We start from the raw sequence: 144,179 nt of genomic DNA on the forward strand, positions 1-144,179 counted from the left end.
TGTTCACATTAGATGCTTAATGGAGATAGTGGCGCTGGGGGACTGCGAAGGGGGAGATCAGTTCTGAGCAAGGAGATGTGGAGATTCCTGGGGACAATGGGACTAAAGCAGGGCCCTGAATGATGGGTAGCGCTCTGGGGGTTGATGATACTGAAGGGAAGAGCGGTATAGCTGCCACTTTTTGTGGGACAGAAGTGTGTGGATCAAGTTGCAGTGACATTTATCTATGAATTGTTTTCGTCCTTTAGAATAATTTCATCTTTAGAAGTTCATTAAATCATTTCCTCTTCAATGATGCCTTGCAAAAGAAAGACGTTTTCTAGCCTCTTAGTCTCTCAGACTTTGTTGGACGGATACTTCCTGTATTATTATGCTGTGTTCTTTGATGAGATGTATTCACATCTTGTGAAAGTGAGGGAGGCAGGTAGTGTAATGAGATGAACAGACCCAGCTCTTACCTAATCAGCTATGTGACCTTGTACCATCTAGTGAGCATCTCTGAGCTTCAGTATTCTCATGTGTGAAAAAGATCCAATACCTTCTTGAAAGGATTATGTCCAATGAAGTAACGTGTAAAAGGCCCAGTACAGTACCTGGTGTATAGTGGATTCAATAAATGATAAATAACCACTCCAATTATGGTCACAATAGAATGTAATATATAAGATATACAGACTCTGTTATTACTACATTGACTATATTCCACATAGGATATAGAATGTGATATAATAAACAGAATGCAATATGATATGATATAAAGTAGACTGTAATAAATAATTGGGTTTTGATGGAAAATTGCTCTTTCTCCCATGTAACCATGACAAATTGTCTACATTTTAAGAATGATACTTGACAAAATGATTAAGAGCACAGGCCCAGCAGTCAAACCACTGTGTGACTTTGAGCTGGTCCCCCAATCTCACTTTGCCTCAGTTGCCTGATCTGTAAAAACAGAGAGAATTACAGAGTCACCCCCAGGTTGCTGTGAGGACTTACACACGTCTAAAGCGCCCTGCATACCACGTGCCTGGTGGGGATGGTTGTGGATGCTATTGTTGTAACACAACAGCACAGCCAGAGAGCCATCTGTCCTGTTGGAGGCAAATCACAGTGTTCCTGTTTCTCTTCCTTCCTTCCTCCTTTAGCCCTAGATCAGGAAACTGGAAAAGAAAATGCTTCTACACAACAAACACAGAGTGTGACCTCACCGATGAGGTTGTGAAAGACGTGAACCAGATATACACGGCGCGGGTCTCTTCCTACCCGGCAAATGCCACCGGTTTTTCTGGGGAGCCTCCATTCACAAACTCCCTGGAGTTCACCCCTTACCTGGAGAGTAAGTAGCTGGGTTTGTAGTAACCTGTCATTCTCGTTGTTGTAGCTTCTGAGTATTCTCGTGGGCTTGTGACCCTTAGGGGCCACTAGATAAAAAGTATTTATCCGTAAACACATTTTCTTTCTCAGAAATGGGTAAGTGCCACAGCCCTCTTCACTCATTCTGGATGTGGTAGGAGGTTCACAGAAGATGAACTTGGGACTTCATAACAGTGTCATCAAGTAACTTTCTCCACCACTCTGTCCCCAGACCCTACCAATAACTGGCTGGATGGGGGAGAGGGGGAGTAGGAAATCCCCCAAGGCTAGGCTTTCGGTGTTTCTCCATATGTATTTAGGAGATTTTATTTATATACATATATACACACACACACACACACACACACACGCACACACACACACACACACGCACACACGCACACCCCTCCTGAATTTTCTGTCCCATCATCAGACCAGAAGTCCCAGTTTAGGGTTTTTCACAAATGGTCACAAATCCACGGAGACAGTTTCCCTCTGAGCCCGTAATCGGGCTTGGTCAGCTTTTGTAATCCCTTGACCATGAGTTGAATCCCATGATGTGCCAGCACTTGCCCAGCTGCTTCCAGCCTGGCGCCTTCCTGCTGGTTTTGAAAATGCAGAATGCTTTCCTTGCCAGCCTTTGCCCAAGTTACGCTGACCTTAGCATATAATAAGGGAATGCAGAGGATTCCTGCCAAGTAGGAGATTTAGATGTTCTTGTCACGACTGTGGTTCTGAACTAGGTGTTTCAAATAAACACATGTAGAACATTAGGAAGAGGGAAGTCAGCTGCTCTTTTGAGAAGACTTCGATTGAAAGGTTAGGATGAAAGTGTGTCATTGGTGCTTTTCCGTTTGTCCCTCTGACGGCCCAGTGAGAGGGAACAGTTTCTCGGGCAGGGATGGTGAGGAGGGGGAGGGACCGTCAACCACCTTGCCCCTCTAGCATGTGCTTTGAGGGGGGAACTACAAGGCAGCCTTACCCCAGGTGAATCAGGCTGCCTTCCTGAGCCCCTGTGTGCCAGGGCCTGTCTTCAAACTCCCCTGGTGCTTTTACCTGTGTGCCTCTCAGGGCTCTCAGCTAGAGTATAGACACCACACCCACGCCACCTCTAGGAACTCGACAGCATCATTGACATTCATGCGCCCTCCATCGATGGCATCCTCATGATTTCCTTTTATAGTTCTTGAGTTTTCTGTAAACCACTTCAAATCCTTTTTTGGTGCAAGGTAGAAAATATTTCATATATTTATTTTGCATGTGCTCACACATATACACACATACTTGCATATAATTCATGTTAAATTATTGGGATTTCTTTTACTGTTGTTTAACCAAAGCACACGAGGTAATTGAGCCATTGCAGAGACCCAGTGGTTAACACTAGTTCCTTGAGGTACCAAAGACATTTCCTGGGCTTTCCCACAGCTCCTAATTTATTGTTTCTAAAATATGGAATCTTAACGCAACTGTATTGTTTAATACAGTAGCCACCAACCACATACGACTAGTGGTATGTATGGGTAATGCTCTAAGTGTAAAATATACACTGGATTTGGAAAAATATCTCCAAAAGTTTTTATATTGATTACATGCAAAAATGAAAATATTTTAGCTATATTGGGTTAAATAAAATATATTACTAAAATTAATTTTTCCTGTTCCTTTTTACATTTTCTAATGCGACTACAAGGATATTTAAAGTTATGTCTGTGGCTGCCATTATATTCCATTGGACAGCACTGCTATAGAATTTGTCGAGTTCAGCTCTGGTGCCACTTAGCTTACTACTGCCAGGGAGTTGAGTCTATGCGGGTGTTTTGTGAGGGATGACTAGGTTTTTATTAACTGTGATAACTAAATGGGATTCTACTCTGTACAGAATTCTTTGGTTCCAACGATGCTCATTTTCTGTGTTTTAGCAAACCTTGGACGGCCAGCAATTCAGAGTTTTGAACAAGTTGGGACAAAACTGAATGTGACCGTACAAGATGCACGTACCTTACTCAGAGTGAACGGCACATACCTGAGCCTCCGGGATGTTTTTGGCAAGAACTTAAGTTATACGCTTTATTATTGGAAAGCTTCAAGTACAGGAAAGGTGAGAATTCTTTTATTTGTTTTTATGACTTGTTTTAAATTGTGGATCCTTGATTTTATAGCCCACCTCTTCCCCAATTCAAACATCAGAACAAGGTGGTTGAGAGGGCGGTGGCGGGGAGGGGAGGGCGCCTACTGTCCTGGTTCCACCTGTGACTTTGAGCTGCCTTGTGACTTGGGGCAGGGCCCCCTCCAATACCCAGGTTCCTTGGCCAGAGGCTGGACCAGACATCTCTAAGCTTCCTGCCAGCTCCCACGTTTCTTCCTCTATTGAGGATTCCAGAGACAGAATTTGTTTTCCCTTTAACAATACTTCATTCCTTTTTCCCTTTACTGCAAATATCTTCTAAAGGGGCTAAATTGGGTTGGATGGACCTAAATTGGATATCTTCAGTCTTGGAAAAAGCATCCTTAGCAGTTATCAGGGGGAACTGATTAGCCAAGTCACTTCTAATCCTTTATATGTCAGATGTCCACGTAGACTTTTATTTCCACAGTGATTTAGTAAAGGGGAAAGAATTCACTCTGAGCCCAGGTAAATTAAGAACTCTTTATCTTTTAACAGAAAACAGCCAAGACAAACACTAATGAGTTTTTGATTGATGTGGATCAAGGAGAAGACTACTGTTTCAATGTTCAAGCAGTGATTCCATCACGAAGAACTAACCAGAAGAGTCTAGAAAGTCCCATTGAGTGCACTAGCCAAGAGAAAGGTGTGTCTGGAGGTGAGTGGCTCTGCCTGTCATTCGTCTGGAAGGCGTGGATGCCTTCCAGAGGACTAGCTCTGCCCTCACAACCAGAATGTACTTTTGTTCAGAGAGAGACTGTCTTGGTTTTTTTGGGTACTCTTACTGTTTTAGGCATTTAGAAATGTTTCCATGTTGTTCTCTTGTAGTAGGAAGTGTTTTCTTGAGCACCTACCATGTGCTAAGCTCTCTGCTGAGTACATAGCACAAGTTTAGGATTTGGCATCAAGTCACAGATTTCTCTGGCCATATTTTCATACTTAAATTCTGACCTTGGGGGCTGGGGGAGAGCTTCTGGACCAGCTGCAGCAGCATCGGATAGACACTGGTTGAGCACCCACCGTGGGCTGTTGCCACAGAGGATATAAAGTCTAACCCATGAAGGGAAGGGATTGAATCTGTCAGATACACTCGTGTGCATGTGTGTGCACATGGCCAACACGTGCATGGGCACACACCGGGGCCCAGACACGGTATGAGGAGTGGTTCCTAACTGGAAGGGCTGCAGGTGTTCCAACACATACACGAGGCTGAAAGCCTGTGCATCTCCCCCCAGCTTTATAGGGAAGGTGCTCTGAGTACTTTCAGGGAACAAAAGAGTCATAGGATGGTAATGATGACCTAGCTCCTTGCTAAGATGAGATTTAAAAATTTAAAAACATTTTTAAATAAATTCTCTCCTGTTTATGGACGCTGACAGAAAGAAGGGGCTCTCCTTCCCTCTGGTCCTGCACCCCTCCGGACCATCGTACCCACAGCCCTCACATCCATCTTCCTAAAGCCAGCTGGAGTCCCGCTGCCTCTCTGTCTTCGTGCATCCCCAGATTGCTGCTTCCCTGCCTCTTCTCTATCTGCTGAAATGGGTCCTTTGAGAACTGTTTCAAATGCCACCTCCACCAGGAAGCCTTCTTTTGCCCCAACCAGCTAGCATCTCTTCTTCACCTGAATCCTGGTAGCGCTCTGGATCTCTCTCTTTGCACTGATAGTTTGTCTTCTACTGTAATCATTGCCACCAAACTCAGCATTATTGTTAGCCATTTGTTTCTAACAGCTGTTCTTGCTTCCATCTACGTGTATCTTTTCTAGACTGTGAGCATTATCCAGTTTATTAAATGGTCCATTAAATGCTTTTCGCCATGTCAATTGCCCTAAAACATCTAGGGTTTGACAAATTCTTTCCTAATCGAAATGTGTTGTAGTGGAAAGAGTGGAGGAAAAATTTCAAATTACGCAAAAGCAGGATGGTGTAATTTGGGGTTATGCCCTCAGTTCTGCCCACTGGTAAATGGGATTTGAGCTCTCCCTCTAAATTGACTTGGTACCTTTTATTTTTCAGAAACTTCCATCATCATTGGAGCAGTGGTGATCGTGATCATCATCTTGATCGTCATCCTGACTGTGTGTCTGTACAAGTGCAGGAAGGCGCGAGCGGGGCACGTCGGGAAGGAGCACGCCCCCCTCAGTACTGTATAAAGAACACTCGTTGGAGCTGCCGGCTACTGCAGAGTTTATATTGCACTGTGACCAAGAACTTTTAAGAGAATAGATTATATGGAAACACAAATGAGTGTTTTGGAGCTGGAGACCCTTGGGCTCAAAGCTCTTTATCTGACCACTTCTCACAATTAGCATTCTGGTTTCGACATCAGCATTAGACACTTGGGAATGTATTGAACGGTACAGCCAATTCCGAGTTTTTTAAATTTCTATTTTAACACTATCGCACCTTTTGCACATATCATGCTTTAGACTGTATATTCTACACTCAAGATGAAACTAGGTCATCTAAGGAAAAGCAGATGGACAGATGCCTTCAAAAATCCTGGGTGGACTTTTGGAGACCTCTCGAGGGGCTGACTTCAAACCCTGTGGGAGAGTAAAATGGAAATTGGGTGGACTTTTCTAATGTACATCTATCCTTTTGTAATACAGTCTTTAGGTTCTTTTTTTTTCAGTTCTTTTGGAGGTTCAAAACAATTGGCAAACTTTATATGAATGTGTTAAATGCAGAAGACTTCTGTTTTGGGCACGTTCCCAACATGCATTACAGTTTAGCACTTTAACTGACTTACGTGCTGTTGATGAAACACTTGACAGCTAACGATATTTTTATAAGACTACTTTACAAACAAACTACGTAGAGTTTATAATTTAAGGTACTTTAAGTTTCTATGGTCAGCATTGTATATATTTATATAATTTTTAAAAAAGGTTTTATATGGGATTTTCTATTTATAGAGGTAATATTGTTCTGTTTGTATATATTGAGATAATTTATTTAATATACTTTTATATAAATAAAGGTGACTGGGAATTGTGATGGTTGTATTTGTTCTGTCTTCTATTTAGTATTTATGATTTGGTCTTTATTAGTTGGCTCTGCTGCGGTAACAAATGACCCTAAAATTCTCAGTGGCTTCTGACACAATTATCTTTATTTTTCACTTGCATGACAGTCTGGTGGCTGTGGGTTGACTGCAGCTTTTCTTAATGTTCTCATTCTAGGACCCAAACCAAAAGTGAAGCCCCTCTTTGCATCGGGACAGAGCGAAAAGCAAAAACTGGTAGAAATAGGCAGCCACGTCTTCAAGCTTTAAGCCACCTCTCCAAATTTCTTTTCCATTCTGTCCCACTGTCACTTCTGCTCACGTGGCCCCAGCAAGACACAACCAAGCCTGAGGATACAGGGGAGCACCACAAGTTACACGGCAATGGGCAGAGAAGCATAGTGTTACAGGGAAGGGAGAAAACGATACAGTCTACTGCAGACTTAGCAGGAGGGATTTCTGCCCATGGGCAATAGGTTGAGTTGCGCATGAAAGTTGGAGAGAAGAAGGGAAGAAAAATTCTTTGGATTGTTGTCTTGAAAGAAAATTGGATAATAGGACAAAATAAGTAGAGTGGGGTCTCTAGAGTTAATTAAAAGCAAACTAGATTGAGCGCTCTTTGCGGGTAGCACTGGGTCTAGCTCACATTTACTGCCCCTTTAGGGTGGCCGTGCCAGTGGGCTCTTAGTCGTGGCTGAGTCGAGCTGACTTCATTACCTCCCTCCAGAACGCAGAAACAGTGAGTCCTCCATTCAAATGCAAATAGAAGATAGCAGAACAGTCTTGATCTCACACCTGTATTGGAAGAGGATTCTAACGAGGGATGAAAATGCGGTTCCTGGCACCTAGTTGGGCCACAACTGCATTTGCTTCTCGCTGTGGAAGGCTGGGCCGGTGCAGTCTAGAAAAAGCGTCCAGATGGCACACCCACCTGGACGTGATCCCATCCAGGAGACACTGAGCAAGCAGTACGATAAGCCAAGATTCATCCAGCTGTTCATACATTTCAAATCCATTTTGTTTCTTTGCTCCAACAAACTCTAAGCATTGTCAATAAAACTCTAAACAGAAATGTTTGCTATAACGTCACATTCTAAGGAAGAATGGGCAAAACAAACCTTTAATGTCCCTGTAAAAATGGTAGCCTGAAAGAAGAAAAAAATGGTAGAAATTTTGGAGACATGAAGGGAAACAGACCAGTGGTTGTTTCACTGGGTTGGTTTTGTTGGTTTGCTTACCATAATCCATCTGTGTCAATGCTGAAGAGGCTGAGTTGTACGCTGTTGCAGTGCTGTGTTGTGCCAGAGAAAGCGAGGTGCATTTGCAGCAGAGGCAACAAAAGAGACGTTGGCATGGGGCACGTCCTGAAAGAAGTGTGCTCTGGCCATTACCTTGTATTCCTGCTCACGTGGGGCTACCAGAGAAAAGGGCTCAGTGCACTGCATGCTCCCCGGAGAGGGCGTCTCACGGGGCGTTTCCATCAGGCTGCTCTTTCTCTACCAGGAATAATTACAGCATTATGTAATTCTGTGGCCTCATAATCTAAGGAATTTGAATCGTGCCGCCAAAGAAAGTACTGGCAGAGTAAAAGCAGGTCTTGGGTAGTAATGAGGTGTCTGGCTGTTCACAGGGAAGGAATTCATTACAGATTCAAATGAGGCTGCACTGCAATGATGGGGAGGCTTCAATACCGCAGATTTTAACCATGCCTCAGGTTTCCACACCTCTCTTTATCGCTGACACTAAACAGCTGCGGTCAAAATCCACACCGGAATTAGCCCTGGAGCAGAAAACCAGACTATAAATTGTTGGCTGTATCCAGAAACTACTGCCCTCCAGTGGGCCAAATTATACTGCATTACTTCTCTTGGCCCTTCACGTATCACGTAAAGCTAATTGTTAGTAAACTAAACTTTGTGCTTTGAGGAGAGATTTTTACCATCTTTTATTATTATTATTATTATTATTATTATTAATTATTATCATCATCATCATCATTATTTTGCTGAGGAAGATTAGCCCTGAGCTAACATTGGTGCCAATCTTCCTCTAGTTTGTATGTGGGACACCAACACAGCATGGCTGGTGAGTGGAGCAGGTCTGCGCCCAGGATCTGAACCCACAAACCTGGGCCACTGAAGCGGACCGTGCAGAACTTGAACCACTTGGCCAGGGGGCCGAGCCCCTTAAATTATTGACCAAGTTTGACTTACATATAAGAAACTAAGACTTGTGAAATCCAAACACATTTTACCTTAGTTACAGCTGATGGCCTATATAATCTAAGTAGCTGTCAAATATACAAAGGAACAATTATCTCTATCCATCAAATGGTAAGTAAACTCATTCCCAAATGCACTTTGTACCTGTTCTAGGACACGTGTACTTAGCATGTGTTATCTTTCTCCACTGGTGGCCTGGTAGGGTTTAGTACTGTTACAATGTGACTTTCATCCAGACACTTACAGTGGACACTACTTCTCCTTTCCCATAGCCCCTGCTTGTCCACTGGGGACCTAGGGGATTCTGGCTTTGCCAATCAGCATGTTCCTTCCTCATGGCTACAGAAATTGGTTTAGGGGGAGGCACATGACCTAACCTAGTCCAGGAAGGGTGAATCTCAGGGCTTTTTCTGGGAATATCGAGATACTCTTTCTTTTTAAAAAAAAATTTTTTTTTTTTGCAGGGGAAGATTTGCCCTAAGCTAAGCTAACATCTGTTGCCAATCTTCCTCTTTTTCCTTCCTTCTCCCCGCCCCCACTGCCAAAACCCCAGGACATAGTTGTGTATAGTTCTAAGTTCTTCTAGTTCTTCTGTGTGAGCCGCCTCCACAGCACGACTACTGCCAGGTGAGTGGTGTGGTTCCGCACCCGGGAACCGAACCCGGGCTGCTGAAGAGGAGCGCGCCGAACTTTAAGCGCTGGGCCATCAGGGCTGGCTTGGGATACTCTCTTTCTTAATGAAGATAATGAAGAAACGTATAGCCCCAAGAGCTGCTGGCAGTTATCCTGAGTCCACAGAGGGAGGCAGCCTTAATCAGAGCTGACATATTGGAGAGCAGTGCAGAGTGATGGAAAGAAACTAAGTCCTCGGTGACATCACCAAGCTGCAGGTCAAGCTTGCCCTGCTCATGGACTTTCCACAGAACAGGAGCCGAGCGATGGTTTAAGCAAGCTTCATGCAGGTTTTCTTGACTTTTTTGACTTGCGGTCAAAAGCACCCTAACTGACCATGGAATATAAACAGAGGACAAAGGTGCCTATAATGTAAGCTTATAATATAAAAAGCTTATAATATAACACTCCATTTTCATGACTTCTCAACTAATGACTCGCCCTGATATTATCCCTTCTTTACAGCACTATCAAGTTCTCTCTTTCTATCAGAACACTAACATACTAATATTTTCTATCCGAAAAAAAATCATCTTCCTCCAACCTTGTAGAAGCCCTCATCTGGATCTCCTCCTCAGTTCCTACTCTTCTTGGACACCATCCTATTCTTTCAGACTTCTAAATGTTGAATGACCTTAGGGCTCCAATCTATTCTCCCTCTCGGGGTAATACATCCAAGCCCATGGCCCTATCATTAGCTCGATCATGCTATACGCCCATATCATCCAGATGCTGATGACTCCCACATGTGTATCTCAGCCCCAACCTCTTTCATACACCCCCGAGTTGCACTGTAGATCCAGCTACTTACACAACATCTCCACCTGGATATCTAATAGGCATCTCAACCTTAATATGGCCAAAGAGAATCTGCAATTCCCCCAACCCCAAAATTCGTTTCTCCCTCAATCTTTTCCATTTCAAGAAATGGCACCACCATTGGGTCAGGCCGAAACGCTTGGTGTCATCACTGACTTCTTTTCTTCTCCCACGCCACATTTGACCCATCAGCAAAGACTTTCAGTGCTACCTTTAAAATATATCCCAATTCCAAAGGTCACCTCCTCCTCTGCCATCCTTCTAATTCAAGCCGCTCTCATCTCCTACTGAATTACTGCAATAGCCTCCTAGCTGGCCTCTCTGTTTCCAAAATTAGTTCCCTACAGTCTATTTTCCCCACAGCAATTGGAGTAATCCTTTTAAAAATATAAATTATGTTTTTATGCATACTGTTCTAAACCCTCCAAGAGGGTTCTGCGGGGGGTTTCATAGAGTGTTAATTTGGCTGATCTGGAACCACGTTTCCCAGAGTTTGTTTTCCCTCTATGATTCTGGATTAGAGTTAACCAAAAGAGCAATGTGCATGCGATTTGGCCGGGAGAAGTGAAGCAGCAGCCAGGAGAATGTTGGCATGGTCAGAGGTGGTGAGAGACAGAGGTGGTGTAGAGGTGCTGGCAAATTCCAGTTTGTCCTCGCTCTCCCCTATTCTATGACTGGCTTTCTTCCTGACTTCTAATCCTGCTGACCAACAGTGACCGCAGGCCCTGCATCGGATGCAGAGGAAACAATTTCCCATAGGCTTTTCCACCAGGTCTCTCTCTGGAAGTCCAAGGAGGGAATGACCACATTCCTCTGTGGGGAGCCACAAAGGCTTCAAGGAAGAGGTAGGTGTGAGCTCACACTGGTCCTTCCTTCCACAGTCTCCCTAACTTTCAGAGCAGAGCACACAATTCCTTGGTGGCTGCCCTGGGAGCGTGGGGACCAAAAGGCTGCTGCGCGCAGGCCAGTTCATGCACTGGGGCCACCTGTTCAGCCCTGCCCTGCCCAGGTGTTATGAGAGGTTCAGGGGAATCGATCGGAGACGTAAAAGAAACTTTCCACTCCAAACAAATGGACTGAAGGTATATTTTATTATATAGAGGACAGTAAAGGCGATAGTCTGCAAATAGATCCGAATAGGTCAAATATTAAGAGGGAAAAACATCAGCTCGACTGGAAAGGGAAAACACCCACATCAACCAAAGAGAAATGACACAAATCAACCGGAAAGAGAAACACCAGGTTGACCGAAAAGAGAACACATCAGATCAATTACTTCATATCAAATCAATTACTTCACATCAAATCAAAAACTCACAATATCCACGGCCCACTGCCGGGAGAGTCCTGTCAATCGACGCGGCTGGGCAAGGATCACACGTCCTGGGCAAGGTGTCCCTTCCACAGGTGGAACTCTCACTAGGGCTCAGTTTCCAGCAGTTTTTATACCATTAGTAATTTTTAGAGTAAGCAATTACAGAGTTTGCAGAGCAAGCATTTAGTGTTCCCATGCACAAAATGGTTTTCAGTGGCGTACGTGCACTGAGCCCCCTGGCTAACATCCCAGCCCAGTAGTTGCGTACGTGCATTGTTGTCTTTGGTTATTGTCCCAGCCCGGCACAGATGGCCAGTCCATCCCGTGCTACGACGCTCCAAGAGCCTTGAAATGTTACAACTTGCAACTCCCTCCGTGAGAGAAGGGCCAGTTCCCACCACGCAGAAAGCAGCTTTTATATTTCTTTTTGTGCTGGTGGCTGTAGGTCAATGGAGCGGCCAAACATGGCTGTACTCATGTCAAGACAAATATAAATTTTATTTTTTCTTGGTAATCTGGATCAATGACTCCTCCTAGTACATCAATACCTTTTGCTGCTAGTCCAGAGCGTCCTTTTAACAAACCAAAAGTGTTTTTGGGAAATTGTACCCCTATCCTAGTAGGGACTATAGATTGCTTCTTAGGGGGCAACTGAATAGAATAAACAGTTGATAAATCCAATCCAGCTGCTTCGGCCGTGGCACGAAAAGGTGGTTTAGCAGATTGAGTCAATGGCCAATATATTAAGGTCATAAGCTCATGGGTGGCGGCTGTCACTTCTGTAATCTTTGCTGGTAATAACCTTGACAGAGGAGTCTCATTAGGGCCTAGTGGCCTGTTATTTAACATATTTAGAGCAGTACTTAGATGGCTGTGCCACTCCTTTAATGAGCCATGAGTGAGTTTTCTCAATTGTTGTTTTAGCAATCCATTCATTCGTTTTATGAGGCCTGCAGCTTGGGGATAATAAGGTATATGATAAATCCATTTTATATGATTTTCCTTTGTATAAGTTTGAATCAACTTACCTGTAAAGTGAGAACTGTTGTCACTCTGAATCTGCCTTGGTGTTTCATAACTTAATTGTATCTAATAATTTTATGGCACTCTGTTGGGTGGCTACTTCAGCTGGCATAGCCAATACATAACCAGAATATGTATCAACAGCAGTGCAGGCATAAGTACATCCACAAGAATTTGGCAATGGTCCAATAAAATCTATTTGCCAGGTATGGGCGGGAAATAATCCCTTTTGGATATGACCTTGGTAGGAGTGTGGAACTCACCGTCTGTTTAACTGTTGGCATAACTGACATTGTTGTACTGCAGTGGCAATATCATCCTGGGTGACAAGGATTCCCCTTTGTTGTGCCCACCTGTATGAAGCTTGTTCTCCCAAGTGTCCACTCTTTTTGTGGACCTATCATGCTAAGCCTGGATTGTGCGTTGCACGAATCTGCACCAGCTGATCAGCATGAGAATTATGCTTTCATTCTGCAGAAATTAAAGAACTGTGAGCATCAACATGAAATACAGTAACAATTGTGTTTTGACACCATAACCATATGTCTTCCCATAATTTCTTTCCCCATATTTCTTTATCATTAATTTTCCAGTCATGTTTTTTCCATTGTGGCATCCACGTTGCCTAACCTTGTGCCACTGCCCATGAATCAGTATATATATGACATTGTTGCCCCTGTTCTTGTTGAAGTGCCTGATACATTGCATAAATTTCAGCATATTGGCTACTCATATTATCTCCGGTGGTGACAATTGTTTGTTGGGTGGATGGGTCATAGGCAACTGCTTTCCATTTCCGTGAGCCCGATATCATTTTGGCAGAACCATCTGTAAACCAGGTGTGTTTTTGTTGTTCTTCAGTCAATTGATCATATGAGACACCCCATTTAACAGGAGATTCTGTTATATCAGTCTTAGGTGACATAGTCGGGTCACTGCTATATTGAGATACTTGTTCATGTAATAGAGACAACCCCTTTGGGCCAGGTTTGGCTTGATCCTGAATACCCCATTTTCATTTGATGATGTTAAATTCTTGTGCATGTCCAATTTTATGAGTAACAGGCGTGCTATGAATCCATTGCATGATGGGTATTTGGGGTCGCATAATTACCTCGTCCCAGAGTAAGGCTTTCTGAGTCTATTAAAGCCCAACAGCAGGCTAACAACTGTTTTTCAAATGGACTATATCTTTCACTGGAACAGGGAAGCTTGCGACTCCAAAATCCCAGAGGATAACGTCGGGCACCTTGTTTTTGCCATAAACTCCAGCTGGCATACTGATCAATGACATCTACCTGTAACTCAATGGGTCCCGGTTTAATTGGCCATAGATCTAAAGCAGTCTGAGTAGCATGTTTGACTGCTTCAAAAGCTTTTTTTTGTTCCATTTCCCATTCAAATTCATATTTTTTCCTGGTGACTTTGTATAAAGGTGCAAGGAGCTGACTTAAATGTGGAATATGTGCCCTCCAAAATCCAAATAATCCAACAAATTTTTGTGCTTCCTTTTTGTTACGAGGTGCTACAAAATCCAATATCTTTTGTCTAGCTTTGGGTAAAATTTCTTGTTTTCCATTATTCCATAGTATTCCCCAAAATTTAACACTTGAATTTGGGCCCTGAATTTTAGCTGGATTAGTTTTCCATCCATCCTCCTCAAGTGTGTCCATTACTTTTTTTAATTGTTGTTGTACCCTTTTCTCTTTATTTTCTTGGATCATAATACCATCTATATAATGCACTATTTGGACATCATCAGGCGCAGGTACCTTTGCCAAGGTTTCAGCAACCTGTCGATGGCAGATAGTGGGACTATGCATATATCCCTGAGGAAGTCTAGTAAGAGTATATTGTTGTCCCAGCCACGTGACAGAAAATTGTTTTTGGACACTTTTAGGTATAGGTATGGTGAAGAAGGCATTAACCAAGTCTATAACAGCATACCAAGTGCCTGGATAACATTGCACTTTTTCTATAAGAGTAATCAAATCAGGGACAGCAGTTTGAATAGCCGGAGTCACTTTGTTTAGCTCTCTGGAATCTACAGTCATTCTCCATGTCCCATCACCTTTTTGAACAGGCCAGATAGGATTATTCCAGGCTGTAGTTACTCTGTGAAGGACTTTTACAGCCAAATAATCTTCTATGGTCTCAGATACTTCTTGCTGTCCTCCAGGGATACGATACTGTCTTTGATTGACCACTTGTGTGGCAGGTGGAATTTCTACTTCATGATGCAAACATCCCACAATTACAGCATTAATATGAAATGACAAAGCTCTGACAGCAAAGTGGTATTGTCCATCAGCCAAATTTAATGTCAATCCTTTTAGAATATCAATCCCAATTATATATTCTGGTATTGGCACAATCATGACTAGATATGTGCACCGGGGTAGTTGACCAATTTGGATAGAGAGATTAGTGGTGACTGCCTGGATTTCTTTTCCTCCCAATCCGGTTATCAGAATTTATGTACCTTGAAACTTAGTTGGATTTCCATAGATAAGGGTGGCCTCTGCCCCTGTATCTACAAGTGCCTGCACACTAGTTGTAGATCCATTCTTCCAAAATATTTTAATTGGTACATGTGGTCTAATATCTTTTCTTACAGTGGCACTAATCGATACAGAGGTTTGGCTTTCCCTTCAATCACATAAGTCAACAAGAAGAGGACCCGAGGGAGGAGGCGGTGCACTAGGTGCAGTAGGCACTGGGTTGGAAGCATTCTCTACACTGTCCCTTTTATTTACTTGTTTTATATTCAGCCCTTTTTCTTTATATAGTTTCCATAATTCTTTAGTGTCAACTCCATCAATCTGATCTTTGGGTACTCCTGCCCGGAGTAGGGCCAAAAAACATATCAGTTCGAGTAATTTTATCCTTTTTAGAGAATGTTTCTCTTTTTTCCCTTCCTGGAGAGTTTCCAGTTGCCTGCCAGTCTCCTAAGTCTCCCAGCTGCATAACCTTGTCTGCAAGTGTTGATAGAGGGTTTTCAGTTTTACTCATGAGAAGGGTTGTAATTATTTGTTTGTATGCCAGAGGTGCAGTTTTTATCAACTTGTTTTGCACCTGGACACTTAAAGTCATTTCATTTAAAGCTTCATCACACCCCCAAAACACAGCCCGTTTCATGGTTTCTTCTCTCATCTTTTGGACACAATCTTTCAAAGTATACCACGGTCTATTAGTGTCCGGCCACATATCATCCGTGGGGTATTTATCTTGAGCTCCTTTTACTACAAGAGCCAATAAAGTTGTATCATCAGTGTCTTGTCCATGATCATTTGGGGGGTGAGCATTCATGCTCAAATCGCTGAAAGCTCCCCGTATTACTGGATCATTGGACAGAATTACAAATTTGAAAGCACCTCTTGCATCCAGATTAATTTCTGTAACACCCGTATTATATAGGCAAACAAGCCAGGTTATAATGGCTTCTCCAGGCTTTTGTGTAGCCCAGGCTAAGATATCAGAAATTTCTTGTTGGGTAAAATCCTCAATCACATCCTTCCTTACAGAATGATTACCATCCATTTCCATCCACCGACGACGAAGAGGACGTGCCTCTGTGCGTTTGGGCGGTTTTTTCTCTTCCTCATAATCAGTTTCTTCAGAATCATCATCCCAGATATCATCATCCCAGGTGTCAGGGTCCCATTTAGGGCCGGCCGATGTTATGGCCATGTGAACTTTCTGTTCATTTAACTTTCCTTTCCTCTTTCTATATTTATATTTGGCCACTCTTAAACAGCAGCCTTTTCTGCTATAGCTTGGTAGTTGCGAGTCTGATCTCCCAGTGCATGATATTGACACTGAATCATAGCCAATCGAGACTGCAAATCTGAAACTTCTTTCTCCAAGAGTACCTTTTCTCTCTGTATTTTATCCCTATCTTCTATAGCCCCACGATAAGCAGACAACAAACATCAACCTCGCCGTGCCAAAAAAGAAACATCATCTTTCTTTTTTCTTTCCACTGTCTGCAAAGCTTTGTCACATCCAACGGTTCAAATTGTCGCAGACAAACATCCCAAGATTCACATAACCCTGACCTACGAGCCCACTCCCCAGCCAGAGTGCAAAAGGGAGGGTCCTCCCATCCTGGAATCTCTTTCACCTTGGCTTCAGTTACCTTTCGTTTGAATAGGAAAGGCATCTCCTTAATCGAATCCTGCTCACAGCGCCAATTATGTTATGAGAGGTTCCGGGGAATCGATCGGGGACGTAAAAGAAACTTTCCACCCAAACAAATGGACTGAAGGTATATTTTATTATATAGAGGACAGTAAAGGCGATAATCTGCAAATAGATCCGAATAAGTCAAATATTAAGAGGGAAAAACATCAGCTCGACTGGAAAGGGAAAACATCCACATCAACCAAAGAGAAATGACACAAATCAACCGGAAAGAGGAACACCAGCTTGACTGAAAAAAGAACACATTAGATCAATTACTTCACAATAAATCAATTGCTCACAATAAATCAATTACTCACAACATCCATGTCCCACTGCCGGGAGAGTCCTGTGAATCGACACGGCTGGGCAGGGATCACACGTCCTGGGCAAGTTGTCCCTTGTACAGGTGGAACTCTCTCCAGGCCTCAGTTTCCAGCAGTTTGTATAACATCAGTAATTTCCAGAGTAAGCAGTTACAGAGTTTTGCAGAGCAAGCATTTAGTGTTCCCATGCACAAACGGTTATCAGTGGCATACGTGCACTGAGCCCCTGGCTATTGTCCCAGCCCAGTAGTTGTGTACGTGCATTGTTCTCTCTGGTTATCGTCCCAGCTCGGCACAGATGGCCAGTCCGTCCCGTGCTATGATGCCCAAAGAGCCTTGAGATGTTACAACTTGCAACTCTCTCCATGGGAGAAGGGCCAGTTCCCACCACACAGAAAGCAGCTTTTTATATTTCTTTGTGTGCTGGTGGCTATAGGTCAATGGAACGGCCAAACACGGCTGTACTCATGTCAAGACACCAGGCCGCCTGCCCAGTCCCTCGCTATTTAGCCCTTACTCCCTTCTCCTGAGCCATGTGTCTTCTTGCCCTCCCACACACCAGCCCGTGTAGCGGTGTAAATAGCAGTACATAGCCCATATACACAATAATTGTAGCTTTCTTCATTTTCTAACACTTGATTTAATTTTTAATTTAGGCTCCCTTTCCAACAGTTGGCAGAAACCACCCCAAGCAATTTGGTGATTCCCCGGAAAACATTCTGCTTTTTCCCTGGAGTTGTGTCCAAGTCACCACTGCCACTACCACTGTTTCTGCCCTCCCGGTCCCTCCACTTCCCCTCTGACTAGCCTCTCCCTCCAGCTTGGGAAATCCTTTCCTAGTCGGAGGGTGGTAGGCTGGGGTGGGGAAGCCCTCCTCTTACTTGTTGCCATGTTTTCTTTTAAACCTGTTGTCTGTGCACTAGTCCTGTCTGTTCAGACTGTCTTGAATCAAAGGAGACCACTCTTCTCTGCTTTCAGCTGCCATATTCCTTCTTGAGACAGTGATCACAGAACTGTGGACTGACTGAATGGGTAGAAGGGTCAAGGGTCAGAGGACATGCCAGGGAAAAAAGCATAGGTTGATATTTCAAAGGATATCATTCCACCAATCCAACTAAAGAAAGGACGTAAAAATCACTCACATTCAAGTGTCAATGATGCATAATAATATCTTACCAAGAGTCATACTCTCAGAACAAAAGAGTAATGGTGGACTTTCCCTCATCAGTGGCTGTGAGGGGTTTGGTGGGAAGGAGGAAGAGGAGCCTTCTCTTTCCTAAATCCAACTACATGCTGGTCGGCCACTCTGCAGGGCAGACCCCGGGCCTTTCTTATGTTCCCTGCTTATCCTGTTTACACTTTGCTCCACGCCTGGGTTTCCACTTGTCCATATTTTTAATATCCTCTTTTGTCCCCCTATGAACAACTAAGCCAGGCTATTTCCTTTTAAGGAGAAGCTGTCTGCATGGTGGCAAAGATTAAATCTTGTGTGCATATCTGATTCCCTGAAGAAATTTTGATTTTCCTGGATACTTCTAAACCCTTGCTTTGTTCCAATGTTAGCTTAACCCAATGGTTCTCAAAGTGTGGTCCCCAGACCAGCAGCATCGGCATCATCTGAGAGCTTGTTAGAAAAGCAAATTCATAACCTTGACCTCATATTTACTGAATTAGCAATCTGTGTTTTAACAGGAAGCCCTTCAAGTGACTCTAATGCCCAATAAAGTTTGAGAACCACTGGCTTCATCTATTATTTATTGCAGTGAGAGGCTGGGAGTGGCTATTGACCCAAATGGGGCATTCCTAGCCCTTGGAGAGGTCAGAACGCAGCCTGCTGAGGCTTAAAATCAAATTAAGAACACATAAAGCATAGACAAGATCCTCCGTCTGTAGACCACACACTCCCTGGAAGAGGGTTTGTCACATACAGGTCTGTTAGGATGTTTTTTGTTCCAAGAACAGAAACTCTTTTAAGGGAAGTTAAGCAAAATCGGGAAGCCTGTTTTCTCTTTTGTCAAGCGAGCTAATTTGTCTAAAGCTCTTCAGCCCTTTTTAGCCTAAATTCCATGATTATGCGTTATTAGATAGAGCATCAGTAATTAAGCACTTAAAAAGAAAACTCTTTCTCTGGGGGAAATGAAAATACTGAAAAAAAAAATCAGGTATTTTAAACAGAAATTGTAATTCATCTTGAATATACAAAACTTAACAAACTTTTAAAATAGGATTCTAAAAAAAGCTTTAAGAAAAAGGTTCTGGACATAACAATCTTTATCCAGCCTGATTTTCAAAAACCACCGAAAAACTATGCTCCATCTGTAAAGTAACTTGTCTTCTCTGAGCAAAAATCAGGCCAGAGAATAAGAAATGTAACATTCAGAGGGGCAGGAAAATGCTCTTCCCTTGCATAACAGCATTTGGGACTGGAAGCGTCCTTTATGACTAAGATTCTGGTGCCATCTTCAGTTTCTGAGAAGGACTAACAACTTGACCAGAATGTTCATAGACTGGATTATACAAGAAGTAAAGGAATCATAAATAAAAACCAAAACACCTGTAAACGATTAAGAAAAAAGGAACATAGGGGGAGGGGTGGCCGGAGTCATTGAACCAGAGAACCTTCTCCAAGTTGCTGCAGCTCTGCCTGTGACAGTCTCTTTAGCCCACATTCAGAGCTCCCACCCCAGTCCCTGATACTTAGAGTACGCTCTGGGGACAGCAGCTTTAGCATCATTTGAGAACTAGTTAGAGATGGAAATTCTTGAACCTCACCCCAAACCTACTGAATCAGAATCTGCATTTTCCAGGTGATCCGTACACACAGAAGTCTGAGAAGCTCTGCTCTCTGTGCTTTCCCCAACCATGTAGCCCACTATTCTTGATTTCCCAAAGGCAGGGGAGGGGTGGAGGGTGGAGAAGGGAAACAGACACCTCACCAATGGATAGAACTACTCAGCCTTGATGAGGAGATACCATTTATGAAACTTAAATATCAGCAAGTTATTAATCCACGCCAAAAGTAAAAGCAGAGCCATGATCATATTGCAAATATTACACATTTCCCAAAGGCAACATTCGGATGACCTCTGCCTTGATCCACAGCTTTTTAAAGACTAGAAGCTCTCCTGCCTCAATTGCACCGATTCATGTGCCCTGCTTCTTCCTACTTATCCTTCAAGACAGTTGATAGTACTTCCTGGGTCTCACCCAGGAGCTTTCCTCCCCCACATTCCCCGTGCACTCCTGCCACCTCCTTACTACATCTTACAACTCCTTCTTATGACCCTTAACATTGTATAGACTAGGTCTTTACCTTCATAGCCCTTCTCTAGATCGCAATGTCCTTGGCAAGAGCCATGATTATGCATTTAAGATTTTATTTTATTTATTTTTTCCCCCCAAAGCCCCAGTAGATAGTTGTGTGTCATAGCTGCACATCCTTCTAGTTGCTGTATGTGGGACGCGGCCTCAGCATGGCCGGAGAAGCAGCGCGCCGGTGGGAGCCCGGGATCCGAACTCGGGTCGCCAGCAGTGGAGCGCGCTCACCCAACCACCAAGCCACGGGGCCGGCCCTGATTATGCATTTAAATTCACTCATTTATTCATTAATTTACTCTAATACTAAGCACCTACTATGTGCCAGGCATTATGGATTTGATTAAAATACGCCAGGTATAACCTCAGCTCTTGAGGAGCTCACGTATTTGCAGGGTAAAATTTCAAACACGTAATGATGATAGAACACAAATATTATGATAAGGAAAGTGTAGTGGGTTTGGGGAACTTGTGGGGCCACCTAACCTGGACTTGGAAGAGCGAATCTAAAATCTCAGCTGAAGGACACAGTTAACCAGGCAAAGGGGTGCAGGGAGAGGAGAATGTGTGAGAAGTGTTCCAGGAAGAGGGAATGCTCACATCACTGGGCACAGGATAATGCCAGAAACAAATGTGTGTTTGACAAAATTCAGAGTTTTGTGTTGCCTCAAGCATCCCAAGGTCAAAGCCATTTGGCAGAAAGGCTTTGACTAAATAAAGAGTTGGGCCAATTAATTTATCTTTAAAATCTATCTTTTTTTAAAAAGACAGCTTTTACAGTATTGGCTCTAGCTATTTTTTATATAGGATGATTGTTAATGCTTTAAAAAGCATTTTTCAAGAACCAGAACGACCAGATCACAGAGCTTGCTCTTCCAATCTAAGAACTAGCAAAAGGAGCTTTACCCAAGAAAGTTCTAAGAAATTAAACATCATGAATCTGCTCTACATAATCACTGGAAATATGATGCTCTAAAGAACATCCCAGAATCATGGCCCAATTATTCATTTTGAGTTTTCTTAAATATCTTTTGTATTGCTAAGATAAGCAATCTTTTGTGAAAAAAAAAAATGACAATAGGGACTTCAAAAAGTCTTTATGGACTTCCAGTTAAAGATGAAACACATGTTTCTCTGTTCTTTCCCAAGAGCCTACTGACAGGATACTGAGTAAACTTAAAAAGTTTAAATCCATAGGGGCAAAGAGAAAAGGGGAGAGGAAATTAACAGGTTAGGGAGGAAAAGGGGAGATTAATTTGCCTTCATAGAGCTCCTGAGAGACCCAGGCACTAGGACTTGCCAGATATGGCAGAGGATATTCTTGAGGCAGAGAGGAAGATAGTGAGAGATATACAGAGAGGCAGAGAAACAGAGAGGGAGAGAGGAGAAAAAGTAGAAGTCGTCGCATGCAAAGGAATAAGAATCAGAATACCGAACTATTCAACAGCAAACTGGATATAAGAAAAATATAAGAGGACAATGACCACAGAAAAAATTTAAGGGACAATAATCTTTAGCTTAAATTCAGTATTCCAGCTGAACCTCTCACCAAGTATAACAGAATAAGAATATCTTTAGACACGCTAGACTCCAAAGAATTTTCTTCCCATGCACCCTTACCCAGGAAGCTACAGTAGGACATGTTCCACTAAATAGGAGAGTAAACCTCAAACAGGCGAAGACATGGGCTCCAACGTGGGAGAGCTCAGTGTCAGGTTGACAGTTCAGCCAGCCTACAGAACCAGAGTGAAAGAGGACAGAAGACCCTGGGAGGAACATCTCCAGAAAGTAATAGAACATTGATATAGCAGCACAACAGAAACAATTAAGGATTACTATCTGTTATGATAAGTATGGCAGATAGAGCAAGGTAAAACAAAAAAAAAGGAAGGCCACCAGAGACTAGAGGGAAAAGACAGTAAGAAAGGAACACAGTTCTCTACTTGGCTCTGCAGTGAACAATATTATACATTCCTCAGAAAGCATACACTGATTGTTACCTTAAAACGATTTAACTAGAACTTCCGCTGCATTCTGTTGGCTGCAGAAGTATTCTATAAATGGGCCAGAGATAGATCCTCCATATTCGCCTATAATGGCCCCATGTTGACTTCTTCACAGCAGGCTAATTTAGCCCAAAGCCCACTGATGCCAAATCCTCACACATCCAATTACTTTAAATATAGTCCCCAAATACATATTTTTAGCCAATTAGAGCCTACCTACTTCACATGCCCCTTGAAACTGCATTGAACATCCGATAACCATAGATAAAACAACCCTGTAGCTATGAAAGGCCCCAAACCACTGTTGCCCTTCGGGGCCACTGCTGCTGAGAGACATTTCCTGGACACATGAGCCCCTCTGATTTCCCCTTTCCCACCAGGAGTCCCCTTGTCCTATTCCCCTAATGGGTGGTGGTCCCATGCAACCATCTCTGGAACGAATTTTTCCTGAGTTCTGTCAGTTTTCACGTGTGCTGAGCCTATGTCCGTGGGAGAGACTTCCCATCTCATGCAATCCTGTCCAAGTGTCGCCCAGATAAAGTGTGTTACTGCCTCACGTAATCGGTCTCCCCTCCTTGATCACCCCTCAAGTCCTCGAACTTACCACAAGAAGTTACAAAGGTTTGCAGGTTCAAGGGGAGGGACTGTAGACCTCACCTCTCCATGGAGGATGGTGATACCACACTGTAAAGAGCATGTGGGATGAGATATATATTCAAGGGACCATCCCTGGAAAATACAATCTGTCGCAAAGATCAATATACAAAAATTAACTGCATTTCTATTCAGTAGCAACAATCAGAAAATGAAATGTTAAATAGATACAATTTATACTAGAATCAACAAACATCAAATGCCTAGCAATAAAGCAAATGAAAGATTTCTGCACATAACACTACAAAATATTACTGATAGAAATTTTAAAGGCTTAAATAAGTGGAGGGGTCTATCATGTTCAGTGATTGGAAGAATTCTGCGGTTGCTGGGTGCATGTCAATTAGGTCAAGCTGGTTAATTGTGTTCAAGTATTTATGAGTTTTTTTTGTTGTTATTGTTGGATGAATCCTTTTGTCATTATGAAATACCCCTCTTAATTTTTAGAAATGCTCATTGTCTTAAAGTCTGCTTTGTTTGATATTAGAACATTTATCTAATAAAGGACTCAAATGCAGAATACAGGAAAATCTCCATAATAACAATAGGACAATTTATAAAAGTGGGCCTGAAGATTTAAATGACCACTTTAAAACAAGAGGATATCCAAATGGCCAATAAACATGAAATGAGTTCAACCTCATTACTGATCAGCGAAACGCAAAATGAAACCACAGTGATTTACTGCTGATGGCTAAACATACGTAAATAAAAATAAAATTAAAAAGAAAATACTGACAACGCCAAGTATTGGCAAGGACTGGGAAACTGCAATTCTCATACACTCATGGTGGGAATGTAAAGATGGTGTAACTACTTTGGAGAACAGCGTGGCAGTACATGACAAAGATGGACACATTCCATTCCAAAAGACACACATAAGAATGCTTTTAAGGACTATTCATAATAGCTCCAAACAGGAAACCCAATGCCCACCAATAGTAAGATGAATCAAGTATGGTCTATTCATAGAATTAAACATTACACAGCAAGAAAAGTGAAGGAACTATTGCCTCATCCACCATGGGTCAGTCAGTCTCACAAAGTTGAAGCAAAGAAGCCGTGGACAAGAGTAATATATATATATATACACATATAAAATATAATATATAATATACATAAAATATATATAAAATCTAAAAATATATATATAAAGTTCAAAACCAGGCAAAATAACTTATATGATAGAAGTCAGAGTAGCGGCTTGTAGGGGCTAATAATTGGAAGACGATATGAAGCCAGCCTTTGAGGTGTGACAATGTTCTATTTCTTGATTTGAGGGCTGGTAATGAGCATGCACACTTTCTAAAAACACATGGAGATTAAGGTTTATGGACTTTTCTGCAAAAATTTTACAAATATTTTGAATGATTTAATTATATGTAGAAGATGTGGTAGGAATATGGGCAGTAAGGAATGTGTAAAATTGATAAATCAAGAAAGAGCTATACAGCATAGTTTAAAAAATAAAAAGTAATTACCACAAAACAATTAGAAGTTAAAAATGGTTGCCCCTAGTGGGTGGGGAGGGCACTGTTTTTCAGTAATTTTTGGTACTAGATTTTTTTTAAAGTGACAAGCATATGATATGCTTATAGGTCAGAATGTCAGTTCTTCACAAAGGAAAAATTACTGATGTAGGTAAAAAGGTAAACAGTTTCCTACACTAACAATGCTAAAGTCTGTCTGATAGAAGTAAATTCACTCTGCTTTTAGGCAAACCATAGTTTTAAACAGCAAGTTTAAAAGTTAAAAAATTATAGAAGGAAATTTCACCAGTTTTTTTTTTTGGTGAGGACCACTGGCCCTGAGCTAACATGTGTTCCCAACCTCTTTCTGCTTGAGGAAGATGGTTGCTGTGCTAACACCTGTGCCCATCTTCCTCTATTTTGCATGTGGAACACCACCACAGCATGGCTTGACGAGTTTTGTGTAGGCCCACGCCTGGGATCTGAACCCGCAAACCCCAGGCCGCCGAAGCGGAGTGGGCAAACTCAACCACTACACCATCAGGCCAGCCCTCACCACAGTTTTAAGCCAAATGAGAGGAGAAAAGGTGAAGGGTGGCAGGATATAGCATCCCAAAATATGCTTTGGTATAGTGACTATTTTAAGCTAAAGGGACTTAAACAGCAAGTGCAAGAAGGGTGCTCTGAGTCTCCCCTTTGCCCTTCCTGAAAACAGGAGATGAAAGCCCCATATGGAAGAGGTACTCTCTACACTAGAAGGAAAGTAACATTCTCATCACCAAGGACAGGATGTTGAGACTGAGAGAATTCCATACAAACCTTATTAAAACAATTCTTGGGGCCAGCCCAGTGGCAAGGTGGTTAAGTGTGCGCGCTCCGCTTTGGTGGCCCGGGGTTCTCAGGTTCGGATCCGAGGCATGCACCGATGCACCGCTTGTCAACCCATGCTGTGTTGGCGTCCCATATAAAGTAGAGGAAGACAGGCACGGATGTTAGCCCAGGGCCAGTCTTCCTCAGCAAAAAGAGGACTGGCATTGGATGTTAGCTCAGGGCTAATCTTCCTCACAAAAAAAAAAAAAAATCTTATCTTCCTTTAGCCTCCCCATATAGTTCACTTTTCCACAACTGCCTCTCTCTGTTCAACCTAGTATAAAAGCCTTTAGGTTTTGCCACTTCTTTGGGCCTTTATTCCTTATGAGGGGTTCCATGTCACATAAAACTTCAATAAACTTATATGCTTTTCTCCTGTTAATCTGTCTTATGCCAATTTAATTCTCAGGCCCAGCCAAAAACCCTAAGAGGGCAGAGGTAAAATTTTGCCTCCCTGACAGAGGCAAACCCTGCATATGTTCTATTCTATTAATGCAGAGCAAACAACTCTACTTGTTTACATCCCTATTTTCTCTTTATATAGAAAGTAAAGCTTGGTATTAGAACACAGAGTGACATACTTGGTAAGCAGTGTGCTGGCTCATGGATGAAAGTTCTTATTCCTTATTCTTCAAATTAAACTGCCATTTCCCAGCACAGTCTATGGAGGATGCTAATAGGAATTATGTGGATAAAGATGTTCCATGGTCAATCATGTTTTAGAAACCCTGGATTTCTTTATTGTAGGCCTTCTCAGAACCATCATTATATTAATATACACTGTGACTCCCCAGAAAGAACTTCCTCTATGCCTCAAATAGTGAGGCATTTTAATATTTGTTAAAGTAAAAAAGGAAGAAAAAATAAAGAAAAAAAAAAACAAAATAGTTTTTTTGATGGCAAGAATCCATTACAGAAACAACTGGGAGGCAGCCAGGAGAATACTTCTATTAGTAGATTTAGGGTAACTTAGATAGTAGATCAGGATACTTCCAGAAATCTGAAAATCTCAAACTTCCCCATGCCATAAAATCCTTCCCAGGACTGATAACCTCCTTTAAGGTGTCCTGGCTATTTGGTAGCATTTGTGAGGTACACTGAAGGTTTCATCTGGCTTTTCTAAAAAAGAAGTCCATTCTATTAAAGCTACATTTGACAAAACTTTTTAAAAAAAGAGACTCTGGGTGCTATAAGGGCTTTCTGAATGTTTCTTTTTGTGTTTTTCAAGTCAGGACTGTATGAACTACCTAGTATTTAGATACCAAAATAAAAAGAACAAGCAAAGACTGTATAGGATATCTGATTTTTTTTTTTTTAATCTGAACAGAAAATAAGTAAGTATACAAGTTTGCTAAAGAGAAGTGATAAAAATTGAATGTTACATATCATGGAATCAGTACATCAAATTTTACTTCGGTAGCCGGTGATTCTTATAATTAATTCTGCAAAAAAACAAAACCACTTACGCAGAAACAAGAACATAAAATGCCCCTTTCTGAACTCCAGTTTGATAAAACTGATTTCATATCTAGCTTATTAATAGTATTCAGTTTCAGTTCTCCCTGTACAAATAATACAGTCATTAATGGTGGTTTGGTGAGGTGAAATCGATTTCTCTTTCCAACATAATACCTCAAATATAAAAAAGTTACTAAAGATTTACAGAGATAAACCAGTGCCTAGGAAACATAATTCACCTGTGCATAATAATTTTATAACATATTTTTCAAACATGAAATCATGGTCAAAGAGAGTGATAACACTGCATACTCAGTGCATTACTTCATGTAGTGCATTCCTCAGGCTCACTGGGAGTCTAACACCATGTAACCACCACACTTCTAATGAATGGGCTTCTAATATACAAAATCCATCCAATTTTTCCAAAAAGCTAACAATTTTGTAGGACCTTGACACGTCAGGACTCTGTATTTTAATATCCCAACCACTGGGAAGATCAGGTGTGAAACGTAGTAACCACCCCTTGTAAGCAAGATGGCACATATACTTTTGTGACATCACCACAAAGAACCCTCAGAACAAATCAATACTGCAGATTGAGAGGGGCACATTTATTATTTAGCCAAAGAAAATTCAAATGGCTCTCCTGGAGTCAACTGTACCCCACGACATATACAAGGAATGAGTATAATTGTGGCAGCTAAAGAAATCTGCCACTGTGTAATAAATGCTATTATGCAATTATGTTGTACATCTTTGTGATGTACAAATGTGATTTGTTCATTTCCCATTATCATGGGGCAAAAGAAAATGAAATTCAAGACAATCTCATTAGAACAGGACAAGTGATGACCCCAGTTTTAAATAGGGTTCTTCATTGAAGGAAAAGATAGAGCCATAAAAGTCAAATTAGCTGACTTCAAATGGTTAACATCCCAGGATGAATCAGGTTACACTGATTTAAGCCCAATTTAATTTAGGCAGGTTTTTAACCACAAGAATAAGGACATTCTTAGTACATATTAATAATTAAATCAACATATACACAATTAGCAATATCCTATATAATATTAAACGTTTTAACAACTTGTTCTCGATTATTTTATATCTAGTTCATTTGTTGCTTTTGTTTAAAAAAAAACAAGCTGAACTTGATCTTACAACGTACTTTGTATTTCTAAGTGTACTCTAATTATTTCATTGAAGAGTATACAGTTCTCCGATTCTAAGAGCCAAACTCAACTGTATCTTCTGTTATCTGTTTGAATTCATAATTCCCTCTGCCGTCCATATGCAGGTAGTACTATGGGAAAGAAGTGGGAAACATAAGAGCATTTCCTTTTGTAAGGAATTTAAGTAGAGGTTTTTATACAAGAATGATCAGAAATAATTATTTTAAGCCACTAAAACCTTCAAAAGTTTATACTCAGAAATGCATACAGTTCTCCAAGGTAAGACTAAATGAAGTAGTCTGCTCTTTTTAAAAACAGCAATAATATAACTCTGCTTAGAGTGGACAGAGTACTTCCCTTTATGAGAACTAACACATCAGACTTCCTCATTATTTTAAAGAAACCACATCTACAAGCATCCCACAAATTAGAAGGCTTCTACAACTCCACAACCAAGGCTGAGGTACCAGTAGGTCGAACTGCACTGAGTGGAAGCCCGTTCACAAGGGCAGCCTTGAATATACTTCCTAATTTAGCTGGTTTCCTAGGTCAGCACGGAACCGCTAACTTAAGGCTTTTTGTTTGTTTGGTTTTGGATTCAGCACAGGAGGAAAAGAGCTATGTAGTGTGCCAATATATCCCACCCCATGAAAACACTTAGGACAGCAGTCACAAAGCCTGTTTCAGTTAGTGGTTTTTTATTTACAGAAAGACTTTTGTTTTTCCATTTTCTACATTGTTATTTCTTAGCTATTCTGGCCTCTGTCACTGCAATTCTTTGTGTCACCCCTCCTTCACATACTGGCCTGATGGTGATTTTGCTACCTGCCTACACCACCTGAAGAGGAGGGGAGGTGAAACCCAAGTCCTCTCACTGTCCTATGGCTGTAATGTTCATGAACTTCTGACAAAACACAAACGCTTGGATGTATTTTAAACTGCTTTGATTTCCAGTTATTTAATTTCTCATTAAATTCATGAAAAATGGACAATATGCCATAAGACATAAAAATTATCTTTAAAAGTCACACAGCTATAGAGAACGTCATTACACTTCATTAAGTGCTTTCATATAGGCTGCCTCTTTGGTCCTCATGGTCATCTGAGACAGACAGGCAAGGATCAATAACTACTATATGAAGGAAGCAACTGAGGCCAGAAGCAGTGGTGCCTGAACCCAGGTTTACTGACTTCAAATCCCACGCTCCTCATTTTATCACTTGTACCCTATCATTTAAACCATAAGGTTCTTGAGGGTTAAGAAGGTACTTTGGATCCCACATGACACTTAGCCCAGGACTTGGCAAAACAGGTGCTCAATCAGATGTGTATTTTATGGGACACAATACCCACCATTGTTCCAATTTTTCTCAAACCCTTTCTTTTATCTAAAATTTCTGTATCATTTAGGGGGAAAAAAAAGGAAGGAAAGAAGAGAAGGAAGGAAAGACAGAAGGGGAAAGAAAAAAAGAAGGAAAGAAAATAAAATGAATTAAAGTGGGTTTATTTTCAGGGTTTGTTGATTTTACATTAAGAGCTGAAAAGACCTGCCATCAGAGAACGGCACTGAAGGAGCACTGGAATGAAGACGACACCCGTGCCGGTGCAACCTCACGGCAGTGTCCTTGTAAAATGCAGTGCCCACCTCACGAATGCTACTCGACTACAGCGCAAGGAGGAATGGCTGACACTGTTCAGTTCCCCTGGCAGTCCTGATCTCCACTGAAAATGTCCCTAAACTTTTTGCCACTTAATCCTTTTTAAGACTCTTTCCCCTTCTGTCAATATGGGAAGGTAAGAAAAAGTTTACTTAGCCAGAGTTGTGATAAGATTATGCAAATTTTAGTCAATTATTAGTCAGTAGTCATTTATAAAACCGGAGAACCACTAACTCATTCTCTAATACCTCTCATATATAACTAGGGATTGTTTATACATATTGTAGCTTTTAAAACTGAAAACTACAATAATATACAAGAAAACCCTAATTTATTTTATAAAACTGAAATAGAATTACCTGTCCTTAAGGTGTATGTTTATAAGGGAAAATACACTAAGAAATCTAAAACCATAATCACCTGAATTCACACATTTAAATAAAATAAACTTTCGTTGCACCATTCAATGTAAGAAATACAAACCTCATGGTGTTTCCAGAGAGACTTTCTATGTGACACAGTGAAGAGGGTGATGCCAACCTAATACAAAGAAAATGATTAAGGTTTATATAAGTAACACAGAGCCACAAATTAAACTAGAGTATCTATTTTAAGCTGTTCGAGATGACTGCCTTCAGTAGCTATCGTTAAAAATCAATGTCAAAGAGGGCCGGCCCCGTGGCTTAGCGGTTAAGTGCGCACGCTCCGCTACTGGCGGCCCAGGTTCAGATCCCAGGTTCGCACCGACGCACTGCTTCTCCAGCCATGCTGAGCTTGTGTCCCATATACAGCAACTAGAAGGATGTGCTATGACATACAACTATCTACTGGGGCTTTGGGGGAAAAAATAAATAAATAAATAAAATTATAAAAAAAAAATCAATGTCAAAGAAAAAATTACGCCTGATGCCAAATGTTCAAGGTAACGCAAAGCACAGGCCATCAATCATGTAATAAAAACTAACAGGTATCTATAAAGTCTTTAAACAAAACAAAACAAAACTAACAGGTACTAGCATAAAGTGTATTATTTTGTTTGGGGCAGAAAACATATATCCTAGCACATCTTCTATCTTATTGTGAAAAGAATATAAGGATGGTAAAAATAGTAAAAGGTCAAAATCAGGAAAATTAAATCAATATAGTACTGTCTACAGTCAATTTGTTTTTCAAATACAAGGTCATAATCCTCTATTGGAAACCCTTGTTTTGGAATGTGCTTTGGGATTCAGATTTTGGAAAAGCAGTATTTACCACTCCCAGGGGGTCCTGGGGCAGAATTCTGTAATTAAACACATGAACATTTCTGCAGCAACACACATGGACATCAACATTGAGACAAATAAAAGAGTTTAAATATCTTCTGTTAGTTCAGGCCAGGTTTGGCTACCCAGTGAGCCTGCTAACAAAATAATGAAAAATCTTTCAATTTTAAAAGCTTACTGGATTTTAGACTGTGAATAATGGTTTATAGAGCCATACTTCAGATTTAAAAAAAAAACACTACTTGATACAACTGTAGTTGCTCTGCATCAGTGGTTCTCAACTGGGGTGGGGGTGGGGGGTCAGTGTTTTTGTCCCATAGGGGACATTTGGCAACGTCTGGAGACATTTTTGATTGTCACAGCTGAGAGTGTTACTGGCATCTCATAGGCAGAGGTCAGAGATGCTGCCAAACATCCTACAATGCAGAGGACAGCCCCCCACGACTAAGAATTATCCAGCCCAAAATGTCAATAGTGATGAGATTGAGAAACCCTGCTCTAGATCACTGTTTCCCAAAATGAATCTCTCAAGGCTGACAGATACATATCAAGGAAATTTCCATAAGTTCTAAATTTTATTTTTATTTTGATAATTCTTTAAAAATTAGCATAAGTACATTCTGTATTACTTATACCACGAGATTTCAGTGCCCAAGTTTGTGTCTATACTTCTGCTAGTACCAAGTGATAACTTAAGGTAATATCACTTAAAACTTGTAATGTTGTCATAAGTTTGGCTGCCGTGTGGAAAGGTTCTCAAATTGGTTAGCAACTGCATGACAAAATTAGCATATTATCAGTGATTAATAAAACATACATTTCAATGGTACAACCCTTATCTGATTTTTGAAAGCTCACTTCATATATTTTTTCTCTTTTCATGATTCTAGAATAATTTGGATTAGATCTCAACTTGACTGCATTCTTTATAATAGAATTACTTAAGTCAAAACACATAAGCAAAATTCAAAATATAAGATCTGGACCTCAGATTATATTTTTCCATAATTAAATCCCAAGCCAGTAGTTTAGTTCCAGCAAAACAGTGTCATAGGTCTCTTTAAAGCTGCAAATTTGAAATTGTGTTTTGTCTGTACTTAATTTGTAAATTTATATTGGTTTTGGAGCTGTAATTGAGCTCTACTAATTATCAGTTTAAAATCTTTATTAAAGTGAGATATCATCCTTTGATAGTAATTTTGTTACTTAATAACTCAGAATCTTCTCTTTGGGTAGATTTTGGTTGGACACAGAGTAAACCAGGAAGGGGAACGTGGACCCTCAAACTGAGACCCTGTCCCACTTACCTCCCGACAATGGCTGTAAATGTAGCCTTCCACATCCACACTCACTGCACTGGTGCATTCATCCAAAATGGCAAACTGGGGCTTATGATAAAATAATCTTGCCATCTGAAGCATAAAAAGAAATAAATAAGCCAAAATAGATTAAATTAAATATGTGTTTACAGTCTTGTAAAGCAAGTATGAAAATTATTCTAACTCAAAAAGTCTACTTCCCAGAAATAGAAACAACATAAATAAACCTAATTGTTTTTATTGTCTTCCTGAACAAAGGGGAAAATGTAACACACGAGAAATATTAAGAGTAAAACAAAACTTTTAAGACTGATGTGAGATGAAGTTGAGTTTTAAACTAACAATAAAGAAAATTCTTTAAATAAGATTTAAGGGTACATATTTTAATCAAATCAGAATTCAGACTATAGATGGCTCAGGGGCAAAACTGTGTCTATTTTTAAACATTCTGTTGCTTAAGTAATAACAATTAATATTAAGTTGACAATTAATATTCCTACCAATAATTTTTGAGTGCACCTGTTTTATCTCCCTGTGGTCAGTACTGGGTGTGCTCACTTTTTAAAGCCTTGGCTAATTTTATAAGTAAAAATTAACATCTAGATTGTTATAGCTTACATTTCTTTGCTTAATAGGAATGCTGAACATTTTCTCATGTTTATTTTCCATATGTATTTTATTTTATGGGAATTCTTTTCTTTTTCTCCCCAAAGCCCCAGTATATAGTTGTGTATCATAGTTGTAGAGTTGTAGCTCTTCTATATGGGACACCGCCTCAGCATGGCTTGATGAGCGGTGAGTAGGCCTGCATCCAGGATCCAAACCGGGGAACTCTGGGCTGCCGAAGCAGAACATGAAAACTTAACGGCTACGCCACTGGGCCAGCGCTGGGAATTCTTTATTCTGATCCTTTGTCTAAAAGATCCAATCTGTCATCTGTCCCTAACAATGATTTCCATGTTGCAAGACCAATGACACTTTTCTATCCTTACCCAATTTATCTTCTCTAAAACATTCAACTCAGATGACCACTCCCTCCTGGAGAAAGTGGAAGTGAAACCATGGTCTTAAGTTTCCTTCTACTTCCTAGGCTGCTTTCTCAGTTTCTTTTCCAGCATTTTCTCTTCCACTTGACCATTAAATGTTGGGGTTCCTCAGGGCTAATTCCTAGGTCCTCTTCTCTTTTGCCTATATTGTATAGCTCTGAGTGATCTCATGGAATCTCATTATTTCAAATATTATTTACATTTATAAACTCCCAATATACATCTCTTGCCTACACTTCTCTTTTAATTTCCAGATTGATATATAAAAATGCCTATTTGATCTTTCTACTTGGGATATCTCATAGGCCTCTCAGACTTTAAAAATCTAAAACTCAGGGGGCCGGCCCTGTGGCTTAGCGGTTAAGTGCACGCACTCCGCTACTGGTGGCCCGGGTTCAAATCTCAGGCGCACACCGACGCACGGCTTGTCAGGCCATGCTGAGGCCACATCCCACATACAGCAACTAGCAAGAGGTGCAACTATGACATACAACTATCTACTGGGGCTTTGGGGAGAAAAAGGAAAAAAAAAAAAAAAGGAGGAGGAGGATTGGCAATAGATGTTAGCTCAGAACTGGTCTTGCTCAGCAAAAAGAGGAGGATGGGCATGGATGTTAGCTCAGGGCTGATCTTCCTCACACACACACAAAAAAAATCTAAAACTTAAGTGGATTTTCTAGATTTTCCCCTTAAAACCCATTCATCCATTCCCCCTAACCTTAAACACTTCAGAAAATGACACTATCAGACAGCTGCTCAAGTTAGAAAGCCATGAGTCCGCCTTGATCTTTCCCTTCTCCTCCCTTTCACCCCCACCCCCTCATTTTTAGCCCATTCAAGTAGGTCGTGTGAACTTTGCAGTCCACTCCCTTTCCCCCGTCTCCACAATCAGCCCTTAGCCCAGAACAATCTCCTGCCTGGATGACCACAAACAGCCTCCTACTTCCTCTTTTGCTCCTCTCCAATCCATTCTCCATGTAACCAGAGAGAATCTTTCAGAAATGTAAATCAGAGAACTTCATTCTTCTGCTTAAAACCCTTCAACAACTTCCCATTTCACTTAGAATAAACCTCAAACTTCTCACCATGGCCTACAAGGCTCTGCACATCTTATTCCTACTCACTCTCTAATCTCAACATCTAGCCAACATCGCCTTCTCTCAACTACCAGGATACAAGGTGTCTTAGGCCTTAGAGGCTTGGCACACGTCACTTTCCTATGTCTCAAACGCCTTACTCTGCTTCTTGCATCTTTCAAATTTCTCTTAACATCAGCTCCTCAGACAAACCTACCCTGACCTCCTCAATCCCAGTGGGTCCCTCTGTAATACCTCTGCAGCACTGCATGTATGTGAACTGTATGTTCCTTTGTCTACTCCCCTAGGCTGTAACACTCACATAAGTAGAGACTCCATTTTAATCTTTACTATGCACCCAATAATTGTATATAAGAAACATTCAAATATTTGATAAATGAATGACTAAAACATATAAATAGCTTTCTTGGGGTTTATATCTATTTGTATGACGTAAGAAAGGAGAAGCAGCAAGTATAGACCATCAAGAAGTTCAGGTGTGCAGAGAATGAAAGGTACAGACTACAGGGGACCTCTGGTTAAGGCAGAGTTTGTTTTTTGGATCAGAGAGACCTGAAAATGTCTTCTGAAAGAGAAGGACTAGAAGAGATTAAATATAGGAGTGTGTGTGTGTATAACTGAAGGAAAGCGATGTGAAAAAGTCAGAGGAGAGAGGGTCCAAAACCACAGCTGAAGACATTTAGCCTTTCTCAAGAGGAAGGATGACATACCCTCCACAGATAGTGGACGTAGGGAGGTCAGGACAGCCCAGCACCAAGTTAATAAAGAAGAGTGGATATCTGAAGGCATTCCACAGATGTCCCTCCCCTGTGTTACCACAGAACTCGTTGCCTACCTTCATCACCACACTTACCACATCATGTGGAAATTTTCTCATCATGTCTCTCTCTCCCACTATGCTGTCAGCTACTTGAGAACACACTACAAGAAGACTGTACAGTGAGTAGCTATATGAACACTGTGGTCACACTGCTGCCTGAGCTTGACAAGCCTCCCCCTATCCCACACCACCAGTTTTAACTATTACTAGCTGTCTTTGGTTGGCAGGCTACTTAACTGTACTACGGTTCAATTTCCTCTGTAAAATGGGGTATTCACACTTCTTATCACAGGACTGTTGTGAGAATTAAAGGAGATAACCCGTCTAAAGTGCTTAGCACATTGTCTATCATCTATAAAGCACTCAACAAAAATTACCCATCACTTAACTGAAACAACAGCTTCTCTTTTTTCTTCAAGAAGCAGGAGATGAGTTATTCTGCTGAGAATATAGAGTAGGTAATGAGGTAGAAGGCCTGAGGTTGGTAGTTTTTAAATGATTCTCATCGAGAGGGGCAAAAATAAGTAAAATGATGGCCAAGCCATGCTGCGAGCCCCTGTATGATTGGAAACCCAGAAAGTGTGGTGGCACCACATCATACCACTCTGATTTTTTCAGCTGTGCTCAGAAGTCTATGTACAGAAATGCCAAGGCAAACAATTGCTCTTGGTTTGGGGTTTAGGTAACATGAGGAAGCAAACAGTGGAAAAGGAAGTAAAGGGGAAGGGACCATTGTTCATTCCTTTAAGAAACATCTCCTGAGTACCTCCTGTGTGCTAGGCCCCAAGCCAGGCCCTGGATGATTAAGTCTGTACTGGACAGGAAAGGAGGCAGAGTCGGGAGGGGAGTGATCAATTATAAGAAAAGAGAGGGATCAATATTCAAGAGATCTCAGTGAAGATCTTGAAGAAGTGGGATAAGTTGCCAATTAGGTAAAAGAAAAAGATTTATAAAAATGGATTAAAAAAACCTAAAAATTTTATGACAGTGGTATCTCTGCTAAGGGGATTTTGGCCCTTCTTTATACTTTATAAATATTCCAACTTTTTTATCATACATACTTCATAATTCAAAATAAGAACACCTGTTGCTAAATAGGCAGAGCAGATAGTGGAGTGGGAAAGATAAGCATTGGTCAGAGACATAAGACACCCCAACTGATGACATTAGGTGGAGCAACCTGGCTGATGGTGGCTGGGCCCAAATGGGTGCAATGGAGGGAAACGTCACTTGAGACTTCAAGGGACAACGCGAGGAGAGAACTGGATAGACAGTGCACCTTCACGTGGAAGGCTGTACACCGTCTGGTCAAGAGCAAGAGTTCTGACCTGCCCTTGGATCGCCGTAGCTGTGTGGAATTAGTAAGCCGTCTAGGCTCTCCACGTCTTTCCCTTGTCTGTACCTTACTTCACAGAGCTGCTGGAAGAATTAAATAGGATCTGCCATTCAAACCAATCTTTCCCTCATCATTATCCCATTCACTTTCTGAATAGCTATAACTGAAGACTGCCTTCTTTACAGCTAGTTGAGAATATCTATCTCCTAAATAGACTATAAGGGCAGGCACCTGGCTCAGTGCCTTGTGCAGAGTCGATTCTCACCTGATACTGAAGTCTGTGGAAATCATACCGTAAATAAGTTTTTTCACCATTAAAAAACAGAATAATAATCTTATTTTCCTGCATTTACACTGACTTTTTTCAAGAAACTTTTAGAAATGTGTTCACCAGACCTCCCTTTATTCAATAGTATTATTCCATTCCTTCACATTCAAATCTTGACTCTCCTTACCCAAAAGTTCCTTTGGTTCATTTGTTTTACACCAATCTTCACTCTTATAGATTCACTGTTTTAGGTGGATAGACCTTTCAAGTCTGTTCTTCCTAAAAATTATAATTTTTATAATTTATAAACTTTCATAATTTATAAAAAATTATGTCTTCTCATCCCTCACCTTTTTACTTTGAAAATTTTCTATCCTACAAAAAACTGAAAGAACAGTAAAATGAACACATGTATACTCTTCACTCAACTTCATTAATGTTAATATTTGTTGCATTAGCCTTTGCTCTCTCCCTCCAAACCCTTTGAAAATAGCAAAATGATATGCTCTCTTTTAAACTTAATATTCAATTCCCCAAACACTGGCCTGTACAGAACACACCCCGTCAACGGCTTGGTATGCAGCAGTGTCCTGGGTGAGCTTCCTCCGTTTACCAAACAACTCCATCACGGCTCATCTGGTTTTACAGGATTCCTTCCCCCACTCCCTTACTATTCCAAGACATCCTCTCACTCCTCTAGGCACGCCCTTGAACCTCTTATCTTCAAATAAAAACTATCCCCTCTGTACCTTTATACCACACACATAGGATTCCTTAAATAAGCACATTTATTTTTCTTTCTCTGAGCTTCCATTGTGTCCACTTGTGAGTCTTGACTTTTCCTTCCATCTTCTTTGAGTCACAGTACAGGAATTTAAATTTGTTCTCCTGATTTACAGTTATTTCTAAAGTCATCTTCTAAATTGATTCCAGAAATGCCCTATCAAATGCTCTATTCAAATTCTCACCCTTTCAGCATAATTTCCATCTTAAGTATGACTGACATCTCTCTTTTCTTTTGTTTATGATTCATTCTTAACTCTAGATTAATCTCATGTTGCAGCACTAGCCAGACAAATCACAATATTAGGTTGATATTAAATTCATATAGAATGGGTATGATTTTGGGAAAAACAACATGCAAAATCAAGGAAAAGGAGGCAACAAAAAGGTAGAATATAACCTGAAGATAATGAGTAAGCAATGCTGCAATCAGCCATTTCCTTTGCTGTCTTTCCTTGGCTACGGTTTTCTCTAATTTCCACCAGGTCAAGCCTCTGGAAAAACCAATTCCTACGGATCTGCTCAAACTATGGTATATATAGTTAGAAAATGACTCTTTGAAAGTTATCCCTCTTAGCAGAGTACCACCCTTAATATGTAGCATTTTGTAGTCATGTTTGATTAGGAATAAGTTTAGTCAATCATAAAATTAAAATAGTTCCTTTCAAATGCTTCTTTATACTAGGAAAATTTTAAAATTCTAAATAACGTTAGTAGTAGATACTGAGCCCTGAAGGATACATATAATGGTAGAAGGAAAGGGCAAGAACAGAATAAAGAACAAAATGATAACAAAATTAGAGTTGATCATCTCTAATACCTTCAGCTACTACAGAGAAAACTATCTGAGTAAGGTAAAGAGATGTCTACAGGGAAAAGATACTGAAAGAGACCTTGTAACCCAACCTGGATTACCATATATCCCAAGATCACTATGCTACAAAGTTTCCTCAACTTTTAGAAAAAAGGATTTATGGTATATAATTGGATCTGCAGCTTTTCCTTTCACAGGAAAATTTGTGAATTTTTCAAATTCCAAACTTACACATATAACACAAAGTTATACATTTTTAAGCACTATTATTATCATTTAAACTAATCCATACTATAACAATTGCTGAATAAAAAGATTACAATAAAACTGTGTGCCTTGATTAATCAAAATAAGTCAAAAACGCTGGGCTCTAAGCGCAGCTTTATGCACCAGTTGCACTGTGGTGCAATGTCTTCAGAGTATACTTACCGCCATTCTTTGCTTTTCTCCACCACTGAGAACATCCATCCAATCCTGAACACTGTCCCAGCCTCCTTCACGTTCAAGGATATGACCCAACTGGACATTATCTAAGTATTCCTTCAGTACCTTTCAGCAAAATGATTACAGATGAAATCAAGCTTACTACAAACCAACATTCTCTATCTCGCTTTATTTTTTAAACTAGAATCACTACAATTCTATTGCCAATAGCAATTAAAAAGGCAAATTTCACAAAAGAATGTGGCACAAAGGTAGCCCTGAACCCTTTACTTGCTTTCTACACTAACTTTGACAAAATATATCTAGTAGCTTAAAGAGAATAAAACTATTGCATGTAATTAAAGGATGAGGGCAAGGAGAAAACAAACAACAGTGTAAAGACAAGGTCCAACACTCAACCAGTCACAGTTAAGCAAAGTAGTTAACATACTACCTCAACTTGGAAAGTTATAATTAATGACAAATCTTTAGATGGCTTTACAAGTTAGGATAAACTACCTGGCACTTAAAATACTTAACTGATTAAGATAAAGAATCTGAAACAGAGTATTTCAGTAGGTCTAGGATATAAACATTTCCTTACTAGGTCAGATATCCCTTTCCTTTTCTGATCGTCTCTTCCATCTGGATATATCACTTGGTCTCGAAGTGTTCCTAGGGTCATATAAGGTCTCTGATAGTAGTAGAGCAAAAATCATTAGAAGTGAATTCTCAGAAAATAAATAGAAAGATCTTTAAACCAAAGATTACAAAATAACTCAAAGTCTTACCTGAGGAACATAAAATAACTTTCCTCTCTCAGGTTTAGTTAGGCGTCCTCCAAAAAGAGGCCATAACTATAAAAGGAAGGTGGGGAGGCGAGGAGCAGTTGTAAATTTCACAATGTGGTAGATTATATGGCAAAATAAAACTGCAAAATTTTCAGGTCAACTTGTACTTACTTCACCAAGAACACGGAAAAGTGAACTCTTCCCACAGCCATTTGGACCACAAATTAGAACGTTGGCCCCAGACTGAACCTGAAAGAAAATTAGTCTATGAATTAATTAAATAGAGTGAATATACACTCAATAAACATTTCCTTGGAGTCAGTTCTTTGCTAATGACAAACTTTCTATTTTGTCTATAAATGTAATACTAGGTAGAAGCAGTGGAGGGTATGGTTGAAGGGACCTTTTACTTTTGCTTACTTTCAAATTCTACTCATTTACCTATTTTCATTTAAAAATCATTATTGATTGATATCATCAACTTAATCTCAATCAGAATATAAAGAGCTAAAGCTTAAAAAAACCGAGGATTCTTGAAAACAATAAGTATGTGTATACAATCTTTTTTAAAAAAATGGAATTGTACTATTTATGTTCTACATTTGTCATTATTTAACAATCTATCAAAAATACGTCTTCCAGGTCAGTATATTCAAATTCCTCCCATTCCTTTTTTTAATGCCTGCAGTGTATTCCATAGTAAGGATGCACCATAACTTATTTAAATACTCCTCTTTTGTTGAATATTGAGGTCATCAGCATTTTGTTTTGCTCTTTTAGGTAATACTGTAATGAACCTCCAAGTCAGTGAGCAAATTTATACACTAGTGAGAAATGTTTCTATAGAAGAAATTCTTAGGAATTAGAAGTGTGGGATCAAAGTATATATGCATTATAAAAATTTACAAGTGCCACCCAATTGCTCTGCAATACTGTAAAGTTAAATGAGAAAATGTGAAGAGTAGTTAAGTTCTAAGCTTACAGTCATATAAATATGTGCTTACAGTCTTATATAAATATGTGTTAATCAACCCTGTGAAGAATCAGAAAACCTGGGTTATAATTATAGCTTACAACGTTACACAGCAACATATCACAGCAGGAAAGAAAACAACAGAGAGATACGAGTTACTCTAGCTGTGGAACCTGCCTTTCACAAATTTTTTAAAATGCTAAGCCTTAGGTTCCTGTTATTTAATTCAATGAATATTTATTGAATGCTCAGTGTCACGCTCTATTCTAGGCAATGGAGCTACATTAATGAACAAGAGACCAAAAAACCCCCAAAACAAACAAAAACCCAAACCCTGCCCTTACCAGTTTACATTCTAGTAAGAGAGACATACAATAAAGAATATGCATAACAAATGAGTAAATTAAATAGCATGTTAGGGGGCCAGCCCAGTGGTGCAGTGGTTAAGTTCGAGCCTTCTGCTTAGGCAGCCCAGGGTTCAGATCCCGGGTGCGGACCTACTCACCGTGGCTCATGAGGCCATGCTCAGGTGGTGTCCCACATAGAAGAGCTACAACTCTACAACTATGATACACAGCTATGTACTGGGGCTTTCAGGCGAAAAAAGAAAAAGAGGAAGATTGGCAACAGATGTTAGCATAGGGCCAATCTTCCTTAAAAAAAAAAAAATAGCATGTTAGAAAATAAGTGCTATGGAGAAAAAACAGATCAGGGTAAGGAAACTTGGGAGTGGGTGGAAGAGGCTGCATTTTTAAGGTGGTAAGGCCAGGCCTCAATGAAAATGACAACTGGGCAAAACTTTGAAAGAAGGTGTGAATTAGGAGTTTATCTGAAGGACGACTGTTCCAGACCCAACTCTACCCACAAAAAGCTGGTGCAAAGGCACTGAGGCAAGAATGTACCTGTCCTATTCAAAAAACAGAAAGGAGGCTGATTTGGCTGGAGAAAAATGAGCAGGAAGGAAGAGTAGAGGAAATGAGCTCAGAGGGGTAGGAGGTGGGGGTAGAGTAAGTGGCAGGTAAACCCTAAGGGCAGTGTAAGCCATTGAAAGGACTTTGGCTTTTACTCTGATGAAACGCAGAGCCATCAGCATTACTTACAATAGCCAAAAGGTGGATACACAAAATGTGGCATATGCATACAATGGAATATTATTCAGTCTTAAAAAGGAATGAAATTCTGATAATCGCTACCACATGGATGAACCCTGAAGACATCAGGTTAAGTGAAATAAGCCAGACACAAAAGGACAAATATTGGGTGATTCCACTTAGATGAGGTAACTGGAGTAGTTACAGTCATAGAGACAGAAAGTAGAACAGAGGTTACCAGGGGCTGGGGAGAGAGGCGAATGAGGAGTTATAGCGTAATGGGTACAGAGTTTCTGTCTGTTATGATAAAAAAGTTCTGGAGATGGTTAGTGGTGATGGTTGCACAACACTGTAAATGTACTTAATGCCACTGAATTGCACAGTACAAAGTAATCAAAAGGGTAAATTTTATGTTATACATATTTCACCCCAATAAAAAAAAAATTTTAGGGGCCTGCCCAGTGGCATAGCCGTTAAGGTCATGCATTCCACTTCAGTGGCCAGGGGTTCGCCGCTTCGGATCCTGGGCGAAGACCTACTCACCACTCATCAAGCCAGGCTGAGGTGGCGTCCCATATAGAAGAGCTACAACTCTACAACTATGATACACAACTATGTACTGGGGCTTTGGGGAGAAAAAGAAAAAGAGGAAGAGTGACAACAGATGTTAGCGCAGGGCCAATCTTCCTTGATAAAAAAAAAAAATTTTTTTAATGGTTGCAAGAGTAAATTTTGTTAAGTACATTTTTCCACAACAAAAAAAGAGGGAGAAGGAATGAGCTTTAAAAAAACGATTGAGTTTCTAGCCTTCCACATAGCTGATCTACAATAAAATACCACATCTTATGCACATCAGTGTTAGAGAATGAACTATTCTGATTGACTCTGCCAGATGAATGAACTGTCTCTTTTTCTGAAAAATTATTTTAAAGCATGGACTTCTTTCTAAGCAATTACCTATCTCCTTTTCCTGTAAAATTGAATATAATGATTATTCCTGATAATGCAAGGTTATTACATACAATAATTTTACTCTACTATAATAGTGATGTCCTTAGAGGCGCCTAAAGTTCAGAAAGCTGTTAATTAAATGGTTCATTACTACTGTGCTTTATTTGGGTAATGTCAGTCCTATATATCTTTTTCTGCCCTTAACTGTTCATTGTGGTTTTCACTGGTATCCAATACTTCTCCACATTATTTGTTGCAATATGCCAGGAAACCCAAAAACCAAGTTTGTAATAATGTGTAAAAATAACAACTAGACATCCTTAGGTACTCTCTTATGCTCAAATGTCTTAGATTCAGCATTAACTTTTCTTTACTCCATGGCTTTTGGTAATGTTGGACAAAACTTCCAATTATGACATCAGTCACAGCGAGCCAATGATAATTTTTCCACATTAAAGATTTATAAAAATATATTTTTTTTCTGGGTTGAATTAAGCCGAAAAGCCAAGGGTAACTGTCACGGAAAATTAACTTCTTAATAACACTATACCATTTTTGAGGCCCCTGGATAGGTTTAATGGGGCAATGAATGCTTTGAACCACATTTTTACCAATTAAAATATTCCCCCAGAAATAACACTTTTGTTGATAAATCCTACTTCCTATTAATTTACCATAATAAATCATCAAAAAATCCTACACACAAATATGATTTACATAAAAGAAATTATATAAAAGTATGCTGTTTATGAAGATTTGCAGGCTTCTTTAAACATTATAAATGTGCCTTACTAAAAAGGTAAAAATTTAAATAAACTACAAAGTACTATTTTGACAACCTACACGTTGTTAGCTTTTAGGGTGTTCAGTCTATAGATAGATAAATACGCCTGTGCGGGAGGAGTTCATAAAGGAATAAGGTATAAAATCTCCTTCCAAAGAAGCTTATATTATTTGGTTATTATGTAACCCAAAAGACAAAGTAATCGTAAAGCAGGAAACGTTTATTTTTAGTGGCCAAGTCTGTTTTATTATGCCTCTTTCCAAGAGAAAGGAATCTTTATTTTCAAGTGAGCCAGATGGGTAGAAAATAATCGAAGGTTACAAAAGACCAAAGAATGTTTGTTGAATAAAAGAAAGCTATGTTAAGAAAAATGTAAGAAAGACAACATAAATGAGAAAAGCCAAGTCTAATTTAAAATACCTTAAGCCAGAAAGAGACAGAAGAGGAATTCATTCCAGTCAACCAAAAGGACAGAAATCAAAGACACAACTCCCAGTGGAGGGGAAAACAAAACAAGAAAACAAAACAAGAATCACAGGGACAACAAGTGGGACGGAACACGGTCATGAAGTAAAAAACTTGAACTAGTAGGGGTGTCACTGGAGACTCAAATACAACTTTCCAAATAAGACAAAAAAAGAGCAAAAGAGCAGGGGCCTTTCTCAGACTATGAAAGTGAACTTATAGGAACCGGCCAGAGTATATTAAATCCAAACATGAGGCTTTAAAGAGAAGGGTTTTTAGACTAAATAGAAAGCGACAGCTTAGTGTGGTAACCTTATGACAAAATGAATAATATCACAGACCATCATCATGATATTCCATGTATCTGGACTCACAGATCCCAAATCCCTTCTCACCATGCTTAAGCCATGTGTGCATCTGTATTGTTGGTGAATCTATTTCTGCATAAAGACAGTGAGGAAAAGCAGGAGAAAGGGCCAAGAGGATTCTTCAAAGCGGAAATCACATGGCCACTTCACCCTTGGGTTGTGGCAGTAAAGGGGCTACTGGAAATCTAACAAAGGTGGAGTTGTGAGCTCTGTTTTAACCCTGAAATCAAGCCTGATGGGTGGCTACCTACTGTGTCAAGGGAGCACACCAAATTGACTGAAGTACCAGAGCCAAATGAGAAAACACTTCTGTAATACTTGCAGTCATTCAATATTTACCAACTATATTTAAATCTTCTCTACTTCCTCTTGTGTTACCTGGCTTTAAAATAAATATGATAATGTACTACACTCACTGTTGAATAAGTTCAAAGTACTCCGCATAACTAACATTTTTAATTTTTATAGTTCCTTAAAAAGTGGAGATGTACTTAATAAATATACATTACTAAGAGTAGAAAAATTGAAGACTTACCTAAGATTTTAAAAATTTAAAAACAAATCCAATAATTATGCTCTGTATTTTAGAAACTATCGTACAACATTCCTTTGATGAAAGCAGTTGAAAAGAATCCCAGCATCCAACACAAATTACAGAAAGCCACATACATAAGCACAGGGAGAGGAATTCTAAAGCTGCGCTAATACAGCAGCTACTAGTCACATGTGGCTATTTAAGATCAAATTTATTAGAAATTAAATTCAGTTCCTCAGTTGCACTAGCCACATTTCAAGTGTTCAGTATCCACATGTGGCCCCTACATTGGACAGCACAGAAACAAAACATTTCCATTATTGCAGAAAGTTCTATTGGACAGTGTTGTTCTGGAGAAATGATATCCAGAACTGGGGAGACAGCCTATGTGATAGGAATTTGTTAGTGATCTTTAAGAATTTCAGGTCTGAACTACACACAAAGCCACGATAGACACATAACCTAAATCATAATCCTCAGGTTTGCAAGAGTCTTAGAAATCATACAAAAATACTCATCTTTTGCTTTCTCTTTTTAATTTGGCCTGCCACATTCCCAGTGGCTAACAGACTACTGAATTAGCACCACTCTTCGCTGGCGTGGGATGTTCCTTGTTTTGGGTGAGTGGCTATCTGTGGTGCTATTATGCTGCTCCTCCACTGTTTTCAGTAGTAATAAGTCTATCTTTTATTTTTATAGTTTTGTTTTATGTGACCTCCTGCACAGTCAAAACAATACCAAACCATAATTTTCAGAAATTAAACAGACTAAAATTATATTTGCATGTTTAAATATTCATTCTACATTGGAGATTCCAATTGTCTCTCCTATGGCTTTCATGAGATGGACTTCATTTGCAAAAGATTTTTTGATAGTAATATTTGAACAATTAAAGTCCTGTCAATTAAGAAAAACAGATTTCTAAGTGTTTCAAAGACTTACTTTTTAAAGCGATTTTGTGGATTCAGAGACTAAGTCAAACCTTAAAATTATTTAAAATATCCCGACAACAGTTTTGTATTTCACATTTTGAAGATGATTTAGCTTTTATACAATCATTTAAAAACTTACTTCAAAATTAAGGTCTTGGATCAAGATATCTCCATTTGGCGTTGCTAAAGGAACATGATCAAATCTAGAGAGGAAAGTAAAAAGAGGACAATTTTACATTAAACACTAAGCAAATGTAGCTGAAAGAGAAAGGCTACTATGTAGTTTAACAAATATTTATAATATTAAAGAACCTTTTTCTGTACATACTTTATAATGTTATCAGCATTAATGATTTCTCCAACACCAGGTATCAAGGGAATGACTTGTGCTCCTTCAGTACCTTAAAGGGAAATAAGTATTAAAGCATCATATTATGTCAGCAAACACTTAATTTATGTGACCTAGTACACTCATATTTACCCTTTTCCTGTTGCGAGACCATTGTGCGTTCATATTTGCCATGATTTAAATCCTTTAGTACTTGCATTAATTCTGTAATCCGAGCAGTAAAACTGAAATTAAAAAAGAAAAAGAAAGCCATAATCAAAACTCAAAAGGCTATCATATCTTTTATTTTTATATTTATTTATTTACTTGAGATATAATTGACACATATTGTGTAAGTTCATATCTTCTATTTTATACAAACTGAAGTTTCTAAAATTATAATTTAGTTTAAATGAAATAACCTAAAAGAAGTCTCATCAACATAAAGTATTAGTGATAGTATGCATGTTTTAATATTGCGTTTAAGTAGGAGAGCAGGAACATGGGAATAAAAGAGAAGAGGTTTCAGAGGATCCTTACTTCAACAGATACTTACTTCATGAATAGGTAAGTCAAGAAGGTTGTTTGCTTCTAGAATTTTAAGGAAGCTTCCTGTAGATACTACAAAAGGACTAGCGCTAGTGCATTTCTTCGACCCAAGAAGTATGGACCCTGAGCTCCTGCACTCTGGGCTACAAAGCCATGTACAAAGTTGGGCTCTATCTGAGGAAGGCAGTTATTACATGTATACCAAATGCATGCTACCTCCCTGCAAATATGGAAGAATTTGGAAGATTCTTCTCTTTCTTACCCTGAAGACGGAAAACGATGAAGTGCTGTTAACTGATGGAAATCACTGTGGCAACAGAGAGAAATCAAAAGTAATGACAAGAGGTTGAGGAGTATAAGAATGACCTGATGGTCAAAGAGAAAGCACTCTACGTCAGAGAAGCAAACAGGATTTGCCTGTGAATAAGAAGCAGAAACCTTCCTAAAGGAACAGAAAAGCACCCCACATGCCATGAACTATAAAGGCATGAGAAAGGTTATCAACAAGTAGGAAAAATGTCAGCATTCTCAAGAGAAAGAGATGACTCATAGTAGTTTACAACTTCTCCTGTCTTGACAGAAGATAGAAGATCTTAACCACAGGAGAAGAGAAGAAAGAATAAAGAAGAGGAAATGTGCAGACGAATTACAGGCCTAGGAAAGATCTTGTCATCCAATTTCTTCAGATGACCTGAAACTTAAGCTGCTTTTTTACATTATAGTGTTTTTTTACAACATACCAAGCCCTTTATATTAGAGCCTGAAATATTTAATCCCATTTTATGGTCTAAGAACAATTTTACTAGACAATATGACCATATTTAGAACTGCACCTACACATACCACAAGATAACTTTTCATTTTTTTGCATTAAAATCAACTTCATCTTGGTTCATCTTTTGCTAGGTTGCCAGTATCAAAGATCTAAGAAAAAAAAATGTATGGTGGGGCATAAAAAAGTTCAAATGACAAAATTCTATTCCTTAATTTAATTTTCTATGAATTAAGAAAAGATTGCCATGATTTAACATTTCCCAACTTATCTAATGCCAGTGTCCATGAAGCAGACAGCTTGAGAACCGCTAACTTAGTTTAAGGCTCAAAACAGCTATCTTAAGGAAACATGAAAAGTTCACTATCAGAGAAAAATCTTCCTTAATTTTCTATCAAAACCAGCTTCCAGGAGTAGGAAATGGGGCTTCAGTTGCCCCTTATCTTACCCTCAACTGGGCACAATCAAGTCATTAAGGATAACATAGTTTTAAAAATTATACTCTGCAATTGCTCATTATTACTAATATTACTTACCCAGCCAATCTAGTCATTTCACGGCCAGCCAAGACTATTCGACCCAAAGCTTGGGACATTCGTAAAAGCATTCTTCCACTTTGGTAGTAATCCTAAACAGAAATAAATATTAATTTTCACTGACATTTCTAAGAGTAAAATGTAGATTTTCTTTACTTTTATATTTTATACTGTTACTTTTATATTGAAATTTTCAATTTATTATGATTACTACTACTTTACCTCCAGAAGTTCTGAATGTGTACTCCTGACATGTCGAGGATGAGACAAATCTAGGAAAGGACGACTGACAACTACATAACCAACTACAGTGGCAAAATCTGAAACAAAACAGTTAAGACTTAAAACAATAATAGTCCTCCACTTTTTCCGCAGATCCCATCCCGCCACCTCTTTTTTTTTTTGGTGAGGAAGATTAGCCATGAGCTAACATATCTGTTGCCAATCCTTCTCTTTTTCCTGAGGAAGATTGGCCCTGACCTAACATCTGTGCCCATCTTCCTCTACTTTATATGTAGGACGCCTGCCACAGCATGGCTTGATAAGTGGTGCGTAGGTCCATGCCTTGAATCCAAACCTGTGAACCCTGCGCCACCAAAGCAGAGTGCATGACCTTCACCACTACACCTCTGGGCTGGGCCCCTGCCACCTCTTTTAAAACCTACTTACATTTGGCGATGATGCTATCGATGAAACCCATAGAAAACCGAAATAAGATGAAATTATGTAGGTGCTCCACCTGGCAGAAAGCAAAAACAAAAAATATGTATTTTCTATGTATAAAAAAAATGAATCTACTATGAGGATAAAAGAAATTGTACAATTTATTCAACAAATATTTACTGAGTGCCTATGATTTCTGATTATATTATACATCACATTTCATTGAGCACAAGGCTGAGGAAGTGCCAAACTTCATGAAACCATTTTTATGCAAACAGAATGGAAATTACATAAAGAAAAAGAATGTTAACGTGGTGTCCCTTGCATATAATAGTACAATGATATTGTATTCACAATACTGTCAGACACACATATGCTAAAACTGATCAATAATCAAAATAAAAAGAACAGAAGAATGAGCTAATTTAGGCGAAACACTAGCTGTCCAGACTGGCACTCAGTGCTTTGCTTTAGCTGGAGACGTCTGGTCTGAGCTTTCTCTAAGAATTATATTTCACTCTGAACCAAGCACTAATGGAAACCCATGCTGCTCAGCCCGAGACTGTAGCTCTAATCCTTGCATGTATAATCTCAAAATTACAAGTCAGAAAATGTTTTTTATTCCGCATTTTTAGTGTTCTCGAATTTTCCATCTATCAGATTATTCAAGGCCCCACATGATCCAGCACTGGGCTCTATCTTAAACCTCATCTGCTTCTACTTTGCTCCTTCTCACTGAGCTCCAGAAACACTGGTTCCTCAAACATGTTCTCACCTTAAGGCTTTCCTCGTGCTGTTCTCTCTGCCAGGAATACCTAAATATTTATATTTTGTGACTAACTCCCTCACCTCACGTGGGGTTCTGATAAAATGCCACCTCCTCAAGAAAGACTCTCTTGCCATCCTAGCTAAATCAGCCAGGCAACAGCCCCCATCAGACTGTACCGCTTCAGCCCATTTTATTTTTGATCACAGAATTCATTACCGCCTGAAATCATATAAAATATCCAGTTGTTTAAATGTTTATTGTCTCCTCCACTAAACTGTGGGTTTCCTGAGTACAGAGTAGCTTGCTCTTACTATTTTCTGCAAAAGAACAATAGCTGGAACATTTATTCAACAAACGCCATGTATTATATACTGTGCTCAATGCTGGAAATACAAGAATGAATAAAACAGACAAGATCCCTGAGCTCATGGAGTTTACATTCTAATGAAAGAGACAAACTAGTAAACCAACGAGATAATTACAAATTGCAATATATACTTTTAAGGAAACAGATCATTAAAATGGGAAGGAACTGGTGGAGGCCATTTCAGATAGACTAATCAGAGCAGGCAAGGCCTCCAGCAGGTGATAACTTTTGGGCTGAAATCTAAAGGACAGGAATAAGCAAGCCATGTGAAGAACGAGCCAGTGAACAACAGTCTCCTGGAAAATTACCTTAAACGCATTTTATCAGTGAGCATGATCCAAGTTCAGTCTTGTTAAATATAAATAAGGCAAAAATGCAATTTCTGAAATAACTTAAAATGACAACTTCTTTAATCTTTTTAAATCACCTCAAATATATATTTAATTTCATAAACATCCACTAAAATTAAAGGCAGGATTTTGTCAGTCAAGCTCATCCATTACAACTAGCACCTGGAACAAGTATAAGCACCTGGATGGCACTCAGTATCTTTTGAATGAATAATGAATTACTTGAATTCAAATTTTCTAAGTGGCAAGTTAATAAAAACTGAAGTATAGTTTTTACAAGGAACAATGTTTATATTCTAAATCAAGGGTCAGGAAACTATGGCCCACAGTCCAAATCCAGTTGGCTACTTATTTTTATAAATAAAGTTTTATTAGAACATAGCCACCACCACTCATTTACCACAGTATATGGCTACCTTTGAGCGGTAGAGTTGAACAGCTGCAATGGAGACCATAAGACCTGAAAACCCTAAACTATATATGTACTATCTTGCCCTTTAAAGAAAGAGTTTGCTGACCCCTGCTCTAATAATCTTCACAGTATTTTCACGAAGGCTACAGGAACAAATTCTTTCTGTAGAAATCACTAAATTTATCACTAAATAAGACTCCTAAGCAACATCTGTAAAAATACACTGACAATTATTTTAATAAATCCATCCATTTTTTTAACTGGGCAACTTAATATATGGATGTGATAGTTTTTATTCTCATATTTTTAAGAAAAAATCCTTTATAGTTATTTAAAAATAAATATTTTAAAGACTAAAGATACATACACACACACACACACACACACACACACACACGGTATAGACCAAAAAAAAAGTCTTTCCATAAATACGTGAGCTTCAAGCATGTTACCTTACCAGTTTTCGAAAGACTGAGTAGATTGTCTGCTTTTCTCTTTTATTCCCATTGTAAAAGGCAACCTCTTCACTGTTAAAGAAAATAATTTAGCAATTAATTTTAATGTTACCTAAGCCTGAAAAATAACTGAAATATAGTATTTGACGACTGAATATTTGTATTTAAATGGACATTTTGTGACTAAGAGCTTATTGGGTGCATGTCAAGCCATGGTCTATACCTAGCTCCGCTGACTGGAGCACAGGAATACACACCTGACTGGATCATAGACTGGACTGCAACCATATGTTGCACATGCCCCATGTAGCCTGGCTGGAAAGGTGTGCTGGGCTAATTCTCAGAAATTTGAATAAAGAAATAAGAAAGAAGTTGCCATGATATACAGGAAGGCAGGGCTGTGACAGCCATTATAGACTACAAATTGAATACAGACCCAGAGAGGTGGGAGAGGACAAAACAGCTCTAAAAACATAAGTAGCAATGCCATGATATACAGCCTTTGAAAGACAGAAAAGCAAACTAAGTCTTGATGGCTTCACAGTGCCAGCTCCCAGGAGGCCTAGCTGCATAGTCATTCTTATTCTTGGAATTCCATCATATCCTCACAACAACTCTCTTTTCTTGAGCTGGCTTGAATGAGTCCACAAGGGCCACAAAGATCTTGACTAGGAAAAAAAAAGGCATTTTTATAGATGAAGAAATGTTCAGTGTAGTTAAGTAAATCTGCAAAAGTCAGAGCTAGCAAGTCAAGCAGCTGAGATGTTAACTCATATCTGACCCTAAAGTCTTGTCTTTCCACTCTATTCAGTATGATGTGAACTTTCCCAGCAAAGTACTTCTTACAGCAGAGGAAAGTAAAGATTTACATAGGAGCCTAGAAGGCACAGTTAAAACAGCCTTCAATAAACACTCAATATTTCTTTGAAGTGTCTTTTTTCTCTTAAAATTTATGTAAATTTTATATTCTACTCCAAAATGTACCTGTGTTTTTTTCCATCATAAAAAACAAGGCAGTTCCTACCTCAACCCCTTGAAGCAAAATTAACTTTCCAGAAAGATGAATCATGTTTGACCTGTGCGTCACAGTTTCCTTGACACAATGATACCCCAGGGTATCAGATTCCCAGTTTAAGAAACACAATTCTTGGGGCCGGGCCCGTGGCTTAGCGGTTAAGTGCGCGCGCTCCGCTGCTGGCGGCCCAGGGTTTGGATCCCAGGCACGCGCCGACCCACCACTTCTCCGGCCATGCTGAGGCCACGTCCCACATACAGCAACTAGAAGGATGTGCAGCTATGACATACAACTATCTACTGGGGCTTTGGGGGGAAAATAAATAAATAAATCTTAAAAAAAAAAAAAAAGAAAGAAAAAGAAAGAAACACAATTCTACACCTCTAATCACTTTTCTTACTTCTTATGTACATTTAAGCCTATGGAGGAAGATGAGGTGAGAATTATACTCCTGAGCTAAGTCATTTTAGCTCCAATCTAAAATCTGAAAGGACAGAACATCTTAGAATGTTGATGGCTGCCTATCCAGCATCTGTTCTCTTCCACGTTCTTCTTCCTAAGAGAATTCCAATTTTCTTAAAATTATCTATCCTTTCCTGTGCACCCAAATGGTTTAGGAATGATCCAACCCCATCCACAGTGGATGAGTTCCAACTGGTCTAAGCCAATCACTTTGCTGTAATTGCTTTAGGCATGGGCAAGTGCTAATTCTATCCAATGAGATGTGAAAGAAAGTCTGCTGTGGGGCTTCTGGGAAAGTTTCCTTGCTCTCTTCAAGAGACAACAGAAGAGATGGCCTGTTTTTGTTTTGGGACTTTTTTCAGGGGAAGAGGCTTGGTGAGATCCGGAACTGCTTTTGCCATCTTATGATCACAAAAAGAATTAGCCTGAGGAAAGGGGCAACATACAAAGGAAGGCAGAGCCAAGAGAACATCAAAGAAGAGCCAGAGCCTTGATCATGCTACACCTGGAACTGCTCTACCTTAAGAGTTCTTACTGAAGTACTAAATGTCCTTATTGTTGGAGCCACCTGAGTCAGAGTTTTCTGCTTCTTGCAATAGAAAGCACCCTGGCTGATACCATCTTTCATTCACTTGGCAAATCACCTCTCTACTCAACCATCTATTCCTCTGCCTCCCTACAGCAAAAAACTCTATTTAAAACTGGTACCATTTTAGCAAGCCAATAAAGGAAGACGGAACTGTTAAGAGAGTAATTTCCTAAGTAATTTTGTAAATGCCTATAGGGTAGTAAATAAATATTAGGACTCTCAAAATGACTTAGGCTGACAGCCAATATATGAGAAAATTTATTGAGCACCTGTTACATATTAAAAACTGCACTGGAAGCTTTATATATATTTCATATTTAATCCTCACAATGACCCTGCATTATCTACCTATTATAAACAAGTAAAGTAAGGCTATAAATAACTTGACGAAAGTCACATAATATATAATTGATAGGTAGAGGAGGTAGATTTTGGAAGTAGTCAGGCTGGCTCCAAAGCCCAATACTTTTTCTTCCTATTCTGGATTTTTAAACTATTTGGAAAATAGGGAGAGACATGTAGTAAGAATGAATTACTGAGTATTCCAAACATAATCTCAAAATAAAAATATTTGTGGATAAACTTAGACAAAATTTTCTTTGAAGAAGGAAGCAAATTTGAATTGTATTTGACTATGTTTAAAGTGAAATTAACAGAAAATTAGTCAATAAAGACATGAAGAGGGGAATCAGGGATACTACACAGTTAAAAAGAAAAAGGGTTAGAAATGTGGAGGATTACTACTTTATAAAACTGATATCCTTCATAACGTATATTTTCAAAAGAGGTAAATACACATAATTTCAGAAACAGTGTTACTAGACTACTAAACAGTGTTACTAGTCAACTTACATGACATCAATATCCATAAAAATGAATTTTTAGTACAGCTAAATGCATTTAACACATTTCTCCATACCTGTTTGTGATGAGCCGAGAATTAACGTATCTATACTCTCCTTCATACTTTTGCTCAGTTACTGTCATCTTACCAATGGGTCTTCTAAGTCGAGTTAGCAATAGCCCAGAAACAAGCAAGTAGGCCATCATGCTTGCTGGGCCCTATTATTATTGGGAAAGAAAGATATACAAAGTTCAAGGATATCATAATAAATTCACTGGATGCAACATGCACAATTTCTTTAATTAACTCCAGTGACCGAGAGAAACTGCTCTTGACTAATTTTTTTCCCTTGTTTCTCTTGTGAGAAAATACACACTAGGCCTCTATGCTTTTACTACTCATCTATTCCTCCCACCACTTCAGCTCATCCCCCAGCTCTCCCAAATTTGCTCTCCTAAAAACTCCGAACTGCAGTCCTCAATCTCTCTATGGCATCTAAAGCTCTTCTGATGGAACTCTTCTGGATATTCTCTTAAGATTCCACAATAACTCTCAGATCTCTTTTTCACCTTCACTTTGAATGTTAATATTCCTTGAGGTTTCTTCCTTACTGCTCTTCTCCTTCCAAATTTATATCTCTAATCCCAACACTTAAAAATCTAAGATATTATTTCCAAAGAAGTACTCTGTAGAGCCTCAAGCTCAATTCCCCTAAACAAGCTCAATCTGCCTTTCCCTTCTCCTACATCTTACTGCCAGCTGCTGTACTTTCTAAGTTGGTAAGTGACCTCATCACCCATTAACCATTCCAAGAGAGAAGCATCAGGCTTACCTTTCTAAGCTCATAGCAGGCACTTCCCTCATTCCCATATATATCCTATGCTCTGCCATCCTGACATAATTGTTTTTCCTGAACATGCCATTCAGTGAAGTTGTTCTTATGCCTGGCAAGCCTGACATATTTAATGGACACCTAACTCATCCTTCTCAAAGCAGCTCAAATATCACCTCCAGTTCTCCCAGACACTAAATACTTTATTCAAACTTCTATTACTGGACTTATCACTCCTCATTATAATTGCCTGAATATCTACCCTTTCAACAGATAGTAATCCCTCATCAGAAAGAACAGTGTCTTACTCATCTTTTTATTCCTACTACTTGGCACAATAGGTGTGGAATATAGTGTGTATTCAACATTTTTTGAATCACATGTGATTGATGCAACGCATTTCAACAATTACTGCAAATATGGGCAAAAGAGATAACTAAAATGTAGTTCCTATTTTCAAGAAATACAGAATCAGATAATTGGAATACATGAAGATATATTTAAGTATTATAAAAACATAATAAGCACCATAAAAATATTACAGCATAGAGACAAGAGGGATTAGGCATATTCACTTGCTTCTAGTAAAAACAAGCTATAAGAATGATTAAACCTGGATCATGGGATAGCAAAAGGTTAAGAAGACAAACAAGAAAATTCAAATAAAAAACTGCTTCCCCCAGTTTTTTGGAAAGGAACAAAAACCACTATATAAATTATTTATTAATCAACTACAAAATGTATATACATACACATGTACATACATACATAAGACAACTGCACTATTATACGATTGTGTTATAAATATATAACAGTAAAATTACATATTAAATGACTAAAGCTAGACTTCAATCAATGAGAATACTCAAAGAGAATGTAAAGGTCATTCTTACCAACACAAATATCAGAGAGACAGGCTAATAAGGTTCATGAGATACTCAACAATATATATACTATTATATTCTTGAAACTGTTATAGCCATTTTAAAGGTATTTCTGATATTTTAACCTTCAAATTTCATATTAAAATGGCTGTCTCCAATCTCCTTTTAGACATTACTTTGCCACAATAAGTACGTGTATGTTCAATGTTTAAGCACTTCTGGTTATTAACGACACAAAATTTTCCCAAGTATCTGACTTAACGAAAATTAAAAAACCAAATTAGAATACCTTTTAAATCTCTAGTACAATATTTTTTTATAACCAGATTCTATTAGGTACGCATTGTAAAAACATGTTTTTGAGATATACAAACAATCGTACAAACCATCCAGCTATTCACAACACAGTATTACAGTGATTTAAAAGATAAAATAAAAGTAAACTCACCTGAGCTCCTATCGCACTCGTTAGCTTGAAGATATACAAAACTATGTCTAAAAATGGCTGTAAAATAAATATTAGAAAGCACAGAATTAGCAGATCGGTAATCTACTAGGTAATCTAGTATTGATTGCCTAGATTGATAGCTAATACACCACGTTAAATACAAAATGCGATTCAACATTTAACACATAATTGTCGACATGTAGAGTTCCCACTGTGTATAATGTGTTATAACAGCATGTAGATCAATGAGTACATAAGACACAGTTTTATGCTAAAGAAACTGACAATGGAGACCAATGTTTACTGACCAGTGAGAAAAACATTTATCACTTTCCATCAACTAAGGTAGTTCTACTGCAATAATTAACTATTAGTAACTCAGTAATTTCTCATGTAGTGTAAAAACACTGAATAAAATGACCTGAGTTGTAACCCCAAATCTGCTACCAGCTTTTCTGGTTTCTATAGTACCTTCATCTGTAAAATGAGGGTCTTCCTGATCTTAATATTGTTTGATTCTATTACTTTATCACAACATCTATATGCTGAAATAATTGAATAAACCTATGAATCTAATTTTCTGATATAAAACTCAAGCTTCTAGAACTAAAATAATACATTACCGCACTGCTCCTCACACAGAGAGACAACTCAACTGACAAACTAAAAGTTGTACATATTCTGAAGTGTTTTTCAAGAAACCCAAATTGTGTTCATTCACTTTGGTGAACTGCTCTCCACTGTCAGTTTCTTTGAGTCTATAGCCACCCCCTTCTAACGTCTGCATTATTACTAGGATACGCAGCTTGGTTTACTAATTGGCTAGTACTAAGATGAATCTTTTCTTTTTTGCCTCATAAATTATCAAGAAGCTAGACATACTTATAAAATTCCAGGACATTCAAAAGTTATTGACAAAAATAACATCTCATAATTTAAGTCAGAATTCAAACAATTAGATATTTTAAAAAGAAAATTGTAGTTTATATAGCACTACAATTAATTAATTTAATATTTTTCTCTATTGCAGATGTGACAAAACCTGAGCTATAGACTTGCTCAAGTGCCAAGATGTCAAAAATATATAACAATGTCTACAGAATTACATGAAAAATTTCATATACCACCCCCGCCACCACCACACACACACACACACAACAAACTTTAAAATGTGGTAATAGGAGCAGAAAAGAAAGCTGAATTACTAAACAATTTGTAGCTGTCAAAGTTCCCAGAGTTTAGGATCAGTTAGCAACGCTTCTGGAGAGCTGAGTAAAGAACAAAGACTGGCATGAAGTGAAAAGGTATCTTAGTAGTGGGCCTATCACAAGGGGAAAGCTCTCACAGATACATATCATTTTTCCAAGAACCGCCTATCCTTCCTCCATCCACATGGTTGAGTGGGAGCATTCCTAGTCTTACAATGTGACCCAGCCCCTTGTATATAGTTTTCTGTCTCACGACTAGATATCTGGATTAATTGTGACCAACGGTAAAGATACTATAAGTTCCCATCCCAGACCAAGAGCAGTCATGTGGATTGGAGTGGGAAACGGGAGATCTAAGATGGAGAGGGAAAGAAATGCCGAGTAGACAATCTTATAGGTGCCCACTACGTGTTCTAGTCAACACAGGAGGTAATGGCAAAGCAGATGGCTTAACGAGAAGACTGTAGCAAAAGCTGTGAGGGTGGGGAGATAAGATGAGTAAGATAAGTAAGAACTGAGAAAATCAGCAGGAAGAAAACTGGTTAAGGCCTATCATCAGAGTCAAGAACTTTGGCAATATTCTTGGAAGAGGGAGAAAACAGTAATTAGAAAACTGAAATAAACTAATATCTTGCGAAAATTTTTTGACTAACTGCTTAAATGATCTATTAGAATTAGAGATACTACAGCAGAGAAATGAGAAAAAAAAGTCCTAGCCTTGTGTTATAGACGTGGAACTGAAAATACAAATGACAGTCAATTTCTAACAATTGCCAAAAGTACACAGGGCAAAAGATAAAAATTTAAATTTGTTGCTTTGCTGAAATCAGCCTATAAAATCCATATAAAATCTGTATATAAGACACTAAATTCTCAGTTCTTGGCCAAAGCATCGCACACAAATAATATAAAAATTAAATAACTATAGTTGAAACTATTGTAACAATTCTAATTTTCTTACAAAAGCATTAAATATTTATATGCTGCTATGTCCTATAAATCAATTCTATATAAATTTGCTTAGATTCAAAATTCAACAAATTAACGAATAATAAAAAAAAAAAAGAGAAACTTACCTTACTAAGATTTGAATACAGATCAACCACACTGTTACAAAACTTTTCTACATCTTGTGTAAGCAGCTGGTCTGGATTAGCTATTCTGTTGTCCAGATTTCCCATTTTATAATATGTGAAAGCTCTAAAATAGCAATAAGAAAATGACTTTAAAACAAATGATTTTAAAAACAAGCAAAATCACATTATACTACGTAGTGCAAATTCACAGAAACAGAGAGGTTTAGAGCTGGAAGAGGCCCTAAAGATTGTCCTAATTTATTTTAGAGATGAGGAAGAAAGTCTAGAGAAGGATGACTTGCCAATTAATGGAAGAGCCAGGATAGATTCCAAATAGCTGAAGTCTTTCCCTATATGTTTCTGGGCCTAAGAGCAATTTTCTTGAAAAACACACCCAATAAAAAAGAAAAACTTGCACAACTCAATATCTTAAGTATTACTATTCAATGTAAGTATTTTTAATTAAAAAAAAAGGTTATCACTTACTGGAGATATTCCTCATAGAGGTATTTAGTTAGTCTTACTCGGAAGCACAGTTTGAGTTCATTTAACCCAAACTTCAAGAAGTTATTAACCAGAGAGATCTAAAACAAACAAACAAACACATATTATTGGTTTTGCTTCATTTCTACTTACTAAATTATCATTTATTTCTCTATCATTGGCTATGTTCACAAATCCTATGATTTTTATAATTGATAGTCCAAATTGATATAATTCAGTGCTATTTTACTTAAAAATTACAAAGATGCAAAGAGAACATGCTAAACCAAATGCAACTGGTTTATATATTATAAACCTATATTACTTGCTTTGTTAAAATTCACTTGGAACTTAGTTTTAGAATATGTTAATATAATTAATTATGAGAAGCATCTTGCTACCTTTTTTTCTGTAAACAAACTAAAAGCCAAATCTGCCCCCTTTCTATCCAATGTAAAGGATTTGCTTTTAGGAGTTCTGACATTTATGAGTCTATCTTCTGTTTCCTACTACCAGCACTACAACCCTAGACAATGGAATTCTATATGCACGGTACTTGCATTTGTTAAAAAAAAATACTATAAGTTTTAATGCTATTTTCCAGATTATTTCTAGAGTCATCCTTACTACTCTTTCCCATCATTATATTAAAATTAATTCTAGGGGCCGGCCTGGTGGTGCAAGTGGTTAGGTGTGCGCGCTCTGCTTCGGCGGCCCGGGGTTCGCAGGTTCGGATCCCAGGTGTGCACTGACGCACCACTTGTCAAGCCATGCTGTGGTGGCATCCTACATAAAGTGGAGGAAGATGGGCATGGATGTTAGCCCAGGGCCAATCTTCCTTAACTGAAAAAAGAGGAGGACTGGGGATGGCCCCATGGCATAGCGGTAAGTGCGCACGCTCCACTGCTGGCGGCCTGGGTTTGGATCCAGGCGTGCACTGACGCACCGCTTGTCAGGTCATGCTGTGGCGGCGTCCCACATAAAGTGGAAGAAGATAGGCACGGATGTTGGCTCAGGGCCAGTCTTCCTCAGCAAAAAGAGGAGGATTGGCATGGATGTTAGCTCAGGGCTGATCTTCCTCACACGCACAGACACAAAATAATAATTCTTCCATAGTTCTGAGGTCACATTCACATAAAAATTTTCTCAAGAAACACTGGTCTTCTGCTGAATCTCAATCTTTGAAAGATATGCTGCTTATCTCAACTTTTTATTTTAAAAGGTCTAAAAACCATGTACGTCTATCCTCGAGCTTTATTAAATCTATACTTTCTAATTAATTGGGTTTTACAACCAAGCTCCTCCTTTTTACTTCTACATTTATAATACTAAAATTCTTATACTGACAATAAAATAAAGAACCAAGTTAAGAAAATCACTTATATTTAAACCAAACACTTTTATTTTTAATAAATTCAGATAATACATTCCAATTTAAAGCACATTAGTGGTTCAAATTATTATAATAGTTTATGGCCTAAAGCAAGGATTCTCAACCAAGGTGATTTTGCCACCCCCCACCCCCTCCCCGCCTCAGCCCTCATGGGACATTTGGCAATGTCTGGAGACATTTTTGGTTGTCACAACTGGGCCGGGGGCTGGGGGCGGGGTACTACTGCTGCATGCTACTAAACATTCAAGAAACCCCAGCCTAAAGGTTAAAAAAAAAAAAAATCCACATATGTATACATCCATATATGTATACAAATAAATTGAACCAAACATAATTCCTCTTAATTTTTCTATTTAGTGTAAAGATTCATATTGAAAAATTCTGCTGTAAGCTACAAAACTAAACTCGAAATAGGAACTTTGTATCATAAATCTTTAAAGAACTTAATATGTAAAATCCTTGAAGATTTTAGTACAATGCAATTTTTTCCCTATGTGAAGATTTTTAAAGAATTACACTTACAAGAGGCATGGCAGCGATGAAGTTGAATAAGTATCTCTGGAAATCTTTTCTGCTACGACCAATGATACCACTGCAAACCACCACATGCAATGCATTAGTTGCAAAAGAAGCAACATTTAACACCAAGAAAACTTCTGTAAAGCTCAATTACTCTTGAAAATTTTTATTGACTCAAAAGAATCAGTAAGAAAAAAGATGGTAAAAAACATTTTCTTATAAAAACACGTTCCAACTTTTGAAATTTTATCTTTTTAAACAGCTTGCATGAAAATCACTCTATAAACAGCAAAATCAGTAAGAACGACAACTAGTTCTTTCCTAAGTGAAAATGGTAATTGAAAAAAAAGGCGTAAGCTGCCACAAAAGGGGTTCAGATGGCAAAAACAATTAACAACTTTATAGATCCAAGAATGGGTCACTACAGATACAACAAACTAGTATTTCTTTGTTTTTAAATATTTTAACATCCTGATTCTCATTTGTATGAACTAACGGCAGGGAGATAGAGTAATGAGAGCTCAGCAAACTCGTACTATAAAGGACCAACAGCAAATATTTTAAGCTTTGTGGGCCACAAGGTCTTTGCTGCAACTTCTCAATTCTGCTATCATAGAGCAAAAACAGCCAAGAATGAGATTAGCTGTGTCCTAATAAAATTTTACCATAACAGATAGTAATGGGATTTGACCTGAAGGTCCTAGTTTGCTGACTCAGAGACTAAACGATAAATCAGAGAGTAGATCCGTAGGGTTCCTCAGAGCCTCAGAATGGTTCTGTAGAGGCTTCAGGTCTGTTAGCACTTCAACTAAACCAGCTCCTCTCTTATCTGTTTTTAATCTATCTTACATATTTATCTGTTTTTAAAATCCTCCATTAAGAACTTATTTAAAGTAAGGGTTCCACTACTTTTTTTAAAAGTTTGAAAATCATTACATCGTATAAGTAAAGGATCTTTGAGTACCATGTCTATGATTTAGCAGAGATATAATTTATTTGATCACACACTCTTTTTTCAAATAACATTTATTAATATTCCCAAATGTAAATAAAATATATTTTGAAAAACACTGCACTAAATGCTTTAAACCTAGCTCAATACACAAAAAATGACTGGTATATGATAGAGAAATAATTTGCTTTATATGAGGGAGTAGGTGAATAATGCCAAGTGATGTTAACTGGTCTTTTACAGTAAAAAAGCTCCATTGTCAAATAAATTTGAGAAAATCTGAGTTAAACAGAGCTACCAAATGTCTTCACCAAAGACCTTCTCAAAGCTCTTAATGTGTAATATGTGCATTGTAACTCTCTGTGAGAGCTGTGTAGCATGTAGCATTTCTTCTGTCATAGTTAGGATTCCACAGAACATACTTTGGGAAATGTTACTTGAGACTGATAGAAAAATTAATAGTCCAATTTTGATACACCTGCTAAAAAGTAAAAAATTTTTAAAAAGTTGAACTAGAAAAAAGCTAAAATAGAACCATACACAAATGTTTATGGCAATAATATTAGAGACAAGAAGCAATTAAAACAGTACAAAAAGTTTAGAAGTTTAAATTAAAATTGAACCAAACTACATAAAACCAAAGTGCTTTAGTGCTGCCGAAGCTGTGAAACACACAAAATTATAAAACTTTGGTAAAGCACATGCCATCATTCAGCAATGGTTTACCATTGGAGTAGCAGCTATAAATTTAAAAAATGGTTTCTTGAATAAAGCCTTATTTCTGCTTATTATTCCACTGCAAAAGAGAAATAATAGTTAATAGAGGAATTTTACAGTAGCCCCAATCATTACTTCTTCCAAAACATATAAGGATCTTTATAAAAGATAGTTTGGTAATTTTAAAATGCTGCTTATAGCCAAATGGGTGAAAATAAAATATATCTTTATGACTACATATAGCAGCAACAAGGTATGAAGGATTCTCCTCCATATCATGGAATTACCAGTTTCTACCCTAAAGAAGGGGTCTGTCCTATTAAAATCTGCCCACACTCCAAAGTCATTAGCCACTGCTGACAAATAACCCTCGTAAAGGACACTAAAATGAAGTACATTAAGGACCATAACAAGTCTCTCTGAGACTCTTTTTTAGCAGAAATACATGAATCTAAACCTACTTTGGAAGAGGCAAAAAGGAAAAGACAGATAAATCAATTAACAGTGTAGCTTTAGTAGCAAGTTAGAGAAATGTGTTAATTTTTCAAATAAAATTGTTCCATACTATGAATTCACAATTATTTTAAAACTTTTAATTTGACCAAATATCAAAGATCTCACACACAGGAGAAGCTCAAAAATATTTATTAAGGAGAAAGTTAATTAACTTTAAAATGACTGTTTCACAATCAGTGAATTTGGGTTAACAGTATAAGGAAGTTCCTTGTACTATCCTTGCAACTTTTCTCTACGTTTAAATTACATCAAAATAATATGTTTTTTGGAAACTCTTAAACACTTTTGTTTTTCATTTTTTTCCACATCTCATAACTAAATTTTGAAACTGAGTAGCCCCCAAGTTGATTATTCCATCTAGTAGAGTTACAAGTTGGTTCATGCTACATAATAACTTTCCTCTTGTCCATTATCACCAATTAAATCAATGCACCACATACTGATGGTAGGTGATGATCATAAAAGCTTCCAAAGGCGGGAAAAAACAGATCCAGCACTAAGGAATGGCAATCAGCATGGGAATGGGCCTCAACTCCCAAGGTGGAAGCTACATCAGCAGTTTTTAACCTTGGCTGCATGTTAGGATCACCTGGTATGTTTCAAAAAGTAACGCATAATTTAATCAGACTCTCTAGAGGGGGGGCCCAGGCATTAGTAGTTCTCAAAACTCCCCAGATGATTCTAATCATCCTGCAGCCAAAGTTGAGAACCACTGAGCTCTACAAAAGACAACAGGGTGATGTTTTCCAAAACTGACTAAAAGCGAGAACGTATACATACAGCTAAATTATTGATCAAGCATGAGCAGAAGATTTTATCAGATCTACAAAGTCTCAAAATTTACTTCCCTTGTACCCTTTCTCAGAAAAAGACTTTATCTGCCAAAATGAGAAAGTAAATTGAGGACGAGGAAAACAAAAGATCCAGAAAATAGGTTATTTAATGCAGGAGAGAAAGATGAAAGAAATTCCCAAGATCATGATAAAAGTAAATTCAAACATGACTGGTATATAATGGGCTTCAAGCACAATCAATCCTGATTAGAGCAGGAGGACAGGAAACTGACAATAGGTATGGGGTGGGCTGGTAATAGATAAAAATGGACAGATGACCTGGTGTGTCTGACCATATTACAATACTGAAAAGATTTTACAGTGCTGTCAATAAGCTTGAGCTGAATTAGTAAGAAGCAGGCAAAAAACTAAAGCATACAAATAAAAACTTGCAATTTCTAAATGCCAGGAAGAACAAGAAAAATTGTATATAAAAGAAACTACCAAAGTATACTATGTGGCTCAGCTGTATACAATAGTCAAATCATGTAAACAATAAACTCTGATTTAACAAAAAAATTGTGCTATAACAACATGGTGAGCGTGGGTGTGGGTAGGAGTGTAAAAGAGCTAATTCTCACCTTCCAAAGTAGGAAATAAATATATACTCTAAAACTGAAAAATCTGGAAACAGTAATGCAAGTATGTTACACTGAAATGCAGAGATAAAGAGATGCAACAGTAAAAAGAATAGAAAACACTGGCTCTGGGAATGACAGTTATGAGTGGGAGGAATGGGGTACAGGACTGATGTTTTTGTGATTAGTCCTGTAAGACTAACTTTTTTCTTTTGCTGAGGAAGATTCACCCTGAACTAACATCCGTTGCCAATCTTCCTCTTTTTGTATGTGAGCCGCCGCCTCAGCATGGCCACGGACAGACAAGTGGTGTAGGTCCGTGCCCGGGAACTGAACTTGGGCTGCCAAAGCACAGCGCTCAACTTAACCACTAGGCCACCAGGGCTGGCCCCCGCTTTCAAGACTATGTGATGTTAAGCTATGTCCACAAATTACTTTTTAGGCTGTTCATATATTACTTTGATAAAAAGGCACAGGACTGACCAAAGGTTTCAGGGAGACCTGTGCTGGAATATAGAAGCCTACATAATTTACACATATTCAGAGGCATGTGGTTAGGGCTTTAATCCTATGCAGATAACTTTCTTTGCTCTCATAGAGAGATGAATCAGAAAACATACACATAAAGCATTCTTCCTCTTCCCATAAATCCTCTAAGAAGCAAATCAAGGATATGAGGAAAAAATAGGTTATTTCAAAATCTAAGAGCATTTAAAAACTTTAAGTACTGTCATTCAGAAAGTTATACTAGATTAAGTATTTTAAGAAATTTTCTGATAAAATCTTGCATACCAGGAAACAAAATTCCAAGATAAAATTTTTTACTCTGACATTCAAATTGGTATTAACAGATAAATGTTAATATCTCAACTGTTATTTTTGTTTTTAAATTCAAAATTATCAATTGCAGTGATTAATAATATGTAGAAAGACTATAGAAAAAATATAGGAAACGTCTAAAAATTTTTTTTCTTTTTAATAAACATTCTCAATGTAATTCCCTGAAATGCTTTCATATATTCCTCCAAATTATCTCATTAATTTTAGACATCCAACTTGGTGACTTTTTTAAACCCCCACTACAGCATTTATTATATAACGCATTTTAATTTTCTATTTAATCACCTCGAACCCTCTCTAAAGGCTCTGCAGGCCTTGGTACGAGGCCTCTCCTGTTCCCCAAGACATCCCTATTATAGAGGAGCACGGTGTTTGGCACACGGGAGACACTCAATAAATACTTGTTAAGTAAATGAACAAAGACATGATTTGATGTATTTATCTCTAATTTAGAATCTATTTCTTGCTTATTAAGATAATGCTTAATATGAGACAAATTCCCTTCATACATATGGAGGAAAGTAAATAGAAGAGTACCTTTCAATGAGAGTCCCATTTTGAATCATCCAAACATCACAATATGTCCGAGACACCAGCATAACAGCAATAAGCATCAAGTAACCTGTCTGAAATAAACCAGGTATAGTAAATTAAACAAATGTATCTTAGAAAGTTAGGGGCCGGCCCCGCGGCTTAGCGGTTGAGTGCTTGCACTCCGCTGCTGGCAGCCAGAGTTCAGATCCCAGGCCCGCACCGATGCACTGCTTCTCTGGCCATGCTGAGGCCACATCCCACATACAGCAACTAGAAGGATGTGCAACTATGACATACAACTATCCACTGGGGATTTGGGGGAAAAATAAATAAATAAATAAAATTATCAAAAAAAAAAAAAAGAACTTTCTTAAACAAAAGAAAGTTAAAAGAAACATTACCTTGGTAAAGATTTTTGGTTCCTAAATTCAAAACTTTATGCTAGCTTTAATGCAGACATTTTACCTATAGGCCATTTTTAAATATAATTTTAAAAGAATTTTAAAATATAATATAAATGGAAGAGGCCTTATAGATCATTTCATCTAATTTTCTCATCCAGACTTCAAAAGTGCATCCCAGGCAGGTCAAATGACTTGTCTTCATACAATTAGTCTAGACAGAAACTAGCAGTATAACTTAGATTACCTGAATCACAGTATATTGTGATTGTCTTAAAATAATAAAGAAAAATGACAACTGTCAATATACAGTTGAACAATAAATACTGAAGCCTAAAATTTTACCTACTAAGTAGAATAAATTTGGTTCAGTTGGTTAGAAAATTCTCTAATAGTGCCCCTGCCTTCACAGGGCTTTCAACTTAGTTATTAAGGCAAGATTTAAACATAAAAAATAAGAAAACAGACTGATGTAGGTGAGTATATTTGCATCACTTCACATGATCAATGGCAGGATGGGAAGGTCTCTGGGTAGCAAAAGAGGGTTATAGCATTAGAAATACATTAAATCCTAGGAAAACAAAGGAGGGAATGAGGATTATGAGTTAAAAAAAAAAAAAGATGAAGGATTTAATGGAAAATAAGAAATAGATTAAAACCATATGAATTATGGTATTGCATATAGAGCAGAGTTTAGGCAATATAAAACTATCGCAAGCTTCTAGGTAGAACAAAATGTTAAAAAGACAACATTACTTAAGCAATGCTGTGCAAGATGGATCATCGAGGGGAGAGATGAGAGGCTGAGTGACTGGCTAGGAGTCAACTGTCTCTCTGTGTGAGATGAGAATCTACCCTCTACCCTCCAACACACACACATTCAAAACTCACCTTAAACTTTCTAAATTGGAAGAAGAATCTAATGTTCTAACCCTCTTTTGCTTCCCAGAGACCTTCCCATCCTGCCATAGAAGCTAAGGTCAGGGAAGAGGGTGTGTGGCAGGAGGGATACTTGCTGGATAATGTGTTTAATTTCCAAGTTATGGAACTGAGGGGCAACTGCATCTATCATTTACGTAATTTTTGCAAAACAAATACTGCTTTTAAAAAAGAGGAAGGTAACTGAAAGCCCTGAAATAAAATCACACACCTACGGACAGCTGATTTTCGACCAAGGAGCTAAGAATATACAATGGAGAAAGGAAAGTCTCTTCAATAAACGGTGCTGGGAAACTGGACAGCCACATGCAAAAGAATGAAACTAGACCAGTTCCTTTTGCCATACACAAAAATTAACTCAAAATGGATCACAGACCTGAAGGTGAGACCTGAAACTATAAAACTCCTGGAAGAAAATATAGGCAGCGCATTATTGGTCATCGGTCATAAAGAGATCTTTTCAAATTCCACGTCTACTCAGACAAGGGAAACGAAAGAAAAAATAAACAAGTGGGACTTCATCAGATTAAAGAGCTTCTACAAGGCAAATGAAACCAGGATCAAAATGAAAAGACAACCCACCAGCTGGGAGAAATATATGCAAATCATATATCTGACAAGGGGTTAATCTCCATAATATATAAAGAACTGACACAACTGAACAACAACAAAACAAACAATCCGATCAAAAAATGGGCAGAGGATATGAACAGACACCTTTCCAAGGAAGATATACAGATGGCCAATAGGCACATGAAAAGATGTTCAACATCACTAATCATCAGGGAAATGCAAATCAAAACTACACTAAGATATCTCCTTACATCCATTAGATTGGCTATAATCACCAGACAAAAAACGACCAATGTTGGAGAGGTTGTGGAGAAACGGGAACCCTAATTCACTGCTAGTGGGAATACAAACTGGTGCATCCTCCATGGCAAACAGTACGGAGAGTCCTCAAAAAATTAGAAATAGAAATACTTTATGATCCAGCTATCCCACTTCTGGGTATCTATCCAATGAACCTGAAATCAACAATCCAAAGAAGCTTATACACCCCCATGTTCATTGCAGCATTATTCACTATAGCCAAGAAGTGGAAGCAACCCAAGTGTCCCTCGACTGATGATTGGATAAAGATGTGGTGCGTGACACACACACACAATGGAATATATTTAGCCATATAAAAAAGGAAATCGTCCCATTTGCAACAATATGGATGGACCTGGAGGATATTATGTTAAGTGAAATAAGCCAGCGAAAGACCAACACCGCATGATTTCACTCATAAGTGGAAGATAAACTAACACACAGACAGGGAGAACTGTTTAGTGGTTACCGGGGCCAACGGGGTTGGGGTGGGCATAAGGGGGTAAGAGATGCATTTATACAGTGATTCACAAACAATAATGTACAACTAAAATTTCACAATGTTATAAACTATTATGACATCAACAAAAAATTAAAAAAAAAAAAAAAAGGTACTAAAAATATAGCCCTTTAAGTGAAAGACAAGGCAGGGAGTCACAAACACAGAAGTATAACAAATGAAGCCATAAGAAAGAAGACAATGACCAAGCAAGTCTATGTAAGTGAGCTGTGACAGCTGCTACCCCACTGTTTGCCAGAGTGGGCTAGCAAGGATTCTTCCTACCCTCTCCCACCACTTCAAAGTCAGGTATTCAATTGACAACAGAAGAATCTATTGATTTTAATAAATGCTATCTATAGATATCACTTTAACTCTAATACTAACTTCTAATTCAGACCTTAAACACAGTCCCAATCCTAAATTAATCATTTGAGGTATAAAGGTAACATTAGATGAAGATAGTTCCTTTTTTCCTTCACTTTATGTTCCTGGCTTAATTTTTCCTTAAAGTAAGTACCAAGTTTACTTGTCTCACTTTAGCAAAATCTGGCAAACTTTGATCACTGACAGTCCTGCAATGCCTTTATACAAAGGAGGTCCTTAGATCACCATGATTCCCATTATTAATGGGTTTGTAGAATATGCCAGAAACTAAAGATTTGCACTAATTTAGGTAGTCCCTCACCTTATGATACATATGATCTTCCATATATTCATATGCAGTATTTTCATTTCTCTATTTCATAAATCAATTAATTAATCTCTCTATCGCTACCTCCAATCTTCTGTGATTTCTATGGGAGTTTATTTCACTTTCTTGAACTGAGGTTCAACTTGGATCTTTACATCCTCAAAGATGGTTCATAAAATGACAGTGGCATGGCTACACCTCAACAGAACTGGGAGGCTGGCCAAGTTAGGCCTTTCTACCCCCTTACTAACTCCCAGAGATCTATCCAATGTCACATTCATTTTATATTCAGCAAACCCTGCTAAGCAGTTAAATGAGCAGTGCGCTGTTAACTGATAAGGGGGTAATATATGAATCTTTCCAGAAAAGCTTGTATTTTAAATAAGGATTCTTCAAAGTCAGGTTGTAGAATGAGAAAACAATTAATTATGCCTGAAGAGTCATAGGAAACAGCCACAAAGAAGATAATGAGCATTAAGCTATTTTTTAAAAATATTTAAACATATTTTTAAACATAAACATAAGCTATTTTTTAAACAAACATATTAAACAAATCATTAAAAATACTTTCACTGGGGTTGGGGGGCGGGTTGTCACAGATATATCATGAAAGCATGAGAGCATAGAGCCTGACTATGAAACAGCAAAGAATGTTCTAAGCAGACGATATTGAAAGGAAGTGTAAAGTCAGGTTATGACTCACCCTATAAGAAAAAAGAAGCCAAATGTTTTTACCAGGGTTTTAGAAAGAAGACTAGTTAGAAAAGGAGAAGTAAAAAGACCAATTAAGAGAGTATAGTAATATAGGTAAGATATAGTAGAAATGGAAAGGGAGAGACTAATTTAACAGAAACTCAAGGACACTTGGAAAAAACACTTAGAAGCGAGGCAGCAGATTTAAAAAGTGTCAGTGTGATCCCATGTTTATTAAAATATGTGCTCACACACAAGAAGACTACACATCAAAATAAAGCAGAGGTTCTCTCTGAGCGGGAGGCTAATGGGCACCAAGAAGAAAAAATATCTCTGCATCTTCCAATTTTTCTTCAAGCAACATGTATTAAATTATTTTTTTAGAGTTTGTTAAGGGTGAAATCAACAAGACACGATGCTGAAAGGAGGAGGAAGGAGAGCAAGCCCAGAGTGACGGAAAAACGTGCGTCCTCTTTGGGAATTATTGTGCTTTTGAAATATTTTATCCTTTTCATGCTATTAATAGATTATAAGCTAAAGCTTTTTAACATGTGAACAACAGGAAACATTACGTTTTAGGAAGACAAACGTAGCAGAAAAGATTAAAAAGGGAAGATTCTTTGAAGGGAGACTAATTAAAGAGCACGATAATATCCAAGTAAGAATAGTCAGAAGGAAAAATGATCAGATCCCAGTCCCTGAAAGGATGAGGTATGGGGAGAAGAATGAGTCAAAGGTGATGATATTTCTAGTTGTATGAAAGGAGAATACTGAGGTGATTAAAGATGGAGAAAATAGCATTATTGTAGTTTTTAATCATTAAAAATACTTATCAAATAATGATAAAGATAATTTTGATAAAAGGGCAAAGGAAGGGATAATAAAACTTTATTCCTATAACCAGCTCACTTCCTGAAAATACTTGAAGAATCCAGAAATCACTTCGGTATCTTAAAAACGTATTTAACCAAATATAAAGAATAAATCCTCAAACATATTCCATATCAATGTGACTTGTTAACATTTTAATGTAATAAAAAGGTCTGCCTTTCTAAATTTAATCTTGTTTCATTATATTGTAATAAGCAACACCGTTTAGGGTAGCTATACTGAAGAACTCTAGTATTTCGCATAAAATATAATGAAATAACATTTCATAAACAAGAGAAAACTATTTAAAAGTTGGCAATGAACAAGGGTACTTGCATGACAAGAAATGATTTACACATAAAAATTTAGTAGTAGTCTTCATTAGCTACATGGAAAATATTTGACCTGTAGTATACCAAAAGCTTTATAATTTTATTGTTCTAATCTCATGTAACCTTTAAAGTTGAACACATTATAATTTTATAAGACTTACCTCTTTACAAAATGTTCTAGGGATCATGATTTTCAGAATCCGTGTGAGTCTTGAAAAAAACACCTTGTCCACCACAGCTCGCTCTTTTTTTCCCTCTTTCTACAGTAAAAAAAAAATCTTTTAAGATAGCTATAACATATCTACAACAAATAATATTAAAGAACCACGTTTCGTCTATGTCAATATAAACAACTCTCAACATGGATACTGCATTTAGAGAACACCGACTTGTATGGCTCTGCATATTCAAACATGCTTTCAGGAAAATAAGATGTTACCAAAAACTGAATAAGGAAGTGAGAAGTTCTGGATCCACGTGAAAATCTGGGAGAAGAACACCACAAGCAGAAGAAACAGCAAGTGCAAGCTACCAAGGTGAAAGCCTGTTTAATGTGCCTGAAGAACAACAAAATGGCCCATGGCTGGAGCTGTGAGCAAGGGACAGTAGCAGAAGATGAGGTCAGAGAGACAGCTAAGCAATGGTCAAGCACTTACTGATGGTTTATAATCTACTTCCCAATGAACAGCAGAAATTTTTTAAAAATCTTGCACAAGAATTTTCCTGATATCAATTACAGGAAACTTTTGGATTCCTAGATTTATCATTTATCATTTCTAATAGACAATCTGCCAATTCACTCTCTCTTCCCATAAATTCAAAGATAAACAAGGTTCCTTCACTCATACAGTTCACATTCTAGTAGGGGAAACACAGATAAAAATAAATGGATAAATTGTTACAGATAGACTAGGCAGGGTCATGAGAAAAAGAATAATTCAGAAAGGATGACATGAAAGGTGTCTTTGGGAAGGTGACATTTAAGCTGAGGCACAAATAAAGTGAAGCCATGTGACCATCTTGGGGGTAGGAGTGTAGTGAGACACAGGCAACACCGAGCACAAAAACCCAGGGGTGGGAATAAAATTCCGGTGTACACTGAAGAACAAGATGATACAGCTGCTAAAGCAAAGAGAACAAAAATGAGAGATGCTGAAGAGGTGGGCAGGGCCTATAAAGGGCAGCACCTTGAAGCCATAGTAAGGATTTAGAGTATATTATCAGTGTAGAGGGAAACCATTGAAGATATTTAAGAGCAGTAATTAATCTTATTGTCCTTAGACATTCCTTCATTTTCACTGATCCATGAAAATGGAGGTATAAAACCATTTGCAAAGATAAGGAAAAAGCGACATGAACTGGGTATGATGGAGGCTATTTACTTTATTACCCTTTGACTGTTTGGAAGAACAGGCAGGAGAAACTTCTTGGAATATGCAAGACACTCCAGAGAGACCCCATCCCCCGCCAAGCCCCTTCCCCAACTCCCATAATCACAGCTCACTTAGTTGTTAACTACTATGCTCTTGATAAACAAACACCCACGGTACAGTAAATTTTACTATTTAGACAAACTTTGGTGTAAATATGCTTTAATTAAATTAATACCTAACTTGATGAGCCTTAAAGTGAATTAGTTTCTGTACTGAATTAAAATAATAATAAGCTGCCATCTATATGTCAGACACCGTGCTAAGTGGTTTATATATATATAATCCTAATAAATAGGCACTGAGTGTAGGACAGAATTGTAGACCAAGAAAGGAAGTCTGAAGGCGCTGTGTTTGTGGAGCTAGATCAGGAAGACTAAAACAGCAAGAACTGGGTAAGAATCTGCCTACCCTGTAACTGCTGGAACACAGTTCAGGTCTTTCAAACCTTGTGAAGGCTGCAAACCTCTTCCTACTGAGCAACAGGCCCGGTTTACTTCATTCACACATGTATGCAATCATTCATCCAATAAATACTATTTACAATCAGCCCTCTGTATCCTCGGGTTCTGCATCCCCGGATTCAACCAACTGCGGATCAAAAGGCCTACAATGATTACGTCTGTACTGAACACGTACAGACTTTTTTCCTCGTCTTTATTCCCTAAACACACAGTGTAACAACTATTTACATCGCATTTACATTTTACTAGATATTATAAGTAATCTAGAGATGATTTAAAGCATAGGGGAGGATATTCGTAGGTTATATGAAAATACTATGCCATTTTATAGTACAAGGGACTTGAGCATCTGCGGATTTTGGTATCCTGGGGGGTCCTGGAACCAACCTCCCCCCTGCCAATACTGCGGGACAACTGTACTTGGTCCAAGGCACTGTTCTAAATGATGGGGACCCACCAGCAAACAAAACAGAGAAAAAGCCCTACTCACAGTCTATTTACTTTAGCTAGCCTATTCGCCTCAAGCCAAACTTTATAACTTCAACCTAAATCACCCCTTTTCCTTCCTCAAACTGAGAAAACACAGGAAGAAAAGAACAAAGAGAAGGCGATACATACCAACTACCTTTAAAAAAAAAAGTTCTACTCTCAACTTTTTCCTCCTGTCACTGCCTTCCCTACCTCACCTCATCCCACCTATAGTCAACACCCTTCTCCATTTCTAGCTTGAACCTTAGGATAATTCCAAGGCGAAACAGCCATCTTCTGACTTAAACAGAGGACTACCTACTTCTAGCTGCTCTCAAGAAGTAATCTAGGGCAAACAATGAGGAATGTTTAAAAAAAATAATCATAGAAAGTAACAATGAAGCACTTTAAAATAATGGCAGCTACCTGGTATAAAATTCCTCCTCCTCTTTTTCTTCTGTTCCTATTGTCACTGCTCCTGTTTCTTAAACTGTCTGAAAGCTGACTGGATTTTCATTACATTTCAATCCATGAAGAGAACGATATACTTCCTAAAGTCATCACAGTGTTTCCTGCAAAGACACTTGGACTGGAGGGCTGGCTCAGAAAGGCTGAAGAAACATCAAGATGCTCTAATCTTCTTGATACATAATAAAACTAATACCTGAAACCAAACTTCATGAGAATACCTATAGAGACAGTATATTTCAGAAACACTACTAGTCTCGCCTAAGAATTCACAATTGACTTTCCCCACCTCTAAACTTCTCAGTAATTTTTTAAACAAACAAAAAAAAACACCCACGTTGATGATATAAATCTAACATGTAAATTATAGAAAAAGCAAACACACTATTAGATAAAGACCATTTAAGAAGATAAAATAATAATGCAACCAGAAAAAAAATTATATCTAACATTCAGGAGGTGGCATGGTCAAAGGGCAATGAAAGGTTTCTATTAATGTGTGAATCGACTGATAAAGGGGAGATGAACTAGAATTGACTGAAAAAGATAGATGCTTGAAATAGCAAATAAAACAAAAGGCCATATGATACTGACAAGAATGTAAGCACTCCTGTATATTGTTGAGGAAAGTATAAATTGGTACAACTACTATGTAGCATCTATCAAAATATGAAATCTATACTGAGCATAAAATGGAAAATAACCCAGCAAATTTACCTTTAGGAATTTATCCTATAGGTATTCCTGCACACATGCTTCAACACGAAAATGAAAAAAACTTGCACACTGTTTATAATACCATAAAATTAAAAACTTAAATGTTCATCAATAATGATATTACATAAATTATGGTAAATTTACGCAACGAAAATTCTACACAATTGTAAAAAAGGAAGCAGCTCATATTCATACAATAGAATACTATAGAGCACTTAAATTAACTAGATCTATACTTATCAACATAGACGAATCTAAAAAAACATGCTGGGAATAAAAGTGGAATGATACATATGATGATTTAATTTATAAAATTTTTCAATATGCAAAAATATTTCTACTTATATTGTTTATGGAGATATACAAATATACACACAATACAAATATACACACACCCTAAAAGTATAAGAATATGCATGGGAATGCTACATACCAAATCCAGCACAGTGTTTATCTTTATATATTTTGAACTTTATACCATGTATATTACATTAAAATTAAATGAGTAGCATTTAAAAGCAAATCAATTATTTCTTTATACTATTTTATAACTCTACTAAATCTTTTTCTCCTTAAATCTTATGTCTTATGAAAATTCTCACCCCACTCATCCTACCAAAAATTACAAAAAATTTCAGTGAAAACATTCCCTTTTCAATTGCTTTCCCTCATAAATAACGCATTTGCTGCAGAAAAATTAGAAAGTTCAGATGAGCAAAAATAAGGAGCCTATACCTACCATTTAGATGTATCAACTGTTAATGTTTGACACATATCTTACCAGATTTCCTTCTAACACATACGTGTGTGTGTGCACTTCCTATAAATTTACAAATGCGGTATCAGTGTGCATACTGTCTTATACCCTCTTTTTTGCCAACCATTTAATCTAACTTAAATTTATCTTGCCCACACTATATGACTTGCAAATAAGTATACACTAAAAAAAAAGTACAAAAAATAGGAAGAATTAAAAAATGGGTGAATGAATTTAGTTGTACTGACTAGTTTCAATGATGTCCTAGAACTTACAGATATAATATGTAGATAGTAGATTTAAGTAATGTAACTAAGTTTTGATTACTCAAATATAATTTAGATATGAGAGATAATGATGACAGAGATATGCCAAAAGACTGGAGATAAGCATATCTTGTCCTGTTTTTCAAAGCCTGTGAAAAAGATTATGGAAATTAAAGAACAGCAATTTTAATGTCAATCTCCATGATATTCAGAGAACAGACATTAATATGGAGGGTTTAGGAAGACTTAAGAGAAAATAGTCACTAGAAGACAGCATGAGTTTACTAGAAATAAGTCATGTCAACTATTCTAATTTTCTTCTTTGTTAAGGATATTAGCTGATATGTACAACGTAAGCTCCATGAGGACAGGGACTTATTTTTATAACGGCTATACACTCAGAGGCAAGAACAATGCCGGGCATATACGAGGGGCTCAATCAATATTTGCTGACAGACTGACTTAATAAATGAATTAATAAATTAATCAAGGAATTTGTTGTTTCTTATAAAATTATTGTGGCCTTAATGGAGTTGTAAAGTCACAGCTGAATAAACCATACCCAAAAAAAAACAAAAATAAAGATTAAGAGAGATGCCACAGAGGAATTTCTTTGGTCCTTACCTAGTCGATACTATCTACAATTTTGAGGAAGAAAGAGAACGTAAGTTAAATTTGTAGATAATACCTTCTACCTAACATACTAGATGTTAGAATTACATTTAAAATTACACTAATAGTATAGACATACTATAAGACAGACTAATAGTATAGACCCAATACGCTGACATTTACAGGGATAAATTAATGTTTATTTAAAAGAAAGCAACTGAGTTTCCATATGACCCAGCAAATAGACTCCTAGGTATATATCCAAGAGAAATGAAAACATATGTCCACACAAAAGCTTGCACACAAACGTTCATAGCAGCATTATTCATAATAGCCAAAAAAAGGAAACAACTTAAATTTCCCTCATCTGATGAATGGATAAATAAATGTGGTATATTTATACAATAGAATACTATTCAGCAATAAAAGGTATGAAATACTGATACATGCAACAACACAGATGAACCTTGAAAACACTGTGCTAAATGGAAGAAGCCAGTCACAAAAAGCCACATATTACATAATTCTATTTATAGGAAATGTCCAAAATAGGCAAATCAATAAAGACAGAAAATAGATTAGTGGTTGCCAGGGGCTAGGAGGAGAGGGTAAGGAGAAATGACTGCTAAGGGGGTTAAGGAATTTCTTTTTGAGGAGACGAAAATTTTCTAAAATTAGATAGTGGTAATGGCCACACAATTCTGTGAACATATTAAAACCACTGAATTGTACATTTAAATGGATGGATTTTATGGTATATAAATTATATATCAATAAAACTGTCATTAAAGAAAAGAAATAAAGAAATCAACTGATGAATACAGATATAGAAGATCATTCATGACAGCTGTTCATCAGAAAGATACCTGAAGATTATCATTTACCATAAACTTCACTTAATGTAAACAGCAGTTATGGCTAAAAAAGTAAAAGAAATTTTAGGCTGTATTTTAGCAATATGGTCTTCATATCAAGAGATGTAATAGTGCTAATGTTTTCCATGCTAGTCAGACCACATCTGGACAACTACGTTCTATTCTAAGCATAATGTCTAGAGAAACTAACTAGTCCAGGTCCAGAGGAAGGTACAGAGAATTGAAAAAGGATCAGAAACCATGACATGTGCGGGCCGGCCCCGTGGCTTAGCGGTTAAGTGCGTGCGCTCCACTGCTGCCGGCCCGGGTTCAGATCCCGGGTGCGCACCGACGCACCGCTTCTCCGGCCATGCTGAGGCCACATACAGCAACTAGATGGATGTGCAGCTATGACATACAACTATCTACTGGGGCTTTGGGGGTAAAAAATAAATAAATGAAATCTTTAAAAAAAAAAAAAAAGAAAGAAAGAAACCATGACATGTGAGAAACACTTGAAGGAATGATGGTTGCTTAGCATGGAAAAAAAAAAAAAAACACTCAGAAGATACAACTACCTTCAAACAATATGAAAGTCTATTAGAGAAAACAGAGCGAACTTGTCCTGTGCTGCTACAAAAGACACAGTAAGAGTCAATCACTAAGAGGCTAGAGGGGAAGATGAATCTCCTCATGGGCTAGAAGAAATACAGTTATAGCTGTCTCCTAGGTAGTACTCTCCATCAAATGAACAGATTCAAGTAAATACAAGAAGTCACCTAGCAAGGATTCCTATTTCAGGAAGAATTCCTATAATATGTAGCAGATTGGAGATGATATTTAAGTTCCCTTCTAATTCTAAAATTCTATGATTTTATTCTAATTCAAAATTATATAACAAAATAAATGAAATAAATGCATGAAATTCCAAAGAGGAGATGATTTAAAATTTTACCTCATTGTTCTGTAATGGTGGCTTTCCATTTTTCTTACTGCAGAGAAAAAGAAAAAAGAAAGAGAGAGAGAGCTTTATTTGCAAACCGTTCCCATCATAAAAATTATTTTAGGATATCAAAAGAATTTACCAAATTCTCCAAATGAGTTTCTTCTTTTACATATCACACAGAAATAGAATATATTAAATATAACAGTCCAGCTGCCTCTTACTAAGCATAACTTATACAAGTACTCAATAAATGTGAACTACTACTATCGTCTATCACGCATTATGTTGGTAATTTTTACACACACACACACACACACACACACACTTATTTTACAAATTCTCCCATGGAGAGGTGGAGTCTATTTCTCCACCCTTGAATCAAGGCTTGGCCATGTGAACTGCTTTGGCCAATGGGACACAAGCAAATAGACACAAGTAAGGGCTTGAAAAATGTTTGTGCATTGGACCCTCTCTCCCGCTGCTGGGAATCTTTTCCTAGCCATGTGGGCAATCCCAGGTTAGTTACCTGAAAGATGAGAAGACTATGTGCCATTCCCATGTTACAAATGAAAAAAACTGGCTTGGAAGAGTCAGGAGCATGCCCAAGGTTCATGGTACTCAAAGGAGTTAATCTGGCACTTGAACCCAGGCCTGACTATTAATCCAGGCTACCTTCCTAAACAATATAATAACCAGCTTAGGTTCTTTTTACAACACATTACCATAGCACCCTATGCTTCTATGTAACAATGGTCACATTTTACGTCTCTTGTTTAATGTATATTTCCTCCCAGGAAATTAGTTCCATTGAGATCAGGAGCTATTGCAGGTTGCCTTCTCCAAAGTAAAGGAGAGATGGTGTGTGGGGTATAAAATGTTTATTAGGGATCACACTTGTGAAAGGAAGGCGAAGAAAGCAAGTTTGGGCAGAACTCAAACTGTGATGCAGGCCCAACAAAATTTCGGCCAACCAGGTGGGAAACCCTGAAGCAAGTACTGTCCATCAGAGTGCACTGTGATGGGCGGAAATGGTCAGGTGTTTATACCTCTTCCATGCTCAGTCTGCAAATGCATGCTGCTCCAGGGAGGTCATGACCTCTGAGTAGGTGGCTCTGCAGCTAACGCAGACTCTAAGGTGTGGGCAGAAGGGGTTACCTGGTGAGCCACACTCCTCAGAGCTGGACAATAAGCCCTTCTTTGAAGGGGCATCTAGGTAGCATATTTCCGTATCTACTACAGGGGTCATATATTACTCAACCCTCTATGTTCAACACCTAGTTGAGCTCCAACAACCTGTAAGAATGAACCTTTTAAGAAATAAGATACCAGGTCACTAGACAAGGCTAGAAAGCCAAACTTAACTACAATTCAGTAGATGGTCTTATTCTAAAAGTGCCTATGTTTATTATTGTTTCTAATTTAAATCGTATTATAAGATTGTTTATCTGTTTTTATAACTTGTATGAGATTGCAAAAGTGTTTCAGAAAATGTTTTTTATATATATGTTCAGGCGTGCCCAGTTAACTATGAGCCCCCCTTTCTAAGGCTCTCTAAATTCCTTCTTGTAAAGAATTCTTTAACGTTTTCCACAGATGTTCTCTATTTTAAAGATACTAGCTATATAAACATATATAGATCACTCAGGATACATCAGAGCAGTACACTAGATCCTATATAATGAGTTACATTTTTTTCACTTGAAATGTCATGCTAAAGACTGGAAAGAAGTTAATTTACTTCCCAAAACATGATCCAGGCAGATTCAATCTAACAAAAATTCAGTATTTTCCTTTTCTTGATTTTTATCCCATGAAACTAAAAAGGCTCTACAACAAACAGACATGTATGTCTTCTACTCTTGTATATTCCTTTTGGTTACTGAAAAAGATGCATGATTCTTCTTGTTCTAGTTTTCTGTAACACTGCCACCTAGGGATAACAATTTTTAAACTGTCTAATATTTAACGTATTGTTTTCACTTCCTTTAAGGTACATTTTAGCGGTTAGCCTGGGACTTTAATTTTTTTCCTCTTGGAGATTTAGGCTGGTCGTAAAATGCTATCAGATTGTTTCAGCTTTTACTTAAGTTGCTCTGATACTTTTAGACAACAAATCAGAGTTTTATACTAGTTGTGTTATATAGCAACATGTTTTGCTTACTGTTCCATTTTAAGATGCTAGCTCACGAAGTTTTTAACATAAATACATATTAAATAAAATGTTGAAAAAAAACATCAATTTATCAGCCAAATACATTAAAATAAAGGTATTCAACATGTTCAAAATACTGCCAATTGTTTTTCCTTGATGGCATTACAAGAATACGTCTGCAATATTCAACGCTGAATAACCAGAGTTATTCAGTCATTCTTTCAAGTAAAAATGATGCTCCACGAAAAAAGTGGCTAGTTCAGTTCACAACTCAATCGCACCAGTGCTTTCCCTCAGGACAGCCTTTGTACTTTAAAATGCTGCAAGAAGTGCTTTGTGCAAACTTCTCATTTTTCTTTGGCAAAGACATTACAAAAAAAGAAAAGATAAGACCAATAACCGACTATTTATAAAAAGTATAGGAGGATTTTATCCAAGAAATGGAAGGTCAGGTTAACATTCGAAAAAATCAATGTAATTCAGTATATTAACAGCCTAAAAAAAAAAAAAATGTCATACCAACAGATACAGAAAAGGCCTTTGACCAAACCCAACACCTATTCATCATAAAAACTCTCATCAAACTAGGAATAAAAAAGAACTTCCTCAGTCTGATAAATGACACTGACAAAAACCTACAACTATCATTATGCTTATTAATGAAACACTGAGTCTCTGTAAGATCTGGAACATGGCAAAGATGCCAACTCTCACCACTTCTATTCAATATTGTTACTGAAGGACACAGACAATAAAGTAAGAAAAAGAAATAAAAGGCACATAGAATGGAAAGGAAGAAGTAAAACTATCTTTATTGCAGACTCTATAAACATCTACATAGAAAATCCTAAGGAATATAAAAAAAAGCTAACCAGATTCCAGGATACAACATCTATACACAAATATTAACTATATTTCTACATACGAGCAAAGAACAACTGAAAATTGAAATTTTAAACATACCATTTACAAAAGCATCAAAAATACTAAATATTTAGGGATAAATCTGGAAAGGAAAAAAAAAGAAGGTGCAAGACCTTCATGCTGAAAACTACATGTTATAGAAAAACTGAAGACTAGATAGAGAGATATATCATTTTCATGGATCAGAAGACTCAATATTGTTAAAAAGTCAATTCTCCCCCAATTGATTTAGAAATTCAATGCAGTCCCAATCACAATTCTATCAGATTTTTGTAGAGTGACAAGTTGATTCTAAAATCCATATGTAAATGCAAAGGACTTAGAATAACTAACAAATTTTGAAAAAGAACAAAGTTGGAGAAATTGTACCTGATTTCAAGGCTTATCATAAAGCTACAGTAATCAAGAGAGTTTGATATTGGAGTAAAAATATAGATCAAAGAAACAGAAAAGTCCAGAAGTAGACCTCCATACATATGGCCAATCGATTTAAGACAAAGGTGCCACGGCAATTCAGTGGGGAAAGAAAAACCTTTTTAACAAATGGTACTGGATCAATTGGATAGCCATATGCAGAAAAAATGAATCTCAACTCTTATTGCACACCATATACAGAAATTAATCTGAAGTGGAACACAGACCCAAATATAAGAGCTAACACTATGAAATTTCTAGAAGAAAACAGGAGAAAATCTTAGTAATTTTGAGCTAAACAAAGATTTGTTAAATAGGACACATAAAGTACAAACTACACAAGAAAAAAACCAACAAATTGGACTTCATCACAATTTAAAATGTTTGCTTCTCAAAAGACACTATTAAGGAAACGAAAAGATAAGCTATCAACTAGGACAAAATATTTGCAAAACATATATCCAAGAAAAAACTTGTATTCAGAATACATAACAAACTCTTACAATCAAATAAGAAGACAATTCATTTAAAGATTTAATTAAACAGACACTCTGCCAAAGAAAATGGGTGGATGGAAAATAAACACATGAAAAATGCTCCAAGTCATTAGTTCTTCAGGAAATGCAAATTAAAACCACAATGAGAAACCACTACACACATCCACTAGATGGCTAAGATTAAAAAGACTGGTCATACCAAGTGTTATCAAGGATGTAGAGCAACTGGAATTTTCTTATACTGCTGATGGGAATATAAAATGGTACAATCACTTTGGAAAACAGTTTGGCAGTTTCTTAAAAAGTTAAACATACTCCTACTATACAACCTAGCCATTCCACCACTAAGTATCTGCTCAAGGGAAATGAAAGCGTATGTCCATACACAGACTTTACACAAATGTTCATAGCAGCTTTATTTTTAATAGCTAAAACCTGGAAACAATCCAAACGTCCATCAACAAGCGAATGGATTAAAAAAATTGTGGTATATCCATAAAATGTACTCAACAATTAAAAAAAAAACTACTGATACATGCAACATAGATGAATCTCAAAATCATTAGCTGACTGAAGGTAGCTAGACAAATTAAGTACATAGCATATGATCCCACTTATATGAAATTCTAGAGCAGCCAAAACTAATCTGTAGTCACAGAAAGCAGATCCGTCGTTGCTTCAGGCTGGTAGCGGGGACGGAAATGACTACAAAGGGGCATGAGGGATCTTTGGATTGACAGAAATGTTCGTTATCTCGATTGTAGCGATGGTTTCACAGGTGTTTACACGTCAAAACTCAGCAAGTTGTATACTTTAAATATAAGCAGTTTATCATACATCAATAATACTTTAATAAAGCTGTAAAAAAAATGACCAAATCCTAGGACAGACTTTTTTCCTAAGAACATAATAGAATAGCGCATTTTGTTTGTTCTTCATTGCTGCAGGGGTGACGGAGAGGGAGATGAAGTTAACTGTTCCTTAATAATGGTAACAAAACATGTAAAATTAATAAGCGGGAAATTCCCCTAAAGATGGGAGGAGACCAACTATGAGACTGGGAAAAAGAAACTGCCAAAGACTAAAACATAGAAGTTTTTACATAAAAGCTTTCAGACTAAGTAAAAAAGGAAGAACACAATTCTGAAAACTTTAATCAGAATTTAGTTAACCAGAACAGTAATTCTGACCCTAAAGTTTTTCTCACTTAGTTCATTTTTCTATGCCAGTGTTTCCTAGACCCAGGGTAATGTATGAACCTCTACTGAAGGAAACTAAATTCTTAAAGACCCCAGCATTGTCTTAAATTAAATTGGTGCTTCCTTAAACATGTACAAACATAAAATTAAGTATAGGCATACCTCAGAGACATTGATACTTCGGAGGGTTTGATTCCAGACCACTGCAATAATGCAAATATCGCAATAAAGCAAGTCACACAAATGTTTTTGGTTTCCCTCTGCATATAAAAGTTATATTTACACTATAATGTAGTCTATTAAGTATGCAATAGCATTATATCTAAAAAAACAATGTACATATCTCAATTAAGAAATACTTTATTGCTAAAAAATGTTAATCATTTGAGCCTTCAGCAAGTTGTAATCTTTTTGCTGGTGGAGGGTCTTGTGAAAAACACAACATTTTCGAAGTGCAATAAAATGAGGTATGCCTGTATACTTTTGTTTACAGCTCTTCTATAATGACAAAATAAAATATATCATTTAAAAACAGGTAAAATTTTTAAAACCAGTAAAAATGGAATCAACATTCATTTACAGTGACAGGTGAGCTAACATCGGGACAACTAATCCTAGCGTTGGCGTAAAAGAGCAGAAAGAATTATTTATATGTTCCAGTTGAAGTCCAAGATTTTTTTTAAATCTTCATTGTTTTTTCTTTTGTAAACAATGAATTGGTTTTAAATCACTGCTTCATTAATGGGATAATCAATTTATTAGTATATCCCAAAACAAAATTCTAAAAATTAAAATAGTCAATGAATATTTAATATTTACTTACTGCCAATAAATGTTACAAGTTGATATTTATAGAGACAAATGGGGATACGTGCAACGGAACTGCTCACAAAAATGAGTATTTACTTTTATGTTTGGTGTATATATACATACACACACATACACACATACCCACCCACCCACACATATATACACACACACAGACACACACCCACAACGGGCCACATGATCAGTGAGCTCTCCCATGGCTTTTCTCTCTTCAACCTTCCATTAAATATCTTGTTCAAAGTGTACCATAACATCTTATAAGGCCTTCACTTGGCCTAACACATAATCTACATGTAAGTCCTATGTTCTTTTATCAGTCTGTGACAACGAAAATAGTACATTACTCTGTAGCTCTATGTCATTTTCATTTCAAACCAAAGCTTCATTGTAAGATTTCAGCTTCTTGGAAATTCTATGAAAATACCTTTCACTTGTAGTTATCACTACAAAAGAAAATTTTAATAGCAAAATAATTCCATATGAGTACAAAAGTTGAAGATGATTTTCTTAGTTTTACATTATTACACTTCAACCTAATGTAGATTCTAATGCAGCAGATTTGTTTACTATACATGTGGTCTCTTTTGATGATCACATGGCAACAATTCAAATACAAAGATGGGCACAAAAATCTGCAATACTAGTATGGTAGTCATTTAGATGACCCAGAATGTACTTATACTAATTTATTTATAATTTATCACCAAAATGAAAAATCAGAAAATTGTCCTAGAACTTCAGGATCCTGAAGAATGCATCTTTAGAGCCATTATCTCCAGGCCCTAGAGATATTGCTCTAAGCCACCTCAGTCAAAACCATGATACCAACTATCACCCATTCTTTAATGACTCCCCAAATCTCTAGTTCCCTCCTCCTTCCTGAGCTCCTGACTTGAATATCTGGTTTTTCATAAGATACCTGTACCTGGATCTACTGAAACCATTTTAAACTCGACATGTCTATGTCTGAACTACTTTTCCACCCCAAATCTATTCTTCCATCTTCTCATACTGAACACCAGCCCTAACTCAGTGAATGTATCTTCATCTACCCAACTACCCAAACCACAGGGGAATTATGCTTAGACATCCTCCCTTCCTCATTCTCTTCCTATTCAATCTCTCTCTATGCTCTTCTTTTCCTCTATTGACACAACCTCAATTCAGGCCATCAAAATTTCTCACATAAACTAATATAATTTCTCACCTGATTTCTAAGTAGTTTACTTATCATCTCTATCCTCTTCCAATTCATTTCCACAGCCATATCAAACAGTGTGTGCGTGTGAGCACGACCGAAGTCAATCAGGGCCCAGAGATGACGAAGACCTGAAAAAAGGCGGTGACTATGGGAATGTAAAGAAAAATGTAAGAAAATTGCTAGAAATGACAGAGCGAAGGAACAGATAAGAGCTGGGAACTAGACATACAACTATCTACTGGGGCTTTGGGGGAAAAAATAAATAAAAATAAAAATTATAAACAAATATGGAAATGAGAGGAGAAGAAGAACAGAGACTTAAAGAACTATGTCAAGACAGAGGAGGTATTAGAAATCTTCAGCTCCAACTGATGCCCTGAAAGGCTAAGATCATTTTTCCCCAGGTCTCACAAACAGTTTGCACTCTCAGTGACTGGAGGACAGTGATTCCATTAACCATAATAAAGAACGAGTAGAAGAAGCATTCAGGGAAACAATGATTAGACTCATTGTAAACGTTAAATTTCAAGTCCCAGTAAAAGAACTATATGGACTGGTCTAGAAGACAATTTTTTTAAAGTTTAGATTTGAAGTTCAAGAGTAGAGATGTTGATTTAAAGACATTAACATGACAATGATGTAGACATACAATGATATAACTCCTTTGGCAAACAAGAATATGAAATCTGAAATATGAGTCTTGCATCTGTTTATTAGGATGCTATTCTAAAAATTTTAGAATGTGCTCTTAAGGAACTTGGTTTAGGTTGTTCCCTGACTGATATTGCTCCCAGGCACCTTAAAGCAAACTTGCCTCTTAAAGGAAAGTATGTTTCCTATACACCTCAAAATTACTCCCACAAGTAATTTTAAATTTCCAGACCATAATCAAAAATAACCAAGCATACAGCAAACTAGACTCCATAACCAAGAACCAGGAGAAATTATAGAAAACAGAAGCAGAGCAGACCCAAAAAGATCTCAGATGTTGGAATTTCCAAACACATCCTATAAAAAACTGCAGACCATATTTAAAGAAATAAATACGTAAAATAAAACTAAGATACCTACCAAGATGAGGAAATTAGAAGTAGCTACACAGACCTAAGAGAACCAAATGGAATTTCTAAAAATAAAAAGTACGACAATTAAAATTAAATATTTAACCAATAGGTTTAGCAGATTTCATACAGCTGAAAAGAAAATTACTAATTTGGGGGCTAAATTAGAACTGACTATCCAGAGTGCAGCAACGAGAAAACAAAGAAATAAAAGTAAGAGACAGTGGTTACAATGCAACTTAGTTGGTGCCCAAGAATAAAGAAAGAGAACAAAGCATAGATGATAGCTAAAAATATTCCAAAATGGAAAAAAGACATCAATCCACAAAATCAAAGGCCTAGTGAATCCTAAACAGGATAGATAAATAAATCCACACCTAACCAAATCTTAACGAGCTTCAGAAAACCAAAGACAAAGATATAAATCCTTAAAAGCAGCTAGAGGAGAAAAAAAGACCGATTACCTTCAAAGGAACAACAGCCAAACTGACAGCTAACTTCTCAACGTTAATAATGGAAACCAGAAAATGGTGGAATCAAATCTTCAACATACAGAAAGAAAATTACTGCCCATCTAGAATTATATATTCAGGAAAAAAAAAACACTTTCACAAATGAAGGCAAGTAAAGACATTATCTGACAAAATGGAGAGAGTTCATCAGCAGCAGACTTGTACTAAAGGAATTTCTAAAGGACATATTGCTTGGGGTGGGAGGTTTTGATCCCAGTTAGAAGGTGCAGGTTGCAAGAAGGAATGAAAAGCAAAGGAAGTGGTAAGTACGTAATTAACTCTAAATGAATATTATATAAAACAATAATAATAATGTCTTATAGTACTTAAAAAAAAATAACATGCATATGAATCAGGAGTAAAGTAAGTGGAGTCACTGCTCTAAAGTCCTTTTACTGTCTGGGTGATGAAGTATTATTGATTAACGTTTAGACTTGAAAAGTTAAACATATGTTAAAATTTCTAGGGTAACCAGGAAAAGAAAGAATTAAAATAAAATATAGACTAATTTACAAACTACTAGAAGGAGTAAAATAAAATAATGAAAAAAGAAATGAATACTCTAACCACAAAGCACTTATGCTAGTAATAAACAACAAAAAGGAAAAAGACAAGAAAAAATTCCCAAATGCTTGGAAATTGTGGTAGGTTAAATACGGAGACAAATTTGTGTTCCTCCTAAAATGGAGGAATCTATTTTCCCATCCTTGAATCTGGGCCAGGCTTGTGACTTGCTCTAACCAACAGAATGTGCTAGAAGCCTTTCTGCTTTGACCTTTGCCTCTAGGAATACCGACCTGAGACCATCACGTGAGGAACTGGTCTAGCCTACTGGATGACAAAAAGTCACTTAGATGAGAACCAAGGCACCCAGCCACCAGCCAGCACCAACCGCCAGATAAGAACCTTCCAGTGCAGCCAATCCTCCCTCCAGCTGAATGCAGCCTCACAAGTAAATCCAGACAAAACCAGCAGAGGAACTGCTGAGCCATCCTCTCAACTGAGGGGAAAAAATAACCGTTTGAAGCCACTAAGTCTTGGGTTGGTTTGTTATGCAACAATAGATAACTGACATAAATAAAGAGATACGCTTGTGAAAGGTCATGGGTCAAAGAAATCAAAAAATATTTTGAAATGAATGATATACATATCGAATAGTAAGTTTACAAAATGATAAAGTTTATATATCAAAACACCTGTGGGATGCAAGCAAAGCAGTCCTTACAGAGAACTGTATAACCTTAAATGCATACATTAGAAAAGAAGAAAGAGTGAAAAATTGTAATGTCTCTCAGAACATCAGAAAAACAACAAAACTAACTGAAGAAAGTAAAAAGAATAAAAGAATAGAGATAAAAACAAAGAAAATGAAATAAAAAATAGACACAATAAAGGTAAAGCAAAACTAAAAGTTGGATTTTGAAAAAATTAACACATTTTACAAACTCATGGCAAGACTGAGCCAAAAAAAGAGGGCAATATAACCAATATTAGAAACTGATCTATAGATCAGAAGCAATCCTCATCAAAATCCCAAAATCCTAATTATAAAATTTTTATAGATGTAATACCAATGCAAGAACTGATAACTGGGGCACATTTCATATTTTGTTTATAAGATTCACTCCATTCATAAAATAGAGTTCCTCTGAAGCATCTATAAAATAATGAGCATTAAATATTTACTTACTTGTAGTAAATCAATAGGTTCATAATGACACTTAAGAAGAACTCATTGGTGACTTTCAGAGAATAATAGGGAACTAATGTATTATCTTAAAAACTGGCAAAGAAAGAAGCAAATATCTATGCTGCCTTTCCAAACTGAACTGTACCACTGGGTAACCAAATAGTAGACAAAGAAAAGTGTCTTTTTATGGAAGCATTCCACATTATAAATGAAGAAATAAGAGAATTCAAATCTCACTCTTCTGCAAGCCCTAATAAATTCACTGATGTAGGCGTCAGGCATCAGCAGCAGCTGAAATCACACAAAGAGAAACAATGAGACACTATGTACTATAGACCTCTTGATGGGGAGTACACCACATCCCCAAGGAAGTACTCTTGTCCAAAAAACAAAAACAAAATCTAAACTTGATCAAGCTTTTAGATCCAACTACCAATTTATAGGAAATACAGACATGAAGAAAAATTATGCAATTGGCATAATCCAGACTGCAGAATTTGTATCGGTCAAAATACTTCATTGCTTGAACAAATAAACTGTAAGAAAGAAAGGGGAAAGAGAGATGGCATGGAGACGTAGATTCAGCGATTTACAACAAACAAAGTAACAAAACACAGAGGCAACTAAATTATAGCACTTAGGAACGCACATTCCGGTGATAAAACTTTAAAGAAATGCAAAGATGCAACTAATATAGAAGTCAGGATAGCAGTTAGAAGTAGGGGAGATGGAAGGGGCTGTGACTGGGAAGGGGCATGGGGAAGGCTCCTGGAGCAGATGGTTAAGATTTATTTCTTGACCTGGATGGTAGTTACAAGGGTGTTTGTTTTGTAAAAAAAAAAAAAAATCAACTTATATACATGTTTTATGCAGTTTTCTGTATTTGTGGTATAATATATAATAAAAAGGTTTTAACAAGTCTTAGAGTTATTTTACCATGAGTATAATATTTTAATATTAATATACTACCAATGAAATTTTAACAATTAACTTCACTTTGAATTTAACATAAGACTTTTTTTTAACCCCTGAACGATTCTTAACTATTCCTTTGAATTTAAGTCCATCTGAAGGATTTGATAAAAATGCTTTATCCTGTCTTTTACCTTCCATATGGCTAATTCAAACTTAAGAATTCTTATAATCAGGTACCATTTTTACCTTTCTGATTCCTCTCCGGTAAAATGAAGATGATAAAACAATTACCCCAAAAGACTGTTGTGAGGAATAAATGTAAAATATTTGGAATGATGCCTAAAATATGGTAAGTGCTCAATAAATAGTTAATAGTAATATCTCCGGCTTCATGCCCCTTCATCTCAAATAATAACTCCATTAACTCCATGCCTTTGCTCATGCCGTTTCCCTACCTAGAAAGCCTTTTACCCCTGAGCAAAACACTACATACTTCTAACTGCCAGGTACAAATGTGAAACTTTCCCAGTAACAACCAGAAGAATTAAACATTCCCAACTCAGTGGTCCCTTCCACAGAATTTTGTTCCTACCACAGGTCTAGTCATACCGAGTTGTACACATTTTCTATGTTTATTTGTATTTCCCCACAAGACTGGAGTTAGTAATAATGTTCATTCAATTTGGTATCTCAGTGCCTAGCCTACTGCCATACAACAAACATTCAATAGAATTTACTGGATAAATGTTATATTTCCTTCCACATTGATATTTTCTCTAATGGATGGAAGGGAAGTAGATATTTTGTTGAACCAGTGACAAAAGACATACAGAAATGTATTCACTCATCAATAGTTAAATTGAAAATTGTGATACTTATACAAGAAATGGGATCATCCCATTTATTCTATCCTACACTTGCTTCCCTCTCCTGCCCCACCTCCTTTACTGAACAACACATCTTCAGCATTACTGGGGGGTGGAGGGGAAGCAAATGAATACTATAATTGAAAACATCTTAAATCTATTTCCTAATGCAACAAAACTGTACTCATAGGTAACTGGAGAACAATATTTTAAGTAAAATATTACCAGGAGGTTTTTTTTTAACTAGAAATTTGGTGTGAAATGTTAAGACATAGGATTCTCTCTTTTAATAGTCTATGAGTTTCTTAACAGCAAAAATCTTATTTAATTTCTAATCTCCCCAAGTGACCAATACAAAACTAGCATGAAATAGGTTCTGTCTTCTCCCACTACAAGATCCATCCAGGAAAGAGACCTGTCTGTCTTATTTACCGTTGTGTCCTTAGCACCTAGCACTAAATGGTGAATTAAGGTACAGACTTGTATCATACTCCCCAACTCTTGAGAGTAGGACCTTTAATTCATCTCCATACCAAACATCCGAAAACCCAGCATCTAACACACAGTGGGCAGTTAGTGCATGATCTTTAGGTTCCTTTCTTTGAGTGGTTCATTGATTCCCAGGCCAACTACTTCCTCCAGTCCTCGTTCTGGAATGAGGAAAAAAATCTGATTCTACCTCAGTTTCTTCTTTTCCTGTAACTTAAGTTCACCTCCAAGATATACTAAAGAAAAAAACCACAATAACACTGAATATGAAGTCAGAAGACTGAGTTTGACACAAGTTGACATGTAGTATTTTTACAAGCAAGTTAAAAACATGCATAGTAAAAAGGAAATGCAACAATATGCCAATACCATATTAATCAAAGCTAAGATGCATCAGTTGTAAATTGCACCCTAATTTCAGAGAAGTTGAAATGTGAAAAAGGATATCTGTGGAAAACAATGCGTCTTAGAATCAATGAAATATGACAATAACCATGATAGGTGTTTTGTCCCTTCTTTTTTCTAGTATTCAAATTTTCCATAGTGTATATTTAGTCTAATAATGCAAAAATATTTAATTTTTAAAACTATGAAGCATGAAAATAGTATTTAATTTTAAAACAACTTGTTAGGTCTAGGCCTACTCACTAAAGTAAGATAAACTTACAGGACTATTCTTTTTTCTGCTAAGACATCATGCTTCATGTTGCTTATTCACAAGTTTATGAAAGTGTACAAATATGTTTTAAATAGTGACACGCATGATGTATAGACACATGATGATTAAATGACTAAACTATTATTTACCTGAGAAGCTGCCTCATTCCACACTGCATTTATTTTTAATGCCAACAGATAACTTCTTAAGCACAGAGTAAATCATATTCTATGCTTATATCTAGTAGTATGATACCATTATAGTGGTATGTGAGATTGCTACATCTATTCACAGACATCAAATTAGCTGATTATGCTTTGATGAGTTTTATTTTCTATTATATATTTTATTAATTACATTTATTCAGGATTGCTAATCTAGCAAAAGGATAACAAATGCATGTTTTTAAGAAAACACTTTTAGCACACTAACTAAAGCCTTACCTAACAAGGCTTCAAACGATCTTAATATGTATGATTGTTCCCACTAAAGAGTACAACCATGAGTTACCCAAAGCATTCTATCCTTATGCTTATGGAAGACTATATTCTTGATAGATGCATAAAAATGGTGATTTCCTCATAAAAAGAATGTTATGATAAAAGTCATGTTCTTAAGTAATGGCGTGATGCCTAATCTTTTGTAGAAATGACTACAAATGCCATTTTTAAACAACTCTAAAATTCCATAAAAATCATTCCAAAAGAAAAAACAATAGAGAAATACAGTATCCATTTTGCATAAAATATAATTTGAAATATATAATTCTAAAGAAAATTATAAAGAGTCTTTCTTCTTCATAATTCCAGCTTATATTTTACTGCAACAGATTAGAAGGTGATGATATTCATCAAGTCAAGAATGAGTTTGATGTTGATCCCGGGAAAAAATTACAATTTATTTATCTAAATGGATACTATGGCAGAGGGACTTAGAAGAAAGTGGTAAATTCTAGGAGCAAGCACGAGTTCACCAAACAGTCATGTCAGACCAAACTCATTCTCTTCTCTGAAGGCTACAAAACATTTGATGATGGACCAAATCAGGGGTTCTCCACCTTTTCCACGTAAAAGAGACCAATGCCACATACAGCTCTAGGGTCTCATCTTCATAGCTCCATGACCAGAAAAGAAAGATCCTTCCCCACTGGCTCCAGCAGAAACATCCCAAAGAAGGACTCCAGCCCAGCAAGGGTCAGATGCCTAGCCCTACTGCCAAAGTGCCAGGTGACTACCAGAAGGAAAGGTATGAAAAGGTGCTAGGTAAGTTAAAGATGAGAACCAGTACGACACCCAAGGAGTATCAATGAAAAGAAAGGTTATAGTGGTGTAAACACACTGTTCTATTCTTAGTCCTGTCCAATAACTTAATTTATTGGGAAAATATACAGAAGGAATCCTAATTAAATGTGCAGGATCAAAAAATATTTAGAAGGAGGAAGTGATGTACCCAAAGATAAGCATAAATACCTGCACCCACTTTTCGGGTTTTTCGTGTGTGTGGTGTGTGAGGAAAATTAGCTCTGAGCTAACATCCATTGCCAGTCCTCTTCTTTTTGCTGAGGAAGCTTGGCCCTGGGCTAACATCCGTGCCCATCTTCCTCCACTTTATATGGGACTCCACCACAGCATGGCTTGACAAGTGGTGCATCGGTCCGCAGCCGGGATCTTAACCTGCAAACCTCGGGCCGCTGAAGCAGAGCACTACGCCACCGGGCCAGCGCCGATACCTGCACTCAGTTTTAAAAATCAAACACACAAGTTGAGGAGGAACAAGGAAAGGAAAACAACCATGTAAGCTAAATATGAGTGAAGAATATTGATTGTCATAAAAATGAACATAATCTCACCTATTTTAATAAAAGCTTAGGATCTACAAAGCAAGTAACAGTCCGCGTCAGTCAGACCTCACCTGGAATGATGGATTAATTCAGTTTCAGACCTCCTCTTTAAGGAGCGGAGAAATAGAGTATCATATTCAGGAAGCAGCAACCAAAAAACACTGAGGCCTGAAACCATGTCACATAAAAGTAACTTAAATACTTTCCAACTCTGAAAGTAAATGATTCTATCAATTCAAAAGGCTTCTTTTTTGTGTGTGTGTGAGGAAGATCAGCCCTGAGCTAACATCCATGCTAATCCTCCTCTTTTTGCTGAGGAAGACCGGATCTGAGCTAACATCTACTGCCAATCCTCCTCCTCGTTTTTTTTTTCCCCCAAAGCCCCAGTAGATAGTTGCATGTCACAGTTGCACATCCTTCTAGCTGCTGTATGTGGGACGCGGCCTCAGCATGGCCGGAGAAGCGGTGCATCAGTGCGCGCCGGGATCCCAACCCAGGACGCGAGCAGCGGAGTGCGCGTACTTAACCACTAAGCCACAGGGCCGGCCCTTCAAAAGGCTTCTTTAGGGAAATTTTCATGGGCACAGTTGAGGAAATTTTTAGGAGGGCTCAACAGTTTTTGAGAACCTAACAATGGGATGTTTTTGCTGTCCTTTTAGTTTTCCATTAGCAAGCATAAGGAATAAAAGCTTTTATTTATTGAGCTTTGTTCCAGCTACTGAGTTAAAAAATTTTCTAGTTTAATCCTCACAACTACTGAGTTAAGTAAATACTATTATCCCTGTTCTACAGATGAGAAAACTGAGGCTCAAAGAGGTTGAGTAAACTGACCAAGGTCACAGAGGTAGCAAATAGCTGAATAAAAACTTGAACCTGTATCTAAGTCAAAGACCAGGTGTTATACTATGCCAAGCTGCCTCCATAATAAAGATCAAGTTGCTGTGTATAAAAACGTACCTTCTTGCAAACTAAAATAATCTTGCACCATTAATTTACACCTCTGAAGTAGTCAAAAAAAAATGTGAACACCCCTTAATGATGATGAGAGAATTAAATTAGCACTCATTCACAGTATTCTACAGCACAACTCTTGAAAAGTAATATGTGTAATTTGCATAGCTCAAGAATGTTCACATCCTTTCCACAAACGCTAAGGAAAGTTCATAACCTTCCATTCATTAATCCTTGTGGCACTTTATTCCAAGGAAATAATTCAACAGATATGGAAATGTTCACAAGCCAAAATCTATAGCACCACCTATAAAAATTAGAGAAGCAATCTAGACACCCAACATTTAAGGGTAAAATCAATTATGATATAGTCTCACAAAGGACTATGTATGTGTTTCTTTAAAAGCAGTTATGAAGTTCATGTACAAAACATATGAAAGATGTCCGTGCTTTAAATGAAAATAGCAAAACATGTACATCATAACTATGTAAAAATGCATACAAGGAATAAAAGGTAATAAGCAAAAATAAAACAATACGTGTGTTATGGTGATGACATGGATGATTTTTTATTTTTTTACATTGTCTTTAATGTTTCCACTCTATTAACTGCCAAAAGCATATTATAAAATACTAATAAAACAATTTTTATAAATTCCTAAGACTTGCTTTACCCATGCATATAAAAGAGGCCTAGCTCCTACGCAGCTCATAATATACTTAAGGAGACAACATTTACATTTGTAGCAAGAAAGATTTGTTATTTAAAACAACAGTAACCACAGCCCTAAGAAATGAGCATCTCATAATTAGTCATTCAACAAACATTTTCTGAGTGCCTACTACATGCCAGCCACAGTTCTAGCCACTGGGGCTATAACAATGAACAAAATAGACAAAAATTCCTGCCCTCATGGAGCTTACATCCTCGCAGCAGAGACATACAATAAACAAGATAAATACGTAAAATAAATAGCACATTTGATAGTGGTTAAGTGCTAAGGAGAAAAGTAAAGCCAGGAAAGTGGGGAGAGTGTGTGTGCAGAGGATGCGATTTTAAACTGAGTGGCAATGGAAGGTCTCACTGAGAAGACATCTGAAAAAAGACCGAAAAGGGGAGGGAGTAAGCATCATGGCTATCTGGGGAGAGAGCATTCCAGGCAGGCGGACAGCAAGTGCAAAAGCCCTGAAACACAATGCCTGGCCCACCATGCTAACGTGCCAAAAACTGAGAATTGTAATTAACAAAACAGTCTGTACCTGTTCCCCTAGCAGACCACAGACAGCCACAGTTCTCAGAACTCTGCTCCCAGACCCGACCTGCATCAGTTGGTTTCAGTACACAGCTGCTTTCCCTGGCAAATCCTTTAAGGCCTTCTTCACCTATGGTTGCTCCTTTTTATTCTGAGAATTCAAATGAGGCCAGCCTCTAAAACATCCACTCATGGTTCATCCTAAGGGTCTCTGCAGCTCCAGCCCCTCACCGGAATCATGCTTGTACTTTGCTAAACATTCGGCGGGCCTGTGAAACAGAAAAGTGAAGCCAGCCCCTTCTAGAGCTTGATTTGAAAGGAGCAGATCTCAGGAAGGAAAGCTGAATTTGAAGTGTACAGGAAAGTACAGTGGGGAGAGAGTGCAGGGAGTAGATGTGAGAACATCCAAGGGGTACAGAAAAGATCCAGCAAACAGGCCACAGAACTGAGGCTCAGGGAAAAACAGTCAACAAATTCCCAACAGTGGGAATGTCCAAGGAACTTGTAAATAAAAGAATGTCTCCATTTTAAGCTGTTCACTACGCTGAGATATAATTCCTGCCACTACTCCTAAAACTGTACTACAAAAACCTACTTTGTGACTGATGCTTTAGAGGAATCAAGGCAGATACCAAAAAGACAGGCTCAAGAAACAAGATGTAAGAGGGATCTAAAATAGAGCAGAAGCAAAGAAGTGAAGTAATAAGGCATGACTAAGAGAAACACAAACTCCCTGAAACTGCTCAGAAATATTTGGGAGAGGAAACTGTGTTCCCACCATCTATAGATTGGGGCTTAGAAAAGGATGAAGAATCACCCCATAGGCTGATGGATTTGGCTACACCCTGACGGCTGACAGCTAGATCACACCCAGTCAAGCAACTAACAGATGAAATAAGAAAGGTACCTAAATTCATGCTTCAGAAGGTTAAAAAAGTGGTGATCATCATTCAGATTGAGAGCTGTTAAATAATACTTCATAGAAGGGGTAACCCTGACCTAACACTTAAAGAAAAAAACCCTTAAAGAGTTGAAGAACAGAGGCTACAGAAAGAAATATTACAGATATGGCTAATACCATGAAAAAACCTCCAAAGCCAGGAATGAGTGTGGCCTGTTCAGAGATCAGTGCAGAAACTGGCCTATTTGGAACAGAGAGTACTCACTGGCAGGCAACGGCATATAAGATTAGCCAGGTAAGGTGAGACGAGATGGAGGAAGGCTCTGAAATTCAGGATGAGAAATCTGAACTCTGACAAGCATTCACCGGAAGGGTAAGAAACTGCTTTGTTCTTTGTTTATTTTTAAGATCATAAATACTCTGGCAATGTAGACTGATCCCTTCCCTGCCTTCTAAAATTGGCCCACTGATTTCTTACCACCTAGCTCATGATATACATCCCTAGGTACACAACTATTACTTCTATGAAGATAAACCCTCTACTCATGCTTGTACTGGTCCCACATCTCCAAGTGCCTGTAAGACAACTGCCCTTAAAAGTTCTCTGACTATCCTATACCATCTGTTCACCCACTTACTGAGTGTCTATCCTGGGACATGTGCAAACTAGGAATTTAAGGATGACTCAGTCCACGCCCTCAAGAAACTCAGGGAGTCTGATGTGGGCAGGAGCCCAGACAACAAACTAGCACAGTACAGAGCAGGAACTACTGGAGCAAAGGAATGCTTAGAGTATCATGAGGGCAGAGAACAACAACCTCAGTTTGGCAATCAGGAAAAGACAGAAAACACCTAAGAGAAAGTGCTGATGGAAGTGAGTCTTGAAGGAAAATAACCATCAAGGGTGGGAGAAGTGGTGGGGATGACAGTGATTACAACCAGACTGCCAAGGCTGGGCAGAGCCTGTTCCCCTCAGACACTGCGAATTCCACACTGCTGGATGAGTAGAAGTAGTAAAGGACCAGCTCATGAACACCATTCTCTCATGCTAAGAAATTTTGTATTTTAGAATAGCTGAAAGATTTTAATGAAGGAATAACATGATCATATTTGCGTTTCTTAAAAAAAGCTCTGGTGGCAGTGGAAGATGGACTGAAAGAGCATCACAAAGCTTCTTCCTATCATAAAATGTAACAAAAATCTGATAAAGTCTGCTATTAACATTCAATTTCTCTCCAGTTACCCATTCCTACCCCCCTTCTAGGCTTAGTTCACATCCTTCATAAAGCCTTCCCCAACACTTCCCAAACACATTAATCTCTCCTTTCTCAGAACTTCTAAGGCATGTCTGTCTATACATTGCATTTGTCATCACATTACATTTTTAACTAATTTGCGTTTAAATTTCTTCTCCCTAACAAGAACGTAAACTCTGAGAAAAGATGTTATACATTTTTTTAATGTATGTGTAACACACACACACACACACACTCACACACACACCCACCCCTTCCCCATCCCATAGCACCCAGCACAGTAATACAACATTCTGAATACTTCCTTTGAACTGAATACATGGTCTTCTTTATCCATGAGTAAAAAGATTCCACTATTACCCATAAATAATAAACAAACTATTACCCATAAATAATAAACAAACTATTACCCATAAATAATAAACAAACTAAGATGTGTGATTAGGCAAAACTAATGTGAAAAAAGTTAGTACACTGGTGGTGGGAAATGAATACAAGGGAACTTTCTGGGGAGATGAAAATGTTCTAATTTATGATAGAGATGTGTTACACTGTTGTATCCATTTATTTAAAAATGTATAACTATTTATATATAGATTTTACCTAAAATCTGCAAAATTAAGGGGTGGGGAGCAAAGAGCTTTAGATGAAATGAGAATAGCAGAATGTTCATGGTACTTCTTGGACAAAGTGTACAGGGGGTTCATTATATTATTCTGCTTACTTTGAATATATGTGAAATTTTCCATAATAAAAAGTAATACATATATAAAACCATATATATCTACATAAAATAGAGATAGATGGGGGGTCGTGTATGCAAATATATGACTTCACTGGGTGAAAAAATTGCATTAACAAAACTAAAACATAACTCAGAACACTACACATTCTTCTAATGTTTGGAATAATGTGACACTGTAACTTTTAACATGGTTTTACCAGCTCTATTACCTATCCAATTCTAAGGAATGTATTCTAAGAAAATCTACGGTTAATAGCATAGACGAAAAAAGGGTGAGCAGCCACAGGTTCCTGAATTAAGCACCAGACTGTAAAGTTAATTAGCCTGTTACCAAAGATACCCAAAAAGCCAGTAAAATATAAAGTTAGAATTTTCTAATCTTCAAACTGTGATGCCAAAGATATCTACTGAAAGATATCCAAAAGATTCCGGAAGTATCACATCTACAAAGATAGACTCAACACCATTTTTAATGGTTTTAAAATAATTCACTCATTTTATCTCAGTAATTTAAACTTCATGCTTAATTGTTCATAATTTGTATTCTCCTCCCACAAAATATTTAATGTGTAAAATAAAGATTTTCCTTACTCACGCCAATGCAAAAGATTAACAACGATCTTTTGCTCAGTAAATTAACTGTTGCATAATTTAACTCCCCCAAAAAGTTTACAAAGTTTCTCAAAAAGAGATTTTTAAAGCATTTTACAGTGAATAAACACCTAAAATTATTTAATAAGACAGACTCTATTATACCGTTTCGTTACTATTTCCCATTAGATTATGTTTAAAACTTTCCTTACTCAATAATCTCTGGTTTTATACATCAGTAGCTACCTTAGCTGTGACTGAAAGGGACATGAAGAGAGTTTCTGGGATGATGATAATGTTCTTATCTGGGTGCAGATCTGAGTGCTGATTACACGGGTGAGTTCTCTTTCTGAAAATTCTTCAAGCTCCACACTTATATGTGTACTTTTCTATATGTAATACTCCAATAAAGCAATTTTTTTTTTTAAATCATAAAAGTAAGCCAGAGCTGTTAGGACTGTCCTCTCCCATAATAAAACACCTGTTCTATGCACTGAAACACTTCTCTGCAAATGTAATTCAAAGATATCTTACAGCATTCAACATTTTCTACTGGCATATTCCCAGATAACAAATAACTTCTATTTGTAACTGGGAGCTCAGAAAGCACACAATCCAATAGAAAAATTTGTTCATATTTTCCAGAATAAATCATTTTTAAAGCAAAGTGAATAGGTGCTGTATTGTCCAGACAAAGATGTAAATCATTTTTAACTCTGTTAAGCGGATTTGGAAATGAAACGACTCTAGAATTCAGTAAGATAAGGAAGGTAGGAGAAGGTTAGTGAAAACCTGATGGAAAGGCCACTTGTCAGTGTTTTAGTCCAAAGTCTACTACTAACCAGATATTTTAGGCAAATCAAAAACAGGAGGCAACAGTATCTGCCCAGAGAGATGAAGTAAAATGCATGAGAGCAGTATGCCAAGATGCAATATGAAATTTCCAGTGACTGGCAAGAAGGCTTGGAAAGTAACCTTTCCTCATTTATTTGCTGAAGGCAAGTGTCTCCGGGCAAATAAAAAATTACGTCTGTAATCCCACAACAGTAACTCAATTCTCTCCCTTCCTCTAATCTTATAATCTCCCAAAGTTAAACCTAAACATCAAAATTCTCTCCAGGGGAAGTAGTGGAACATAATCAAAAAGGATCTTGATCCTCACCTAAAGCACACTTTCACCTTCCCCCCCTGCAGACCCTGGGAAGAGAACCTTGCTCTCCAAATACCAGGAAAACCCCTTCAGCCTTTCCGGATGAAATGCCAGGGCGTTCACTGACCAACTCCACGGGGACACCACTTTAGAAGGCAATTTTGCCAAGTGGACCCAGGATAGTTCACATGAACCATCCTGGAGTCTTTCAACAGCAACCACTAGGGAATCGTGCAAACCTTCATCCAAGTGCCTTAGCCAACAGCCTCTCGCCTGGCAAGTCCAATCTCCATCCCCATATCACACATACACGACCACAACGCAAATCCTTCACAGTCTGTCAGCAGATGAGATAGCACAACTAGAACATACTCAGAAAGCTGATACAGAAAGGAGGTGGTTTGGGGAAGCGGTGGGCGGGCGACAGCCTCCGGGCAGAGGCAGAGATTTGCCAGCGGGCGCAGGAGAAACATCGCACTCCCTGGGCAGAGTGAGGGGCCGGATAGGCCCGCGGGGACACCCTGACATTGGAGCCTGGCAGCAGGCCAGCCGGCTCTCGCCCCGCTTGACCCCGCGGGGGAAAGGAACTCGTCCGCCGGGTGCCGGGCGCCGGGCGGGGGGAAAGAGAGAGCGAGCAGCGAGCGCCCGCGCGGGCCCGGGAGAGCGGCGCGGCCGTGGGCCTTCTTACCCGTGCAGGCCGAGGGCGCGGCGCCGCTTGTGGAGCAGGCAGAGCAGCAGGAGCGCGGCCCCCGCCAGCGAGGAGTTTCGCACCGTGAGGTACTTGCTGAAGGCCGCCATGGCACCGCCTGCACGAGCGAGCCGGGGAACGGGACGCGGTGGAGACCGCTTTAGTGCAGGAAGCGCGGGGTAGACTGGGAGGAGAAGAGCGCGCGGAGCGAGGGCGGTGCCGGCCGCGCAGGACCGCCCCCTGGAGCGCGCCGCCGCGCCGTGCGCGCGCCGGAGACCACCTCGGACTTTGGCTCGGCGGGAGCGCGCGCGGGCGTCACGGAGGCCGGAACAGTCCTGGGACGCGCTCTGCGCACGCGCGGACTCTCTTGGGGTCGCCGGGCCCGGGGCGCCGCGAAGGCGCGAGCAGAGGTCCGTCGCTCGTCACTCCTCCGGGGTGTGGTTGCTGCCTCTGTACCCCGCCTTCGTGCACACACGCCCAGGCTTTCACGGGAACTGGGAAAGCGGGCCTGGCCTACCCCAGGAATTTAGTGGGACCTGCCACTCCAACCCCGCCCCCCCCACCCCCGGTGATGGGCCGTTACCACCCTCTTAAAGGAGCCCAGGAAGAAGGGGAACGGCCCCATCACAGAGCATTTACACAAAACCGAGGGCGCAGTAATCAAGTAGACGAAAACAACAGACCGGAACTCCTAAGAGGTGTCGGGAAATGTGGGAAGAATGACTACAAATCGAAAACCTTTTTCCAGGGGTGGGCGGGTGGCGCAGCAGGGTTAAGTTCGCGCATTATGCCTCGCGGCCTCTGCTTCGCTGGTTCGGATCCTGGGCGGGGTCCTACTCACCGCTTATCAAGCTATGCTGAGGCAGCGTCCCACGGAGAAGAGCTGGAGGGACCTATGACTAGGATATACTACTATGAACCGGGGGCTCTGGGGAGAAAAAAGAGGAAGAGTGGCAACAGCTGTTAGCTCAAGGCCCATCTTCCTCAAAAAAAAGAAAACCTTGTTCCAAGCCAGCGTTTTCCAAATTTCTATGTAAAATAACCAATAACCGTTGGATAGCTAAGAGAAGGTGAGTTTACTTGAGCCAGAGTGGGGATTGTAACACGGGAAGGCCACAGAAAGCGTTCCCTAGAAGCATGGTTTTCAGTGCAATCTTATATCTTTTTAGAATAAAGAAGATATGTTAAACACACCCAGGATATGTTTTCATGAAGATTTCAAAGGGGTATTCAGTTGCAAATTAGCAGATCAACATGACCATGATGTTAGGAAAGGGACTAATCTGGACGTGACCAACAGGGTGTTACCAATAGGGTGTCGGAGGGGAAGTATGCATTCTTAAGAGAGTGCATTCTTTACTTTAGTGGTTAAGCAGATGTACATTGTATGTTTGATAGGCCAAGTCAGGCTTTTTAGTTCAAGCTGAATCAGTTTTGAACCCAAATAGTTACCCCACATACCTTGATATGTGAGAATCTCTTGTCACAAACCATGGGGGTTGTGAAATCAGTTTGGTAGATGGAAACCATTACTTTTTTTTTCATTGAAATCCAGGGGAAAAAAGAACACAATAGGAAAATATCTGAGCACATCACGTGTAAAGGAGTTGTTTTGAGAAATTTTTATTCCAGTCTTTTGTATCTATGTGTCCCGGGTAGTGATATAAAATGTATTTCTTCATGTGGGTTTGATCAAACAAAAAGTTTTAGAAACACTGTTCTTTGCAAAGGGACATTCAGAAATAACAATCGTGCGTTGTGTTCATCCTGGCCTTACTCCCAGAATCGGAAGGGCTTTACGGATTATAGCATTCTTCTCCTGTCTGGCCCTATGATGCAGAAATAGTTATTCCTAGCATTTAGGCTGGCGTATGTACAGTAACTTAGTGCCTGTCTTCAGCTGAGGAAACTGGAGAAAAGCAAGTGTATCAGTCAGAAAATAAGTACATAAAACCTTGCATAATAAACACACGTAAAAAGTAGCCCATGTGTTAACATAGCCCACAAAATAGTGGTTTCCTAGGTGTATTGTCAATCTAAACTGGTAATTTCCTACAGACTACAAGAATCACTAGGACCGGATATAGTGATGGGGGGTGTGTGTGTGTGTGTGTGTGTTTAGGGATGTTCAACTGTCTAAATTTTGCTAAAGTGGAGCTTCTACAGGATTCTCCATTTGCCATGTGGACATTTTCATTACCTTACTTAACATTTAGGTAAATAGGTATGCATGGCACCAAGGATACAAGGATGAACAGATCATAATCTCTATTTTCCCAAGGCTAGTAGAGAAGAAAAACATGAAAAAAAAATTATAAATGTGGTAAGTGCCAAATAGCACAAAAGAGAAAATGCTTAGTTTTGTCTAGAGCTTCCAGTTAAGGCTTTACACAGAAGGTGATTTTGTAGCTGAATTCTAAAGGACCAGAGAAGGAGTCACTTAGGGGAACAAGAGGAAAAATTACTAATTCACTAATAAATTGCAGAGCAATGCAAAAGTGTTAAGAATCTTGGGAGAAAGTGACTGTATCATCTTGGAGTTTGTAGCAGTGAAGGAAGGGCATTCAAGGTTAGTCCAAAATAGTCTATTTAGGAAATAGATTATATTTCAGAGGAAAGGTATATTTAGGAAGTAGACTATAGTTCAGAGGAAAGATAAGAAAGACTCATTAGGCAAGATATTCTAAAAGGTACCCTTGTTCAAGAAGCATGGGTGAGTCTAAAAAAATGAAATTAGTTAATATGAGCTCAAATATGTTTAGCTGTTCGTAAAGCTGATCAGATAAAAACCACCAGGGACAAACTTGTAACTCAACAAAATGGTTTATTAACTTGCTGCAGCAAAGGATGTCACACAGCAGAGGAATTGTGGGCATGTCTCCAAAAAGGGGAAGAAAAGGGGGTCATTATAATATTAGGGGAAGGGAGGAGTTTAGGTAGAATCTAAATGAAATAGTAGTTAATAGGCTCAGAGCAAATCAGATCTGTATGTAAAGGGGTTTGTAAAGGGGTTAATATCAGACCTGGGTTGAGAAGCCAACTCGAGGTTCTGTTTCCTTAGAAACATAAATTTAAGATTAATGTAGAATATTGTGTCCAAAAACTCCTTATCTGAACCTCTGCGTTATAAATTGAGGCTGCTTCTCTAAGTGAAAGTGACTTGGATGGTATACATCCACCAGACAAGAAAGGGGTGTTCTGTTCTCAGTAATGTGAGTTCCAAACAACGAAGTTCCTGAGAGTCTAGAATTTTAGAGAATAAGGTTCCTCAAAACTATGTCTTTTGATAATTAACCAAAGAGATTTTTCAGGTGCACACTTTATAATACTAAATAATTAAGGAAATGTGATTGTATTGAGAGAGCTCAAGGAGCTCTGCTTTTCAAAGAATTTGAGCTATTGAGAACAGGGAGGAGAGGGGCATAAGGAGACAGGGAATCTAGAAGGCCTCTTGAAGAGCTGTTGTGTTAGCCAGCTTGCGACATTGTCCCTGATGATCCTTGCTTCCTGGTATTCATGCCCTTGTGTAATTTCCCTCACATCAGAGCTGGTCTGTGTGACCAAGAGTATGGTGAAGGTGTTGACCTTAAACAAATAGACAGCCAGTTATTTCTTCAGCAAAAATAGGTTTATTCAGGATCAATAAAGAATTGCAACTTGGGATTTGCAACCATGGCAAGTCATGTGCAAGTTCCCAGCAAAAAGGGGAGGAGAAATTCTTTTACAGAGGGGAAGAGGAAGTCGTAGGCTATTGTAAACAAAGAGTCCATTGGAGGAATTGAGAGTTCCAAGTGTAGTGACTTTTCATTGGCTAAATTGTGACAGCATATCATTGGCTGAGCTCTTGCCAGCAAGAAGAGGAAGTCTTTCTTCCTCCTGTTGGGCTCTGCCATCATGGTAGGACATGAGAGCTCCCACTTCTGGCTTCCCAACTCCATTTTAAATGAGGTTTCTGTTTATTACTTTTCACAAAGGTGATGGTAAGTGACTTCTGAGACCAGATCATAAAAGGCATTGTGGCTTCTGCCTTGGTCTCTTGGATTGCTTGCTCTTGGGGAATCCAGCTGCCACAGAAAACACTCGAACAGCCCTGTGGAAGAATTGAAGACTCCCACCAAGAGAAACAGATCTTCCATCCTCAGTCAAGACTCGGATGACTATCCTACATGAGCAGTCCTGAACCAGAACGCTCAGCCAAGATGCTCCTAAACTCCTGACTCACAAAAACTGTGGCCTATAATAAATGTTTATCCATTGTTTTCAGCCACTAAATTTTGGGATAATTTGTTATGCAGCAGATGTGATTTGGAGCAAGCCTTGAAAAATAGATGGAGGAAAGGAACTTTAAGAGAAGATATAATAGAAACAAAGATACCGAGACAAGAAGGTACAAAGTTGATTCAGGAAGATGATTAAGTCTGGTGTGGATGGAGGTTCAAGAAGGGGTGTGAAATGAGAGAAAAGGTTGAAATGTTTAATGGAGGTCAACTTGTGGAAGATCTAACACACCAAGTTAACCAGGTGGGATTTTATTCTGCATGTAAGAGGGAGTATTGCAGGTTTTTGGGAAGGATAGTGACCTCAGCTTTTCTCTAAGAAAGATCACGCTAGTAGCAGTGTGCAGGATGGATTGAGGAGGAAACATCAAGCAGAGAAACCAGTTTGAACACTTGAAATAATCTAGGTAAAAGGTCACGAACATCTGAGTCAGGGCAGCACAGAGCAAACAGAAAGGACTTGGTGGATTCATATTGGGTGAAATGGGTGAGATTGTTCTTTAACGGGAAGAAAAATTTTAAATTGACTCTGAGATTTCCTGGTTGAGTTTCTGAGAGGAGAATGATATTTGCCAGAGGTCAGGGGCACAGAGGTGGCACATGCTTGTCAGGGAAGATAATGAGATGCAAATGAATAAATTTGTCACTAATTCCTCATCACCAAGATAAACTCCAAGATCCTTAGCATCTTACACAAAGGCCATTATGACATAAGCTCTGCCTACTTCTCTGAATTCCTATCTTGGCACTCTTCCCCTCCAACAGAGGTATTCTACCTCTGCCCCAGGAGATAAATGCACACTCCCATTCGCCTCTGTGTTCTTGCCTTGAATATGCTGTTCCTTCTACCTGAAATACCAATCCCTTCCAGCCCTAACATCCTCACTTCCAACTCAGTTCATCCTTTAAAACAAAGTTTTGATGGTCTTCTACTCCAAACTGTCTTTTCTGCCCGCTTCCCCTATCCCTTTACTAAGTTAATCACTCCATCCTTTGTACTACTTCTGTTTCAGATATAATTCTGTTAATGTATAGTAGGGTGTCTGGGGAGGCAGATCTTAAAACTTTTCTGTAAGAGAAACTGCCAATCATTTCTCGGACAAGGTAAACTCCTCAAGTTACCAGGAACAGATCCTCTTTGCTTACAAAAGAGTCACTTGAGAAGCCCCTCTTACTGATACAAATGGAAGGAGAATTAGGTGCCCGTTGCACCAAGGAAAGTATGTAACAGGACATCCTGACAAGACCATTCCTCCAAATAGCCCTAGTTTGCCCAAACCAGTATTGGGAAAGTTTGCCCAGGAGAGCCTCCTGGGAGGAAAGAGACTGAGATCTTAACCTCTTTCTTTTTGAGGTTCAGCATTATTAGAACCTTTCTATTAGACTGAGATAGTCCTGTCTCACTGGCTCAGGGTCCTAAAAAGAAACTTGTAGGAGAAATAGAAAGTCTGGGCTGGTGAACTAGTTCAACAACAGAGCCTCGTGACCACAGGGAAAGCTGGTTCCAGCACAGTACATGGCTAAGCCATGAGGCCATCCCAATTCAGTTTCCTAGGAACTACCTATGTTCTTTGAAAACAAAGCCCTAGCATAGAGAAAGCTTGGGAGTCCGTGCTTCAGCCACTTTACAACCTGTGCATCCAGGACATCGTGGCAGAGGAGCAAGGATACTTGGGACTGAGGAGAGCCAACCTACAACGGCAACACCAGCTAGCAGCCAAAGATTTTTGATAGCCAAATATCCGGTCAACAACTACGTGGAAGCTTCAGTTCCCTTTCCCTCTCTTATCTGGAAATAAGTCTAACCTTTTTGGGCTGAATTAGCTCCTATGGTTTCTGGTGAATTAGGTGAGAGAGGCAGCCTGAAGAGTAAGATACTGGATTTCCTAATAAGGGCCTAAATTGGGCAATTAATTGGAAAAATAACTGACATGAAATATGTGACTTTTATGAAGCAAATCATACTGATTACAAACATATGCACACCCAACTGTGCTTTTCTTTCTTTAGAGTAGGTATATCCTCAGGCCCTGTACAGTGTTGGAACATAGCTGGCACTCAGCAAATGTTTCCTAAACTGAACAAATTGATTTTGAGGTACTAAGAGGAATGCCTGGTGGAAATGCCCAGCAGTTAATCAGAAGATTAAGACCTAGTTCTTAGGAAAAAAGATCAATACTAAACATTTATTCATACAAAATTTATTAATGACTTAGTATGTACCAGGTGCTAGGGCCAGGGGTGAGAAAAACATAACAGTCACCCAGAACAGCCTGGAAGGGGAACAGATATTAATCAAATAATCAAATAAATATAGAATTCCAAATATAATGTTTCAAATACACATCTAGAAAAAATATATATGGATTTAGAGGTTTTCCATATACAAAATAGATAAATCCTTGGAACTGAATAAGAATTAAAAAGAAGACTGTGTGGTTGAGAAGTGGAATATAATCCTATGAAACAGCTACCTTTGAGAGGTGGAGGAAGGAGAAGGAGTCAGGACAATGAGAATAATTAAAAAGGTAATATGGGCACCTGGAGGCATGAGGATCACAGAAGTCAAGATAGAAGAGAGTTTCCAGAAGGGTACAGAATGTTAATTCAGATTATCAGTAAGTATTGGGGATATGTTCCTTTGTGAAGGCTTTTCTGGACTCCCCTTTCTTCTCATCAGTGTCCCCAGTGTACCCTGTTCAGATGTCTGTCACAGCTCCTATAATGCTTATTTATTTAAATGACAGTAACCATCACAAGGGAAGGGGCCAAGTCTGATTTTTCTTTAATCTCACATCATCTGAAAAAAAAGAAGTGGATCCATATCGCTTACTCCGAACAGAATCAAGAGAATGACTTCCAAATTGCTTAAAGAATGAATAAAAAGAAAAAAGAAATTTAAAGAAACCATAAAACTGTTTAGAAGAAAACATGAAAGAATTATTCATGAAATAATTATCTTATAATCTTGGCAGGGAGAAGATTTTTACAAGTATTAAAATCCAGAAGCCATAGAAGGAAAAATTTGATAAGTTTGGCTACTTAAAAATAATTTCTTCATGACCAAAAAAACCACTGTAAACAAAGCAGAATGAAAACTATAGGAAAAAATTGCACTTCATTTCACAGACAAGTGGTTCACAGACAAGTGGTACATTTCCTTCAAATCAGTAAGAAAAAGGCCATAAACTGAATAGAAAAATGAGTAAAGCATATGAAATATAGTTCATAGAATAAAAAATTTAAATGACTCAAACATATGAAAAGACACTTTTCATCACACATAAGAGATACAAAATAAAACTACACTAAAATACAATTTTCACCTACCAGATTGGCAAAGATCCCAAAGTTTGATAACACATTATGTAATATTTTATTACTATTTCTGAGAGGCAGGTAAATTAGTACAATCTGTAGAACAATTGGTCAATAGCTGAAAAATAGTTAAAAAATGCACATACTCTCTTACCCAGTAATTTACTTCAGGGAATTGATTCCGTAGATGTACTCTCACATAAGTGAAATGTCATAGGTATAATGCATCTTTGTTTGTAAAAGCAAAGAATTGGGAACGTTCTTTAATTCCCATCAGTGGTGAACTGATTAAATAAATGTAATGGAATATTATACATCCATAAAAGAATGAAGCAATTCTGTATGTGCTAATATGAAATGATCTTCAAATATAATGTTAAGCAGAAAAAAGGGCAGGAGCAGAATAGTATGTAGAGTGTACTATTATTCATAAAAGGAGTGGTAGGGGGAGTAATGTGTACTTATTTGCTTATAGATGAATATAATATCTTTGGAGGGATACTCAGGAAGTTGTTAATATTGCCTGACTTCAGGAAAGGTAACTGAGTAGGGGTGAGAGGCAGGAAGAAAACTTTGCACTGAATAAATGTGTACCATTTAAGTTTTTAACCATGTGAATAAATCATCTATTACATTTAAGAACATTTTTTAATGAGATGAAATTCACATAACATAAAATTACCTATTTTAAAGTCAACAGTTCAGGGGCATTTGGTACATTCACAGTGTTGTGCAACTATCACCTCTACCTAGATCTAAAACATTTTCATCAACTCAAAAGAAAACCCCATATCATTAAGTGGTTACTCCCCATTGTCCCCTTCCCCCAGCATCTGGCAACCACCAATCTGCTTTCTGTTTCTATGGATTTATCTATTCCAGATATTTCATATAAATGGATACAATATGTGACGTTTGTGTCTGGCTTCTTTCACATAGCATAATGTTTTTAAGGTTCATCCAATTGTAGCATTTATCAGTACTTCATTCCTTTTTATGGCTGAATAATATTTTATGGCTGAATAATTTTTATGGATAGGCCACATTTTATTTATCCACTTCATCAGCTAATGGACGTTTTCATTGTGTTCACCTTTTGGCTATTGTGAATAGTGCTGCTATGAACATGTGTGTACAAGTATTTGCTTGAGTGTCTGTTTTCAATTCTTTGGGGTATATACCTAGGAGTAGAATTGCTGGGACATATGGTAATTCTATGTTTAAATTTTGAGGAGCCACAAAACTGGTTTCCACAGCAGCTGAACCATTTTATATTCCCACCAGCAGTGAATGAGTGTTCCAATTTCTCCACATTCTCACCAGCATCTCTTATTTTTTTTTAATATAATCATCCTAGTGAATGTGAATTAGTATCTCATTGTGGTAATGATTTGCATTTTCCTAATAAGTCATGATGTTGAGTATCTTTTCATGTGCTTCTTAGCCATTTGTGAATCTTCTTTGGAGAAATATGTGTTCAAAACGTTTGCCTTTTTAAAATTAGATTGTTTGTCCCTTTGTTGTTGAGTTGTAAGAGTTCTTTATATGTTCTGGATACTAGATCCTTATCAGATACATGATTTGCAAGTAGATTCTCACATTCGTTAGGTTGTCTTTTCATTTTCTGGATAATGACCTTTAATGCACAAAAGTTTTCAATTTTGATTAAGTCCAGTTTATCTATTTTTTCTTTTGTTGCTTATGCTTTTGGTGACATATCTAAGAATACATTGCCCACTCCAGGGTCATGAAGATTTACCCCCTATGTTTTCTTCTAATTGTTTTATAGTTTTAGCTCCTACATTTAGATCTTTGATCCATTTTGAGTTAATTTTTGCACATGGCATGGAGTAGTTGTCTAATTTCAGTCTTTTGCATGTGGATATCCAGTTGTCACAGAACTATTTTTGAACCTATTATATTTTCTTGATGAAATTTAAATATAAAGCAAATAAATAAACCTAGTCTTCTCAGGCTTTCCTCCTTTTGGGATGTGTCAAAGTTCTGGTGTCTAATACATCACTAAAGCATTGAGAGGGCCCTCCATTTATTTGTCATCTGCACTAGCTGTGACTGAAGTGTCATTGTCCCAGCCTGCACAGTCCCTTCCATGCCAGGAGATCTTGGATGAGGCTGAGATCTTCTGGCCTAGCATCTGGCTGACCTGGTATACTAACTTTAGGATTAACAAAAAAGCTCATTAGAGGGGCTGGCCCAGTGGTGTAGCAGTTAAGTTTGCATGCTCCGCTTCAATGGCCTGGGGTTCGCAAGCCCGGCACAGACATTTGTCATGCCATGCTGTGGGGGTGGCCCATATAAAGCAGAGGAAGATGGGCACGGATGTTAGCCCAGGGCCAATCTTCCTCAGCAAAAAGAGGAGGATTAGCAACAGATGTTAGCTCAGGGCAAGTCTTCCTCACACACACACACAAAAAACCTCATTAGAATTTTTCTTGAAATTGCATTCAGATTATTAATTAACTTAGAGAGAACTGATACCAATGATGTTTAAACATCCTAACCAAGACAGGGATGTCTTTCTATTTGTTCAAATCTACTTTTGTGTTTTTCAGGAATGTTTTATAATTTTCTTCATATAGGTTTTGAACATTTCTTGTTAAGTTTGTTCTTAAATACTTTATCTTTTTTCTTGCCACTGTAAATGGGGTTCTCTCATCCATTATATCTTCTAACTGGTTGTTATTTATGTATATTTTATATCTTGCTACCTTTCATAATTCTTTTATTGTTTGAGATAATTTTATCATTGATTCTCTAGGGCAGAGGTTGGCAAACATTTTGTGTAAAGGACTAGAGAGTAAATATGTTAGAGCTGAGAGTCTAATGGTCACTAATGCAACTACTCAACTCTGCTGTTATAGTGCAAAAGTAGCCATAGACAAGTCACAAATGAATAGACATAGTTGTGTTCCAATAAAACTTTATTTAAAAAACAGGTGAAGGGCTGAATTTCACCTGTGAGTCATAGTTTGCGGATCCCTACTCTAGGGTTTTCCAGGTAAACCATCATGTCATCTGCAAATAGATAGATTTACTTTTTATTTTCCAATTCTTCTGCCTCTGATTATTTTCTGTAGTCTAATTGCATTGGGTAATGTCTCCAGACAATGTTAAACAGTGGTGAGATAGCAGGCATCCTTATTGTTCCTGACTTTAGCGCTCATGCTGCTCGAGTTCCTCATTAAGAGGCCGACTTTAGGAGTAAGGTTCATACACTTCATCATGTTGAAAAAATATCCATCCATTTCTGTAGCACAAATAAAACTATGAACAAAGCTGGTCCAAGATGCTATCAGGGACATTAGGGAACAATTAATTAAGACCAAGAGAATAGAATAAATAGACCAAAAGACGAACCTAACTCTCCAAGCAAAAAATAAGCAAACAAAAACCAAAAAATTCAAACAAAACAATCAAAACCATCTTAATGATCGGGGATTGGCAGTGAAGTCCACTTTCCTATGCATAGCTTTCTTAAGGAAGATACATTTAATTAGTTATATCCTTATACTAAATCGTTTAATAAATCTCATAAAAATAATGAGATTTATTTATTTAGTCATTTAAATTGCAGATGTGGATTCAGCCTGCCAAACATGTACTTGCTATCATAAATCAACACGGCGTACATCGCAGGCTGCCACTCTCTGAAACACCTCATTGGTATGCAAAGAGGCACAGCTATACTTTTCTTTCTCTCCTGCAGGCAGCATCTCACTATTTTCATTTTTTTGGTGAGGAAGATCAGCCCTGAGCTAACATCTGTTGCCAATCCTCCTCTTTTTGCTGAGGAAGATTGGCCCTGGGCTAACATCCGTGCCCATCTTCCTCTGCTTTATATGGGCCACCACCACAACATGGCTTGACAAATGTCTGCACCGGGCTTGTGAACCCCAGGCCATTGAAGCGGAGCATGTGAACTCAACTGCTACACCACTGGGCCAGCCCCTCTAATGAGCTTTTTTGTGGAAGCAGATAAGTTAATCCTAAAGTTCATAGGGGAAAATAAACATGCAAGAATAGCTGAAAAGAAAGGATCTAGCCCTATCAAATACTAAAACATACTATAAATCCTTTGTAATTAAAAGTGTGATATTGGCACATGAATAGACAGACCAATGGAATATAATAGAAAATCCATAAATGGAGCCAACTGCATATAAAAATCTAGTATATGATAAAGGTAGTATCTCTCATCACTGGGGCAAATATATATATTTTTAATAAATGGCATTTGGACAACTGGATAACCATTTGAGAAAAGATAAATTTAAATCCACTCCTCACACCATACACCAGAATAAACTCCAAACGGATCAGAGATCTAAATGTAAAAAATGAAACTATATACATGCTACAAAAAACCATGGGTGAATTCCTTTATAACCTAGGTATCAGAAAGGCTTTCTAACTATAACTAAAAATCTAGATGCAATAAAAGAAAAAAATTGATAAATATAAGTAATAAAAAATTTACAACTTTGACATGTCAAAAAATAGCAAAAGCAAAGTCAAAAGACAAATGACAAACTAGAAGAAAATATTTGCAACCTACATTGCAGATAATGGGGTAATATCCCTAACTTATAAAGAACTTATAAAATTTAAGGAAAAAGATAAAAAATCCTGTAGAAAAATGGGCAAATGACAAAAACAGACAATTTACAAAAAGAGACATAAAAAATGGCCTCTAAACATACTGAAAGATGTTCAACTTCACTCATAATAAGAGAAATGCAAAATGAACTATACTAAAGTCCATTTATTACCCATAACATTGGCAAAAATTCAAAAGCCTGACAATGTTACTCTGTGGCAAGGCTCTGGGGAAAACAGACACCCTCATACATCACTGTGGGAATGGAAAAAAATTTGAGGGGAATTTGGCAATACAAATACAAAATTATATATGCATTCACCCCTCAACTCAGCAATTCTACTTCAGAAATTTAGATGTACAAGGAAGTAGATACAGTTCCAGAAATATAAAAATGCATACGCGCAAGATTACTTCATGCAGCATTATTTGAAATTGCAAAATAATGGAAACTAATCAAATATTCAAGCATAGGACATGGATTGAAAATTTTTGGTACAGGCACACAATTCTATGCAGCTGTAAAAAATAATAAAGAAGATTTCTATGAACTGAAATGGAGTAATTCCAGAGGTACCATTAAGTTAAAAAAAGCAGAAAAGCTTATATAGGATGCTGCCTCTTTTGCACAAAAGAAGGAAAAATAAGGATACATACATATATTTGCTTATCTTTACAAAAAGAAACACTAAAGGAGAAACCAGATAACAATGAAATTGGTGGTATACAAGGGATGGGAGGGAATAAGGTGGAGGGAATAAGGTGGAAGGGATGTGAGGGAGTATCATTTTTCTGAGAATACCTTTTGCATAATTTTGACTCTTGAAAGCATATTTATGTTCCATATATTAAAACATTAAATTCAACCACTAAGACCAGAGGAAAAATGAAAAACTAAAAGCAAAACAAAACAAATGAACCTAATTGTATTTCTTTTTTTTTTAAAAAAAGCATATTTATTTTTTAATTTTATTTATTTATTTCCCCCAAAGCCCCAGTAGATAGTTGTATGTCATAGCTGCACATCCTTCTAGTTGCTGTATGTGGGACGCGGCCTCAGCATGGCTGGAGAAGCAGTGCGTCGGTGCACGACCGGGATCCAAACCCGGGCCACCAGCAGCAGAGCGCACGCACTTAACCGCTAAGCCACGGGCCGGCCCCCTAATTGTATGTCAAATGAATACCATAAACACACTGGAAGGAAAAAATAAGGAAGAAAAGGGCCAAGGAAGCAAAGTAGGCAGGAAGCCAAGTAACTTATAAACAAGTATTTGACTGTACACCCTCAGTCTTGGGCAGGAAGGTACGAAGGAATTACAAGGGAATCCCGAGCTCATTTGAGAGATTTGTTTATTGTAGTAGTATGGGCAAAGTGATTCTGAAGCTATTTTAAAATATATTCTAGGATTGAGCAAATGTATTGATGTTGTTGGGAGCTTGAGATCTCTCGGAGGAAGAAGGGATATCCAAATCTGGAAAGAAGGAAGACAAGAAGGAACCCTGAGGGGATGAATTGGAATTGGAAATCTCAGGTGTGAATTTATGATTTCTAAAACATATTGGTGGTGTGTGTATGTATGTGTAAGTGCGTGTGTATAAGTATGTATGTATATGTATTTGCAGGTATATGTATATACATATTTGTATATATGTGTATGTACACTTATATATTTCTTAATTCTGTCCCCGAAAGGGCCAAGAAGCAAGCATACTCTGGTAGCAGTGATCACACTTAGTACCCCGATCTTGGTCTTTAATGCTTTTAGTATTATCTAAGTTCTTTAAGGTATAGTAAAAAGGTCTTTAATATTCTTAACTAAAACTCACTAAGAACCAGTGCTCCTCAAAGAGATGGCTAATTCCAGGGATGGAGCAGGGTAGGTATAAGATGAGCCTGGAACATCTAGTTATGCCAGAAAATAAGGAAATGATAAAAAAAAATGATGGGGGTGTGTAACAAGAACCATCTTGAAGAGACTTCTCTTGGCCAAATCTGGGATAATTTGTGCACCAAAATAAGGACAGTAATCAATTATAAGCTATTGAAGAAATAGAAATTAATGAGTTCATACCTATAATAAATAAATAATAGTGCAGAGGAAAGGGCTCTTGATTATGTTGAATGCTGAGGGCCGACTGGTAAACGTGGAGGAGTACACAAATTGGAAAGTTATCATTTTGCAACAATCATAGTAAAGATTGAATGAGGCAAGAATCACGAATGGATGCTAAATCTAGGAGGAGATTTTGATAAGGAAAAGGATATTTTCATAATCCTAAATTATCTTCCCATGGACCACATATTAGTTACAACAGAGAAAAAATAGTAATTTTACAGTGACTAAATGGGACAACATCTTGATTGGGCAATCCAAATTAACATCACCAATGTGGGACAGATGGATGTCCCATGCCTGTAAATGTGCTACCCTGAGAAGGATACAACATCTCCTATGCAGTACTCTGGTCTAGAATGCATAATGTGGATCTAATCATGAGGAAACATCAGAACAACCTAAAATAGGGAACATTTTTTTTTTAAAAGAGAGGAGTACTGTATTTGTCTAAAGTGTCAATGTCACATAGACAAAGGAAGGCTTTAGAAATAGTCCAGATTAAAGGAGGCTAAAGAGAGGTAACAATTAAAAGCTAACCCTAAACTGGATTTTGTATTGGGGGGAAGTAGGGGGCTTTGTTAAGGACATTATTGGGTCAATAACTGACAAAATTGGAGTATAGAGTATTACATCAATGTTAAATTCACTGAGATTGATAACTATACTCTGATTATATTAAAGAATATCCATATTCTGAGGAAATATACACTGAACTCTTTAGGAGTAAAGAGCCATAAATTTGGAGTAAAAGGTCTTCAAATGGTTCAGGGAAAACACACACACATATACAAAAAGAGAGAGCACACACACAAATGATAAAGCAAAGGTTAAATATTTACATTAGCTAAATCTGGGTAAAGAACATATTAGTGTTTTTGTGCCATTTTAAGTTTTGCAACTTTCAGTAGGTTTGAAATTATTTCAAAATAAGAAGTTTTTTAAAAAGAGAAAAATTATAGACTAATTCAAGAACATCCATAGTGACCTTATTCATAACAGCCTAAAACTGGAAACCCCCAGTGCCCATCAACAAGAGAATGAGTAAACAGATTGTGGTACATCCATATAATGGAATACTACTCAGCAATTAAAAGGAAGAACTACTGATACACGTGCACGCGCGCACGCGCACACACACACAAACATACTACTCAATTCAATGAATATGAAGTACAAGAACAGGCAAAATAAATTTATGATAGAAGCCAGAAAGTGGTTGCATTAGGAAGTGGGGTAAAATCGACTGGAAGATAGCATGAGGGAACTTTCTAGGGTGATGAAAATGTTCTATATTTTGTTTGGGGTGGTGGTTTCACGAGTATTTACAAATGTCAAAACTCATCAAACTGAACACTTAAGATTTGTGCTTTTATGGTATGTAAGTTATAACTCCAACTAAATGAACAAATGAATAAACAAACAAGCTAATTATTTTTTTTAAAGGAGATATCTTAAGGTAAATTCAGGTTGAAAGAGAAGTTGCATCCACTTAAACATCCCAGGAATTTGTTCCAGTGTTAAGACCAATGTGTCCTCAGAAAGACCTGGGGTGGATGAACATATGAAAGGGAAAATAATAGGGGCCGGCCTGGTGGCTTAGCAGTTAAGTGCGCGTGCTCCGCTACTGGCGGCCCGGGTTCGGATCCCAGGCGCACACCAACCACCGCTTCTCCGGCCATGCTGAGGCCGCGTCCCACATACAGCAACTAGAAGGATGTGCAGCTATGACATACAACTATCTACTGGGGCTTTGAGGGAAAAATAAATAAAATAAATAAAATTGAAAGGGAAATAATTTATCTTAAGAAGACCTAGGTATCTGAAAACATGGAAGAGAAATAATTTATCTTCACCTTCCCTCAAGAACCTTTATTTCTCTTAACCTTCCCTCAAGAACCTTTAGAATGTTTAAGAATGTCCTATGGGACATCCAGTTAATTTCAAAACATAACTAATCAGTTTGTAATCCAGAAACATGCATATTTTGCTGTACTTGGAAGGATTTCTAGATTTTGTTGCTTGCGATTTTTGTTTTATAGATACAAGGAGTGGCACGTCTCCGTAGAATTGAGGCCTGTTTGGGCACCATTCTGTCCTGAGCATGTTGTCCTGGTCTGCCCACGCTGGGCTCCAGCCAGGGCTGTGACTACACGTTAACATCTTCCATCCAGTTCAGGCATCTATCTTGAACAATACTTGAAGGAGTTCATTTTATTCCAGCGATAAGAGGATTAGTTCAGAAAAACTAAATTGCACAATGGAAATGATAACAGTTTAACTATCTGTGCCATATTTGTATTACTCACAGCTATGATCACGGTGTAGTTTTAGAGTTGCAGCAGCTGCTCTCCTCTAGAGGCTGGTGAGGGCTTCGGCCAGGAGGTGGTAGGGTGAGTCCTGTTCCCGTCCTGTGGCAGCTCTACCTCTTGAGTCAGGGTGACTCTGGGCATTCTCTCTTCGATCTCTTTTGCTTCAGAGCGCCACACTGGTCCAGTCCCGGGGTCCCTTCCTGTTATCACAGCTAGTATACGAATTCTGGAGTTTCTCAATCTCTTCAGCTCCTCAAAGTTCAGTTTCAAGAGCACAGATTTTATTAATAATGCTTTTATTGTTCTAGAATGTTGTGCTTCGAATTGCTACTGCTCAAATCTTTGCAAAACAGGGACTTCCATGAGAAAATCTTTGCTGATGCCTTCTGTCTGTGAGCTTCTCTATGAATCCTTACTAAATCCCTGCTGCAGCCAGAGTGCAGAGATTTTTTTTTTTTTGCCAAGGAAGATTCGCCCTGAGCTAACATCTGCTGCCAATCTTCCTCTTTTTTTGCTTGAGGAAGATTAGCCCTAAGCTAACATCTATGCCAATCTTCCTCTATTCTATATGTGGGTCACCGCCACAGCATGGCTGACAAGTGGTGTACCGTGCCTGGGATCCGAACCCATGAACCCAGGCCACCAAAGCAGAGCATGCCAGACTTAACCACTACACCACAGGGCTGGCCCCTGGAGAGATTTTTTATAGCCCTCCATGGTATAACATGGAAAATAAAAATCATCTGGATTGAGACCCTCTCTAACACCCGAATGTCCCTTTATCTATAGCTGCAGCAGCTGAAGTCAAAGTGTCTACTTAGCACCTCATGGGTGTTTTACAAGTTATCCATTTCACACTCATCCATATTTGGGTTGCAGATTGATCTGAGTACATGCCTTTGAACAAAAACACCAGGAAGTAGAAAGACCAATGGGCTGGGAGTCTTGAGTCTGAGTTCCACCTTAAATTTTGTCATAAATAACTGTCTGACCTGAATCTCTGATTCTCACCTTTCTTGTGTGTGAAATAAAAGGGTCAATACTGGGGCTTAAACCATTAGTTACTGGGAGAGACTACTAGATTTAAACATCTAAGACTGGCCAGACAAGAACATACCAATGGAGATAAAAAGAGCCTTGGAGGTAAACAGTCCTTACATATTCATGCATGCAAACAACTCATGGAGAATTGTTTTTCATATTGTACCTTTCTCTACCATTAAATAAAAATGTGTATGTATTGCTTTCATAAATTTAAAAAATATCAAAAATTATAAAATATAAGTGTTTGGGACAAGTTGATTGCTAATATCCTTTATTGCTTGAAAATGTTATTATAAAGTGTTAGGGCAGGGGAAAGAGTTCACTACAAAGGGGTTGCACAAGGGATTTTATGGGGATGGAACTGTTCTGTATGGTACTGTGGGGATGAATACATGACTATGCATTTGGTAAAACCCACTGAATTGTATACCACAAAGAGTAAACTTCACTGCATGCAAATTTTATAAAATAAATCAGAATGTCAGGGGACCCCAAGATGGAATGCAGACTGACTATGACAAATGAATCTAACTGTATGAAAAATATGTGACATAACTACATGGGAGGTGGAAGGAGGAGCTGACCTAAGGAATTTGGGAAAAGTGTTTTTACTGAAAACTGTAACATTAAAGACAAAAGAACTGTAGAAAAACACAAATATTCTACTTGGTAACTGTGATCCACATAAGGGTACAGGTTAGCAATTCTGATACAGCTTTACAAGTATACTAGGGTTGAACAAATAAGCAAATAAATTGTAGATATTGGAAGTCATGTTTTTCACTGTGAGAGAAGGTAAGTTACAAATAAGCGAAGGAGGAAAGGCTAGCATGAACCATGTGGTGTTAGATGAATCAAAGACATCAGTATAAATTCATGTTGAGTGATAGATAGATGATATAGAAATAAAAAGAGCTTTTATTGGTCAAACCTGGAATATTTGAGCAACAAAATTAACAGCAATAGCATTGGATTATAACCCAAAGAATAAAATAAATATCTACTAGTCCATACTGATATAAATAAATGACTGAATAAATAAATAAATGGAGAAAAAGGAAAATTCTTCCTTACAGAAAAATTCCAAAATTCCAAATAATAAATGTAGATGGAATGAGGGCAACAGAAAATCACTATTTGAACACCACTTATAATTGTGGGTAAGATTCAGGGATGAATCCTAAAATTAGTGGATGAAATTTTAAAAAGAAACAGAATAGTTGCACAGCTTCAAAGTATCTCCCCCAAAATATTTATTAAAGCTTTGGTGGTTTTAACATATGCCCACAAATTCTTTGATACTCCTACCCTTAGGAGGTGTCATTCATTTTCCCCAGCCCTTGAGTGTTAACTGGACTTAGTAACTCGCTTCTAATGAATAGAGTATGATAAGGGAAAAAATAGTAATTTTACAGTGAAGAAACCTGGCAGATACCACCTTAACCAAGTGATCAAGGTTAACATCACCAGTAATAAGTTGATTAGTACTGTTGATATCATGTATCCCTGATATGTTGCAATAAGAAGGGCACTTCATCTTTGTGGTATTCTAAAAAATCCATACTCCCAGTTGAATCATGAGAAAACATCAGACAGACCCAAACTGAGGGATGTTCTACAAAATATCTGGCCAATGCTCTTCAAGTGTCAAGTTCATGAAACACAAGGAAAGACTGAGAAATCGTCACAGATTGGAAGAGACTAAAGAGATATGATGACTAAATGCCGTGTGGTATCCCACTGAATCCTGGAGCAGAACAAGAGGATAAGTGGGAAGAATGGTGAAATTCAAATAAAGTCTGTAATTTAGTTAATAATGCTGTACCAATGTTGATTTCTTAGGTTTGATAAATGTCATAGACAGTGTAATAACATTAGGGGAAGCTGGGTGAAAGCTATAAAAGAATTCTCTGTACTAACTTTGTAACTTTGTACTATCTTTGTAACATCTGTAAATCTAAATTGTTTCAAAAATAAAAAGTTTAAAAAAAGTGTTATGATAAAATGCATTCAGTGTTGAAATAAAAAATATGTGTATAATCAGGAGCCTTATTATTGAATCTAGAAATCAAGAAACTAGCGTAAATAAACAAATCCTAAAAAAAAAATTAAATATAAAGAAATGTAGACCACTATACTCTTTTTTCTTGAAATACCAGCCAACAACATCTCAGACTTATCAACAGAGCCTGGGCACATACCTTGCACATCATGTAAGACCAGAACTCATTATTTTGTCATTAGCTTGCTTTTCATATCTCTAAAAGAACCACAAGAGATCATCTCATCCTAGGCTGGGGAACCGTTTCGTTCCCATCCAGGCCCATAGACCCATAGAAAAACGTTAGCATTAGTACAAAGCATTTTGGTTGTTAGTTTTTTTTTCAGAGATTGAAATGTGTAACATTATATTCAGGTGACTTTATTTTACTTGTTTTTTTCCTTTTTTTTTCTTTAAGTGAGGAAGGTTGGCCCTGAGCTAACATCCGTATCCATCCTCTTGTATTTTGTATGTGGGACGCCACCACAGCATGACTTGATGAGCAGTGTATATGTCTGTGCCCGGGATCCAAACCCATGAACCCCGGGCCGCCGAAGCGGAGCTCGTGAACTTAACCACTACGCCACCAGGCTGGCCCCTCAGGTGACTTTAAAATTAAGAAGAGTTTACATAAAATTGTTCCATAAATATGAAAAAAAAAAAAACCCACAAAAACCTTCTATCCACATTAGGAACAGTTTATGGAATGAGAGAGAAAGGAGAGAGGAAGGGAGAGAGGAAGGGAGAGGAGGAGGAGCTGCCTGATACCCCTGGGTGGGCACCGACGTCATGGCTAACCCTCTCCCGGCATATTAGAGAATGAGGCTGCATGAGGTGTTTATGTGAAGCAGCCTTGAGTGGGGAGCACCTCGGAGTAACTGCAGCCCATGTCCTAGTGGAGGACGAGTGTTCAAGTTCAGGAGAAAATTTTGTTGTCAGGTCTGAGGGATGAAAGGGGAAAAACTGAATAGTTATTAGAGCTTCCACTTCCAGTGGCACATCTCATTTTATTCTCACACTAGCCCCGTGAGGAAGGTACTATTATTATCCTCCTTTCATAACTGAAGCTAAGGGACAATAAGGAACTTGCCCAAGGCCACAGTTAGTAACTGGGGAAGCCAGAATTGGAACCTAGTTTTATATGACTTGAGAGTTTGAGCTCTTAACCACAACGCACAAGGGGTCAAAAGCTGAGCAGACACAGGAACCAAGAAGAGAAAGAAAGGATAGGCAGAAATAACGTGAGAGGGTTTACATTTGCCTCAGGTACCTGAGACTCAATTTTAATGGTTGCTGGGGTTGGTTTCCAGGTTTAAAGACCCAGCATTGGAGCAAACAAGGAAATAGCAATGCAGACACGGACATAAAAGTGTTTCTCTCTCTCTCTCTCTCTCTCTCTCTCTCTCTCTCTCTCTCTCACACACACACATAGAAATCTTAGACTCACAGAGGAAATGGAACTGGAGCCGCCACATGTTAGCACACACACCTACAGAGCGGTTTCTGTCCTCTGTTCTGGGCAGGCCTGGAGCGTGGCAGAGGCAAGGCTGGGAGCTCTTTCACCACAAAGGAGTGGTATCCGGAACTGGTTTTCTCCTCTTACACTTGCAGGCTAATGATCATGAGATAAATTTATTTCCCCGTGAAGTCTTCCCTGACTCTAGATTAGGTTGGGTCTTCTGTGGCATGCCCTGATATACCCCTACAGTTCTCCTCCATAGCACGTTTTACTGTAATAATTAATTAACCACTTGAATGAATTTATCTGAACTCTGCCTTCCTCACTTCTACTGAAGCTCCGTAAAGACAAGGATTTTTTTCTTTTTCTTTTTTTGAACATCATTATCTCCAGTTTCAGGACAATGCTTGGCACATAATAATGCCCAATATTTGTTGATTAACAGGGTGCCACATGAGCAATGGGCTGCTCCCTGTCTATCTAATCGCTGCTGGAAGAGGTTAGTCTACTCAACCTTCTGTCCTGTTGCCAGATAGAATTAGTACCCAGCCCTGAATACCAGCCTAACAGGTTGGAGTTCTAACGACTCCCTCATCTACATTTTACTAGGTCCCTTCTTTGGGTCTGGATCCTACTTTCCTTTAAAGATGGGCTTGAGCATGCTCATCAGTACTGACATCTCTGGAATTGGGTCCTGATATTGAAGACAACCCAGCTCAGAAATTCCTGGTTTGTCCCTCTGCCCCTGCTATCCTGGTACGTAATTCTTTCTTGGCCCCATCTCCATCTGATAACCATTTTCCTCCGGAGAGCTTCAGTTACCTCAGAGCACTCCAGTGATGAGTCACATAGTTACTAAGGGGCCAGAGGACTATACTGTGCTGGATATTGTCCACTGTAGACAATAGCAGCAATGTTTTATGTTAATTGATCATTTCTCTTTCTTCTTTTTTTTTTGCTTTGTTTTTTTTCCGGTAACTTTATTAAGATCATAATTGTTTATAACATTGTGTAATTTCAAGTGTACATTATTATTTATCAATTTCTGAATAGACTTCATCATGCTCACCCCTAGGAATCTAATTATTGTCCACCACTGTAGATATGTGTCCCTTTACCCCTTTCACCCCACCCCAACCTTTTCCTTCTTTTTTAAGGATTTGCAGTCTTGTAGGAAGAGCACTGGTGGTGGCTAATGTTTTAGATTTCAGGTGAGAATATGATTGAATTGATAACACCCAAGGGTGCTATACTAGCTGATGGGATGTTGTGTGTGTACCCTATTTTGGAGAAATGAGTTTTTCATCTAGAAAAAAAAAGAATAATAGTGGATGCTAATAGGGAAGAAGGGGGGTTGATTAGGAGGCAGAGTCTCTACTTGCTCTTTCAGATCCATTCACCATCTTTTCACACTCTGCTCTGTGCACCAAGATCCTGACCTTTATCAACAGCATTCACCATGTTTCCAGTCAGGTTTGGCCAGCACTGGCAGGAGACTGGAAAATGGGGGACAGAGAAAGGCTGATAGATTTATTCCCTTGATTGCCTCTTTGCTGGGTGGTACATTATGCATTCCTATGCATCTCCCATGGTTTCCCCATATCTTGTCACATCTTTGTAAATAGTGATTTCATTAAACTTTTTCTTTTTTTTTTTTTTATGATTTTATTGATTTTTCTTCCCCCAAAGCCCCAGTAGATAGTTGTATGTCATAGTTGCACATCCTTCTAGTTGCTGTATGTGGGACTTGGCCTCAGCATGGCCGGAGAAGCGGTGCATCGGTGCGCGCCCAGGATCTGAACCCGGGCCGCCAGTAGCAGAGCTCGCGCACTTAACCGCTAAGCCACGGGGCCGGCCCAACGTATCCAGTTTTGAGTGGCATCCAGAGCAAGAAAAGGCTCTGCATTTGGTTTGGGCTACAAGGCAAGTTGTCCTGCCATTCGGGCCTTATGACTTTATAAACTTAATGGTATTAGAGATGTCTCTGTCAGACATAGGTGCTATAAAGAGCCTCTTGATTGGTTAAGATAATGCCAATGTGGATGTATCCTTCTTTCTGAAAATTAAACTATTCTGATTGAATATATACATTCATATTCCTATATTCATATATATACTCACGTGTGTGTCTGTTTTAGCCTTCTTCTCATCTTCCTCCTTCTCCCTCTCCCTACTTTTCCTCCTCCCCTTCTTCCCTTCCACTTTACTCTTTCTCTTTCGTATGTGTATATTGAACATATGTTACACACCAGAGATTGTGCTAAGCATTTTATTCTTTGAGTTCTTTAGTCAGGGATTTATTGCAACCATTTATAATAGGACTTTTCTATGCACACCCTTTTCTCAAAAAAGGGCAAAAATCTCTTTACAAAAAAACAAATTTGCTTTCTTTTCAAATTTTAGGAGAGAGTGCAGTTATTTTTATTACTTTGATTAAAAAGTCGTCCTCTTCTATCTGAGAAGATTATCCTCTCCCACTGAACTCTTGTCTCCAGGAAGGATATATACGGAACAGGAACAGAGGGAAGGACAATCACATGACTTCTGGTGACCAATGGGGTGGCAGATATCAAAGTCAGATCACCTTATAACCAGCAGTCATTTCAATGTGAGATGGATAGAATACTTCAAAAATTAAAGCAAAACGTCAGACAGTCTAGACCAGGATTACGCTGCAGCAATACAATCTCAGTGTCTTAAAACAAAAAATGTAATTTCTTGCTCGTGTCATATATTTTTTGTTGACCTGCTGTGGGCACTGTTCTGTGTCATCCTCAGACAAGGACTTGGGCTGATGGAACTTCCACGATCCGGTACTTTGCAGGTCTCCATGGCAGGAGGAAGGAAACATAGCAAGTTGTGTGCTGGCTTTTAAAGACTCCTACCTACAACTAACACTTGTCATTTTCACTCGTATCCCATTGGGTAAAGCCATGGTTGACTTCAAGAGGGTGGAGATATACAATTCTGCCATATGCTTCAAAGGAGAAACAGAAATGTTGTTGAACAGCATTAAACAACATAAAAAATTAATTCTACCAACCCATCAAGCCCCTACTTCCCTCCAGAAATCCCAACACAATCACCTAAATATATTATAATAAAAGATATATTTATGCCAAGATAAAAAAGTACTCTCATTAAATATTATCATAATAATTCCAAAATATAGGTGGAGGTTAAATTTATATGTGGTGAAACTATAAGTGCTTTATTTTCCTCTAATTTTTCACTTTTCTGAATTATAAATTATCTAGAGTGGCCAAGTAGCATCTTTTATAGTGGAAACCACCAATAAACTTAATTGTTTAAAGTATATTTATGAGACTGTAGTAACACAGAGAAGATGTTTATGATTTACTAGTGAAAAGATCAATACATAAAATTGCATCTATGTTGATACGTGCATTTGTTGTCAAGGGCAAAAGAAATAGATAAAATGTTACAGTGGCTATATATTGATGAATTCTAAAATTCCCACAACTTTTTTATTTTTAAATGTGAACTAAATAAGTTCTGGGCAGTAATAAAATTCTCCATTTAAGAATAGGGCAGGAGTGTGGAGGAAATTCTGTTCTCAAGTTCTGTCTTTATTTCCAGCAAAGCATCCATGCATTACCTGCAAGGAGAGGACATACCGTGTCAGGGTATAGCGGAACAGAGGACCAGGAACAAGGTGACCTAGGTTGTAATCCTGACTCTACAGTTAACCCATTTGTGATTTTGGTCAATTCATTTAACCTCCCTTGGCCTTGTTTACTCATCTGAAAAGTGAAGATATTAATCAAGATGATATCTTCATTCCCTCTAGTTCTAAAATTCTTTAGGCCACGTAGGGTACAAGGGCCTGAAATCACTGTGCTATGAAATGTGAACTATCTTACAAAATGTTCCCTTCATTCCATCTCCAGAGCTCAGCATAATAATCCTAGCACATAATAGGTGTTTAATAAATGTTTGTTAATCAGAATCACCTCATGGAATAGTCATAATAATCCTCCAGGGTTAATAGTATTCTTCTCTTTGTTCATTTAAGATGATCTTATAGAGGTTGAATTTACTTGCCTAGTAAGTAAGAGAATACTTGATTTGTCTGCTCCGAAGTCAAGGCACACTTGCCAATACATAAGCAAATTAGTTTCAACGCAGAGTATCTGTTAAATTTCTTAGAAACAGGATCAATTTTAATCTAAAAGCAAAACTAGAACATTGTTACAGTATTCTGAATCATGGGAGATGTTTACACATTGACTGTTTTGTAAGATACAGTAATAGGCATTGTGTTGTTTATTGAAAAATTAGTACTTTGGCCTTTCCCTTTGAGAGACTTACAGATTAGTTGGGAAACAAGTTGTACATATGTGAACAATAAGAAATGCATACAAAATACATTAAAAAAAATACAAGATTACCGGGCTGATTATTATCCCTGAACCCTTGACCTTTGCGGATGCCAGTGATTAGATACTGATCTCCTATTAAATTGCTTTCACCAAGAGAGAAGACAATATTTACTTTGTGTTAAAAACCAGGTTAAGCATTTCTGGCATTTCTGTCCCAATCAGACTAGTGCCCTTAGAAGGCCCCTCCTTCCCCATAGGCAGGATTGCTTCCTTAGTATGTGTTAACATTTAGGTCTTTCCTTTGGTTCCTAGACCCATCTTTGTCCAAGATTCTGCCTTGGCTCCCCTCTTTGTTCCAAATTTCTTAACTTAAAGCTTATTTCACCCCATTCCTACTCCAAACAAAGAATTTAACTCCCTGGGTAAGCCCTACCCCAGTGTCGTACAGTAGGGAATTGATTCCCTCTCGTCAGAAAAATGTTTATGATGGTGTCACAAAACTAGATCCTTTTCTGTAGAGGGCATAAATGTTCCTATAACATTCCAAATAGCTTTTCTTAAACTGCTTGCAGTACCACTAAATTATTGAAAAGAATGTTTTGGGGCAAATTCAGCAAATTCCTCAGTCCTGAATGCTTTCAATTAAAATACAAATGATATTTTTCTTCCTTAAGCTAGATTTTTAAATAAGAAGACTTCAAACAAATCACCATAGACACAGAATTCTAAATTCACTAAATTTTATTCATAGCTGCTCACCTGTTTACCTCCACAGACACTGTGATCCACAATCACATTGCCTCCTCCACACAGTTGGGAGTTCGCATAGGTTGGTGGGCTTCTTCAGGTGGATTGCTTCTAGAGATGCTGCAGTGGAGACAAGGAAACTTTGACTATAGTTTCAATGAAAAGAACTGAAGGTCCACTTCCAAGAGTCTTTTTTTCTCTAACCAAAATCTAAAAAATACATCCACGCTCCTCTGCTTACTCAGGGGCCTCTCCTTGACTCCCTGTGTTGTGTTCTGACTCCAGGCTACACCAGGTCTAAATAAAATGTGACCAGCATCAACTCAGCTCCAAGGTATATTTCAGTCCTATCAGTTTGATATCCTCTTTTTTGTGGAGTGTTGAATAAGCTTGATTATGTATATTTACTTTATTCTTATGTTATAAGTTTATATTCTTTTATTAACTTCCCACACGGGACAAACTTTACCAGGAGTATAGGATATCCATGCCAATGTCAGTCCATTAGAGCAGAACCAGCTTCCCACAGATCTACGGTAAATGCGGTGGAACCCCTTTTTCCATCGTGGTAACCGAGACCAGCTTTTTGTTCACCAGCTCTTGACCTTTGTAGAAGAGAGCAACCTCCCCTTGTCTGGAGACATTTGAAAAATCACACCTGAGCAGGTTCCTCTCAAGGTTTCAGTTTTCTTCTTCAAGATCTGACATGACTTCCCTCATTGCCTTCAGACTGATAACTATGGTAAGATCTCAGCATAGCCCCAGAGCAGAAATACAGTTCTTGTTCTGGGAAAAAGTAGCTTACATGACAATGAAATTGCGGCACCTGGTTAGGGTGAATATTTCAGGAATCTGGGGAACACAAATGCATGGGGATCTTGAGGACACCAGATCAGGGATAGTGGTGGGAGGTGCGGGTATAAGGCTGGGTGGAGTATAGTTTACTGACATGGGAGCACTCCTCTATGACTTGGGGCTCAATGTTCTGGCAAAGACACCAGGACCCTGTCTGACACGTTGCTGAGATGGCTCTTTGAAGCTTGTGCATGATGATAGCCTACTATAAATGAGGTGGAGATGCTGGAACTGCCTTGGCATAGTATTGAGGAAAGGGTCTGAAGATTTAAAGAGGTGAAAATATTAAAATAAATTTATTATTTGTGATCAGAGAAACTGGCACTTGACAATGTTCCCCAGGAGGACTCGGGGAACACTTCTTTCACCAAAGCAATAAGGCCTGCATTGCCAAGGGGCACCAGTTAATTTGAGAAGCTCTGTGATAACTATCTTGTTTAGGCTGGGGTTGACCACATTGCCATGGAATTGAGATTCCTGAAATCAAAGGAATGATAGGATTCTGGAGTAGCAGAGTCCAACGGCAGCACTTATCTGTTAGCATAATGGGCAGCAAGGCTACAGTAGTATTCCGTATGCCTTGACCCTCAGGAATCTGTAGCAATAGCTATAAATCAGGGTTTTCCTCAGGGTGAGATAGATGGAAAGCCAAAAAAAAAAAAAAAGTTATTTGACTTAAATATAATAAAAAGAAAACAATCAAGAGCTGGTGAACAGAAACCTTCACCAGCTTTCACTTCAGAGGAAAAAGAGTCCCACACCCAGATTCCCAATATGTCATTTTAGAGACCCAAAGCCGACTCATTAAAGGAGAGGTGGATCCCCTCGAGGAAAGACAATGCAATACTACTGCAGGTAGATATGATAGCCATTCCCATGATCCTTTCCTAAAGAGACCTGAGACTGTTAATCAGGGTAAATATGCATTGGCAAAAAGGGAATCCTCAAATTTTTCAAGAGCTCTTGAATATAGGGCCCATGGCTCTGTGTTGATACTGAGTCAAGGGACCTGAAGTACCTTCATTATCCTCCAGTTAAAATAGGGCCACCGGGAGGCCAGGTGATTAATGGAGTTCTAGCTCAAGTATGTCTCACAGTGGGTTCAGTGGATCTGTTGGATCCACCTTCTGGTTATTTCTCTGGTTTCCAAGCATGCAGTTGGGATATGTGTAGTTAGTAGCTGGCAGAACCCTCACATTGGTTTCCCAACCTGTGCAGTCAGAGCCATTATGGTAAAAATACTTGAAACTGTCGCTTCCCTCAGCCAAGTTAACATGTCAAAGTAATGATACCTGCTGGAAGCATTGAGCACTAGCTACCCATAGTGGTCACCAAATCAATAATGCATCATGGGATTTTTAGGTTATTTTTTTTTTTCCTTCTCTATTTTACTCCTCCAGACCCTCACTCCTGCTCCTTAGGATCATCTCTTAAATAAACTACCAGCACGCCAGACTGCTTTTTGGGAGACTCAGGCTAAGACAATTTCTCAGTGGCCTTGTCTGTTTTACTCTACTTACTTTGGGGAACTATACCTCTATCTTCTGTGGCTACATGATCCAAATGACAGCTGCCATATTCTTAGGGAGCTTCATTTCCTTGGCCTTCATAGTTGGTTAAGGGATGGACATCGGACATGGGCCGAGTAGAACGCTTCTCCAAATTTTCTCTATCTGGAGCTATTGGGAAGAATAGCCTCAAGGCTGGGCACTACTGGTAGAACATGGAGTGTGGACAGATCTGCAAAAACTCACATTTGCAAAGCCACCATGTCTGTCTCCACCTCTTTTGGAAGAATGCCCTCAACCTTCCCTCCTTTTTCCACATATCTTGAGTTTATCTTATTGGTGGAATTTAAATGGCATCCAGAAATGTAGTTCCTAAGCTTCCAGTCCCTTTGATACAGGGGAAAGCATAGAAGAGGATGGAAATAAATGTTGATTGCTAATAAACAATGTCAAACACAGGGGATAATACATACTTCATAGGATTGGGGATGATTAAATGAGATTATGTACAATGGCTGGTTCAGAGTAGGGATTAAATACATGACAAGAATATTCAACTCAAAAAACAGGTAAAGTGATATCACCATGGTGAAAGTCTATATCTATTATGAACTATTTCCCTTTAACACTCCTACAGGGATAGAATAATCAGCCATTTCTACAAACATATAATACAAAAGATAGACCATCTTGTGTGCCATTATATTATATCTATCTGTATTACTTAATCTATATAACAACCATGTGAGATAGATATTATTGTCTCTGTTGTATAGATGGAGAAACAGCCTTTGAAGAACTACGTGACTTGCTCCAGTTTACATGGTCAGTAAGTGGCAGAAACAGGCCTTGAACCCAGTGTTTTTTAGCTTCAAGGTTCATGGTCTTTCCTCTGTATCATAAGGAATTATAGCAGAAGTACAAAGGGCTTCTGGAGTATAAATGGATTAATCCTGGTTGGGGGAACCTGGGAAATATTCTTCAGGAAGCAAGATTTAGGTCTGGCCTTTTGAAGAATTCAACAGCTCACCTTGGGCAAGGAAAAAACATTCCAGGTAGAGGACAAGCCTAGAGAGAGGAAAGCATAAAGCATTTCTGGATAGTGATGAGCAGTTTGGGAATTCAGGGGGGCAAGAAGGCATGTCCCAGATGAGGCGCAGTGAGCCCAGAGACTGGGTCTGGTGTTGCTCACCATTGTATCCTCAGGGTCCAGCACAGCACCTGGCACGTAGTGGACTTAATGAATATTTGTTGAATAGATTGAAGATACATCTGGAAATGTGGTTGGGGTCAAGATTCAAAGGGCTTTGAATATGAGGCTGAGTCTGAACTTTATTCCATGTGTGATAGGAAGCCATCTGAAGATTGCAAAGAGAACAGCCATATTACTGAATCTGGGGAAATCGTTTCCTAGGCAGCCATGTGTAGGAAGCTCTGGGGGAGAAGACCAAGGTGGACGGAGATCTATGCATGAGGTCTGAATGAGGGTAGTCACTGCAATGGTAAATTCAAAAGGTATTTTAGAAATGGAATCAACAGGATTTGACAAGAGATTTTTGAGTGTGGAGCTAAAAGCAGGAGGAACTTGGAGATTAGATAGACTGCAAGGCTGAATTACGGGGAGGATGGTGATTACTCAAGATAATGAACACAGGAGGAAGAATAGAATAGAAATGCTAGGTGGGGGACTTCTGGGGGCAAATGTCGACTTCTGCTCTGGATGGTTTGGTTTTGAGATGCATGTCAAACATCAAGGGAAGATAGTCAGCAGGCAGCCCGCAGACACTACCCTTAGGGGACAAGTCAGAAATATATATTTATGCATGATTCAAATGGAGGATACAATTGAAACTGCAGGAATAGAGTAAATAATCAAAGAGAAATCTAGATCATTAAATGAGGAAAATTAGATTGAGTAATATCTGAAATCAAATTCTGGTTCAGTACATAGAGAGTACTTTGAAAAGAACATGGTGAGCTGTAAGAGGGGAAGTTAGTTAAAGTCATTCTGCCCACACTTTTCTTATAACAATCTGGGGAAGATTTTGTAAAAAATATATACACCAAATACACTTCACAAATAAGAGATCTTTTAGTAATAAATTCTTCCATTAAAATTATTTTTAAGTGGAAAACATCTTTAGAAAAAGTTAGCATATATCCAGAATAAATTGCTTACAAATTATTTTGCAGATACCTTTATAAGATGAACATGAATTATCTACAAAAAGTGAATATCGCATACCCTTGACAATGTCCACTTGACATTTTCTTCCATGAGGAGTAAAAGTTGCTATTTTTCTCCTACAACGATGTTTTATGAATGCCTGATCCTGTATTTGATTTTTTTTCCCCCTGTGAGCTAAGTATCTTAATGGATTTGGTTTTACAAAGGTACACCAAAAACTGAGTTTGTGAAAAAGGCTCAAGAAATGGAATTTTTCTTCGTAGTAGAAGAGTTTGGAGTTCTTCGGGGAACCCAGAAGGGAAGGGATGGGGGTGAGGAGGAGAAATAGGAGGAGAAGAGAGACAGAGAGAGAGAGACAGCAAGATAATAATAGCCTTGTGCCATGTAGGGTGGAGCAGGGGCTCCAAGAACTTGTAGGAACAGAAATGGCTAACTTTTAGCACCTTTTTTAAAAATTTGATTCCCTCAGTGAAGCCACCACCACCACTGCTAGCCTCCATCAAATCAGCAGTAAGTAATAGATGACATGGACTATCTTAAACCACTCAAGGCCTATTATTAAATAGAGGCTCAGAAAAGCGAAGTGACCCACCAAGACGACAGAGTGGTAAGCAGTGGTGTCAGTAACGCGCCCAGGCTATCTTAACGCAGGACTTGACAAAAACTTTCGGGAGGGCGTCAGACTTTCCTTACATTGTGAAGTGGCGGTTCAAGCATATCTTAGTGGGATAAGTTTCACGTAGAAAAACATTTGCAAATATAGAACCAAAGGCAAACAAGTTATCTGAGCACATCTACTGAAAAGAAAGTGTTAGCAAACCAAAGAATTAGCTAAACTTCTTATAGCTGCTCAAAATAATCGTTATAGACTCACTGAGACACTTAACTCTGAAAATTAAATCGAATAAAAGAAATCTGCTCATTGAAAATCTTCATTGTTCCCATGAATTTCTTTAATGATCAAATATTCAATAGACTGCTTAGAAAATCCATATAGTTACATTTATTATCCTCATAACGACCCCAAAGGATTCAGAACGTATAAAAAGTTGTTATGGGCATCCTACAACATTGTGACTGTCTTCGCTGAATTGGTTGTATCCTGGCCTTTGATAATGTTATTTAGGCACTTGTACTTGCTCTTCCACTGGAGTAAAGTTTAGCTTTGTCTTCCTTCAAACCGCCTCATACATAGTAAGTGATGAATATGTGCTGAATTGAATTGACAGTCTTCCCAGTGCTAATCACATATAATAGAGGATAAAACCAAAGTTATTTTAGTAATTTAACATTTGCCTTGGAAAGAGTAAGAATATGTTTTTGAAACTCAGATTTTTATTGTTTCTATTCTGAAATTAAAATATAATTTAGGATCACCTGAATTGATGTCACACCTTTCTTCTAAGGAGCTCATTGCTTACCATGGCCTTTAAGACCACCATTTAAGTAATAGAACCCATTGCTAATCTCACAAGACTTCTGCTCACCCGCTGGCCTAGAGCGAGAGCTTTGCTTAGAAGGGAGAAGTGGCTCCTGCAGCGAGAGAGAGAGAGAGAGAGAGAGAGAGAGAGAGAGAAAGAGAGAGAAAGAGAGAGAGAGAGTGAGAGTTTATAAAAGTAACCTATTCACTTCCAAAAATTTGAAAACTACGAAGGTATATTAAATATGAAGAAGAAAATGAATATAACCTCTAAACAGTTTAGTGAATATCTTTCCAGCCTCTTTTTTCCCCTAAACTTTTTTTTCTTAGTTATGATTATACACTATGCATTCTATTGGTATCCGTGTGTGTGTATTTCCCCACTGTTTATGAAAATTTCAAAACAAGTCCTTAGTGACATAGATAAACATCTCCTGAAGTTGGATTAGGGTAATATTTCTCAAGTTGTGGGTAATGATTGATGGAAGATTCATAACTTAGGGGCTCTAAAGTGTAAAGTTCTTTGGAAGATTAGTTACAAATATTTTCCATGGGCAGGAAAATGGAATCCATCCATGTTTGAGGCAGTGCCTGATACATACAGAGTACGTTTGTGCCATCAGGTGCATGACACTCAAAGGAACGTTGACAGGTGGCACAGGAGGTGACAGTGGCTGCTCATCAGGTGGAAGTGCTTTATGTAAGAGCATGTTTACGGTTCTCTGACCCTCCTTCTTCTTAATTGCTTCATTTCAAGTGTGGTGTCTTGACTTGTTTGCTCCCTTCCCTTCTCAGCTTTTTCTCTCTCTCTCTGCTTTGTATTCTGGTTTCACCTCAAGTATAATGAAATCAAAGGTCTTATTCCAGTTCACAATTATATTTTATTTGCTCAAGATCACTTCTAGACTTCCTGGAACGCCAATTCCACGGGAATCTCCTTTGTTTTCCAACACTCACCTCGAAGTATGACCACTTGCCCTTTCCTTGGGCTAAGTGAATGCCCAGTGCTCTACTCTGAAATAAGCCCCCTGAGATGTTTCAGGGAGAGCAAGATTCAATCTGCCCAGCTCAGATTCAATCTGCCCTGCTACAGAAAAAACTTGGCTCTCAGGGGTTCATCTCTGTGGCTACCCCTCTGCTTCCTATTCACGGCTGCCTTCAAAGTCATCCACAGTGGCCACCACTTTTTTTTTAAGCCAAGTTCAGCCTCTGAGCAATGTACCTGATCTTCACATATTTACTGCCCTTTAAGGCTGGATGGGTCAATGCTCCTCTGCTCCCATCTCTCCATCTACAGTCATGTGCCAAATAATGATATTTTGGTCAATGACAGATGGCATATACAATGGTGGTGCCATAAGATTAGTACCATACAGCCTAGGTAGGTGGGTAGTAGGCTATACCATCAAGGTTTGTGTAAGTACACTCTATGATGTTCACACAACAACAAAATCACCTAAAGATGCATTTCTCAGAATGTATCTCCATTGTTAAGCTATGCATGACTTTACTGTGGACTTTGGAGAGAGGCCCAGGCTTTTGGTTCTAACTTTGCTCAGCATTGCTTCCCCTAAGGGCTCTGAGCAGCCATTCACATCCAAGAGCAGTTGTCGGCATTGAGTGGGAACTACCTCTGAATTGAAAAAGCCTCTACTCTCACTCTGCTGGGCTTTTAGACTCTTCGTGGTGCATCTGAGACTCCTGGGCCTGGGGAGTAGAGTAAGTCTCACAATCCCGCTGAGCAGTTATGGTTTCAAGACATTGTCCTTCACTGTAGAAACACTCACAGTAGAGCAGGGATTATCATCCGCTTTAAGTGAAAGGGCAGTTTCAGAAACTCTGAGTGGTGAAGTTAAGGCAGCAGTATTGCTTAGGATAAAAAGTGTATGTGTTAACTATCATTTATTGAGTCCCCAAGATGGGTCATGTTCTTAGCATATGTTATTTCATTCTTACCATCGCAAAAAACTTGGGAAAGTAGACATTATGTATCCTAATCACAGGTGAGCAGAAGCTGAGAGTGACTTTCCTGAAGGTACACAGCTAGTCATATATGGCTAGTAAATGGCAAAACTGAAACTCAAATCCAGGTCTGACTGACTGCAAATCCTGGCTCTTAGTCACCGTGCTAACAGCCTCCCACAGAGAACACTTTGAGATCCACTCCGCTGGAGTAAAAGCATGGGCCACATTATTTTAAACAGGCTATTTGGAATCTGTACTAATCAGTCAATGATTTACAGAGTCCAACTAGATGCCAGGTTCATGGGCAGGTACAGTGAAGGCCAAGCCAAAGTATGATATGGTCCTTGCTCTGAAGTTGGAGAGATGACATCAAACTGAATGCTAAATAAAAATGCAAGAGTTAAAGAACAACATTAGGCAACAGTGAGAGAGATACCACCAATAACACAGAGAATTTACTATGTATCAGACCCAGTTCCTTTAAAAACATTTTTTTATTGTGGTATACTTTTTTTGTGGTATAATATGCATAACAAAACTTACCATTTTAACCATTTTTAAGTGTACAGTTCAGTGGCATTAAGTACATTCACATTGTTGTGCAACCATCCATCCATTTCCAGAACTTTTTCATCATCCCAAACTGACACTCTGTATCCAATAAACAATAACTCCCTATTCTCTCCTTCCTCCAGCCCCTGGTAACCTTGGTTCTACTTTCTGTCTCTATGTATTTGACTATTCTAATTACCTCATATAACTGGAATCACACAATATTTGTCCTTTTGAGTGCGGCTTATTTCACTTAGCATAATGTCTCAAGGTTCATCCATGTGGTAGCATGTATCAGAACTTCATTCCTTTTTAAGGCTGAATAATATTCCATTGTATGTAATCTGTGACATTTTGCTTGTCCATTCAACTGTTTGATGGAATTTGGGTTGTTCCAAGCACTTTTATAAGAATTAACTTAACCTATGAGGTTATTATTATCCCCATTTTCAGGTGAAGAAACTGAGGCTGAGATAGATCAAAGAACTTGCCCAGTAAGTGCTGAATTTGAATCCAGAGGCCTGAGTAAAGAGCCTAAAGTCTTAATCATTATGCTCTGCTCTCCCTAAGTTTTTAAGTGAGAGGTACAGGTAACTAAATTCTATATATCGAAGAGGGAGGAAAGCCCCACAGGTTATATTGGGATAGGAGCCCTTCCTGGCAGCTTTGACTCTGGCTCTGAGCCTTATGAGAAGTGAAAGATTTATTTAAATAAACCGTGGGCTGCAAGAGTCAAAATGTGGAAACAGGATTTGCTTTGAGGGGAAGGGAGGCAGGACCAGCCATCCTCCACAAGGGAAATCATGTGCCAAGCAGACATACCTGCTAGAAAAGGAAGGCAAGCAGTGACCAAAGCAGCTCCCCACAGCCTGCAGGCAGGACACAGCCTCGTCAGGACACTGTGCTTCCCTAGGCTCAGCCATTGGGTACAGCAGATGAAAAGGATTTTGAAAACTGAATATACGTTTTCCCCAAAACCTGTAGTACCTTTAACTTTTTAAATCAAATGACATTTTAAGTGCCCTAGAAGGGCTGCTGTTTAAAGAAACATGTCATTTCTTTTTAGTGTAGTGTGGATTACAGACTGTTTCCTCGCCATCTATTTCAGCTAATCATTCATCAGCACTGGCTGAAGACAATCCAGCTTTTCACGGCTTTACCTCCTCATGTGATCCTGCTGAGGTCTGAATAGGGGAAGAGAGCAGGAACAGTTAATAACTTGCCTAGAGCCAATAATGTTTCAACAGGAGCACTTTGAGGCTTTTAGATTGTGAGGTCCTTGAAAGCAAAACCTCTGTCTTCTTTTCCTCTGTCTCCCTTGGAGCCAAGCACAAAGTAGTCACCAAAACCTTGAAGATCCAGTCTCCTAAATGGCATGGAACCAAAAGGCAGAACCTTCTCGGAGTAAAGAGGACACAAGCCCCTGGTTTGGACTCAGCCACTTGGGTGGCATGGCCACCAGCAGATTATTTAAATATTCTGGGCATCAGTATCCTTATTTGAAAAATGGAAATCATAATGCCTATTATTGAGAATAAAGATACCTGTTTATTTCCCTGTTCTTTTTCAGCCCATGATGACTCAGCTTAGATGTCTACCTACCTACTGAGAAACCCATGCCACAATCCAACACAGCTGCGTCTTTTAACTCAACTCACAGCTTCTAGTTCCCTAAGGAAGAACGCTCAGGCAATTACATGAAGAGAAGTTTAAAGGTTAACTCTATCCCAAGTCAGAATATGATAAACTCAGCAAAGGCAGGCAAAATGCTATGGGGTAGGGGCAATGGAGAGTTATTGTTTAATTGGTACAGAGTGTCAGTTTGGGATGATGAAAAAGTTCTGAGGATGGATAGATAGTTATAGAGGTATGTGAATGTACTTAATGCCACCGAACTGTACATGTTAAAATGATTAAATTTTATGTTATATCTATTTTACCACAATAAAAAAATGCCCATAATAACTGTATATTTTCTGTCCTTTGGGGTCATAATGAGGATTACAAATATAACGTTTTGGGTTTCCTAAGCTTTATCAAGGAGGGCTATTTTATAGGCTGATCAGCAGCTTATGACATGACTCAGCACAAAGAGATGAACTGGGACTCTCTCTCAATCTCTCTCTTCCTCCCCCCTCCCATCTGATTAGGAAACAGTAAGATAAGATTTTTAGCACAGCAGAAGTGGACATTGACAGGAAGCACATGGAACAGCCATGATATAGTAACTGCTAGGGCAACATAGGAAGAGACGAGAGTAGAGGCCTAGAGCAGTCAGAACAAGCCCTAATTATTATCATAAAATGGAAGCTCGGAGCAAGCAGATGCTATAAGTAGAGGAGTGATAAATAAAGGACAAAAATAGGCTAGTTTCAGAAACAGCTGGATCCTGATGGGGCAGACTAGTGGGGAATAGCTGAGTCAGGTTGGCAGAGAAGCCCTATAGGGTGGGTCCTGAAAGCCTGCTGCTTCCACTGTGGGCCCCACCCAGCCCATCAACTCTGATTTCCTGTGCCCAGATAGTTAAGATATTCATGAGCCATGCACAACTATCCTTGCACAAACCCATCATACCAGGCATTACTCAGAACTCTTTTATGTTACTTATTCCATTTGTGGAGGTTCTTCAGTTTGGGAGGAGTAGAAAGGAAACATGATATAGAGAAATGCAATAAAAATGAACAATGATTGTGAATGGTAATCCATTGGAAACTTTGCTAAGAATAGGATGATTTAATTTGAAAAAATAGCTGAGATTACTTTAGTTGATAAGAGAAGACCTATAACAATCACCACCACTATCAAACTAATAGCCACTTTAGCCAGGGCTAAAGAGGAGTGCTGGAAGGTGGGCGATTGTTGTCTTAGCCAGTAGAGCCTGAGACAAAGGCTTGTGTGCAGTTAGTTGATGTAAGAATGTGGTATCTAGGAGCATGGAATGAGGGATCGTAGTAAAAGGGGAAGGAGAGAAAACCAATGAGGGCCGGCCCGGTGGCTTAGCGGTTAAGTGCATGCGCTCCGCTGCTGGAGGCCCAGGTTCGGATCCCGGGCACGCACTGACGCACCGCCTCTCCAGCAATGCTGGGGCCGCGTCCCACATACAGCAACTAGAAGGATGTGCAGCTATGACCTACAACTATCTACTGGGGCTTTGGGGGAAAAATAAATGAATAAAATCTTTAAAAAAAAAAGAAAACCAATGAAAACATGCATTACCCCTATGGGTTGTGAAGGAGAACAAAGTTTGCCACCCCAAAATGTGTCTCTTTAACATGAGGATTATTTTAGGCTATTTTTAAGAAACAAAAGACACAGAAAGTTTTTCCTGTCACCTCCCCCTTAACTGCCTAAAGGAATTCAGATAAATTTTAAAAACCTGCTCCAGGAAGCAGCTATCACCATAGTATGATATGAACTAGGTGCTAGACAGGGAGGAACCCAGCAAAGCCTGTTTGTTAGACTCCCCTCTGTGCCCCGTTGTTTCCATGTGACAGCAAACATCTGTTTACCACACATTTGCTCTTTTTCATCTACCTGTGAATTACCTTCCTTCCCTTTAAAGTCCCCGACTCTCCCCACCTCCAACATCCTCTTTCGTCTTTAGCTGAGGATACATTTAAGTTGAAGACTTCTGCTATTTTGGAGAGTTACTCAGTTTTCCTGGGTTTCTCCCGTGTATACATGTTATTAAACTTTTGTTTATTTTTCTCTTGCTAATGTGTTCTTTATTACAGGGTGTATCTCAGCCAAGAACTCCAGAAGGGAACAGGGAAAATTATTTTCCTCCTCAACTGTTGGTTACCCCCTAAGGGCGACCACTTACTTTTGAGAATCTTTTGAGAATCATGAAATATGCCTCAAAACTATCCACTCAAGCGAAGAAAAAGGGAAGCGTTTATCCACAGGTTCCTGTCCTCTTTCGGACAAAGGTTGCCACTTGGAGAGTTAACTACGCTTCAGGGAGCGGGGTATCCAGGGATATCCCTTGTGTCAGCATCAGAGAAGCCCTGGCAAAGCTGGTTGAAGCTTGAGAGACTTTGATCATGGCGACACAGCTGGGCCAGCAGGTCAGGAAGACCTGAGCTGTTTATAAGAGGTGTCTGATACAGTGATGTCTGCTCTTTTTTATTCCAGTCAGGCCCCCTGACCACAGTAAGCCCAGAGAGATGGGTTCTTGTAAGGAAGGTTAGAGAGAAAGACCTCACTAAGGGAGACACCAAGGCCTTCAACTCCCACTCTCCAGAATTTTCTTCTTACTTCAATAGAAATACCCTGTGCACAGTTTAAACTCATTCCTAAAGAATATTATAATAAATGAGAAAGCAAAAAAGTCACAAGGATGGCACATTGTACATACACATTTGTATTAAAGACATTTATTGTGTCATTATCATGAAAAGGAAGGAAATCCACCCTTTTGAAAAGTGTTCACATCTTTAGGATGACACCTTTTTCAGTGTAAGTGATAGTATCCTTGCGTGGAAGTAGAAGAAGTAGTAAGAGTTAATTTAAGTAAATCAGTTCACATTTAAAAACACATTTTTAAGAGCCCTTATGAAGAACCTTGGGGCTGACTCCGTTTCAAGATAATCATTATGATACATGACATTGGAGAACTTGGAGAGCTCGCTCATAAGAGATTCACTCTAGAGATTTCAGTTGGAAAACAGCAATGTTGAGAGGTGTCCGGTGAGTGATGATTTATCCAGTGAAGTAAGCACTTGCCCTCTGTACTCTCAGTGTTTGTCCTTCCCCGGGGCCTGGCGCAGTCACCTCAGCTTGTCACTCCTATGGGACAAAGTTCATGTTCTTATTTTTACTAAGTCTCTCTTCACAGTCTGTGAATTAAAATAAACACAGGCACAAACATCAGAGCTACAAAATATGTGAAGCGTATTTTGTGATAGAAGCAAATATGTGACAGAACTGCAAGGAGAAATAGACAAGTCTACAAAAGAATAGAATGTACAACCCCAAGAGTGAACCCTAGTATAAACCATGGACTTTAGATGATAATAATGTAACAATATTGGTGCATCAGTTGTAAAAAATGCATCACAATAATGCAAGATATTAGTAATAGAAGAAGGGGGGGATGCTAAGGGGTACGTGAACTCTATACTTTCAACCTTCTATAAACCTAAAATTGCTGTAAAAAATAAAGGCTATTAATAAAAAAATCAGTTTGTACCCCACATTGTATTTTTTTTTTATAATTTTATTTATTTATTTTTTCCCCCAAAGCCCCAGCAGATAGTTGTAGGTCATAGCTGCACATCCTTCTAGTTGCTGTATGTGGGACGAGGCCTCACCATGGCCAGAGAAGCGGTGCGTCGGTGCGCGCCCGGGATCGAACCCGGGCCACCAGCAGCGGAGCGCGCACATTTAACCGCTAAGCCACGGGGCCGGCCCACACATTGTATTTTTAAGTATTTTAGATTTGTGTCCTATTATCCTGGTTTATGTATATAAATTCTTTTTTTTTGTTGTATGAAACATTGGCTACTTAGATTGCAGTCTTTCTGTGTGGTTGATATCTCACTTTTACACATTAAACTCCATGATTAGGATCTAAGTAAGACGTTTCCATTAAAGAGTGAATATAAAAGCCACAGGGAAACCTGTCACAATGTTTTAGTTCTTTGGAAGGCCTAGTATCAAGCTCATTTATCAATGCCTGTGGAGTCATAATTTCCAGGCAGATACCACTCCGTCAGAATGGTTATCCACCTGGGCCCCAGAGGCAGGCCACCTAGATCCAATCCTGCTGTGCCACTTAAGGATTATGCAACCTTGACGAAGTCATCAGCCTCTCAGAACCTCGGACTCTCCATCTGCAAAAGGAAATAGTAATAACTATTTTCTCATAAAGCTATGGTGGTTTTTAAAGCTATAGTGAATTTTCACAAACTGAACACACCCATATAACCAGCACCTTGATCATGAAGCAACATTTCCCTTATATCCATTATTATCTGATTGTAAATTGTAAATTGCTCCCTCACATTACTATAGTATTCCATCGTGTGAATATTCCACAATGTATTTATCATTTGATTCTTGATGGGCATTTAGGTCCGTAGAGTTGTTTTGGGGATTGAGTAGTATATACTGAACTTTCACAAACTGAACGCGTGGGTGTAAACCAGCACCTAGGTGAAGAAATACAAGCCTTCTTCCTGTTCCTTTCCAGTCACTGTGCCCCAAGAATAACTGCTATTTTGATTTCAAATATTACATAATTTTTTTCCCCCCAAAGCCCCAGTAGATAGTTGTATGTCATAGCTGCACATCCTTCTAGTTGCTGTATGTGGGACGCGGCCTCAGCATGGCCGGAGAAGCGGTGCATCGGTGCGTGCCCGGGATCCGAACCCGGGCCGCCAGTAGCGGAGCTCGCACACTTAACCGCTAAGCCACGGGGCCGGCCATCAAATATTATATAATTTTTAAAAATAGTACTTGACTATTAACTGATGTTGTTGAGGTCAGAAGAAATCTGAAGTTACTTTCTCTCTTCAGCAAGAGTTGTGTCAGAAAATCATTTGTGATCAAGGAAACTAGACTCTTATTATCTGAAGAGAAGGTGTTAGCTAGCGCCTTAAAATCACTTGTACAGGGTGGGGCTGGGGCCTTGCAGAAGGCGTCACCACTTTAAATCACGGAGAGTGACTTCCTCTGAGTCTAGGTCCAGGGGCCCTGAGGCTCTAAAGGTAGCTGCCTTAAAAGGATTCACCTTTATCTCTATTATCCAAGGAAATGGGGAATAACCAGAACCTCTGTGACTCTGAGGTTGAAATGGAAAAGCTGGCCAAAGTTTAGATCAGTGTTCTTCAATCTGTGAGTCTTGAACCATTAATGGATAACAACCAATGTTTTTTAAATAAAATGACAAAATAGAATAGAGAAAGAATATATCAGTATGGATCATATGTAGTAAGGGTAAGTTTTGTGAAACTTTTGTTTCAAATTCATGTACATAAGTGTGTGTGTGTGTGTGTGTGTGTGTGTGTATGTTTATTGGGTTGAGTAAATGTATTTCTCACTGCGGGTTGAGACAACCATTTTAGGCGGATCCAGAGGAAGGCAGGAGTGTCAGGGCTCAGGTCTGACCCACCTCTTCTAGGGCTGGCTGATGCCCCAGAAAAGTGGCTGTCCATATAATCTGAAAATGTTGTCCCTCAATCCTGCAACCTTCAGAGCATAGGAAGGGGAACATGACTGCCCTTGGCTCTGAGGGCCTGGAATCGTGCTCTCTGAAGGAAGTGAGCATCGGCTGTAGGATCATGCAGGCCTCACTTCCATGTTGGAGTATATTGTGGGACAGCTGCCTGGAGCCTCAGTTGGAAATCAGATTGACCCCTCCTTTAAGACCTTGAAAGCACCTTGCCTCTTGGACTGTTCAACAAGAGAGAATCCTCTAGAGGAAGCTACTAGAATTCCTACTTATTCAGCAGATGGGTGCTTAAGCTATTACTTGGAAAAAATAAGTGATAAGTGCGTATTTTTACTTTGAGTTTATGCAACAGTTTATACTAACTCAACAATTCATTCATTCAGGAAGTGTTCAAGGTGAAGTTCTATATCTATCTATCTGTCTATCTATCTATCCATCTTCTTACCTGCTGTCTGCCTACTTACTTATCAAATTGTAACAGTGAAGTTAAATACTGGTAATATAGGCAATTTTCACTTGGCTATAAAAAAGATGCTCAATACATATTTGTTGAATGAGTAAAGGAATGACTTTTCTTCTGTGTGCTTTTCATCCAATTCTAAACTCCATGCGAACAGACACCGTGTCTGTTTTTGTTTGGTATTGCATTCCTAGTGCATACATGTAGTAGGATCTCAAAAATATTTATTGTTTGAATGAAGAAGTGTTTTTATTTATTTTTTTATTTTTATTAATTTTGTGTGTGTGTGTGGGAAAGCTCAGCTCTGTGCTAATATCCGTTGCCAATCCTCCTCTTTTTGCTGAGGAAGATTGGCCCTGCGCTAACATCCGTGCCCGTCTTCCTCTACTTTATATGAGATGCTGCCACCGCATGGCTTGACAAGCAGTGCATCAGTCTGCGCCCGGGATCTGAACCCGCAAACCCGGGCTGCCAAAGCGGAGCGCACAAACTTAACCGCTATGTCACAGGGCCGGCCCTGAAAAGTATTTTTAATTCTCTACGTTAAACATATGTTGCTTTTAAAATCAGAAAAAAAGAATACTAGTATACCATACTGCAGTATATTATACTAAAAATAATATTATTATAAGAATAACTAAAAAAATAACTCTTATCTAAAATGAGGATTGGTACGTTATTCCAAAAGATAAACACATTGCCCTGACTGTCTCCTTGGCATTGAACTATTCTGTTAAGAAACCAGGAGGACCGTCAGATAGCAAAGCATTCTAACAGAATGTATAAGCCTTTCATAATTGTAGTTCCTCCATCTTTTTTTCCGATTCCTATTATCACTTTTCTCTTATTTTTTCTAGAGAAAAGAATACCTGAATTTTTAAAATGTAAAATAAATAGATAATTTCTCCCATAGTGTGCACAAAGAAAAATCTCAACCCTCTCTAAGCATCCTCTTCTTTAGCTATCCATATAAAAATGAGATCTCTTAAGGCTCTGACCTTTATCTTCAAAGCCCAGTGTGAGTTACAAAGGAGATTTTATAGTT

The 144,179-nt window shown here is 38.3% G+C and overlaps 2 protein-coding genes across 5 annotated transcripts in view; one reads left to right on the forward strand and one right to left on the reverse strand.

The window, feature by feature from the left end:
* F3 (coagulation factor III, tissue factor) overlaps positions 1–6,517 on the forward strand; it is a 10,800-nt gene extending 4,283 nt beyond the window's left edge. The window contains exons 3-6 of the mRNA XM_004420814.3: positions 1,146–1,336; positions 3,276–3,454; positions 4,019–4,178; positions 5,536–6,517. Of these exons, the coding sequence (XP_004420871.1) occupies positions 1,146–1,336; positions 3,276–3,454; positions 4,019–4,178; positions 5,536–5,672 (667 nt within the window). The 3' untranslated portion in view covers positions 5,673–6,517. The remainder of the gene's footprint in view (positions 1–1,145; positions 1,337–3,275; positions 3,455–4,018; positions 4,179–5,535) is intronic.
* Positions 6,518–26,690: 20,173 nt separating this feature from the next.
* Positions 26,691–101,703, reverse strand: ABCD3 (ATP binding cassette subfamily D member 3). Of its 4 annotated transcripts, none has more exons than XM_087447089.1 (23): positions 101,581–101,703; positions 77,968–78,004; positions 71,138–71,236; positions 65,679–65,767; positions 60,709–60,778; positions 58,797–58,894; positions 58,311–58,434; positions 56,027–56,083; positions 53,938–54,080; positions 50,955–51,024; positions 48,606–48,675; positions 48,159–48,256; positions 47,937–48,028; positions 46,233–46,324; positions 46,080–46,152; positions 45,891–45,954; positions 39,824–39,901; positions 39,653–39,718; positions 39,466–39,555; positions 38,868–38,987; positions 32,263–32,367; positions 30,174–30,230; positions 26,691–28,163 (listed from the first exon to the last, which is right to left on the reverse strand). In XM_087447089.1, the coding sequence occupies exons 3-23, from the start codon at positions 71,162–71,164 to the stop codon at positions 28,086–28,088; spliced, it is 1,761 nt and encodes a 586-aa protein (XP_087303215.1). In that variant the 5' UTR covers positions 71,165–71,236; positions 77,968–78,004; positions 101,581–101,703; the 3' UTR covers positions 26,691–28,085. The 4 variants fall into 4 exon arrangements, with proteins under 4 accessions (XP_087303215.1, XP_004420872.1, XP_087303219.1 ...); XM_004420815.3 differs by lacking the exon at positions 101,581–101,703 and adding an exon at positions 100,740–100,979; XM_087447093.1 differs by lacking the exon at positions 101,581–101,703 and adding an exon at positions 85,180–85,309.
* Between the last annotated feature and the right edge of the window lie 42,476 nt (positions 101,704–144,179).

The sequence above is a fragment of the Ceratotherium simum genome, chromosome 2 (assembly GCF_057802395.1).
Source record: "Ceratotherium simum simum isolate JZ-2026a chromosome 2, ASM5780239v1, whole genome shotgun sequence".
NCBI lineage: Eukaryota > Metazoa > Chordata > Mammalia > Perissodactyla > Rhinocerotidae > Ceratotherium > Ceratotherium simum.

What these genes read in the sequence shown, in the direction of transcription:
- ABCD3 (XM_004420815.3), bottom strand. Translation starts at nt 100,849, where the DNA reads ATGGCGGCCTTCAGCAAGTACCTCACGGTGCGAAACTCCTCGCTGGCG. An exon ending in AATGCTGATAACATTATAAA is followed by an intron (nt 45,955 to 46,079) that starts GTATGTACAGAA and finishes TTTCCTCTCTAG; the next exon opens with ATTTGATCATGTTCCTTTAG. An exon ending in TTTTCCGTGTTCTTGGTGAA is followed by an intron (nt 39,719 to 39,823) that starts GTAAGTACAAGT and finishes TTCCTTTTATAG; the next exon opens with TTATGGCCTCTTTTTGGAGG.